General features: G+C 38.3%; 9 protein-coding genes across 18 annotated transcripts; 5 read left to right on the plus strand and 4 right to left on the minus strand.

Moving 5' to 3' along the window:
- The first annotated feature begins 2,287 nt into the window (after positions 1-2,287).
- On the plus strand, positions 2,288-6,361 carry LOC124303617 (D-altritol 5-dehydrogenase-like). The gene is made up of 5 exons (XM_046761052.1): positions 2,288-2,669; positions 3,417-3,674; positions 3,909-4,146; positions 5,532-5,713; positions 5,804-6,361. Exons 1-5 carry the CDS (start codon positions 2,532-2,534, stop codon positions 6,005-6,007), a joined length of 1,020 nt encoding a protein of 339 aa, XP_046617008.1. The 5' UTR covers positions 2,288-2,531; the 3' UTR covers positions 6,008-6,361.
- Positions 6,362-11,332: 4,971 nt separating this feature from the next.
- On the plus strand, positions 11,333-14,016 carry LOC124303615 (D-arabinitol dehydrogenase 1-like). Its single transcript, XM_046761049.1, has 5 exons — positions 11,333-11,721; positions 11,906-12,160; positions 12,326-12,563; positions 12,979-13,160; positions 13,452-14,016. Exons 1-5 carry the CDS (start codon positions 11,584-11,586, stop codon positions 13,653-13,655), a joined length of 1,017 nt encoding a protein of 338 aa, XP_046617005.1. The 5' UTR covers positions 11,333-11,583; the 3' UTR covers positions 13,656-14,016.
- Positions 14,017-19,336: 5,320 nt separating this feature from the next.
- On the plus strand, positions 19,337-26,526 carry LOC124303618 (D-arabinitol dehydrogenase 1-like). Of its 4 annotated transcripts, none has more exons than XM_046761056.1 (8): positions 19,337-19,632; positions 20,175-20,429; positions 20,799-21,036; positions 22,079-22,260; positions 22,344-22,801; positions 22,893-23,273; positions 23,461-23,714; positions 23,903-26,526. In XM_046761056.1, exons 1-5 carry the CDS (start codon positions 19,495-19,497, stop codon positions 22,545-22,547), a joined length of 1,017 nt encoding a protein of 338 aa, XP_046617012.1. In that variant the 5' UTR covers positions 19,337-19,494; the 3' UTR covers positions 22,548-22,801; positions 22,893-23,273; positions 23,461-23,714; positions 23,903-26,526. The 4 variants fall into 4 exon arrangements, with proteins under 4 accessions (XP_046617012.1, XP_046617010.1, XP_046617013.1 ...); XM_046761054.1 differs by having other exon boundaries at positions 22,910-23,273; XM_046761057.1 differs by having other exon boundaries at positions 22,344-23,285.
- Positions 24,506-25,480, minus strand: LOC124303634 (lachesin-like). Its single transcript, XM_046761097.1, has 3 exons — positions 25,342-25,480; positions 25,026-25,261; positions 24,506-24,929 (listed from the first exon to the last, which is right to left on the minus strand). Exons 1-3 carry the CDS (start codon positions 25,391-25,393, stop codon positions 24,816-24,818), a joined length of 402 nt encoding a protein of 133 aa, XP_046617053.1. The 5' UTR covers positions 25,394-25,480; the 3' UTR covers positions 24,506-24,815.
- LOC124303616 (lachesin) lies at positions 25,752-30,215 on the minus strand. Of its 2 annotated transcripts, XM_046761050.1 has the most exons (6): positions 29,882-30,213; positions 28,966-29,195; positions 28,624-28,880; positions 28,049-28,452; positions 27,395-27,512; positions 25,752-26,892 (listed from the first exon to the last, which is right to left on the minus strand). In XM_046761050.1, the coding sequence occupies exons 1-6, from the start codon at positions 29,925-29,927 to the stop codon at positions 26,871-26,873; spliced, it is 1,077 nt and encodes a 358-aa protein (XP_046617006.1). In that variant the 5' UTR covers positions 29,928-30,213; the 3' UTR covers positions 25,752-26,870. The 2 variants fall into 2 exon arrangements, with proteins under 2 accessions (XP_046617006.1, XP_046617007.1); XM_046761051.1 differs by lacking the exon at positions 27,395-27,512 and having other exon boundaries at positions 29,882-30,215.
- A 2,444-nt stretch (positions 30,216-32,659) lies between these two features.
- Positions 32,660-43,878, plus strand: LOC124303589 (anoctamin-4-like). 2 transcript variants are annotated; one of them, XM_046760976.1, is made up of 15 exons: positions 32,660-32,774; positions 34,788-34,973; positions 35,610-36,012; positions 37,196-37,373; positions 38,682-38,964; positions 39,062-39,213; positions 39,478-39,723; positions 39,922-40,121; positions 40,327-40,464; positions 40,568-40,785; positions 40,864-41,172; positions 41,250-41,559; positions 41,676-41,881; positions 41,999-42,286; positions 42,383-43,878. In XM_046760976.1, the coding sequence occupies exons 1-15, from the start codon at positions 32,685-32,687 to the stop codon at positions 42,689-42,691; spliced, it is 3,516 nt and encodes a 1,171-aa protein (XP_046616932.1). In that variant the 5' UTR covers positions 32,660-32,684; the 3' UTR covers positions 42,692-43,878. The 2 variants fall into 2 exon arrangements, with proteins under 2 accessions (XP_046616932.1, XP_046616933.1); XM_046760977.1 differs by having other exon boundaries at positions 32,668-32,774; positions 37,205-37,373.
- Positions 43,879-44,006: 128 nt separating this feature from the next.
- LOC124303587 (protein son of sevenless) lies at positions 44,007-55,870 on the minus strand. Of its 2 annotated transcripts, none has more exons than XM_046760970.1 (20): positions 55,237-55,870; positions 54,025-54,288; positions 53,820-53,903; positions 53,603-53,683; positions 51,067-51,243; positions 50,600-50,808; positions 50,131-50,314; positions 49,163-49,409; positions 48,851-49,081; positions 48,238-48,601; positions 47,917-48,109; positions 47,553-47,789; positions 47,281-47,436; positions 46,947-47,129; positions 46,733-46,850; positions 46,351-46,640; positions 46,050-46,278; positions 45,563-45,885; positions 45,235-45,490; positions 44,007-44,999 (listed from the first exon to the last, which is right to left on the minus strand). In XM_046760970.1, exons 1-20 carry the CDS (start codon positions 55,342-55,344, stop codon positions 44,908-44,910), a joined length of 4,026 nt encoding a protein of 1,341 aa, XP_046616926.1. In that variant the 5' UTR covers positions 55,345-55,870; the 3' UTR covers positions 44,007-44,907. The 2 variants fall into 2 exon arrangements, with proteins under 2 accessions (XP_046616926.1, XP_046616927.1); XM_046760971.1 differs by having other exon boundaries at positions 44,007-44,794; positions 51,067-51,244; positions 53,601-53,683.
- A 1,029-nt stretch (positions 55,871-56,899) lies between these two features.
- LOC124303633 (uncharacterized) lies at positions 56,900-63,523 on the minus strand. Its single transcript, XM_046761096.1, has 4 exons — positions 62,945-63,523; positions 61,523-61,645; positions 58,999-59,122; positions 56,900-58,071 (listed from the first exon to the last, which is right to left on the minus strand). Exons 1-4 carry the CDS (start codon positions 63,052-63,054, stop codon positions 58,021-58,023), a joined length of 408 nt encoding a protein of 135 aa, XP_046617052.1. The 5' UTR covers positions 63,055-63,523; the 3' UTR covers positions 56,900-58,020.
- A 35,065-nt stretch (positions 63,524-98,588) lies between these two features.
- LOC124303601 (putative fatty acyl-CoA reductase CG5065) lies at positions 98,589-117,231 on the plus strand. 4 transcript variants are annotated; one of them, XM_046761015.1, is made up of 8 exons: positions 98,589-98,950; positions 110,475-110,778; positions 112,744-113,060; positions 114,060-114,307; positions 115,227-115,413; positions 115,593-115,778; positions 116,287-116,547; positions 116,671-117,231. In XM_046761015.1, the coding sequence occupies exons 2-8, from the start codon at positions 110,530-110,532 to the stop codon at positions 116,747-116,749; spliced, it is 1,527 nt and encodes a 508-aa protein (XP_046616971.1). In that variant the 5' UTR covers positions 98,589-98,950; positions 110,475-110,529; the 3' UTR covers positions 116,750-117,231. The 4 variants fall into 4 exon arrangements, with proteins under 4 accessions (XP_046616971.1, XP_046616974.1, XP_046616972.1 ...); XM_046761018.1 differs by lacking the exon at positions 98,589-98,950 and adding an exon at positions 99,792-99,811; XM_046761016.1 differs by lacking the exon at positions 98,589-98,950 and adding an exon at positions 103,164-103,510.
- Positions 117,232-119,293: the final 2,062 nt, after the last annotated feature.

Genomic DNA, 119,293 nt, shown 5'->3' on the forward strand with positions numbered 1-119,293 from the left:
TTAGCTTGCATTTTCTATTTTTTCCATAAGCTGAAGAGCGATTAAATTTATCAGCATTCGTCGTACGAGTCCGCGGGACTATTTGTATGTTAGTGAAATGCAGCTTACATAAAGTTCAATAAAACTGTAAAGATAAATTATAGTAATATAGGTGTATGCCACAGTATTGTTATTATTATTGTTATTATTTTATTAAGACAATCAACGATTGTAACTCTGCTGTTGATGATAATGCGATCCATATATGCATTGAGAAGTATATTATGAAACACGGCAGGATTGTTCGACAAAGCAAAAAAGAAGATTTCATCCGATTTACGAAATTATGATTATTTGAGGGAGTGGTTGGTGGCGTTATATTCAAGGTTATTATTATTGTTTTTTTTTTTTTATCAGTGTCTGAGTAACTGAAGTGTGGCACGACGAAACGATGTGCCATCATTATGATTTTTCGGGATAACAAGAAAACTATCCCAAAATTTGTTTGATTAATTTTTAAAAAAATCAAAAAGTACTTTCTGGAGTTTTTCAAACTCTTTCAAATGGCCCGAACCCCGATTCAGTATAGCAGTCTGTCTTCGAGAACATGATTCGCGAAAATTGATTTTTACTATGCCAGTGTAAGACCGCGGTTCGTGCCAACTGTTTTTTTTTAACTTTGGATACTGATTAAAAACACAATTAAGATATTAAAATGACGAAACCGTTTGCCGTGCCAACTTTTTACAACTGCACGAATAAATTTTTGTAAGCCATATCGTTTTGCAAGGACGTGCGTACGGACTTTCTTTTTAATTTTGAAGAAAAAAAAAGTATTTTCGATATTTTGGCACTTACACCGTTTTTCTGTGCTATCCGTCAACTATTCGTTTCGTTCACGATAGAGTTGACTTCATAAATATTAAGAAACTATGTGTCATGGATGTTGTCAAAACTTACGATTAACGCATATTCAAGAATTTATCTCATCTTCGATTAGCTGAGTAAATTTTGGACTTCATTGCTCGAGTAGTTTTCGAGTTATTTGAATAACGAAATGAAAAAATTTAACGAACGATCTATTTTGTGAAATTTATAGGCGCGAAACACATCTGAGCGGAAAGTTCTTAGGCTGGCCCTATCAAGGTCAGCGAAATTAACCATTTTTCAACCACATAGAAGACGATGAAAATGTTGTCTCAGCGATACAAAGTATCATTCATTCACGACATTCAACGTAGACGATTGGCGTTCTCCACACCATTTATCTTCACACGGCCGTGAACTTTTGCCGTTTATCTGCATTTAGCGATTTCATGTCAGAGATCACAGAAATATTAAAATAGAGTCATACCATTCGGCAATCATTATTTTCATTTTCATTCTGAAGTGGTACCATGCATGTGTGGCATTATATTAAAGGCATCTTTCCTCGAATTGATTCTTTCCTTTACGTCAATCGTACATCGAGGAAAAGACCAATGTTTATACATTTAAGTCAAGGCGGTTTATCGAGGCGGTTATTTTCAACTTAGAACTGACGAGATTTTCTATTTGATTAAACCGATATTTTCCGAGTTATTTGGGTATTAAAATTTAGAAAATAAAATTTCATCCAATATAGTTTGCTGAGCTCCAAATGCACCCAAGTGGCAGGTTTGTAAGCTGCATGGTCCACAAAGGTCAGCAAGATAAACCACTTTTGAGTTACAAAACATTCATCAGACATTTTAACCGAATACAGTGGCGCGTATAAAAAATATAAGATGGAAATATAGTTCAACGAAATCTTGTTTATGTATTTTGTTACTTGTATTTCGAACTCACACACGATATGTGCCCGTCTTCAGGCATGCAGTGTGATAACTGCAATGTGGTATCCATGTCGAGAAGAGATTCTGCTGCAGTGCTGTGCGTGTGTGCAATATATGTAGCATGCAATCGGAAGCAGAGGATTTTTTACGGGCACGGTAAAAAGCTTGCTTCAACCTTTAACACACAAATGTAATGCGATTTCTGTTGTTGTTGATCAGAGCTTTGATCTGTATCAAAGTGAATTATCGTGACGTAAGGCAGTTCATCATTTTATTAAATCCAGGACTTAGAAACCGTTGGAAAACGAGCTGTGCTAGATTAATTAGCCCTCGTCACTTCATACGCGATCGAACGGTTGCCGCTTATTGGGTGTCCGTTTTAGCTGGGAATAATCGGTCAGAGTTGTGACACTTGAGCAAATCGAGGAATACGATCGAGTGGAGGTGGTAGGGAATACTCGAGTGACGGTTGTAATTTGAACAAATAGTTTTTACGCCTTAAGTGTAGAACGTGAAGTTTAACTCTACGCTATTGTATTTATGTATTTTATTGGTAGCTGTCTTATCGAGGCCATCGCTCAACTACCATAAACTGTGTTGAGCCAGGGCTTCTCTTATAAAGCTTGATCCTTGTCGATCCACTTGCACTTCAGTTTATTCGCCGATTGTGAGCCAACGCGTTGAGCGGACCGGTTCTGCTTTTCCTTACAAGATCAACAGACTTTTCATTCCGCTAAAATGGAGTTCCTCAGTTTCGATTCAAGAACGAAATCGTTAACATTGAAGAAGGGTGAGATCCCGGTACCAAAGCCTGACGAAGTTTTAGTCAAAGTGGCATATTCTGGTATTTGCGGAACGGATTTACACATTGTTGAGGTACTTATGAAATTCAAATAAAACGAACCCACGACCGTGATATTGTGAACTACATTCGGAAACTTATCAAAACCTTTATTGACTTCAGACGAATATACGACGCATATTCTAAATCGCAGAATTGAGGGGTATAGTTAACAGAGACAGCAAATTGAGAAGGTTTGGGCTTTCCAGATTTGTAGGCATATGAACATCTTCGGAATATTTAACCGATTTTTCATCTCAAACGCGAACTTCTGATTATTTCTGAATAATTCTAATCACATTTCTTCAGATCAAGTTTTTACTTACCAAACGATGTGTAGAATTTTGTTAACCTCCATCACTCGTCGAACATCAGACCTAATTACGTATGCTATATTTTAATTAAAATGATGGATTTAAAACGCGCGATACTCTATATTTTTTAATATTAATTTCGAAACCAAAAAAATTCCATCGTGGAGCAGAACACGTTCAAATACGACCGGCGTATCGGCAGTCAGAGCATATATACAAGAAGAATGGCATTGAATGAAATTTCAGTGTATTTTTACACTCCCAAATGGACAAGTATTCGTTTGTCACGAATATTTATCCGTTTCTCTACACGCCTAACAAAGAACTCGATGTAGTCACATATAGATATAATATTTTAGGACAGATTCCGAGTGATATTCAGCCGTACTTACGCGATGGATTCGATTTGGAAATTCATTGGCCATGAAGAAGCTGCGATGTAATATCGGCTCATTTTTTTCCTCACAGGGTTCATTTCCCTGTAAAAGTGACGGTCCTGTGACATTGGGTCACGAGTTCTCGGGCGTTGTTCAAGCCATTGGTTCCAAGGTGACGGTGTTTTCGGTTGGACAGAAGGTTGCCGTTGACCCAAACAGCGGATGCGACACTTGCACGTTCTGTCACAGTGGCAAATATCATTTCTGTCAAAGTGGCGGAATACACAGTACGATTGGAATATTTCGCGACGGAGGTTGGGCCTCGCATTGCGTTGTTCCAGAGTCGCAGGTACCTGAAAAACAAAGAATTTTCTCTCACTACGCCATATCCTCGCCATCCATATTGCATCAACCAATTTCATCAAGCATGTGAATTTTATTTCATTTCTGTTATTCTTACCAAATGATTTTACTTGGCAGTGAAATATTCGCACTAGGCTTAGAAAGTGTCCACTATTGACAAAATTCACCCATAACCATGGCTTTTCGAATTTCTTCTTCACGCTCGGCTTGTCTTTTCAAGGTTCATTTAGTTCCGGATGGTGTCGAACTGCCTCAAGCATCACTTGCCGAGCCATTGTCCTGCTTGGTGCACGGATGGGACATAATAAATCCAGTTCACGTTGGATCCAGAGTTTTGGTAATCGGAGCTGGTATTATCGGCTCCCTTTGGTCGTGTCTTCTGCATCTTCATGGGCAACGAAAATCTGTTACTGTCAGCGAGCCGCAGGCGAAGCGAAGAGAGCTGTTTGGAAAACTGGGTGAGCGCGTAGTTTCTTATTTTTAGATGCAAGAGAGCTTGTAGACTTGACTATTTGACACGGTTTTAATGTGAGATGGACGAATCCGTCGTTCTAAGCTATGCGAATTCATAGTTGTCCTTAGCAACGAAAACAACAATAATAATAATTATGATAATAATAGTAATAACAACACAATCGCTCCAGTACCACCATACCCTTTCGGACATGTTCCGATAAAAAAGCATTAGGTCGAAGGTGTCACAATCGCCCGAATATTGCGAATGAACCTTTTACTACATTGTGGACTAGTATCGCTACTCCAAGGTCTCCCGTACTCAATTGTTGAAGTATTTATAGACCACGAATCGATCGTACGCTTTGCTATTTAGTTAAATTGATAGTATAATGTGTAACAGCTGGTCGCGTTAACACGTACACTGTTACAGATATATTTCGGATTATGAAACCTGGTGTAATTGTGGTCATATCGCTAGTGTAACGGTTTACATTCAACTTATGCCACTTGTTGGAACGCTGGGCACGATTCTTCGAAATTGTCATTCAGTCGGAGAAAAAAATATGTCACATTCTGATCTACGAGAAATTCGAAGAGCGCAATTCAGTTTCGCAGTAACGATGCCTGAAATATTAATTGTTGAACAGGAGGTTTTTTTCTCGCCAAAAAATCTTTCATAAGAATCACTAAATAGAAAAATTTACAGTATTGCATCTGAGAAAAGAATCGTTGCCACGTTTCACAGTTAGACCAATGAGAGGTGTGGAAACCGCAGACTTCAAAACACACGTCAAAATCAGTCAACTTGAAATAAAATTTAACAGCTGAATCGACTTGAATAAATTGAGTGGAAAATTTTTCACGGGCGAATAAATTCAATTCAACAAATAACCGATTTTTACATACGTTAATAGAAAATATCAGCGAATTACTATACCTCTTATTAAATATTGGCATTACTGAGTTTCGCTGCCGTACATATTTAAAACGGCAAAAGTTGCCGTTTTAACCGGTTTAAGTTGCTTTAAGATTTCAGGATTTTTTAGAGAAACAGTAAGCCTTAAAATAAACGCAGGGTTATCGCAGTTTGACCATAGCTTCTTTAAATACTAAGGAGAGAATTTGTAAAAACATTTCCGTATCTGAGGAGCCTTAGATTATACATGTACGTATGTATGTACATACTTACACATTTTTTATCCGATAATTTTCTTGCTCGCGAATCCTGCATATAGGCAACCCGCTTGTCTAATACGAAAGGCGGCGACATGTTAAAAATTATCAAGGGGTATATAGTCAGCGGCGCTGGACTTTCGAAAAACGAAAGACTGAGCATTTCTCAATTGAGATATCATGTTAATTACCGCGTGTGCCTTTTTATCTCCAGGTCTGGATTATAAGGCGGTCAGTCCGACAGATTTGAAAGGCCGAGAGTTCGATTTGGCGATAGACTGCAGTGGTTCTGGACCTGCTATCGAGTCGGCCATACCGTTGCTGGGCAGAGGCGGTCGCCTGTGTATATTCGGAGTTGCCAGTCCTCAGGCGGAAGTGAAATTCAAGCCATTTGAGGTGGGCTGATACCGATCGTCGCAGATTTTACCGCGAAAAAGAATTCAATCAAGCGACGAATGAAATGTCATCGAAGCGTTTTGATTTCAGGCTTACATGAAGGAGCTGCAAATCGTCGCCGTTAATATCAACCCGTTCACTTTCCCGAAGGCGTTGTTATTGCTGAAGGCTATGGCCGATACCTACCTCAATTACGAAAAACTGGGAATCGGTGTCTACTCACTGTCGCAGTACCAAGATGCTCTTGATGCTCTGAAAAGTGGTGTCATCAGCAAAGCAATATTTAAGGTTTAACCCTTGGGTGTAGTTTGAAATCGTTTCCTATACTTAAATAGCGTGATGTGTACACGCACAAGTACCTTCGAAGTATAAATTTACGGAGATAATTTTACGAGTCGTGCAGGACATAGTTTGTCCAAAATTTTCATACATGTAAAACTGCGCGTAGATGAGTTACTTGCGCAACTGGCGACATCAGTGATCTTGATCTAATTTAGTAGTAAAAAATGAATTATGTGGCAATATATTATGTGTATGTACTATAAAACAACAGCATTTAAATTAAATAAGTAGAACCGTTATTGGCGGACTTTGTTGAGACTACATGCACTTTTGACAAATTTTGTCGAATAAATTATTCTGTATCCTGGAACTGGTCAGCATTTTCTTTTAGAGTGAATTACTTTTTGCAATGGAATGGATCGACAAGTAAACACACGATGAATGATCTTGGAAATCGACTTACTTTAGCAGATTTTCAAAGCATATAGGTGAACTATAAAGTTACTTTGCAAACAGCTTTTATTTAACGTAATTTACATTTAAAATGAGCAGCGACGAACCGTCGTGTTATGATTAATGGAGTTAAAATTAATGCAAAGCTGATAAGGAGCTTATTTCGTGGCTGTGAAATTATGTACAGGCTCGTCACTCTGCAATAATCACTCATGGATCCATTTGTTAGGACGAGCGGAATAATTTTGAATTTTTTCACTCAAATTTTCATTCCATTCATAATCGATTGCGATAGACAGCCAGTACAACGAAGAAATTCCTTACTGATAATTATTGTGTAATAATAATCGATGCAAAGATTCGGACTCAAGTCCTCAAGCACATTAAAGATGACCATATGAATTTGGTAAAATTTAACTGCAAGGGTCCATACAATTGTTCAGAATTCATCGTACCGGAATCGAAAACATAATTTTCGAGTAGTTTTCCACTTTTTCTTATCAATAAATGTTTGATCACCTTTATCTACAATCATTTACACGTCGCGTGCTAATGATTACATACTTGTAGATAAACAACACCAGCCACTTTGTATGTTTTATTGCATACCTTATTTAAAGATAATCAGTATCAATCCTGAAAGATTAAAGTACGCACACGTTGCAATGTTTGTTTACTGCGGCGATAACAGTGATTGAGGAATCATACGGTTGTTTTACGTAAATTTGGTGAAAACAAATTCAAACAGATTATTTCTTTCTATCTTGTGTTTGCAAAATTTGCATCCAATGTAATTTCACACTAGATGCAAGTAGCCGTAGATAGGAAGGAAGGATTTTTACGATCTAAAACGAATCTTCCTGGACTTTGGATAAGTATTGACATACCACTGGCATGTCAATAGATATAGGTATGTGCGTATAATTTAACGAATTTCAGCGTTGAATATATTAAGACGTTATCCTGAATTTCACGATCAACAGAAACGTCCCATAAAGAATAGAGTTCTGTCCACTATCTGCAAGAATAATCTTATTGTATAATTTTAGGATTAGCCGACACTTGTTTTGGCAACGAATTCTCGCCAACAGAATCACTCAAATACACCCGCAGCTCCGTACCGTTTTTTTGAATATCCTACTCGAAGGCATCACGCTGAATAAACTTGCGCGCGCGAGAAAAAAACATATTTATTATAGACAATTACTTTCCATGAATCCAAAAATTTTATTCACTAAATTTCCATTTCTAAAGAAAGTTACCCGGATACGCGGTTCCAACTTCATCACTTATCTAATATCGGATGCAAGAGTCTAACTTTGCACAGGAGAAGCCTCTATACGATACAGGAGTAGCAGAAATTTGAACAAAGGTTCCTTAAACTAGATCAAGTTGTTTTTAAAAAATTAATTTTTCTTAACATCTCCATTACTTTTTGTAACATCAAGACATATTCTTTGCAGCAATTCTGAATGCAACAACAATTACCGAGCTTTAGAGGTGCCCTTGAATTTTTATACCGGTTAAATAATTCAACTCGTAACGGCAGAACTTTGATCAAATTTTTTCTAACCACCACGTGTTGTCCGATTATTTCTCCGTGTTTGCGTAGCATTCTTCCGCCTGCCAGATGACGGCATTATTTGCACTACTGTATTCCATGTTGCCTGCTGCCAGATGAAAGCACAGCATGTGAATTCGTTTAAATTCTTTCTCGGAGAATGACCCGACAGCGCACTTTTTTAAAAATAAATAACGAACTTATTGTATCGTTTATCTCCCATTCTGATCAACATGTGCATGTCACAATTACTATTGTCGTCTAGACTCAGCAATCAAATATCAACGTCGAATTCTCAGTTTGCTTTTCTGTTATTGATAAAGCGCGTCGATATTCGGTATGAATTTTTTTTAACAATCTTTAGTGTTACATAAAATTGAAGACTTTACAGTAAAGGCCTGTCAATCAACCGCGATGTTACTGATACCGAAGACTCTCACGCCATGAAAATACACCGGGACTAAATGTAGCAACGCAGCGTAGAACCTGCAGGAAATACTGTCTTTGCAAGTATAATATTTCATAAAAGACGTGCATTGGCCCGTGGATTTGGCCGATTTGGGACGTAAACGACGTAAAATATCATTCGCATTTTCTGTTTAGGATCAATATTAGCGCAACGTAAGTCTCATTTTAATTTCTCGTATTCCAAGTGGATAAACAGTGAATAATACAGAAAGTTAAAAGATGTACCTTTTTGCATTCGAACGTTCTTACATCACTTTGTGGGACTTTGACGTCATTCGGCAGCGTTTTTAGAGAAATCACACCGACTTGGGTGAAATGTTGATTCCACCAATGATATTCTAATGAGTGAACACGTAATCATGAACATTCATCCGTTGATTTCATTCGTGATTGTTAGCGAGAAGCAGAGTCACGTTGTGCAATTACAACTTCCGTTTGAAGATGATGTATTCCGTTGGAAATTCAACATAGGAGCTGCCAGGATGGTCGAATAATCATTTCGTATTTTAGAATTGATTTTACGTTGAATAGTAATTTATAGTATTTCTGACATTCTAATATAAACTGAGTTTAGTAGAGAGCGACTGTTATACAGAGTGTCTCATTTTAATCAATCCCGTTAAACATCTTGAAAACCGATAGTGCAAGTGAAAAATGTTTCAGACAAAAGTTGTAAAGTTGTAAAAGATTTCACGTAAGTGAACCCGCCAAAGTCAGATGAAGGTCAACGTGTATTTTTTTTTTCAATGGAATGGTATATTTTTTCATTGGCATCTGAAAGGACATCAAATTCTGCATAAAAAAGTACTAAAAGTAGTCCTGCTGTGGCCTCAGTTTACCTTTTTTTCTAAATAATTACATATTCTTCAAGTTTTATCTTTAATTTTGTATATTATTTGATTTTTATAATTAATTTTTCTAATTTGTCTCTTTAAATTTTTATTAATTCGAAATTTTCTTATATCAAATAATTTAATAGGATGTTTGTTATAACTCACTTCAATAAATGTTTAAAAACATTTGCGTACACTTCAATGCACCGTTGAGCTCTCACTTAAAATTGATTGACTGCGAATAGTCGTACAGCTCTCGGCATAGCACGGCATCAGTTGATAACTCAATAAATTTCTATCGTTAACACAATTCACGAATAACGGTTTATCTTCAAAGTTTCTAGTAAAATAAACAAACATCCTTGTAAAAATACTCGTGTCAAACAAGTTTTGAATAAATAATAATTTTAAATAATAAAAACTCAAAACATAGATTAAAGAAATTAAATAATCTAGGAAATTATAGATAAATCTTGAAAAAAAAATGAAGATTTAGAAAAAAAGGTAAAAGGGGGCCACAGTTTCACGTCACATTCCCAGTCAAATTGCACGTCTGTGCGAATCCTGCTAACACAATACGGTTTAAGGTATCTTACACCGTGTACCAAAGGAACCTTCCGTAGAAAATTTACCGGCTCGTACCTCGTCACCAGTCGAGTTTATGTAGTAAGTGTGAGTATTTTTTTTATGTAAAATTTGATGCCCTTTCAGATGCTGATGAAAAAATATACTGTTCCATTCAAAACGACCAAATTGACCTTTAGCTGACTTTGGCGTGTCCATTGACGGAAAATCTGACAGGCTCATATCTTTTCACCCTTTGAACCTTGTAAATTTTGTTCGAAACATTTTTCACTCAGAAGATTGGTTTTCGAGATATTTGACTGAATTGATTAGAATGAGACACCCTGTATAATATCTTTGGCCGCAGGTGTTCATGTAATTGTGATTCCTGATATGGTTAAATTTGGTATGAACCTATTGATAAGTTAATATCAATGGAAAAAAAAACCCAGATAGATCTAATTATCCCCGATACACATTATGATTTCTACGAATTTCTTATCACCTTATCATAGAATAACAGTAGGTAGACATGGCCATTTAGCGCTTTCATCAATAGTGACGGAAATTTCGGGATCAGTCGAGAATAGTCAAGTTACATAACTTTTCCACGCTATTAACATCACGAAAAGTAAATTGAATTCTATTTTGCCTCTGTACAATACTTCCTCAGAAAAAAAAACTTTACGATATTGCCTTCGAGTAACGAGTCAAGTCGGCGAAACGCTATTTTTCCGATGCTATAAAACATAAAATTGAGTGCAATTCCTCTTCACCACTTCTCAAGTTTTTAAACTTTAGAAGGTATTTCAAGTGGGCAGTTTTTAAGAAGGAAAACGACCCGATTCCGTTCACCTGATTTGTTCCAACATAATTGCACCATCTTTCATCAGTCACTTCAAAGAGACAAATCTCGAATTGATCAGAATTTCGAATACTTTTTATAAACCTTATCAAAACTTTCAGCATTTGAAAATTTCTGCTACTGTAAACATCCGGTAATCTTGTTATTTTAATCAGCGCGAACTACTCGTCAACAGGATTCAGGGTGGACTTGACGAACTCCCCAATAAGATGCAGCTCTTTAATATTTTCATGATAAGACGTGCGTGAATGGCCACTCGATGTAAAACTTGTTCTACAACTTTCCAAATTAATTCTAATGAAATTATAAACAGTTGATATACAAGCGGAACACCGGTAATCACAACGTGTTATTAATTGTTTGGCCAGGGAAGAATATAGATGAGTCAAGATTTTGTCAAAGCAAACAGAGCTGTGAAATTCTCGATTACACATTATAAAGATATTGAGAACTACGTACGGAACACATTGACCTCTGATGTGTAGCCAGCCCTCTCTCGTGCAGGCATTTAACGGTTTTTTGACCCCCACTTCTTCGATAATCCGTAGATTTCAACAGCTCGTATTTCGTTTACCATCCACGTCTGCGTCCGAACGCAAGATCTGTCTAAAGTTCGAGAGAGCAGTGGATCACTAGTTGGGACATAGGACAGAAGTGTACAAGGTTCACGCAAACAATAATAATCTGGCGAACTGTCATGTACTTTATTGTTATCGGACTTATCAGTCAATAATAGTGTACTGATTTAGGTTTATAAGACCAAAATCTAGCCGAATCATCTCCACTTCGATTCATTTCATTTATTGCGATCAGTCGCATTAACCGATAGTAACTACTGCGTAAAATGGAGTTCCTCAGCTTCGACGCAAAGGAAAAATCTTTGAAGTTAGAAAAAGGTGCTGTTCCTGTTCCGGGACCGGACGAAGTTTTGGTCAAAGTTGCATACGCTGGGATCTGCGGGACTGACTTGCACATAATTGAAGTATGGGTTATTAAAATAAAACAAACTAAATGAAAAGAAAAAAAAAAAAAGACCAATCAAAACAGCCTGCGGAGCCAACTGCAGCAATGAATCTCTGTGTCACCGATTATTAACACCTTTGGCAAACAAGGTGTAGGCCACAACAGAATGGCTTATAAACCGGGTTGTTTTTCTTTCTTCCCAGGGTATCTTCCCCTGCAAATCAGATGGCCCAATAACACTGGGACACGAGTTCTCGGGGATTGTGGAAGCCATCGGTTCCAATGTGACAGTGTTCTCGATCGGCCAGAACGTCGTCGTAGACCCGAACGCCGGTTGCGAAAGTTGTGATTTTTGTCACAATGGGAAATATCATTTCTGTCAAAGAAGTTCACACAAAACTGTCGGGATCTTTAAGGATGGAGGCTGGTCTACCCACGCCGTGGTTCCAGAGTCACAGGTATTCCAGTTTGTAGTTTATTTTCAGAGGTCAATGGCCTTTCGCTTTCACCCAACATGCGAGTTCCAATAACTACACCGACATATCTGATATTCGACTCACTGCAAACGATCGAACCGGTCCAAGCCGTATACCATTTACGGGTCTTACTTTATTTATCTTAAGGTTTTCTTGGTTCCGGACGGGGTGACGTTAGCTCAGGCAGCCTTGGTGGAGCCCGTGTCCTGCTTGATTCACGGACTGGACTTGATTAACCCCATCAACATCGGGTCCAGAGTACTAGTGATCGGGGCTGGCATAATCGGGTTCCTCTGGTCAATCGTTCTGCACTTGCAGGGTCACCGGAAATCCGTCACGATGAGCGTTCGTCGCGAAAAGCGAAGAGAACTCTTCGAGAATCTCAGTAAGCACCGCGCTATTCGGTATAGTCGTCACAAGGGATTGAATTTTTTACAAATAAGAAATCCAGAATTTAGATTCATTTAGATTCCACGCCGTTCGGTGTTTCCTTTTTCGAATGTCTGAAAAAGCTCAGATACATCAGTAATATTTTTTGATGATATTTTTATACTAAGATTTTTGCCCACAAAATACACAAGCAGAACGTAAGGTTCGATTAAATAATGCACGTGAAAATTTCAAACACTAGATAGTCGGTGAACTTTCGAGTAAATAAATCAATACATCGGTTTTTCCCTTTTTCAATACAGCAAAGTTCATTGGTCGCATCGATATGAATTGTAGTTAATTAGTTTAGTGATTAAAGCTATCTCGACGAGACGTCAATCACGCTACATTGTCGTCTATCGTTTTACCAGATTTGGGTTACCAGGCGCTTACACCAGCCGAATTGAAAGGTCGGGAATTTGATTTGGCAATAGACTGCAGCGGTTCCAGTTCGGCAATGGAGGAAGCTTTGACCCTTCTTGGCAGAGGGGGTCGCCTGTGTATATTCGGAGTGGCCAATCCCAGCGCAGAAGTTAAAATCAATCCATTCGAGGTGAGGCCGTACGAACGGAACTACGAGTCGATAATAATTTGCGTTGTCATTCTATGCGCTGCGAAACAGCGATGCTTGAGTCTTTCGGATAACTTTTAAAATTAACATTATTGCCATTTATGCACCAATTACAATTTTACACCGCGATCAGTGGCGGCTGCTCTGTTAGGTTGAAATGAAACGTTGAATGCATCAGAAAACGCATTTTTTGCACATAACAAATCTTCTTACTGTCACGGAGAAAACCGCACCCGAAAACGAATAATAAATAAGGAATCATCTTTCTTGCAGGTGTACGCAAAGGAATTGACTATACTGGGTGTGAATATCAATCCGTTCTCTTTCCCAAAGGCGTTAACGTTAGTGGCATCACTCGCCGATACATATTTGGATTACGAACAATTGGGAATCGGTGTCTTCAAATTGTCACAATATGAAGAAGCTTTGAAGACATTGAAGAATGGCCACATCACTAAAGCAGTATTCAAGTTTTAGATTGTCGCATGTAATAATAGAGATAGCAGGTTTATTGTAGCAATTAGCAATACTTGTTTGACTGAACCAAATATGGTGAATCGATGTGTTATTTTGCGTCGAAAATTTTTTTTACACATCTCACCTGATTAGAAAGAAAGACAGCGTAATGCTTTGCAGATCTTAACAATGAGAAATAACTTGACTCGTCAAGCAAAGCGTTATTTGTTCTTGAATCAACTGAATAATGATTAAAAGAAATGATTTTTTCGACTCAATATACGTACAATATACGAATCAGAAAAAAACATCACTCTCTGTGTACGCGACATGTACAAACTTCTATACGTGCAAGTGTAATAAAGATCATTGTTGACTGATACTAAAATATTCCAGAATCATTGTTATTGAATCCATTTAGGATTCGCACTCCATTCGCACAGCATATTTGAAATTCAATTAATTCATAACCTTCAAGCTTTTAATATTTGATCCTCGTCATTGCAGATTTCGCTCGATTCATAACGTACAGTTCGTGTTGATTCGGATAATCACCGATGATTATATCGGATGGGTCGTCGGTAGGGTCATTTAACTTCATTCCCTGCAGCAGAGGTTTGCCTAAGATCGACCAAGATCTTCTTTAATTAAAGAAATCACTAATTTTAACGTTCATTTTTCCAGTCAATTTTGTTTTGCCGAACGATAATGAAGTTCGTTGAACGCATGGCATTCTCGGCAGTAATTAAAATATTAGGGCAGATTACTGTGTTACGCCTCAATACCGATTGCCGTATCTAGCTCGTTAATCTGACATTCGTTCGTGCAGCTTAAAACTGCTTTGACCGCCTAATTGCGACGCCACGATCATCAAAGATTTCGATTTCTTCGATTGGTTACGGTCGAGGCGTCGCAACTGGCGTTACGCTCACTACACATTGTTTTACGCATGAGTAGCTGAAGTGCTCCCGGTGGTCTGGTTACAGGTATTGTACGCATTGAGCAATTCCGCGGTGTCACGATATTTGGTCGCATATAGATATCTTGTCAACAAGAATGAAATCGCTGGCTAATTTGCATCGTACGATTGTGTATACGAGAATCAAAGGGCACGTAAGATTCGGGAATGCGCTACTCTGGTATTGGCCCGATACGATACCCACACGTGGATAGAACCTATCATAAGGTGACCCGCGTGTATCTCACTGAATTAGCTCGAATTTCACGATATAATATCGGCGAGTCCTTCGATCGAACTTTCAGAATCGATATGTCTGATGGATGTGCACGATCTTTGTCGTTTGACTGGTTACAAAGTAAAACAAATAATGTACTCGTTCTTTTTGATTGCCTCATTCTTACTTGGAGCGTATACGCCGATGCGAAATACTTTGTTGATTATTTTCAGAGTTTGATTGGTCGATGATTAATATTGTAACGAGGACCGAGAGTTCGCGTGGGGATTCAATCGCAAGACTGTGCATTTTACTTTACGTCTGGATAAAGTTGTAAAGTGTAAAGAGAGGATATTGTTATCCAAAGATACAATGGCACAATGATTTGATTTCGCATATACTTACAATTTCTTTCGAGTGTTTCAAGCTCTTGAGAACAGAAATTTTAACTTATTATTTGATAATTTCGCAGCATGACTTCGTCTCGAATAGTGAGATGTATAATCGAAGCTTTTCAGTGCTTAAGTTAATCGCAATTGGTTTTATTGCATCAGTGTTTATTTATTTTATTTCATGTATACCAGCAGGATTAACAAAAGGTATATTCACCTTCGCTAAAGCGTACAAATGTTTGTTACGGACTGTAGAACCAGACAAACTTTTTACATTCCCAGCCTTCGATATTAACAAAGTAAATTTCTTATCAACAATATTCTCTGAATTTCCACATACACGTTTCACGCAGGTGTGCAAGCGAATAATACGTTTTTTATCATCCTTCATAATGATCACGTCCAAAGACAGAAACCAAACACTAACTGCGTCGTTGTGGCTGGTTTCGAGGTGACTGACCCCTAGCCATGAGCTTTATTTTTCAAGGAACCAAAACCATACGGTAGATGAATATTTTAGTCAACACGTCGCGTTAAGACGAGACACGAATCTGCCCATTAGTTGTAATCAAATATGCCTGTGTAACTATATCGTACACACGCTACAACATGCTCAGCTAGAATTGAAAACATATATATACCTATATTCTATATACATGCAAAAGGAAGTGTGATATGGGCAAGATACGATGCAAAAGAAGTCTCGAGTAAAATAAGCAATCATGTTGACCAGAATAGGTGTAGACGTAAATAGATCGGCACTAGAGAACGTAAAAAAAACAGACCGCCACGTGGAGATCTAGCTAAGCGATGTGGAATGTATGAAAAAGCTCACGGAGTGGCGGCAGCGCGAAGTTGAAACAATGATGAGAATTTATCTTTGAGTCGGGACATTTTACGTGCGATTTGAAGGTGACGATTGCTCTCAACAGTTTTAAAATACAGCGTCAGCTGGACGTCGATATGTGTATATGACATATTTCATTTTGAATATAGCTGTTAAAATTACTGGGCCGTTTAGCATGAAGTTAAACTTTTGGAAACCTGCAAGTTCATTCTTATTCACGGTTCAAACTTGCCGCTGAAGAACAAACCAATCATTTGTTGTAAACAAAAAAATTAATAAAAAAAAAGACATTAAACAAACATAAAAATTGCATATCCGCGGACTGTTACTGCCAGAAACTGGGATAAAAACTTTGCAGATAAGACGTGTCGCGGGATTCCGACGGCGTCAATTGGAAAGAGGTGTGCGCATCGGTCCACCAATGGCAGGTGAGAGAGCGATGCGCGTAAGCGAACGTGTCGTGTTGAATATCGTGACGTCGATTGGGGCGCGTGTAAAAATAGGAAGATTTCGTGCAGTTCGGAGGTAATTTGGCGACGACGTCACGTCGCGTTTACGCGTTCTTTAACCGCTGGGAGTACATATTTTTCCTACCAGTCAAACTCCTTGAAACTAGGTATACAACGGTTCTCGAGGTCACTGATTTCAAAAATGGGGTCAGGTCTGAGAAATTGTCAAAATTCAAAACGACGGATCTAATATGAGCGAGTATGATCAATTTTATTGTATTTTCAATCTGCCGTACTGGATCCGTCACATTGAATTTTGAAATTCTGACGTCGGACCAGTCTTTAGCGACCACGAAAAATCAAGACTGCTAAGTTCCACTTTTCTAGTCCCCATAATCTTCCGGCAATTACATTTATTCTGTAGACACATTTTCAACGCTTTGTTTATTTGTGGCGCTCATTATATTCGCGCAATCATCGTAATCCCTCTTAACAAAAAAACAAAATTACAGTGATATCTCAAAAATTGAATATAAATCTTTAATAAGCGATTCAGAAAAGCTGTCTCATATAAGAGACGCTGTGCCGCAAATGGTTAATACATAACAGTTAATATATTGATAAAAAATAGACGCTCCGTATTAAAAAAGTCAATATCGATTGGCAAGCGAATCGTATCGCCCACCAGTGATAAAATAGTATACGAACACCTATATTCGCAGAAAGGAATCTTTTTGACGTCACATTGCACGGAACTCTGGGGCGCGAAGTTAATTGAATTTACGCAAATTTACATTTACGTAAAAGTTGAGGCCCTTGAATATAATTATTGGCGGCGGTGGTATCGTTACACAATCGGGTGTTCCCTTGAACGCTGATTTTTTTATATCTTATTTTTCTTACGTTATACGACGTGCGCCTGTAATTATGAGTGACAATTACAATCAATCTGACTGTACAAAAAACTAGAATCCTGTTCTGCTATCAATTTTGGAATATATTTTGCTAGTTATACCTGCGGGAGTTTTTTGTCATTTTACGTCCTCTTCACCTTTGGAATGCTCCGAGTCACCGTGGTTACGTTAATTGCTTGTTTTTCAGACGTTTCTGAAAGACGGCCAAGATTTATGCAGGGCAATGAATCGCGTGACATATTGCGTCAAACTTCATAATTCGAAATTACAATGTTGGCCAATTTTTCACCAACCATGGGAGCCGTTCAACTATCTTGAACAATTTCAAACAAAAATTTCAGTGCGGTTACGGAAAAATTCCGAGATTTGGTCACTGTCTTTAAGTTGTTCCTAATATTCAGTCGCGTTCATTAAAATCGACAATCACAAATGGTCTACTTTTCCTGCTCGACGATGAAATTACATTTTTTTTCCTTGACACCGTGCTCCAGTTTCACACTGATAGTCAAGTTTGATAACAAACCGCAACAGGATAAACCATGTTCTAACAATGAAAGCTGCACTTACAGCACTTTGAGGAATGAACTCATAGTTTATTCATAGCATAGAATACAAATTATTAAATGATATTTTTGAAAGAGAACTTGATCCGCAATGACCTGGTAACATTACAACACATGTGTAATCCGAATGTCTGCACCGGTGAGGAGAAATGCATTAAAAAAAATTCGAAGTTTTTTTTCCCCTCTAAATATTTCATGTAAATGTTTTTTAAGATTGCACGGGTGGTAAAAAAACATGTAAAAAGTCAAACTATTCGAGATAAGTTCAAGAAAATGTCAGCCTAATCCCGGCGTCTGAACAACGTACAATTTATTGTTTTATCTCGATCATATGAAGTAAAAACGGTAGATTTCTTACGGGGTTGTAGATCAGCAAAATAAAAGAGCGAACTATTTTTTGAAACATGGTTATTTGAATACACGTTTAAGCTCATCATAACACAACAGCGTATCAATGGCTTTCAGTAGTATTTGATAATATAATAATACGATATCTGCAAAAGATTTTCAAATGCATGAGAGAAATAATGCAAAACGCAACCAATTCTCAGTGCAATGACAAATAATACACGGAGGGAAAGGATTATTTTAGTGAAGTGATGTTCGTTTGATTCAACTAAATGCGGCGAACACAATATTGTTGATTCAACAAAATAATTTTGCTGGTTTAAAAAAATTTAAATGAATCAACTAAAGATTTTCTTAGACCGATAGATCTTGAATTGAGACAAATAAATATTTATTTCACCGCTCGTGGCCACACATTCAGTTGTATCAATTACTTTTTTCTCTCAGTATGATAAATAAGTGTGCCAATCGCTATTGGAATTCGTGCTGTAATTTTTCGCCATATTTCAGATTAACGAAATGAGGTTGCAGCTTGTTGCGGTTTCCCCGACTATGGTATTTGGATACGTGGAATTTATGGAAAATCATAAATTTCGCGATTGTCTTACGATTCGGAGGTAAGCACGTGTTACCTCGTGGCCTGAGAATTGGACTCGGAGAAAGAATCTGGGCTGCAAAATTGTCTACGAAAGAAAATCTGATTGGGAGATTGACTTGACTCTCGATCCGTTCCGGAGATGCGAGACTCGTCGAATGACCGGAGCACGTATCGAGAAGCTTAGGAAAATCGCACGAGGGGTAATGGCGAATGATAGAACGAGCGCAGAGCGAAAAACGCAGTGGGAGACGTGAACGAGGTGCGAATGAGCGAGCAATTCCTAACGGAAAGCAAAGGAAAGTAAATGTGTGGGGAAGTGGAACGTGACTAAATAAGAGCGACGTCACGCTTCGCGCACCCGAGTATTGGGCCGTATAAATTGGCGCTGGTTTTGTCAAACTCAAAGTTCGCGCGTCAGTCGATCGTCCGTATTTCGCGCGTGTCGGAAGCCGCTCCGTAACCGAGAATAATCGAAAAAAAAATACAGAATAAAAGCATGGTGCTTGTCGATCAGCTCGCAGTTCGGTTGTTCATTCGTTGAGTCGAGACTTGTGACAATTTTCAAATTTTAGAAATGGAGTATTTGAGCTTTGATCCGAAAAGTAAAAAGCTGACGCTGGAAGAATGCGCCGTTCCTTCGCCATCCGAGAAGGAAGTTCTAATCAAAGTTTCACATTCTGGAATCTGCGGTACCGATTTACACATACTCGACGTAAGTGCTTACGCTTCGAATAACGCCGTATCGCCGGAAATTCATCGTGTCGGGTGATAGCTGCGCATCACCCTGAAAATCTGGTAAAAACTAAAATCAACCGCAGCACACTCTTCCTGTCAGTCTGCACGAATTCGAACGCACATTTTATAAATCCTTTACAATTCGTACGTCATTTCACTTCGTTTCGAGTATTAAGAAATGGCGTTATGAAATTAACCAATGGCAGCCGAGTAAGAAATTGTGACATATTTTTTTTTTTTTTTCCTCATTGTTACATTTTTAACCGCTGCGTCGAGCTTTTGCCTCTGCCTAACGTTATATTCATTAGAAGTATTTTCGAGCCTTGAACGAGTGGCCTAGTTTCTACGACTCTGTTATTCGCTCTGTTGAAATAATTCGAAAATCATCGCACCTCGTTCGGTTAGAAGAGAAAAAATAAACCTATCGAGTATCTGCGGTTTCAATGCATATATTTAATTTCAATGTGCAGCCCGAAAAAAACACTATCCTCGTATAATTTGATTTTATTTCGTTTACAGGGCGCCTTCCCCTGCAAAGATGGCCCGCTAATTTTGGGTCACGAGTTCTCCGGTCTTGTGCAGGCTGTCGGTTCGGCGGTAACGGCTTTCAAGGTCGGGCAAAAAGTTGTCGCTGATCCGAACACTGGGTGCAATACTTGCGACTTTTGCCACGGCGGTAACTACCACTTTTGCAGACTCGGCGGTGTTCACAACACCATAGGAATATTTCGTGACGGGGGCTGGGCTACCCACGTCCTAGTTCCCGACTCCCAAGTAAGTCGATACCACGCCGTGACCCAAATAGGGTGAATAACGAAATGTACAGTCCGGCCGGAAAGTTTTCGGCACGAGACTCGAGTTGTGCATTTGTAAATTAAATTTCGTATATATATGACGCCGCTCGTGAATTTAATGGGAAAAAAAACTATGATATACGCAATCGATGGAGAGTTTAGACCGGTGATTTTATCATCGTAAAATGTTGCACGCTGCGAATAACTGATAAAATCTACTAGGCTTAGAAGCTGACGAAAGTATGATTGTGTTCCTGAAGCTGTGACGTTGCGAGTGAATGTCTGATCGACGGGTGAGCGAATACTTTTTTTAAATCTTATTTTAAAACACACCTTGTCTGGCCCGAAGGTACACTTAGTGCCCGAGGGAGTGAAACTACCTCAAGCAGCCCTGGTCGAGCCATTGTCCTGCCTGGTCCACGGTTGGGACATATTAAATCCTGTCCATGTTGGTACGAGAATTTTGATAATAGGAGCGGGAATAATCGGTTCGTTGTGGTCGTGTCTCCTCCATCTCTACGGTCAGCGAAAAACAGTGACGATCAGCGAGCCTCAGGTGAAGCGGAGACGACTGTTCGAAAATTTGGGTAAGTACAGAAGTGCCCGAAAGTCCCAGGTGGGTTTTTCATTTCGATTTTCTTCCCCCCGTAAACTAAATTGCAAATTAATCAGACGATCTGATACTTTACTCTGCGGCGTAGAAGCCTCTGCTGCAATGTTGAAAAAATATCAAACTTTTCACGTGAATATACAGTTTGAATAATTACACGGGAAAATCTTTGACCTACCTGTTGAGACTTCTAGAGACATGACGAACTAAATTACGAACGTACGCACGTTATACGAAGATTGTCAACACAGAGTCGATTATTCGAGGTCAATGTTAATCCTTCGACTCAATGACGTCTACGAATCACAGCGACTGGAACTACTTCGCGTAAATACGTATACACATACAGGCGATCAAGCAGGTGGGCATAAATATGCCGAGCACTGAACTATACGTCCCACGAACGCAACACACGATATCTACATAGGCTATTCGAATCCCTATTTACCGTTGAAATTTTCAAACTGCTAAACGTCTCGAATGTTGACAATGAGGTGTGTAGCAGCTGTATTAGGATGGTCCTTATTTAGGGTGTTTTCGAAAATTCCTGCGGACAAGGCGGAAAAAGTATGCAAAAAAATCAAAAAAAATGTACGCAAAACTTGAAGCCTGTAGGTCAACTCTGAGAACTGCCTCGAAAGCAATGAAATTTCCCATTTAAATAACATGGGAATTCGAGCTTACTACATTCTTTTTTTTTCCCCGCCTTAATAATCCCGGCGGGGTTCTTAGTTCTTAGAGTTGACCTACAAGCTTCAAGTTTTGCGTACATTTTTTTGATTTTTTTGCAAACTTTTTCCGCCTTGTCCGCAGGAATTTTTGAAAACACCCTAAATAAGGACCACCCTAAGCTGTATTCACGCGTTAGTTATTGTATGTAAACTAAGTTCGTCGTTAATCGCAGGTGGAATTTCGACTGTTAACAATACAGGCTTCAGAGGATTGCACACTCTGAGTCTGTATACAGTTATGTGCAAATTTTGCCCAATTTTAATTGTTCTCTGTATCTTTATTGCCAGATTTGGGCTTCAAGACTGTTGCTCCGGAGGATTTAAAGGGCTCGGAGTTCGATCTAGCGATAGATTGCAGTGGCTCAGGTCCCGCTATGCAGGAAGCCTTGACTTTGCTGGGCAGGGGAGGACGGCTCTGCGTTTTTGGAGTCGCCAATCCGAATACGGAAGTCAAATTCAAACCGTTCGAGGTGCTGCTGGGAGTGAAAATGGGCTTATGAAACAAAAACCAAATTTCAATAATCCAATGCGTAATAACACTATTTTTTTACAGGTTTACGCGAGGGAATTGGCCATTGTCGGCGTGAACATTAATCCATTCACCTTCCCGAAAGCTTTGTCTCTGATAACGGCTATGACCGACACTTATCTCGACTACGAAAAACTAGGAATAGGTGTCTACTCGTTGAAACAGTATCAGGAGGCTTTGACTGCTCTGAGGAACGGTGATATCAGTAAAGTAGTATTTAAATTTTAGTCATAAATTATAACCCAATCGTCACTTTGTATTATCAGTAAATTGCGATCAGTTATCGTAATATTAAAAAAACAAATTTTTCTAATCGTCAATGTTATTTACCTATCCTTCTTTATCTCATCTGTCTCCTTCGTCCTGCAGATCAGCGTTAGTTTTCAACGTCAAATTTTTTTCAGGCATTACTGACATCTTCGCACAGTGCAAGGATTCGCAATGATCTAAGGAACTAAAGTTCTGTACACCATAATTGCTAGGTACTTTTATTTTTCCTAGCTGCCCCGGCACCTGAAACAAAAATTCATTCGCAGTATGAAGTCTGAGGCAAAAAAATCGTGCTAATTTCAGTGATCAAAATTTCACAGCTTAAAATCAAACTCTTCAGATACAGGGTTTCTCTCGATGACGTATAATTCTCTCGTGAATATGTCCAATGATCTCTGAACTTGATGTCCGCGTAATTAAAGGCTGGTTGTACATTCGTTCGCATGCATCAAGTTTGAACGGACTATCTATTTACCGAATAATATCTGCTGGCACTATTTACGGATGTCTGATAACAATACGGTTCACAACGGCGATGTATGCAGGATGTGAGTTGTCCGGATAAGGCGCTCGCTTTCATGAAATTGTCACAGTGCATTCCTCGCTTCTCCCAAGTACCGAACACGACCTCAAAAATGTATACGTTCTACGGATTTCTGGTGATTTGTAGCGGGTTACAAATAGGTGAGTACGCAGGTATGTCGGCTTGTTTTTACGTGCGAGAAAAAATAGACGAATTGAGAAATTCATCAATATTACACGAATCAAGTTCAAGATCAGAGTTCCTTGACAAGTAACCACGAAATATGTGTTTGTCTACAAGGAATTGTGCTTCAGCGTGCAGAGAGTATCCTCATCGTTTTTGTTCCAGCCTTTTCTTCTCGAGAACCGGGTGTCGTTGGAGGGGAACTATTAGCGGCAACGCCAATGGTAATTCAAAGTATCGGAAAAAACCTATCCCTGGACTGCGAGCTTTCAAATTATGGAAATAACCCTACTCGTTGGTCGATAGTTAACCGTGACGTAGTCACTAATTTAACGACCGAAGATGGAACGGAGCTTGTTGTCCCGAACAATCGATATGGTTTAGTTAACAACGCGGAACGATCAACGACGACATTTACGGTATAATGACAATATTTTTACAATCCAAATCCATTGAACCTTTGGATATATCAATTTTTCAAAAATCCAACCATCGAGTATGAAACACGAGTGTTTGCGACGTGCGACTCTCCCGTACAGTCAATGAATTTAAGATGCGAACCCTGAACATTTAAGACTGTGAATAATTTAATTAATTTTTTCTTCAGATTAAAAATTTCCAACAAGAAGATACGGGACTCTATTTTTGTGAGGTAGGGCAGCTAAATGGTCATGGATTGTTCTATTACATCAACGTGGGAGTTCGACAATAACGGAGTTCGTTAATGTTTCGATGATGCCGTTAATCTAAAAATGTAAAAAAATACAGTTACCTTTGCGCACAAGGTCTCGCGTACTGTGTTCAAGCACCGCCTGACTGATCGTGATTTACAAACTGAGGCGTCAATGGAGGCGAAGGTCCAACAATTTCGTTACTGATAAATTGAACAAACAAATTGGAAAAGACGCAATTTATCTCAATTCATTTTTACTGCCATTCAGCTGTTTCCAATTCTTTTTCAAGATAGAATCAAATGCAGCACGTCTACGATACACGTAACATCAATGCCTCGAAATATTGGGTGTCTCGGTTATCGTTGCTTTTCTCCAATAACATAATTCCACTTAGAATTAGTGCAGTTGCAAAATCACGAGTTTTGTAGATCGCTCTGCGTACATCGACCTTCGTAACCAAACCGGTTGGAAGACCCATATACCGTAATTAAGCAGTAAAAGTCTTCGAACTGTTATCCGAATATATAGACTTGATGTATTCCTATCATTTGATTCCATTTATTTAGGTCAATTTCTAGGAATTATCATATTACGTGCAGAGAATACATATAAATTCACGGTACACTGCAAATAAGCACTTTCATGTACATGAAATTATAAATACATTGTTTGTTCAAAGTCAAAGTTCAATTCCTTCTACACACAATTTATCCATCCAGATAAGAGGCCCGATAAGATTTCTGAGAAAACAAATAGATTTTAGCTATAAGCCAATAACTTACTAAATAGTTTGAAAGGTGGATGATTTTTTGCTTATTTTATACCTTCCGAAATTTCAAGAGATCATCACTGCGATGGTTGGCGAACATTTAATTCCACATCGGCAGAAGGTCGATTCTCAGGGCCGATGGATAATACACATTTATAGAGTCCGGCGTCTATTAATTGAAGATTAGAGATCTAAAAAAATGTGCAAATAGGTGAGTAACACGTATAAGAGCCAATGCCACGTTCGTCCGACATAAGTAAAATACTTAAGATTAACCAAAATTGTACCGTCAATGTAAACTCCAAAGATGTTGCGTTACGGTGTGTAGCCACTGAATAACGGTTGTCAGGAACAACAAGTGCACTTCCGCTTGATATATATAGGGTATGTTCTGCAACCTTTGTCCAGAGAACAGGAATATCCACAGCATTATCAGCGACACATGACAGGCTCACAGCGTCTCCGACCGCTTTAATTTGTTTCGGCGAAATGTAAGTAATAGCTGGCCGATCCTGCAAAGTAGCTGTAGAAGAGTGAAAATTTATCCAAAAAAAAATAACAGCGTTTGAACTTCTTAATTACTGCCGCGAAAAATAATTTTACCTGTTCGTAGCGTCACGGCTAGAAAGACCAGGTACACGAGAAAGGAATTCATCGTATGAAGCTGCAATCGTATACAGAACTTGAACGAGGATCACTTGCGAACGATCGTTCAACGAATGAGACAAAGTTCGCGTTCAGCCTGATATATGCTATCTCACACCACTCACGGTCGAAACTGAATTACAACATATTCTTTAAGATGTTATAATTCGTCTGACATATTAACGGTCAACGGCCTATTTCGCAACCAATATTTCTTATGATTTTTACTCAGCGATGCGGCGTGGTACGATAAACAATTGTTAATAGATTGACGGAATTTCTATTCAAGTGGTGTCGCTGGGAAATTAATGTAGTAGTAGAAGGCGAACATTTGTCAATACGGTAATACGTACGGTATGTTTCTCGAATGTTTTAAAAATGTTGTTTAATTGGGTCATAACAAGTTTTTCCGTATTCAGTATATATGGTCGAAATAACAAAATGCATAATTTAAGATAATTTATCTTAGTTCTTACGGAATACGCGGTAAAAAGTTTACAAGTGTAAAATATTGTACATATTGTAAAAAAGTCGTTCGTTATTCTACATTCATCACGATTAATTATTAAATTTGATGTTATTGCGCTGTACGTTACTAATTTGTAAAAATGTTATATAAAAACACCTAAGTACTAGTGAATATTATCGTTACATATTATTATAATTGCGAGTACGTTGGAAACCCAATAAACAGGTTCAACCCAACTAAGCAGTACTCTGTTAATGAGATTAAATATGTGACAATACTTGTAACGTATGTCTGGAGTACCTTAATTACTTGGTACTCAAATGTGTATTAACTTGTTTATTTCATTTTCACTTCTATTGCTAATTTGTATAAATGTTAGATTTAGCATAACGTTTACTCTATAATAAAAGTAACGAAGAAAAATGGACGCAAATAAAATACATATCGCAGGCGATATGTAAATATAATAAAATACCGCGACATAGGTACTTCCGATTTTTTGCTGCCTGGTTAATCACTTTACACGATAGATTCAACCTCGAGATTCGATGACGTGGCCTCTGTTAGGGTCCACAGAAATTAATAACATAATAATATTAGGTAACATTAGAACACGAAAATTTGTCATTTCTATTGTCGAACGCAACAATTCAGTTTGACTGATGATGCTAAGATATGCTTGAAAAATTGCTACAACCTTAGAAATCTAGATACTACTTTTTTGACTTTTCTATACGTGGAATGATTATCTACGGAGTGTAAAAAGTTTCGCTTAATTACCAGGTACTAGTTACCAAGGAAAAATGGAATGAAAATTCACTTGTTATAAAAAACAGAAGAAAAAAACTTATGGTGTAAATAGCTGTAAAAAAAATAATCGTATAAAATCGTTTTCACAATTATGCACAATAATCAATCGAACGACCATAAACTGGTACAAATTACAAGGCTCATAAAGGCCATCAACCATTTGGATAGGATGCATCGCGGTGCTGCGGCCCAACGTAGTCCTGGATAGTTAATGTTTGGTATGGAAATTTCTGAAACAAGAAACGGGACTTCATGATTCACAATCACTGCGGTTTGTGTTAGAAAGTCATCCATCAAATATTATTGCTTACCATAAACGTGTACAAATACAAGCAACTAACTCGGAAGAAACACTTCGATTTTACTTCTTCACGGGTGGGTAATTGTAAGATACATACATGGACTCAAATAATACAAGCAGGGCAATGATTCATAACACAATCACAATACAGCAGTATTATTCAAAATTTTTCATAAAACGTTTTAAAATAATTGGTAAGATTATGAACGTGGTACAAATAGTAATACAAAATAAACTGATAGACAAATCAAATAAGATGTGCACTTACGAATTTGTTGTAGCATCTCCATTTCAAGTGGAATACAGTAAAGTGCCAGAAGCATATCAAACCGAATTCAGGGTACATTGTTTCCATTGCATAATTGTTGAGACATGGAAGTTTAATGCATTTGTCGATTCAGAAACAAAAAAATTCATTCAACAAATCTTACCGGAAAATAGCTGCTACAAGAATGGCAAAGGCCACCAATGGTCCTGATGAGAGTGGCGTCACAGTAGCTCCATAATGTGCCTGACCACAAGCCGGTGGACAGACAGGAATAATAGTTTCTGTGTGAACAAAACAATGCACAAGCTACAACATGCTATCTACGAAATAATGTTGTCAAATAAATTTCGTAATTTCTTCTAAGTACTGCAATTACTTGACACCTAAGATAAACGGGTTCTAGCTAACGAAACAAGCAATTACAGATCATTAAGCATTCAAAAATTTTTCCGCTATTCCTAATAAAGTTCAACACTCAGGGACTGTAGCAGAGCATAGCATAAAAATTAACCGTCAATTTGCATTATGATATTGGAAGAAGTAAAAATAAGTTTCTTTTTTTGCGCATCCCTGCACTTGAATGTTTCAGAAAATAATTATCAACACTAATTACGTCGATTTCCGTATAGGGCTACTTGATACTTGATCACTGTTCGAAATAACAGATACATTTAAAAAAATTTATGACTTTTTCACGATATGTAAGCAGCAGAGTTTGCCTCAAATTGCCATACTGCAGGAGCGGGTCTAAATTAATCAAAGTCTATTTTAAAAAGGACTTACTAATATACTACAGAAAAAATGTTGACAAACTAACCGAAGAGCTCGACTTGGGTTTCAGATGTTCCCAGCTTATTCGCAGCTTTGCATACGTATTGGCCATATTGCCGCTTTTCAATGGTGATGACCCTGATTGTTGTGTCAGTAAATTCATCAGCGGTAGCGAAATGAGAGATACTGTAGTGCTGATTATTTGACAGCGTGACCTCGTCTTTCATCCAGGTAATTGCAGGTGGAGGATAAGCTTCAACGTGACATTCCAAATCCATGTCGTATTGCAAAGCTTGACCCAAACGTGGACGTGGAGCAGTTATAACTGGTGCGAATTCTACTTCCACAGCAATGTTACGTCTCGCTCCTTTTCCCACTCCATTTTCTGCCACACAATAATATGTGCCACGGTCTTCTTTTCGAATTGCTGAGATTTTAAGAGTGTTGCCGCTGTAGCATGAAGAAAACAAAGTAAAGTTATCTTAGTCGTTGGAGATTTTTGAGCGCCAAGGTGCAAATGGCATGCCAATTATCTTCTTAATTACTACTCTAGAACCCACCCACTATAAAATCATTAAACAACTTACAAAACTTGCATATGTTAGTAACTGTGTAATTTACCGATAAATAGAACCCCCGGTAGGTAATAGAGCGTTATTTTCCCTGCGCCAAGAAATTCTTGGATAAGGATGCCCCGAAGCATAGCACTGCAGCTGTACACTCTGTCCTTCGCTTGTGACCAGAGATCGCGTTGAATTATCACTAATAACCGGCTGCCTACGAACTTGCAGATCGACTTCTGCAGAGATCTTGTTACTGAGTGAGATGATTACTTGACATTGGTACGTGGCTGCGTCAGTTTCTTGTATATCCTTAATCTGCAGAGAACCAAGAAAACTAGTTAGCATCTCGATGTACAATTTCTTTCCAATCAACATAAAGAATCCAGAAATTCAACCATACCTGCAACGTATATGTTGAAGATGCAGTATCATATCGCAAGGAGAACCGACTGTCACGGATGATCAGCGTTGTCCCAGTAGAAATGGGCAACTGATCTTTGGTTGCTTTCACCCAAAGAACTGGAAAGTCTTGAGCATATTGCACCGAACATTGCAGATCTACTGTACCTCCGATGTCTCTTATTTGTTCCTGAGATATGTAACTGATGGTCGGCGTACGCTGGGCTGCCACTGGAAGAGTAATCAACCTTTACTCCTGAACTTACTCCGAATTAGCAAGGTGGACAGACTTTACCGAATTTAACTATTGGTCTGAAGGAAAGTTGAAAAGGGAATTAAATATCAAAAATATTACAATGTTGTTTAATGAGCTCAAAAATCAGATCAAGGTTAAATCAATATTTTCCAAAGGTAGGTTGCATCAATTTATTCACATGCACGTTGCGTGAACTATTTATAGTAATGAAAACACCAATGTAATTGTTGTCCAAGATGAAGATTATGCGAATGTGCGAATCATGAATCACCATTCAACCGTTTTTACCCCTCCCTTCGAATAATTCTTACGTTACGTTAGACGGCAAGAAATTCATCAATAAATATCACGCAAGAAGATCACAAAAAATGGAGAAAACAGAGGAAAAACATATATTCGTTTCAACACGCCACTTTTGCCAAATACGACTCTGGTTAGAACAGGTGCAGGGAAAGAAACATTTTTCGTCATTCAATCATTCATCAAGTCGGTGATAATTGTTGAATTCAAGAATTGAATACTACTGCATTTTAGCTGATTCCGCTCGACTTTGGCTCCGTTGCGCTTTGATGCACGAACGAAATGTGCGACTTGGCGATAATCTTGATCCGCTCGTAAGTTTTATTGAGTAGTACTGGAATAGAAGAATCAGCCGACTCACCCAGCTGTAGCAATGCGAATAACAGGTACACGCCAAAGGTTTCCATCGTAGCGACACACCCAGTAATTCGGATCTTAAAACGACGCCCGAAAATACTTGATCACACGCTACGTGCCTCGAATTTTGCTTACTTGGGCCCGTTCTATCTTTTCACAAAACTTTTACACACTGGCCAGCTTTAATACAGATCATTTGGTGAGATTCGACGTATATTTGATTGTCAATGTAATAATAACAAACCGTTCGAACGGGCTAAGAACGGGCGGTTGAATATTAAATCAACTTGTCAAACAATGCCCCCCCACACGCAACTGAGCAGGTGATTGTAGCGACTCTTTTCCAATATGGCGGACGTCCTAGCGGCCACTACTTGAATCAAGTTTCGCATTTCTCGTTATAATACCACAAATATTCGGACGCATTTCTAAACGAATATTCGTAACTGATATCATTGAAAATTATTAAACAAGTTTCGACTGCTTATTCACTCTGCACACGAATCGGCGGAAGTACTCATTCGACTACGAAGTAAAACCACCCCTAATTCGAACGAACGCGGGGTCAACCGTCAACGACTGGAAAGTTGTCGTTCTAGCAGAATGCGATTTGTTTTAGAAATACCCAATTCATTGTTAGGATCGAATCGATATTGACAAAGGAAAACAAGAATTCAATTTGTTTAAGAGTTGAGGTAAGCTGTATTTTAAACCTTTAGAAATTCACGATTCGTGATTCATATTCTCACAATACAGATTATGGGATATTCGAAGGGATTCGAAACTGTCGGACAGTTTTCTTATCTTCCCGCTATCTCCACTTTAAATAAATCAGAATATTCCGGATTCGTTACTACTGGAATATAAAAAGAAATCTGAAATATGGAAATATTGAATTCGAGCAAGATGTATATTGTACCTACAGAACTGATAAATAATGTGGGAACTATAACTACACTGATTCAACTGAATTATTAATTCCCAGTGACCTGCTGAATATTTTGATTAACTTAAAGAAATACGGATTCGTGTAAAATCTCGCAGCTTGTATGATAGGTAGTACAAATTAAATTGCATACTCAAATATCTTTTGAATACCGTGATGCCATTCTCATCATCCTCAGCACTAGAAGATCATGCAATCGTATAAGGATCGATGAATCATCCGCACAGCGAATGAATTGAAATAATTAATAATCAAGATTTGAAAGGTGCTTGGTTTTTGATCCCGTGTATATTTATAGCACCGGCTGATAATACAATTCTCGGTGATGAAATTGGCATGAATTATTTCAACGAATTCCTTAGAATAGCTCACTGCACCATGACATCCAGGGTATTGGAGAGGGCGGCTAATTCTAGATTCGAACGTTAAATTATTAACCATTCAAGGATTTTGCCCTCCGTTTCTCGGACGTCATGTGGTGAAGTATACCTCACACATCTGTAGCACAGCATACATGTAACGAACGACGTACATAAAAAAATGGAAAGGGTGGCCCACTGCTGTCGATATGCGCACAAGGTGAACACTGGATGACGGTTGGACTGCTGACATTATTCTGGCATATGGTTCTATAAATTAAATAACGTATCTTTTTGTAGGCCACAGCACGTTCCTGGGGCGAATAACATAATACAAGTAATGCTATAATTTGTGAATCACAGCTATTATTGATAAAGTATAACATTGTTCTTGCATTATCCGATACACATCTGAGCGTGTTATGAATCTACAGTATTCATCACTATTGGCATTTTGACACTAGATTTATCGTGATATACTTCCTTTAAGGCATGTCGGCGCTTTTTCCAACGCGTTGTACGAACAGTTCATTTCTCACTTGATGATATGCGCTTTGTTTTTCTTTTAACCACTGACTGATTCATTCATTACATACTATGTATGACGTTCATCCAGTAGGGTCGCGATGGCGATATATTGCTGTGAGTGTTTGAAACACATTTCCTTAGAACAAAAAATCGTTCGAACGAAAGGGTTGTTCCGTATTTATCATGGAACGTGCGTAATGGAGTTTGATTTGCCAACCTGAATCGAGCTGCTTTTATTTCACTGCTTCATCAAGTATTTATAGAGAATTTTAGTGCGAATACGGCTTAAGTACAATTACGCGAACGATCGGACGTCGGCTAATCGCATGTTGTATCACCAGCTTTTCGTGACTTCCAATTAGAATTTAAAAAAACTTACGAGGTATCCGAAAAAAGAAGAATGCTATACTGTTTTTTTTTTTTTTTTGTTTATTTGCCATGTAGTCGCATTTCCATTACCTCATCGCTCTGGGCAAATTGACTGTAACAAGTTTGAAAAAGGGAAAAGCCACAAACGTTAGAAGGTCATATACACGTATCGTTTCTCCCCCTGAATCTAAAATTATTGACAGACTATAGTAAAGGTAACGAGTAGAATTTCATACCGAATAAGCGTGAATTTGGGAAGCACAGCAGCGGCCAACTTCGGCAAGTTCGGTGCTTTAAAAAATCGTTTCATCGTAAGTCTAGTGACAATTTTGCTAGGCCAGGAGGAAAAACGTCTATCTGGTTGAGACTTTTATTCGGACATTATGTGTTGATTTAACCCTGTGCGTTATACGTGTTACGTGTCGCAAGGCATCCTTCATCGTCCAACAAGTGTTACAACGGAAGGAAGGACGCGCCGAGTGACCGAGCACTGTCCGCTGCACACATACAAGGAACATAGAGCGTGTTGTCCACTCGGTCACCATGGATATGATGTGGCTCATCGGTAGCTTACCTGGGGCAGGGGTTGCGTATAGAGGGGTTTTATGCCCATACGGGATCGTCGCATCACTCGTACATCCACGCAGCAGTTTCCTTGTGTGTTTATCGTCAGTCCGTCCGCCCGAGTTGAGCTGGTATTAGTTTCGTCCAGCTCCCAAGATAGTTTATGCTCCGTTCCTCAGTATGCATCATCACACCAAACACAACGCCGCAAACGTTCGGAGATTTCCCCCTCGATCGTGTGAAATAAATACACGAGTGATACCGTCACGCAATAACGGATAAACAAAACATATAGATTACAAATTTTTAGGGCTGCGATTCGCGATGCGCCCATCGCGATCAGTTGTTGCACCGTTTTCGCGGGATTCGACTTCTTCGCAACGAATTGACTCTTGACTGTAATTCTCTTTTTCTCAAATCTTACAATCTGTACGTGGTTCGTTGTCGTCGTCATGTTCCTACGTTTGAAATTAACTATTTTCATTCGAATTTACCAGAATTTTTCAAAAGCTGCCTAACGCCTTGTCGGAGATCACTATATGATGATTTAAAACTGTTACCAAATTACGATTATCAGCTTTTTACTTATTGGCTGTCAAGTAGACCGCCGTTAGTCGTTGCTACGACGACGACGATGACGCTGCGCGTCGAAGACGAGTTCTGAAATTGGTTTTAGCAAAAGTGAATGTCATAGTGTGAGCGGAATGTAAGTTTATTGCTCTCGTATTATTCAATGCTGCATCGTGGGGTGCCAGATTTAATTATTCCTGCCGTAAAAACCGACACAATCAAAAAAGACAGAATTTAAAGACTCATCCGCTTTTGGCAGTGCGATTGAATAAATTCGGTGATAATTTATACGCGGCGATCACGATCATACGAGAAGACTACAAGCTAAGCTCTTCGTGAAACACGTGTTGCGCTTAATTTCATTAATCTGATTATCATAACACCAGTGGTGTTTTAAATTTTCTTCAATGACGTCGAAACGCTCTGCGTGTAGTCGAGTATAATTTTTACAATGAGGGAGAACGCGGAGTACCTGCAGGTAGTGCATTAATAATTAAAAAAGGTCAAGAAAGGTTTGAAGAAAGCAATTACATCTGAAATGTTAATCGCGAATCTATTTTCGCGCCGGAGTCATGTGGCACTTGTTTTGTACTTTAGGGCTCGCTTGTACTATATGTATTATACATATTTGCGTTATGCCGTACAATTTATTTCATTGATTTTATCGGAACACTGAAACAGTGGAGTAGGATTTTGTTACCTGCGCGTATTTTTGTCTCCCGCATAATATAGACCTGTGTAAAACACAATCCGCGTTATAACGTGCAACAATTTAGGCATATATGTATATCTAGTTCAAACGCGAAAAATTAAATTTCGAAAACATCGGAATGGAAGAATTAATATACTACCGTGAAATTGCAGACTCGTACGAGTTGAAAAGCCAACTTCAGCCAAGTATAATAGGGGAGACTGGGGCAAAATGGAGCAAGTCAAAAATTAATTGAGAAAAAAAATATTGTTTTTTTTTTAATCGCAGCTTAGAAAGTGGTAAGTTTTTGTTGATTATTACAAGTTGTAAACAGATGTAGAAAAATATTAATCGAATGATCATGCAATCATGTTCCGTTCTTCACGCTTGTCCCATTTTTCACTGGCCCCCCACCCACCCCCCTCCCCCCAAACTCCAAAGCCTAAGCCGACGAGTCGTTTAAATTCGGGATATCATTAACAAAAACAAGAGAAACTAACAAGAAGATGTGAATGAAAGTAAAATTGAAAATGATTATGCCCTTGGCAGCACGTGCATTCGAGACCTATTTTTATTTTATACGGTTGAGATTACTCATAAGTCAATTCGGTGCGAGAAAATTGGTAAAAAAATAATCGTGACTTGGTATATACCGTGGGGGGTAGCTGATTATCGAGACTCAAGCGGTACGCGGGGTCAGAGGGACCTTCTTGAAGAGAAAGGAGGGTAAAAAAGGGAAGCAAGGTCTGCCTACCCCTCTGAGCGTTTCGCCGCTTGGGGCTTGTGGTTAGCCATTTATAATTAACAAGAAGTCGACCAACGCCGGGTCTCCACGGCTTCGAGCGATCAAAATTGATCAATGTCTGTTTCGCGCTACAAGCAGACTGTCCGCGTTCCGGATCGGGACGCGTTGCAGTTACCCACACCTTCCTTCTCGTTACCACCGTCGCCCGGAAACCTTCCGGGGAGAAGTCCGAACGATACCGTGTCCTCTTCACCGGAAATAAAATTCAATTTCGTCGACGAGGCGATGGACGCCGACGCGATCCGCTTGGAGAATGAAACCAAGGTACCTACTGCACAGGAAAATCCGGCAGATGATGTTTGAAAACGAAGACCCGTGTGTCTTTCGATCATTAAACTCAGTTCCGCGGTAAAAGAAGTAAGAAGAAAGTGTTCAAGTTCAGTCGGTGAAATCCTCTGAAATTAGAAAAAAGAAAGAACATTATTCGTTATCACGCCGACGACGTATGGTTGTAGATGAAGATTTCGAGTTCTTCGAACGAGTGATCCTCGCGAATCACAGCCACGTGGTGTTCGACGCTTGGCGGTCAGGAACATGAATAATTGAAAACACTTGAAAAGTTTTCAGAGAACTGTGCAATCTGCGGTAGCAAATAAGAAAGTAATAAAAAATATTTTGACAAGCGTCGAGTACCTCGTCGCCACATAAATAAATACGCATACGAGGTCTATACGCAGTGCTGCTGTCACATCGAATCGATACACGAGGTCGACCAGTGTTTTACAATTCTGGTATAAAACGATTTACTTTCCACTGACGCGCTGCGTAAAGGCGGAAACTTGTCGAATAATAAATGCTTCTCTAATTATCAACGGCGTTTGCACAGCGAGACGGGGATGGGTTGGAACGAGAAGAAAAGAACCCCCGCGATCAGATTTTATCATGATGAAATTTCTGCAGGACACTCACAGCCGGAGACCGAGTCGAACCGAGGGAGTTTCTCAGGTTATCCCAGAATTCAGCCCCAGCAGGTCGCAGCTGAGCGATTTGGTGCATTCGGTCGGATCGACGGAGACGTCCCTGGTATCATCGGCAACGCACACGCCGAACCGCGAAGGGAGTCCTGCGGGAAGGAGCGTGGAAAGACGTCCTGGAACCCCGTACGACGTGACAAAGCCCGTTCTCCAGAGAACGAGCGACGCCCTCTTCGAGCTGGCCAGAAATGGCCTTCAGCAATACAATCCGACGAGCGGCGAGTCGCCGTCGGGATCCGGGAGCCCCAGGATATCCAGGCGGTACTCGAGGGCGAGCGTTCATCCCTGCGTTGTCGGAAGCAAGTCCTTAACGGCACGCGACTTATTCGGTAAATTTGTCACGAACTTCAACAGCCGCCCCTTATTAGCATTAATTTCATTCTCACAACCGCCTGTTGCTGCGCTGCGTGATGAAGCGCTATACAGCGCCAAGGGTATTATTGCGATACTTGCGACGAAGAGTTTATTAGACGAGGTGTAATGGGGAGAAATCCGGATTCGTTGCAGTTGCCTGATCGGTCGGGAATTTTTAAACCAGTATATCTTTGTTTCGTCAAAAATTCCCCCTATTCATGCGATCAGTAGAAAGCTTTTTTTTGCAGAGAATTGAAGACCCCGAGGTAGGAATTTATACTTACAAACCAAAAGGAAGGGTAGTTCGAGTACAGACTGGAAATACACTTTTTCCCGACTCAGTAATCCTTTCCAACTTGGACAAAAACGATAATAGTTGCAGTGATAAATGTGAGGATAAATGCATCGACAAACTATAGAAGCATAATTCGAACGTGAAGAGAATGTAGGACGTTTAACTGCAGGAACTTTGAAACTCGATGTAGGTACCCTGACCTCATTAAACAAGAAGTAACACACGAAACAGAAATCGATGGCTAATAGTTCCCATAGCATGGAATTGAATATCCTCGTGCCTATTCATATACGTACATGATATTTGCAGTCTACTGTTTCGTACAAGATATATGATCGCCAAGTGGCCTGTTATCGCAATTGTCCACCGAGTTCGATATATCAGGAAAAGCTGATTAATTCGACCCTGCGCAAGTACCGTGAGTCGTATAAAAGGAAGATTCGCGGACTTTGCACAATGAGTTGAATGAGTACATTCGTAAAAAATTCTAGATTTAATACGATCACAGAATCCTTTTTAGGGGTAGGCTTACAGGCACTGATAGTTATACATAATTAATTATACACGATAATCACCTATCCATGAAAGATGTGAGATGCTGAAGCAAACTTGTGTAAAGTGATAAATCGTCGAGTGAAATTCTCACATTCGAACAATTTTCTAATATTATAGAAATAGAGGGATGAAACGTAACTAGTAAAAATCTTCTTTCGAATTAAACGATTCCATTCTGCGCGGAATATCGCGATAACGTTTACCGTTATACTTTAATAAATATTATAGATATACGCGATAATATTATTCGAGGAACCGCTCGACTAGAAATATTCCATTTTTTATGAAATTCGTCAACATTTACTTAGCGTTTTTAGGACCAAAATTAACACCCGCACCACCGGACGCAAGCCCGTCGTTACCTGGAACGCCTGCCCCCCAGGACTCGGACAGCGAACAGATGAGCAAAGAAGCGTTATCCCGAAAAGATGATGGATTGGATACAACGGTGGGACCGGAAACTGACCCTGAGACGTTATTTTTTCGGTGAGTTTTCATGATTTTTTATATTATACACTTTTATAGTGTCGTAGCTAAATAATCGCAATTCGCATTTATGCATGAACTCATCATATATATTTCGCATAATGTACATGGAAACGATTACCGACAGTCAGCCAAATAATGTGGTTGGCAGTACGGTGCTAAAAATAATTCAACTATTGTAGAGTCTGGTTTAACTGCGTTGGAAGAAAATAAAAAAAACACGGCGAAATGGACGAGATAGCGATTTTTTCAAATTTAGGTTCTAACCGTTGAACAATTCAAGAGGGGTTAAATTATTCATGCCACTCGTGACTGTAGATATGCTACATACGTGCTTCGTGGCCGGCAGTAAGCTAACAGCTTTTCAGGAGTGAAAAAATTCGAGATAGTACACCTGAGGCTTTTGCGTTATATTACGTGCTCGAATATCGCTCCGTATTATCACGAGAATGTTAAATTTGTTTCCATCTGCTTCGGGGTACACACAATGAATTTCTGAGATCTCGCCGTGTTAATGATCACAGATGTCTGTAGGTACGTCACGTCCACAAAAAAGAAAAAAAAAACAGAAAAAACGGGAACACGTAGAAACAAAGTATTCACGTACAAAAGAAAGTATGAAATGAAGAATTTTTTTCAGTGGGGTAAAAAATTTAGTTGGTACCACTTCGAGTTATTAATTATAATGAGATAGGGGAGACTAGAGATGTTTGCCACGATATTTAGAGGAGCACCACGCACCGCGTTATTTTTAAAAACTATAATGATCACATGCAGTACTTATACTAGCCGCTTTGTTCACGTGGTTATTTAAAAGTATGACAATTCTTTACCGTTTCTAACGCCGTTGCGTATAATTTCGTGTTGTATTCTCTATTAGTGGATTTTCCATGCATATGAATTTATGATAAGTCCTGCAGATAATTCAGTCAAAAATTTGGTACCGAACAATAAAAGGACTGAGACTGAAAATTACTGGCATTGCGAGAATTCGTCAAACGGTGACCGTCCGGAATCTTCCTGCGACAAAATCACCACTGAAAAAATCCCCCCGGATAAAATTTCCCAAAATAAATAAATAAATAGATAAATAACTGGGCGAACATTAATAAGCGTATAATAATATTCGGGAAGGGGAATTTTGCCAGGGAAGATTTTGGAAAACGAGATTCTGGATGGGAACCGGTGAAACTTATATAGCTTGAGGTAAATGGACACATATCGAGAGGGTAATTATACCAAACTGACTACGAATTACTAAGAGTGATTATTGAGAAATCACTTATTGTACCTTTTACCTTTGCGCAGCGACGGTCGCCGTCGAATAGACATGGTGTTGGTCTACCGGGAAGAAAACGAGGGTGTGATGACGGAGACCGAAGCCAGAAGGATAGAGCAGCGGAAAGTCTTCGAGCAGAATCTCCTCAAGGAAGGCTTACAACTGGAGCTTGAACACAAAAACACATCGTTCGACGGCAGAACGTACTTTTTGAAGCTCCACATACCATGGAAGACAAAGATGCAGTACGCCGAGGTGATGAACCTGAAACTACCGACGAAAAGGTTCATCACGATATCAGTAAAAGCCTGGGTGAGCTTTGCTCGATAACTGTTGTTCGTCGTTTTTCGGAAATCTCTGAATATTACGTACTATCTGTCCTTTCTTACAATATCATCCGATGTGACAGGGCGGCGAAGGTGGTAAAGAGAAACCGAAATATTGGGCAAAATGGTCGCCGTGGATAGAGTGGATCCAGAGACTCCACTCCTGGGACACGAGCAGAATCCCCGAGGAGCCGAGTTTTTACGCCAGTGCTGACGCCGGCGACCGGGAAGAAAGGTATAACAGTTTATACACTAATACACATACCCGCAAAAAATTTCGTCAAGTGGATTAAAAATCGCTAAGATCTGTCGGCTTTGATTTTTTTTAAGGAGGAAGGGCCTTTTCTACACCACTGCAATTAGTTTTACATGCTTATGCTCTTTGCAAATTAGATCCTTTATTATATCAAGATCTATAAAAATTCTACTGTAGCTGCAATCAACTCTAATTATTAAATGGACTGTCGCACTTACCGCTTTACACGTTATCTGATATCAGGTTCGTAGTAAAGGACAGAGACACGGCTTTCACCCCGGCCCAGAGGTCGTTGATCGTCATGCAAATTTTGTTGAGGGCACGGTACGACGACAACCACGAACGAGCCGGGATCCGACGTCTTCTGGCGGACGGTACTTATCTCGAATGTTTCCCACTCCATGAAGGGCCTTACGATACTCCCGGGCCCAATGGCGAACTCTTCGACAGACATTTGTTGTACCTGGAATGGGCTCGGCCTTCTAAGTGGTGAGAAATAATGTCGAGACCAAGCTGTGAGAATCGGATCTAATCGCAACGATGTATTTTTTTAAATATCCTCTTTCATCATCAGGCATTTCCAAAGCTCGTTGATAGCGAAAAATTTGTTCGTCATATCTGAAACAGAGTTAAAGTTAAAGAGCAAAAAACATGAATTTCTTCCCCAGTCTTTAACTGACGTTTCAGGTTCAAGAAGCAACCCTTGTGGTTGGTCAGGAGATACTTCGGGGAGAAGGTAGCCCTCTACTTTGCCTGGTTGGGTTTTTACACGAAGGCGTTATACCCACCAGCTGTTGTTGGTTTGCTCTGCTTTTTTTACGGCCTTGGAAGTATAGAAAGCGAAGATAACATACCCAGTAAAGAAATCTGTGATCCCACATTGGCTGGTGAGTTGTAAAATGTAGTGAAAAAATTAATTCTCATAAAATACGATATTATGTGTGTATTTTTTGGTAGAGTGTATAATAAACTTGAGGGAAATGATTACGTATGCGGGTGTTCGGATTGATATTATTGATACTATTATTAATTACTATGTATTAATAAATAATGTGATATTATGGATTACTTGATTTTAACCGATCATTGCAGGAAATATAACACTTTGTCCTCTCTGCGACAAGGCGTGTAAATATCAAAAGCTGAAAGATTCCTGTCTTTTTTCTAAACTGACATACCTGTTCGATAATCCAGCAACCGTCTTCTTCGCAATATTTATGTCTTTTTGGGGTGTGTACGAAAACAATATAAAAGAATCAGTATTAATTTTATGCCAAATTACAGTCACGAAGTAAGAAAAAATTATTTTGATAAATTAACCGTTTATACACAGCGACGACGTTTTTGGAGTTATGGAAACGTCGACAGGCAGTGATAGTTTGGGAATGGGACCTCCAAAACGTGGACGGTGACGAAGAGACCAGACCAGAGTTCGAGACCACGGTGAAAACGTATCGCGTCAATCCTGTGACCAGAGAAAGGGAGCCTTACCTTCCAGCATGGTCGAGGGTTCTTCGGTTCACGGCAACCGGATCCATGGTATTTTTTATGGTAAGCATGGGGGGGTTACTTTGGGTCTCTTTTCTTCATGTGTTGTTCATTTCACTAATGGACCGAGCTCTGTTCCAGATTTGTGTTGTATTGGCTGCGGTTCTCGGCACAATCATATACCGGATATCATTAGTGTCAGTATTTTATAACAGCGGCGGTGAATTCTTGAAGAAGCATGCAAAAATTTTCACTTCCACGACCGCCGCCCTCATTAATTTGTTCATCATAATGATCCTGACCCGGGTTTATCACCGATTGGCAAGGTGGCTAACAAACATGGAAAATCCGAGAACTCAGACTGAATACGAGGATAGCTATACTTTCAAGATATTTCTATTTGAATTTGTCAACTTTTACTCGTCGTTGATATACATAGCTTTTTTTAAGGTAAATGACGTTTCCGAATTATCGCAAGCCGGATAACAAGAGGTACAAGTTTAATATACGGAAGTGATTCGTTGCAGGGAAGATTTTTCAAGCACCCAGGTGACCGGAGTGCGAGATCTTCAGAATTTTTCCGTATTAAGACTGATGTTTGTGACCCAGCCGGTTGTTTGTCAGAACTCTGTATCCAACTGGCAATAATAATGATTGGCAAGCAATGCGTCAACAACTTTCTCGAGATTTTATCTCCAAAGATGTGGAACTGGTGGCGAAAGAGAACTCAAAAGGCAGCGACGAAGGATCGAAACAGACCTTATACTCGCTGGGAGAAGGATTATCAGCTTCAGGATCCCGGTAAAATGGCACTGTTTGACGAGTACCTTGAGATGGGTGAGTGTGAAATAATTTCTCAACATTTCCTGCCGAGTATGTCGAAGGGACGGCGAATATCGACAGATAATTCACTTTTCTCACGCATCCCCCTCGTTTCTTGTTATACTTTTCAGTCATACAATACGGATTCGTCACATTGTTTGTCGCGGCGTTCCCTTTGGCTCCGTTATTCGCTTTGTTGAACAACATTGCCGAAATACGACTTGACGCTTATAAAATGGTGAAGGAAGCCCGAAGGCCTCTCGCTGAGAGGGTGGAGGACATCGGCGCCTGGTTCGGTATTCTCCAGGGTGTTACTTACGCAGCTGTGGTATCCAACGTAGGTGAAACGGACGTCACAAAGTTCTCTGACAAAAAATAAAATTAAAATAAACAAATAAATAAACAGGAATTTTATGATTTTATTGCGAACCAACCACTTTCTCTCTGCTTCCAGGCGTTCGTGATCGCTTATACTTCAGACTTTATCCCCAGAAGCGTGTACGCCTTTGGATACTCGGACTCGCACAACCTGACCGGGTACATAGACAGTTCATTATCGGAGTTCAATACTTCTGATTATAGGGAGGACATGGGAAGTGCTGACGAGGATCCCGATCCCCCCACATGTCAGTACCGAGGTTACAGAAACGGTCCAGATCACCCGGACGCTTACGAACTCAGTCCACACTATTGGCACGTTTTCGCAGCGAGACTCGCATTCGTCGTGGTGTTCGAGCATGTGGTAAGTTAATTGCTGTAACATACATCCATTCATTATTACAGAGTTTCTCACTCGGAGATAACAGAGACTGATGACCATAACCGGTTGAACTTACAGGTGTTTGCACTGACGGGTATAATGAGCTACGCAATCCCAGCGGTGCCAAGGGCAATTGCGACTCAAATCCAGAGAGAACGGCTGTTGGCGCAGGAAGCGAAGTACGAGAAAGGTATCACGGGTCGGGAAGACGAAGACGAGCTGTTAACCGCTCTGCGGGAAGCCGGAAGTATCGGGCGACCGCAAGGAGGTCGAGGAAGCTGGGCGAGGCGTTTCAGTAAATTGAGTGATGGCCTCGACGCCCACGTGGAGGTGGGCCCTCGGGCACACAGACAAAGTAATTCGTCAACGGTGTGGGAAGTGATGTAGGTCTCTTTGATGCGTACCGTAATCTGAAAGATACGAAAGAGTCACGACGTTATAAGTATATAGGTGACAGGTTGGATAATTAGCAGTACAATACCTACCGCGATCAAATAGGTCAACGTTTGACGTCAAACAGACTGCAAGATCGCCTGTTTACTCAAGTCGATTCATATACCTAACAAGTACAAATCATCGTTTTAATCAAAAGAAGACATAATGTTCTTTTTTCCACACTTATCGGATACAACATTGCGATTACTTGTATATAGAAATGTAGTAGAAATAATGATCCCTAAGTGCGCTGTGTATACATACCTTTGTTTATGTAAATAGAAAAAAGGCCACAAGATGTCCGAAAACTCAAAACATATCGTGAATCGTAATACGATTATATTAAGGTATATGAAGTCTGGTGGATAAAATTTATGAAATGTCAGAGAAATTGGTATTATGTACATGGAATTTTTTTGAACTCTCATTTCTAATTCATACAAAATTTTTCATATTTAAAAGCAACATGGAATTTGAAAGATTTTCACCAGTTTTATACAGATGGAAAATTTTACAACTTCCAAATTCCTGTGGAAATCAAATATCAACTAGAGAGAATATTCAGGCTCTAATGTTTTATTTTACAATTCAAATTTCACCCCGAGGCTAATGTATTTTGTCCAATGAAAATCTGAGATTGTCTTGAAATCACTGTTTCAAATTTAATTCCAAGCGTAAAAAAAAAAAATTGTATGCCATGTTCAAGCATCGTTATCATTCTTTAAATGTTACGCTTATTACGTCAATCCAGTAATCTGTTAAGACTTAAAAATCATGCCTGTATCATGTAATATATACAATATAACATAAAAAGAAATGATTAAATTCGTATTAAATGAAATAGGTTGTTGAACATAATTTTTCAAACAACTTTCTGAATAACAGAGACCCGTTGCACATACTACACAATATACTCTTTATTTTACACGACCTCAATATTTCAGTTTTTTGTCTTACGTGCGTCTGACATTATTACAATAATAACTATCAATAGAATATATTTATAATAATATACATATACATATTCATTCTTCCAATTGATTCAATTTATATATGTATAATTAGTTAGGTATATTGGCCTATCATTCGTTCAATTCTGTACTTTACTTACGCCTGAAATTTTTTCTTCAAATATTATCGTATGATTTTTAAAAATTTTTTAAAATTTTTCTCTGCGTGTGTATTTTTCTTCGAGTCTAAACGTATAGTTTTACATAACATACATACCCACGTTTACAGTGTATCACAGTTGTATTGGGGGGAGAGGGAGGGAAGGGGGGGGGGGGGGGGGGTAGACAGGGTTGATTGGGAATTGGAAAGGGGGCCAAAGCTCGATTATAGTCTAATCAGTAAAATTCTAGGAAACATTTCATACCACACTCAGAGGTTACATCAATGTTTTGACGTTTCACGTGCTTCTGAATTCCATTTTTTTAAAGATATTTTTGGACAAAAATAAAATAATAATTTTTCACATAAAATGACATAATTTAAATGAAATCAAATAACAAAAAAGAAATCCTTTTTGAACACATGTACGTGACACAACAGGACTTTTTCCAACAGTTAACCCTAGAATTGTACACTGGGTGTGCAACACTCAGTACTTTTTCGCCACCGTGTGGTCCTTTTATAAATCAGTGTTGCAGAATTCGACTTTATCCTACTTCTCAGCATTCTTGACCGTTCAACGGAAAATTCTTCGTTGAGTTTATAGAGAAATCTTCATTGCAGCCCCAACCACCGCTTTTTGAAGTCGGCCACGTGGCAAACACCCAAGTGTATCGTTAATGATCGGCTGCGAAAGTGCGCCGTTCTAGGGTTGAAGGTCGTTCTGTCTATTATAATTAACACTACACACTTTTTTTTACGAACAGTACTACAAAACACACTGTTTTATCTTTTCAGACAGTTGAAAACCAAGTTTAACAAAGTTAGTAATTGTTGGAAAGATGTGAAAGCTGTGAGAGATGCTGTAAATAATGTCGCACTGTAATACTTATGACAATAACGTGATGCGTGTGATCGTTCTTGCAATCTCTACTCAATAGCTACCTAGAAAAAAACAAATAAAAATTTACAAAACGTATAACTGTCTTCCATAAGCTTACTTAAAAGAGTACAAATCAGCCTTGTGGAGTTCATTAATAGGGAATGGGAGAAGGAGCTTAACTAGGCCCAGGCGGGGCGCTGAAATTAAACATTGTCGTCGGTGGCCTTCCAGGTAGCGGCTTCGGTGGTAACCTAGGAGTCACTGATCCTGAAAATTAAATGCTATTTGTTACGAGGTTATTCAAAATTTGAGGATTATTAAAATATGATGGATTTGTTATTTTTGTTAAATGAAAGAATCGAAGATCTTTCTGGATGATCTGTAGTATTCTCACTAACATTTTCCAAAGAAAACAAGAGGCTCTCGCTGTTTGAAAAATTGATATCACATCGCACACGAGAATCAAGATTAACATTCAAACAGAACACTGTCATCTATATACCGTTGGGTTGAGCAGGGGGAAGTTTGGTGGGACTAGGCCCGTTGAAAGACATGTGCCGCCTAGGGTGGGAGGGAACTGGTCCTGTTGCTTCCAGAGTGGAATTCCGCCTTGCCAAAAGTCCTGAACTGCTAGGGTTCAGAGTAGCCGAGAGTCGAGGTGGTAGCATAATGGGGGGTACATCTCTCCGTGGGGGTAAAGGAGGCGGAGAAGTACCCTCTCGTGGTGGAAGTATTGGAGCATTTGGAGCTTGTCGAGCCTAAAAACAAACGGGGAACACAAAAAACTCATCACTGTGTTAGCAATTTTCAGACAAAACGAAAAAACACACCTGCTGCGGTGATTCACTGACAGAGCTGTCTCGTCTCCGGTGAGATCTGGGGGGTAAAGGTGGTGGCGGTTGGTTCGGAGGTAAGTGGCTAGGAGACGACGGTGGAGGCATAGAAGCCCCAGGACTCCCACCGGATGACAAACCCGTCAAGGCGCCAACGACGCTAATTGTTCCCGAGTTGAAACCAAAGTGGGTTGTCTGAGATTGGTGATACGGTGGTGGAAAGTGACCGGGCGATCCAAGTTGCGGACTGCTACCAGGCGAGCCAAGCGAAAGACCTGACATACTGAGAGGACCAGGGGATCCAGGTGGAGGGCCTGTTCCTAGAAAAGGCCAAGAAAAAGCAATCATTGAAGGGCAAATTTGAGTATTAAGTTTATAACTCCATGGGATTGTGGAATAGTTTCATTTCCAAATATTTAGCATGTTTCCATAGCAAATATCTTGTATTTTCAATTTGATGTAATATAAAATGAGGAATGCCCACCTCCTAGTAGTACAGGAGCAAATACGCTATGATCTCCCGTATGCGGAGGTGCCATTTGAGAGGTGTGCGGGGGAGTTTCAGGCAACTCAGGAGGAGGTGGAGCTTCCGGCGCTGGATCATGTAATTTGACTGTAGTCGTCACTGCTTGCAAGGGTGCTGGTAATCTGCCACTTAGACTCCTTGCCTTGATGCCAGGCGACTTCAAATTTAGATCCGGCCATTTACGTGGCTGAAAAAAAGAACATACTTGTGATCAGACAATTTATTCCGTCGTTTTGTCAAGTTCAATTGAGACACTTACGACTCTGGGTGGTTGTCTACAACCTCGGGGCTCCACTTCCAAACTCTTGTTATACAAATAGTTGCCTATATCGGCGTCTTTCATATTGGGGTCAAAAGGAGAAAGGTTTTCAATAAAATGTCTTATTCTAGGTTCTACGCTGAGACAGTAGGGCTGATTTTGATACTGCTGAATTTCGCCTGTGATTTCTGCAACTTTCCGTCGCTTACTAAAGTTTATCAGCTCTGGACTACCCTGAAGATAGTCAGAATTTCCCTCCTCAGTGTGTAAAATATTTGTCAGGTACATGCCTGTGAACGGTTTACAAATGTATTCAATTGTCAACAGGTATTCCAGATATTAAAGGTACAGCAGTTATGAAATATTGGGATATCATAATTACCGAAAAAAGGTACGCAAGGTGGATTAATAGATCGTAATTTTTCTTGGTACTTTCGAAAGTGATCACTATTCAACTCTCGGGCGTCTTCCAGTGCCTTTTCCAATCGCGCCGGTATTTGCTATGATAATGTAATTCACAATTTATTTCTCATCTTACTTTGAGATGTAAGTTAAGAATCTTAGGTATTCGAATAACAGATAATTACATGATTTACCTGAAAAGTGAACTTCAGCCGATAAACAGACGCGGAACCCATAGCACTTACAATAGCTAAAACGCCATTGAAATTGTTCAGATCTTGTAGCACCATCATAATTTCAATTGCCCGAGACACAATGGCAACACGCTCTTCCAAATTCTCGGCTTCCACTATAGTTTTTTCAAGCCATCGTGTGACCTAAGGGGTATAGAGATTAATTATTTATTTATTTATTTTTTTTTTTTTCGAGAGAATATTTCACAAATTTTAGTATTCTAATGTACAATTCGATTTAGTATATTTAGTATGACTAATAAAAAATTATACAGTAAATAATCATAAGGCTTACATTGTTTGTGTGCTTAATCATCTTAAGTAGATTTGGTGATGTCTGTTCTTTATCTTTCTTGGTCCAAACTGAGCCGACTAATTCTGAAGGCTTTACTGTTCTATACAGTTCAAATTCTAATAACGTTAATTGCCTCGCTAATTCGATAGGGTGTAACTATAAAAAACAGCAATATGTTGGTCAAGTGTTTGTAAAGCAATATGATGTGATATACAATGATCATGAACGAAGGTTCAGCAAAATTCTATTTACGATTACGGAAATGCACTCACTGTGAGTATTCCCCACGTTTCTTCAGGAACTTTAAGGTGCCACTCAATTGCAGGTGGGGATCGTTCAAAACTGAAAGTAATTGGCCTTTGTTCGGATGGCTCGCATTTTCTCTGAACAATTTTCATAACTGAATCCACCCATTTTCTCATCGACTTTCCGCCTACTGTGTCTAAAAAAGCCTGTAACTTCTCCAAGAGTTCTCTGTCGCGTTCAAAGTCATAAAAATGATGGTCTACCTGTGAAAATAAATGCAAATGAAGATTAAAGGGGTATAGAAAATTTATCGCACTTTATTATTGGTTTTAAGATCGGTTTAAGAATATCAAAATAGCTATTATTAAACTTGATACTTTGTACACATACCCAATGCCTCAAAACATTGAGAACCCTGAATTGAACAGGTTGACAGTACTCCTTTTTGTACCTTTTCCAGTCTTCTCTAGCCCCAGCTTTACACCCTGGTGCTTTGTCCTCATCTCCATACACTACCGAAAGCTCTGGTATGTCAAACCTCTTGATGAGCAAAGACAAAAGCTTTTGGGGCGAGCAAAAACTCCTATTGAAATATCAGAACACAATCTTCGTCATTACAAGAGAAAATTGTGAAGCCAATTCATTACTCTGCTGAACTAAACGCAATCACTATGTAACATTGTCATCCTTAATCACTTAAATCCAACTTACCTATAAGTAGTAAGGAATGTCCGTACAAAAGCTGGATCTGCGTATATATGGTAAGTTAACCTTTCAACCAGTTTGATCAGTGTAGCACCTTTGATCAGAGGCACACCTCCATTTTCTCTAGCCTCCAGTACTATATTTTCAGGGGAATCTTGTTCGGAAAATTTGTACAAATGAGGTGGAGGAAGTCTTAAAGGATGTTTCGTTTCTTCATCCAACAGTATGCTGTCAAGCGTTCTCTCTAGCATGCTTTTAGTATTAAGCATTACAAGATCGGCCATCCAGCTATTTTTGTCTTCGGGAGATTTTGCAACGAGTGTAACATTTGGGTGGTCTCTTGGAGCAATTTCAAAAGTGTTTTTCAATTCTGTGAAGATTTTTGTTAATGAGTAAATGAACCAGTGAAAAATTGGAAGTGTTACCAGAAATAAATGTTTGATCAACTTATTTGTAAAATTTCAAAAAATTAATTTTAAGGCTAACACCATTCAATATTCAACAAACAGAGAATTTCAGTAATTTTAACGTATCGTATTTGTTGGAAAATTAATTTTACATGTTTTAATAATCTTTGATTATTGCATTTACGTTTACTCAGTAAAGTAACGTAACTGACCATCAGTGTCTTCTCTGTCAATGATCTCCACTTTTCTGATGAAAAAACGCTCTTTCAGGCGGAGTTCAACTTGGTGCGCCGGATGTCCCCCTCCTACCGCAACCGGTCCGACACTAACGCTCACTCTTTTTCCTCCAGTTGGTTTGCAGAGTACCAAGAGCCCATCGAAAAGAAAAGCTCGCCTTTCGGTTAATCTTCGCCCGCCGCTTCCAACTTTTCCTAGCATATCCTCTGTCATCGGACACAATCACGTCAAAATTACAGTTCGGAATTTTGCCCTGGTATTTACGACGAATGTTGCGAACTAATCACCTCTTATAAACTCGTTGCAGCATTGCCCGATATCCCTTTGGTCCCAACCATCGACAGTCTTTTGCAATTCACTAGTCTTCTCAAGTGCAGCTTGCCTTCTTACCCTACTTTGCATCCGTAGGCCTGTGTCTTTTTTTGGAAGATTTACGACGGATTTCATCAGTTCCATTTGCAGAGGTCGCAAAAGACCTTGCACTTGTTCTAAAGTCTCACGATCGTCTGAATTTGGAGTCAAGTTATGTAACACCTGTAATTGATGAATAACGAGTATGACATTAATTTAGTACTTTTGTGGCGATGCAATAAATAAAATTGGTAACACGTCAATTAACAGTTGTGACAATGAGGTATGAGTATAATGTAACTAAACAATGACTAAAACTGTTTATACATCGGTGTGTTAAATCCTAGCTTAGGAACCTAGGTAGTAGTTAAGGAAAGAATAAAATCAACTCTGTAGCGATATCAAGTGATATCGTGTAAAATATGAATTATGTGCTGGACTAGTGAAAAATAATAACCATAATTTCGGCGTCGGTAGAATCTGCACTTGAGCAAATCATAGGCATAATATACAGTCATTGCCACTAGACCTATAAGAAGACTCCAATAAATGAATTTTGCTATAGCTGAAGCACACATCAAAGCTATTATTCCCATAAAACAACACAAAAGTCTTTGCATTCTGGTCGTTTTTTATCAAGGTTATCATTTTTAGTACTGGCGAATTTTGACAGCCGAAATAATTGAGCAGTGTTTCAGTGCAAGCTTTGTTTCATACTGAAAATTTTGACAATCATGAAAGTCGCATTTCCCTTAATGCTTCGAAGTGAATCAAACCTTATGATATTGATATATGATGATTTCCAAACCGCTTTATATAAATAATAAAGTATAACGTTATGAAAGGCACGTTTAATTTTCATAAAAATTTCTCATAAACATAATATCATGTCTATGTCACTCACCTTAATGTAGTCAAAGTACAAGAAGCAGTGCCATACAGGTTGAAGCAATAGTTTTGGTAAATAATATTTTACAGCTTCCTTAAACCCATGACCTGCTGTCCGCAATGCTTCGTTGGACTCTGGTCTAGCTAATAACTTCGTCAGGACTTCCCTACTGGTCGGACTGTTCATGTCCCTCGCATATCTGTATTAAGATTCATTCAAAGTTGATCATCTGTAGTGTTATTTTGAAAATCTGTGTTCGAATTTGAAACATTCGAATTATATTTTATTCAATTCAGAAATCGTTTTTAGAAGAATTATGTGAATCATATTTATGTAAATTTATCTTCGGCCTCCAATCGTTTTTTTTTTTTTTTTTATTATAAGAAGCCGTTTATTTGACACGTAAATAAAAGAAGAATTTATCGATCACATACCATTTTCTGTAAAATATTCTAATGAAATATAAATATTGTAACTCACGTACTTTATGTACACATCAAACTCTGCAGCCTCAGCCAATTCTTCAAAACAGGATCCAACCGTAGGAGTCTGTTTCTCTTCCGTAATTTCCATAATATCCTCTAAACTTCCCAACAGTGTTACCGTTACTTCATAAATATCCATTATATTACTAAATAGTGCATCGAGTTCGTGGGGACCTTGAGCCATTTTTTCTATCTCTTCACGAAACACCTGCGATAAACAAATGCTTACTAACACTGAGATTGTTAGTAATTAATGCTAGCACGTGGATTTCATTATTCACTTTTTGGACTCGACATTTGCGATTGTTATAAAAGATACTAAATACTTAACATAGCTCAAATCAAAAATACAGAACTGAAACATATGCATATAAATGTTAGGGAAATAAAAAAATAAATTCTTTGGAAAATCTAAATAACAAAGATCTTTCCAAATATTTTTATGTTACATCAATAATGTACATACTTTGATTATCATGTGGAGATCACGTAGATAGTGTCGTTCATCATGTATAAGGTCACGAACAAAATCTTCGTAAGACGTTCGTGGGGATGGTCCTGGATCATCGACTGATACAACCGCACCTAAGCCACTTTGGGGACCTTCGGTACAGTCATCTTGATAGAACATATCCAACAGGACCTGTTGAAGGATGGGAATTTATGAGAAACGATTGAACAGTGCTTCCAAATATATTCCATTAAGAATATGTAAATATCCAAAGTAGGTATGAAGGAAATTTGCAGAAAAGTAGGCATATACTCAATGAGAATATAACAGACAGGATGTTGAGATTGTCGGAACAAATTTTGTCGCAGACAGAACCAACAGCTTATGAAAAGCAGACAAAGACAGGATCACCTTGTTCGCACATTGAAATAATGACATAGTTGGAATACAGTAAAAATATATCACTGAGTTTTGAACATTATCCACATGTGAATTAGTGAGCCAACTGCTGTAGCTTAGCCGCTACAGCACAGGCCGCGCGGCAAAGTAAGGTTCATAGTGGCAGACGTAACAGTAATTAAATTTGAATTGAATGGTTAAATGCAGACAGCCAAGAGTTGAATAGGCAATACGTAGGCTGAGGTGTCCAATAACGGAAAACTGACTGCTTAAAGAAGTGGCAAAGACTCTACCAAGACTGAGTCTAGAATAAATATTACAAGAACATTTACTTGCGGTCGATGGTTTTTGAAATGAACCCACGCAAGATTGAATAAAGGGTCAACAACATATAGACAGGTAAAAGATTTAAATTTAAATTGATTTCTCAGTCTAAGTGACAAATATGAAAAAGAAACAAAATAATAGGCACAAAACATTCATTAGCTAATTTATAAGAATATATACCAACCATGGGTAAAAAAAATTTTTTAAAATAAAAGTTGTACACCTCAAATCTATTACAGATACAATATAATAGTAAACCAGAAATATCAATGTTGAGCATTAGCATAAACCTTGAACGTAGTCCATTCCAAGTGTGCCAATTTTCATGCTTGGTATTCCAGAAATGGTTACTCGCGCATGCTAGTTTAATGATGAACTCGAGACAAAGAATTTCAAGTAGAGTTGATCGTAGATTTTTCTAATTAGTATACAAGTATCAAACAGCAACAACGTGAGCTAATTAATGTCGTAGCATGTGATAATTCACTAATGAATAGATACGATAAGCCCGCTTGAGTTGTGGGCTGTGTTGTAGGGAAGAAATTTACTTTAATTACCTATTTTGACACAAATGGAGTACCATGTTAATTATTATGAAAAACAGTAAGCCTGCCAAATTTTTTTTTTTCCAGTAATTTACAGTATCATAAAAAGTTAGTTATTTAGCTCCGTTGTTCACAAAATTTCACAAACGATTAGAGGATCATGAAAATGTAATAATTACTGAATGTGTTCAAATAACTTTCTACGGGGGCGTCGCAGGTACGTACCACCTAGAACAGCGTGAGTAGAGGGCGAACATTGTTGGTGTTGTTTTTAGTTGGTGGAAAGCATGTAACCAAGCAGAGAACATTTGCAGCCACAATTACCACTTAGCCTGTGTCTAATCTAGCATAGCCAGTCAGTGGTTTTTGGATTACAACAACGGTTATTACTAACTTCTAAGATTTGTTTGCAATTTATAGCCCCCTTTGACGAGTCAACATATGTTCTGTATTATGTATACTAAATTGCAATGTGAATTTCATAAGGGAGGGGGAAAAGAAAACCAAGAGAACAAAACACGACAAATAACCACATCTCCAGAAAAATACTTTTAACGAATGTCATATGTGATTCCTGATAACTTCATTTCTGTAAAATCCGTACTTTTTCAAAGTCAATACACATGTACAGATAGCAAATTGAATTTTTGACATACGAAACATTTTTCAATAACCGTACGAATACTTGATAGCGATAAGCTGATGCAAATGAATTACATTTATTTCAGAACCCTTCTATCTCGTAACACTAATTGTTCTCAATCCAACTTATTACCTAGATAAAGCTTATAACTATAAACTATGTTACATTGTATGAAAAAATGATAAGTAGGCCCAAAGTTCCACAAAATCTTCTGACACTAAGGTGACGTAGAAACGTATAATTAAACAATTCATAGAAATTATTTCGATTTTTGGGGTTGCAATAATTTTATTGTAGCTGTTCCATGTACAACGATGAACTTAATCTTGAAGAAATTAGTATTTATTAAACAAAAAGAAAGAATTTCAGTATATATGTTTGGAATTTTCAGAAAATTTTTCCGATTACTGACATGGAAATAACTTGTTTGAATTTGTTCCACTAGTCTACTTACTTGAAAAAAGTAAATAAAAATGATCCCTCATATATTTAGGACGGACTTTCCAATTCAATTTTACTAATTTAATTTACTAATTAATATTTGATGTACAACAGGAATGTAGTGAATGTTGAGCCAAAGGACACAGACAAATTAAATATAGTGTAAATGGCAAAATTTCAGTAAGTCATATGTTACCTTGTCAGCGTACATCGCCACCCTGATGTCTTGACAGGAAATTTCAACATGGCGTATATTCTTAACATAGTTTCCAGCCAACTGAACAAAAACATTGTTGTTCATTAATTGAAACAGTTTAAACCTAAATACTAAAATATCTGCGAGGCAATTACGGCAATAAGGTTTTCTGTACTAAGACACTTAGTAGGACAATGGAGTGTTCAAAATTACAAACCTTCAGAATATCAGCCGAAATGTACTCCAGTACGGCTACAACGAACAAGCTGACTTGCGAGTCAATTTTGTGCTGCAATACTTCCTGCAATTAAAAATCAGAATTCAGAGTGTATATTTAAATAGTCCAATCGCCTGAGAACAAGGTTACGTTTAAAAATATTGTAGATTCAAGTGAGAACCTAAATCTAATCTGTACTACAAACCTTTTGTAGCAGCTGATGTATTTTATCCACAGGTAATACAAGAGGCGATTTTTTCTTTCCCTTTTCTAATGCTTCCTTGGCGTCGCTTAAAGCCCACCTATCAATTGGCGTTGGAAAAGTGCGCCTAACACGTTCTTCAACATCTTGAGGAGTGTGTGGTGGAGGTCGGCCACACAACATTCCTAGCATTCGAAGGATCAAACTTTCCACATAATCAAGTGCGTCTTGCCTCGCTTCCAAACTCGGGTGAACCTGTTCCAATACCTGCAATAAAAGAGATCAATAAGCGAAGTCAAACGTAGCAGTAAACACGAATGATTGGTTGCCACACTGGTCTTAGGAATTCTGGCCAATTTACAGATTAATCAGATTTTGCTAAAGAAAGCTGTATGTTTCTGTGGCAACAAAAGGACAGATTGTGTTTTTTACTGAGGTTAAAATTAATACCATTAATGTAACAAAATATTGTTGCAAAAACCATGAGTTTGCCATTTTGTTTATGATTCAGAAGCAATTAAGTTATGAAACAGTGTGTCTGTGTTGCTTCGTAATGATTTACTCAAGTTCAGTCAATTCTGACATTGTAAGATTGATTTTTCTTTAGAAAAAAATACATAGTTACATTAACATTACGAATTTCAACTCCATTTCTTTGAAGATATCACTTTTATAAATTACTACAAATAACTTTTCAATAACTCTAAAATCATCATCCTTGTCAATAAAACGACACTAATGAATAAATAATGGTGGAAAATTTGCGCTTTATTTTTTAGCAAACGTTAGCGATGCATATAATTTAATTTAATTATTTGTAGATTTTCATTGTACATTTTATGGTATAAATCGAATCCATATAAATGAAGTTCTGTAAGCTTAAGATTTGACGATAAAATGGAAATGAGAATATTTCGATTTGTTGTTCTACAATTGAATAAGTTACTTTACAAACGATTACCCGAAAGGTGATACAAAGTTGATAGAATACACCAGCTGATTGAAAAGAGTAAATGCGGGGTGTCACCTGACTTTGACAAGGCTGTACGTGTGCATACGAGCGAACTGGTGTGTAGTAACATCGCCAGAGAAGTCTGAAGGTAGTAATAATTGAGGAAAGAGAGCCGTGAAGGAGGCTCGGAAATTGTGGAAAGTGCGCGTGGCGATCGTTTAGGGAAAAGACGGATCGTGAATGAGGATCTGAAGAAAACAAACCTTGCGTAGGGAGTTGACAAACACCCCCTTCCACTTGGCGGCGTTCTCTTCTTTCTCAAAGTCGTAGCCCGACGACTCGCCCACCACAGACGCCGGCGTTGAAAACATCTCACTTGGTTAACTGGCGGATTTGATTCAAGTTGAACAAATTTCACATTCGATATACATTATTTTCTCTCACAAATAGACTGAGTCTCTCTCTAGTTCGCGAGACACGTTTTTAGAAAAATCACAAAAACTTGACAGAGACGTTCGTCTATCCGTCCGTCGTTCGGGGCGCAGACATCTCTTCTTGTCTTTCTCACTCTTTCTTCCTCTCTCGCTCTCTCTCTCTCTCTTTTTCTCGCTCGCGCTCTCTCGCTTTCTCTTTCTCTCTCTTTCTCTCCCTCTCGTTCTCGCTGCAAAGATGCGACAGCTAAACCTTTTCACCCATTTTTCGTCCACTTCTCCGTTTTCCCGCACTGTTTAACCTCGATATCACTTTTCGCCGATCCCCTAGCTCCTTGTATTCCCTGTCTTTGCACATTTTTCACCTCCTTTCAACTATTTCTTATCAAAACGTCGTTCAGAGAGACCCACCAGTATCGAGAACTGCCATTGCGCGAGCTCGCTCTCCGCGTTGCGATCGATATTGCGATACTCGTCGACTCGTCTCACTAACGCGATATATATCGAACAACGTCCATACCCCGCGAAACATATCTTTACTCAATCTTGCTGGAATTTTTTGTCGATGACTGTATACGCGCCTCCCGGATAATACGTACTCGTACCGATACTATTACCCATTACCACGCGGGGAACTCATAATTGGACATTACTGTACATAAATACGTATGTCAGCATATTTTAAACGTCGTTTATGCGCTAGGCGTTCCTATTTGATTCTTTCTTCAACCGAAATATGCCGTGTTGTTTTGTGTAGATTTTTTTTAATTAAATGTAATTTATTCCAATAATATTATAAAACATTGCGATGAATTAATTTCAAGAGCAATTTTATTTTAATTTGTATATGCACCTCTGACATAAGTATTAACTTGTCTAACTTTCGTATTCACGTCTAGTGCGTGGTAAAACCCACGAAGTAGTTAGTATTACCTCGTGGTAAGACCGTAGGTAAAAGGAATTGAGCAGCCTACCATGCACATCGATATGTATGTCCGGTGGCCTATAACCAGGCATGGGAACATCGTGACGCACATCATTGACATTGATCATTATTTACTGTACAGTTACGTAAATGATATTTTCATCAATTATATTATGCATTACTGAGAATCAGTTTATCCATTAAACGAATTTCAAGGTTGTTCACAGCACTTCGCATGAATCATATAAAACAGTAAATACTAATTACTTTTTGGTGTCTTTTCACAATTATCGTTTGAGACGAAATTAAGAAAAAAAAAACTACAGTATTATAATTTGCATACACGATGCATACAGTCCAAAGTCTGTTAGGTAATAGATCTTATAGTACATGAATTTTTTTGCACAAAATCCAATTAATAGTTACGAGTAGGAAAAGCGACCAAACTGCATTCGTTTTCAGTACCCGAAGCAACGGTTTCGTTAAAATTAAATGTTTTTAATTTCGGTTTTAATTTTCACAAACTGTAACAGCATGTTTGGGAGGTACAGACGAAGAGCTTGATAAATGTATTATGTGGATTAATTTTATTGCGTACGCACTCACGTACAGTAGCAGGTTGTCTATGGACATGAAATTAATATATTTTCACATTCCGGCGAATGCGGTAGACAACAACACGTGCATAATTTGAATAAATAAAATGACAAAGCAGCCGTTAACAATAACATCTTAAATATATCACATGTAATTGAGATACAAATGGTGAAATGATAATAAATAAATCTCTCTTTACGGAACGTTAAATACATAATTTGATCTTTGCTGTCAGTTTAAAAGTGATAAAATCTCATGGTTTTACCGAAACGTTCTATTCAAATATGTAGCACATATGGACTTACGTAAATTCTTAAAATACTACAGCTTATAAATCACTCTAACAGTAATCACTAAAATTAGATACTGTCTTGAATGTATGTTATTTCGAAGCAAAGACTGTTGCAATTTACTGAAGTACTAAATATCGTAGAAATAATTCAACAAATGGATTTTCAATAGTTTCATCGTTATTTTTTAATAATTGAGCTGCAAAATTTTATCTTATATATATCATACGTATATACGATTTAATTCGGCATGTAGACGTATCATTCATTTGAGCATGAATTTTTCAATTAAATAAACGGAATAGAAAACGGTAGAAAATTAAAAGTAAGAATATATTATATTTATAATATATACTTAACGTCAATAAATTAGGTAAATTGAATAAATAAAAAAATTTAGCATACATATTAAATATAAATTAAATAAATTACTAAAATTTATGACATGTACGAAATACTTTCGGAAAATACCATCAGTTACACACACCGTACACTACATCTATTCGCCAGTGCAGACCATATTACGCTCGGAATCTTTGATATAAATTCTTTTTTTTTTTTTAATATATAGAGAATGGAATATCAAATTTTCGTAGCGCAGTTCTTGTTACGATTAACGCACGAGACATATAGTGGAATCGTTTGATTCATCTTAAAAAAAAAGGAAGAAAAAAAAAATTTAGACTAAAGCATAAAAATTAAACTAAAAATCAGACGGCAGAGTTTTTCCGCTAATACTGTAGAGGGACGAGGGCTGAGAACCTCTCGGTTGACTTCTTAAAACATCTCCGTAAGTTTTTCAAATTATACTAATTGTTCCTCCGTCTCCTCCCCTTGTCGATGTTGATGGTTGTTCTGGAACCAAAAAAAGGCGAAACATGAGTTGACATGAATATGCCAAGATGAATTAATGCTAACACGGTTCACATGCTACAAATTGCGTAAATCACGAGTGTAGTTTATTAGAATTCTAAATTATTGCTACAACTCTAATTAATTAATAGGTTAGTCAACGGGATGATAAGTCTCGCTGATGGAAATTCCCCAACGATTGAATGCACCGACATTCGCTATGAGCGTGTGTGATAAAGTAGACGAAATAGTTGAATCAAACTTTATATTATAACGCGTACTCGTAATTAATTTCACCTGTGAATGAGATCATTCAAATTCAATGAGTAAAACGCGTCTAATTGGTTATGAAGTGGTACAAGTTGCTCTACCCGAATATAAATTGCGAAACTGCAAGTAATTATATGAGTCAGCTGATGTTTCAGATCGTGGAACTCTGAATTCTGCCTGACTTCAAAAATTGCAATATTCATTTGTATTTTCTGGCCAGATGCAGTCAGTGAAAGTGACAATTAGTAAGTACTGTGAGGCGTATTACAATTATTAGTTCGTTGAAGCGGATGCATGTGCCACGTTAACTAAATGGAATCTGTTTTTATCAGTTTATACCCGATGAAATTCTACTGTTGTGAGATATGAAATCAAGGTCCATGTTTACATAGTTTTCTCATTAAATAGAGTGCAGTAGTGAAGGAGGTAAAAGATCGACATTTACGAAAAAATTTTATCACTCCTTCCACGAAGAAGAAAACAAATTCGGTGTTTTCCTAATTAATAAAAGGTTCAGCTATATTTTGCAATAAGATATGTAAAATCGGTTTTAAAGAATAAAAGAAATTCTCCTGAAAGTCGAGTAGTATGAACTGCGGTAAAAATTATTATTATATACTATGTACTGGGTATAAAGCAGCGAGCAGAAACTGAACTTACAAAATACGATTGAAAAGATTCGTCACTTTCTTGACCAGCGGACAGAGAGTCTCGTTCTTCAGCTTCTTGCAGAAGCCGTTGAAGTCTTTGAAGCCCACTTTCCATGGATCGCCGCCTGCGGCCACTAAAACAGAGAAGAGACAAAGATAAATTAACGCGCGGGTCAGGATAAGGTGCGAAAAAAAAAGAGAAGAACAATTAACAACAAACAATTACTGAACCGCACTGAGATTGTGGTAAACAATTCGAATATGGTTCGCGCCATTCTCATTGCGTGATAAATTCTACAACCCGGAAGTGAACGCGAACTCACCGGCATCTAATTGTAATTTAGAAGAATAAGATGCGTTTGCATTTGCAGCGAAGCACATGCAAGTGGAGGAATAAATCGTTAGTTGTGCACAAAAGTGTCGTTTCTTCTTCTTTTTCTTTTTCATTCTCTGCGGCCCCGTTTTACAAGGCAGAAAGATATAAATGCAAAAGACTCGAGAACGATAACCGAGTTAAATGCTCCATTACCGGAACAGTGACAAATTGACGGGGTGTAGATATAAAGTAGGTATTATTGCGTCAGGCTTTTGCCCGCTGCAGATTTAATTACCGTAGGAACTTCTTTGGCATTTTTTATATTTCTCAATACATTAAAAGAGAGCGAGGCAAGACAGGTAACGGAATATACTTAAGCAGGTACGTGTTTCATCTGAAAAGCATCCCACTTGTTCCCCGAAAGGACTACATAGAAAAAAAAAAAAATATCGTATCAATTCAATTTCACACGTACGCGGTAGATGTGTGTAAATATTTTGCGGAGCGTTCCGAAAAATCAAATTATTCCATTATGAAGTTTTGCAATGTTTCGATCTCCGCGAATGATTATCGTTCTATTCAAATGTTAAATTTAATTCTAAGAAACGATTAAAGTATGTCTTTTAATCGACTGACTCAGATTGGTGAACAGTTCGAAAAGCGACTTGAAAGGGGTTATTATTGGCAGCTGAAGAAGTTAATGCGTGTAGTGATCACTCGGTCTGGAATGTCGGCACTTCTCATTGTCAGCTTATCTTTCACGTAAACGACAAATGCTCCGGTACGTATACGCGCGTGATAAAATTTGATAAAATTTCGAATCGGCCACTGACTCACTAGACGGTAAAATGGTATAATGTCAGGTACGAAATATGATGACACATTTTCACCGATCAATATAGTAATTACAATGCTTTACATTATCGCGTCTGGACTTGTTAATTGAATATCGATGCTCGTCGATTCGCAGAAAATCGCTCACACCCGTGCCGTGTATGCAAATGTACATATAATGTTACTCATCACACCTGTTGTTTTTTTATTTTCCTTTTACAAATTTATTAACCTGTGGTTTCAACCAGTAAAATTGAAGAAAGCGTGCAAGGAGTGTAAGACGTGTGACCTGGAGGTGGAATTAGACCCCTGAACGATTGAATGACGTGAAGCATTGATTAAAAAAAAACATCAAGCGTATTTCAAATTAAAATAATACTAGGTAACGGAGTAATTATCGATTATTTATAAAAATCGTTGAGAGAGAATGAAGAATTTTTATTCTTCGTATTCAAACGCGCAGAGAAATACCACCCGACAATCTCACGTAACAACGTGTCATTAGAATCGTTTGTCCGATAAGCGCCACGACCAATCCAACTTGAATAAGGGTAGACCGAGATCAATTTTCACGCGTATCGGACAAACATATGTATCAATATAGGGGATCAGAGGTATGAATATAACGTTTAGACTTCGCACGTAAGCTTGAATGGATTTACGGGTGGACGTGTTTCAAATTACAGCAAAGTGTATAACTCTTTCCAATTTTCTAATTGATAAAACGTGCACAATTGAAGTAGACACGTATTAACGAACACAAGATTAGGTGCAAGTGGACGTGCAGCCTAAACTAGAAAATCCAACGGAGGATTGCCACTCTGCACGCCGTGCACGACTTATTATACCTGATAAGAATTGTATCCAGTTTTTACCGGTTTTCTACCGAACACTTTGTCGTTTGCACAGATACATTAATAGATTATTTCAGTAGTGGATTGTGCATGCCCACGTGATCGTTTTGCACGTATATTATATACGCACATGATGGGACATGTAACAATCACGACTCGCGCTCACGTCGACGATGGTTTCCGTCTGTACAATCGGTTAAGAAATCGTTCATAATTTACGGTCTGGCATATTCGGGAGTTCCCTTTGGTTAACAAATTGCGAGGTTAACGTTGTCATCAATTTCGTCTGGCACGTCAAGTGCCTGAGATCCGGAAGCACGTCAACGAATAACGAAAATATAAAGAGTTTTCAGGTTACTATGGTCCGACTGCGAGACGTTCAAAAGCCACTCTCTCTCTCTCTCGCTGTCTCTTTCTCTGCCTCTTAACGAACATCAAGTTATAAGAAATGTTTCACGCGGTAGAAGATTGGCAAAGTTCATCCGGGAGAAGAAGAAGCGACGTTAATTTGGAATACGTAATATACTTACATTATAGTCGGATCAACTTGGCCGAATGCAACGGGTACGGTAACCAGCCGCCCACGTAATTTCGACAGTGCCAATAACGTCTCAAGTTCCGCCAGACGCTGATCGGATACTCGTTTCTGCCTGCTGTAATCATTGCGAAAGAACACAGGTTCAATTAAGCCTCATCATTCGAGTGACTTACGCAAGCGTGAGAAACCGTCCCAAGCTTCGAACATTATTTCCGTATTTTCAATTTTTGGATCATGTCTGTTTAAAGATTCAGCATTATTGTCATCTGACATATTTCACTATGCCAATAAATCACTTGACTGCGTGCAATGTCTAGAGAAGTAAGCTTAGCGTGACGAAATTTTCGTTTGAATGATCGGTAACTTCAATCTTATTGCATCACTCTACACGCATAGACGATTCTACGTACAGCTCGTATACACCAATGAACTTTTACGTCAACGAAGATAAAAAAGTTGTTAACGATAAGTGGAACAGAGATCTGTCCGCGTGCGTACGCGTGTCTCGTAACATAATTGCACGAGAGTGAACGTACTGCGTTTTAAATGTTCAACACACGCATGATGGAAGCGCATGGTAATAATGTCGATGAATCTCTCATTCACTCTGCGTGCATGCGTTCAATTCCATACATACATATATACATACATATATACAATATATATGTATGTATATATATATATGTATAATTCGTATGGGAGAAAAATACGATAAATATGTGATACATTCGCTCGTGCAACTTTGATAATTATCATTCTATGTGTAATATACGTGGTGACACAGCAATGTGCAAGATTATCGTTCACCGAGTTGTCATATTTATAACGTATACGCATAGACGCGGAAGTTGAGCTTTAAGTGAAACGAAGTTTGGTAAAATTAAGTAATTTTATGCAACAACATGGGGAGAAACTTTCGTCTTTATGATAATACCAAAACTACACAAGACATTGCTATCCCTTATTATAATTTCGCGTGTAAATATGTACATATATTCTTGAGGATTAAACGACCTCGCGAAAAGTAATAATAAAATGGCGGAAACCGCGCCAGGCAAAACTTGTTGAATTTAACTGGGCATCTTTGCGACGCGAGAATTCAAGTTAGCTTCCATCTTTTATTTCTCTGTAGAAAAGAAAAAAAAAAAAAAAACAAAACGCTAATGCAAAAGAAAGGTGAAGAGAAAAACCAATCACGATCAATGAATTTCTATATGATTAATAATTTGTAAAGATCAGTATGAAAGTTGCCTTCTCAAATTCTCAATTCTCAATCCCAGGCGTGCAATTATCAGGCAATATTCAACTCTTCACAATGGGTGAAAAAATTGACAATTTTGCTAGCCGATGTCTCGGCCAGATGATCAATTATACGATGATTATTAAAAACTCGACGAAAGAAGTTTGTTCCAACCTGAGAGGTCCCGATGGTCGAGCATCGGTGTCTGTAGCCAGCAATGCGAGAACCAGAAGAACGGCACCGGCGGTTGTGAAAATGGTCATCCTCTTGACTGGCGAACTCATTGTTTCACGATATGGGAATGTAATTACACTTGCGAAGAACTCGGCGAATGTACGAAAGAAAAAGCAAACAATAATAATCACTCAGGGGGTTGACGACGATTGCGACACTTGCAGGTTTGTAATCTCTGCTGCACTGCGATCACGAAAAGTGGGCACGGATACGAATAACGAATAACGAGTAACAGTAAAAGTAGCAGTAGCAGTAGTGGTGGCGATAGGCAGTGACGTTAACGAAACGAGGGTTTGTTTAACGTCGAGAAGATCGTTCGGCGTTTACAACTTTACTTCTTAAATGTTTTTTTCTTCGATATATCTTCGCAACGATGTTAATAACGACGTTTCTTTTCTTATACAACTGTTTGTTGAATTTTTCTTCTTCTCCTTTTTCCTCTCCTTCTTCTCTTCCCTTCTATGTAGGTATAATATGTCTTTATCTCTCCGCTTGTCTCTTGCGAACTCTTGCACGGTGCTGACTTTGCTCCGTATATATACTCGGCGCCCAACCGACGCTCCCCCCTCTTCACCCGCTGCAGGTCGGGTATAAGTCTAACTTGATCCGCGATAGGGAGACACCCACTCTTTTTACCGAAGGAACTTTTCCCCGAGATTTTCATTTTCCTATGTTTCCTGCAGGACAACGGTTTCAAAAAAAAAAAAAAATAAACAATATAAAACTACAGTTTATAGTTCTCATTCGAGACTTTGATTCTTCCTCACCCGAATAAATTTTATATTTTATCCGAATAGCACTCTTTCGGCTAATATCATTTTCCGCAACTTGATTCTGCGATAGTTGATCTCTGATCATCGCCTCGTTTTTTTTCATTTTTTTTTTTCTTTTTTTAACTTCCGCTACGCGATGGCAGATAAATTTTTACAATATCCGGTTGAACTTACCGATGACTCGGTGACAGATTCATGTCGGACACGTACTCGAACTTATCATTTCGTAATAAGCGGATATAATTAATCGATCTCGCCGATTCGCGTACAGCGTTTCATGTGCGATAGTAATTATAAACAACATCTGAACAGTTTCGGATAAAATATTTTTGCATTAAATGCAAAAGGGATTGCAAGTAATATAATAGAGAACTCTAAGCGTTATAATGCTGCGTCTTTGATTGTTTAAACAATAGGCGCGTCATTGGATTGATGTCAGGTGTAAATTATATACCCCGTATCGGACAGAATCGACGTATAATTATAGGAAATATACAGACGCGTTATCCGTACGGCGAAGCCGCGTGGCCTGACTTTTGAACAGCTGTAATGTCACGGTATTATACCTATAACGCAAGCGTGCACGCACCTATTTACCTGATTTTCTCGTATTACTCGGGACTGAAACTGCGTTGTTTACCAAGCATACGATGAAATACAAAGGGGGCGATAATTATCGTCAAAGCGATTCGTGCGAGACGTTAATTAATTGCAAGATAAAAGCCCGCGCGTATGGCTAACCGCGATGATCGTTTCCGGCAAGCAAATTTGACAATGACGCATCTCTGGGAAAACTAATGGGAGCCGGCAAGGCAAGGAAAAAAAAATGATATAACAAATTCCCTCAATATGTACTGATTTAAAAAACGTCTCTTGAACTCTGCAGGATTGAACTGAATTCGATCAATCCAAATGCTTCGACTCTCCTGATTTGTGTTTCCTTTTTATTAACTGGGGTGTGGTAAGATCTTCGTTATTAAAAGTTTGAAAAATAAATCGCGGGTCGAGAAATCCGTTGCAGCTTTAACTAACGCGTAATTCCTTCACCTTAAAGTTCTTACCATCTTTTAGCGAGCCGGTACGGCAGTAAAAACTCACCGGAATGATATGCGAAATATTGACACTCCGAGGCTTTTTGTTTATCACACTTTCCACATCATCCACCCTTAACGATACTCATCGTTCTTCCCGTGATACCATAAATATATACTTTCATACATCAATTACGCAAATCCCCCGCATTAGAAATCGAGATAAAAGCTTTCGCATAGAATGTAGAGAAACTTCTTTCTTTTCTCATCGTCTTGTCTCTTCCAGCTGCTGTAAAAAAATTAATATTGAAAAATTGAGACGCGGCGAAAATGTTGCGCTGTAGCAATATCGCGATTAATCCTCGACAAAAATTGGCGAAGATTATAATTAAATGTTGTCTGAGTTCCGGTTCCACTCGAGAATTCGAAGCGTAGGTAGTCGCAGATAGCGGCGTTTTGCACGGATTACATTGTTTTACCGAGTCGTAAATCGAACACTAATACGTGTGTAATTATATTATCTATTCGTGGAAATTTTTATAGAAAAAATATTGCACAATTACGCGCAATCTTGGATAAATTGTGAGTGTTCTACAGCGAAACGACGTCGCACGTATTCCTGTATTATCGGTGATTTATACATTATACATACAATTTTCCGAAACATAATCGGTCAAATGCACATTTTCATCGTATCTCTGGTACGTACATACATTCATCGTAAAAGCGGCGAGATTTTTTTTCTTTTTCTATTGTCACACTGACGCGTGATATTTTACCTGCAGTATCATTCCATCATCCCATCATCGAATAATCTTCAACACTATCAAAAAGCCAGTTCTCGCCACATCGAAGCGTAGGTGCAGCTACGTGGCATAATGATACAGAAATGCACGACGCCATTTGCAATGTTGAATTATCCGCCGTGGTACATAGAGAAAAAGAATCGGTGTACTTGGAAAAAAAGTTTACGGTTGAATGACTTAATTTGACGAAAATAAGTATTGATTGATTGACTATTGACTACTCAAATGACTGATTAAACTAAAATATAATATTTGCCTGTTATACGTGTAGTTTCATGCAGCCAAACGGTTCATGAATTCTATCACATCACGATATTCAATGGATCAGATTGGGTCAAGATTCGACGACAATGGAACAACTTTCTTAGATCAAATAAATATTTGGTTGATCGCACTACGTGGACATAAATTCAGGATTTTGTTAATTCGACAAAAATTTTGCTTTTGAATCATATATACCGTTGAAATTATTAATTTATACGTAACATAGGAGTGAGTACAAATTTAAACGTGAACTTTTGATTGAGCTTAACAGCATTCGGTATTGGCAAATTCGTTTCGAAGATACAAATTTTCCGTCCTTTCCAATCGGTGGGTTGATTTCGAAGATAAAACTTTTTCTTATACATCGTGCATGCAGAGAAGAAACTTCTTACTCACACATAAACCGGGCACAGGAAGACAAATTCGAACTCACCGGTGATAAGAGATATTAACGACAACGGAGTCAGGGCGGCCAGGTGGTCTGGTGGAGTAAGGCTCCGGTCAAGCGTCTCTAGACGCCAGGTTCGATTCCTGGCTCCGTCGTTAATTTTTCGAAATCACCAATTTTTCGAATTTACATTCTTTCATAAAACTTTTCCGTTCCTTCCGATCGGTGGGTTGATTTATATCAAAGGAAGATAACTCTGTTCACTTTAATTACTAAAAGCCTTGTGTCGTCATGCAATGAAAATTGTCCTGCATTCGAATCACATGTATTATACATGTTTCTTTCCATTCCTAAATTGCTGACGTTTGTACTTGGAAAAAAAAAAGAAAAGAAAAAATGAAGGATTTCCACATGCTAATTTTGCCGAACCGTAGAAGAAAACGGGGGATATTCTGGCTTCCAAGATTCGCTCAAAAAAGATTGATCAAGCAAAAAAATGTACACAACGTACTCGCGCTGTGAATCGGTATACGTATATATTCGAGAGTGACAAGTGCCAATGACGCTAACGGCGGCTTGCTGCGCAAAAAATGGTTCCTGCATCCGGTCCAGTTACGACCTTAAAAAGTTGCATGAAGATGATCTAGGCATATAGCTCGAAGAAATCTCGGCCAAGTCTTTACGCTTTGAATTGCATTAGAAAATGTCTTCATTGTATTAGGTCTCTCTCGTTCTCCCTCTTTCTCCACAGATGCCATAAATGAATCAATTAAGATTTATCGCAATTAAGCTCTTACAGCTGCATGATATTATTTTACGCAATCGAGAGATAACCTCCGTGAAACTGAAAGAAATTTCTAGCCGATTTCTTATAATATGTAACACATATCAATGTGATCGATTTTGAAATCTAGTATGGTATAATACATATAGTAACAATTGAATAGTCGTGCTAAAAACGTACAGAGAGAGTAAAAAAAGTGATGTAACATTATTTCAACATTTCAGGGTCACGTTCTGGTGTTTAATAACATGAGGGACTGAAGCCTGATAAATTTCCCTGAAAATTTCCGGACATGACTTTTCAAAGGGATACAAGATTCTGTACCTACGGTGTAAAGTCTTGCAGAGTTTCTTTTTTATCTTTTTTTTTTCTTTATTCGCGTTCCATCTTTTTCTCCCCCGAGACTCCATCTCATCGCGCCAAGATGGAGTCGATTTCTTACAAACGCGTATACAAAATATGTAATATAACGGATCAGAAATGAAACTAAATTAATCCGACCCAACGCGAAGTAATATCCAAAGTTATAATATAACAAAGTATCGAATATGAGCAAAGAAGAAGAAGGACTTTCTCGCAGTACAAATAATAATAATGTCGACAGCAATAACGATGATAATTTGGACAACTTTTCGATGATCCTTCAACCCGGATTGTCGTATGTATCTACTTTTTCCACGAATTCATCGATACTCATACCTTTGACGACGTATCAAGTAACTCGCAGCCATGTATGTTATGATATCAAAAGTTTTTTCCATTTTTTTTCCGGGTAGATAGTTGGACGTCAACCGAATCTCTCTTCCTCTGGTCACGCGTAATATTTTCGCGATCGCACTGATTGGACTTTGATTGAAACAAGTTGGCGAACATGCGTGAGGAACTTGGAGGGATTCAGTCTGTTGGATCAGAAGGGTGGACTTTATCAGCGCCGAAAATAGATGGGCGTTTCTAATTTTACTGTGCAACGGAGTGTCATTTTTGGACAACTGGCTGTTACAAAATCGTTATCCAAGATAAGATAACATCTCGTTATTAATATTGTCGGTTTGCTAAATTTAACCACGTCGTATTTTATTACTCCGTTCCCGGGTCGTTTACCCGTAATTGTCGATAAGCCGAGCGGATTCGTTCATGACACGCGACCGCAACTCACAGCTGCAGTTTTGAATGCAACAAGTGATCCCCTTCCAAAGCCTGCAGTTATGAAAATACTTGGCCCTGCTCAATTCCGTAGGAAACTTTTGCAAAGCTTTAATTTTCCACTGCGGAGATGAACTCGAAACGATGTGGACTTCTCAAGTTTTACCTGCCGGTCATTACGCCCTAGATTGCCGATCCCAGATTCAACAAATGACGCAATTACACCCGCCGCCATTTTCTTCAGCCTTCCTCGTCGCGTTTCTTTTTATTTAAATTCTTCTTCGTTCCACGTTTGCTTCTTACAGTAGCGTTACGCATTATACATGCACGCATTGCTCAAGGCACAATGAATAATTACAAGTCAAGTTGTAAAAATCGAACATCGTGGTATCGTAGAAGCCAAAAAGCAACAGGACGATAAGCGGACGATGTTGTCCTTTACAGACGATAATACTTCTACGACACTGTTGATAACGTTGTAACGTACAAGCTTGTAATGGGTGATAAACGATGATGCCGGTGACGACGTGCCTTCCAGCACGTTTCGGAACTCCAGGAGAAAGTCTAACGTCCCTGTGTACCTACCTCGAATCAACATACGTACAACGTGCAGTGACTGGTCCGTTCTATTCACTCTCGAGACCATTTGACACGGTTTTATTTTCATCCGTCTTTTAGCCATATTCGAATCAGCTGGTCTTCGACCATCCCCTTTCACCAAAGTCCATCTTTCCTCACGAAACGGCCGAATGTACGAACGTAACAAGCCAATTGTCACCTCTCGGCATTTCCAACGGTCGTTTATTGGAATATCGTCAACTTTCGTAAGCGAACAATTATCGTTCTCATCAAGACCAACGTCCCTATTCAGTTAGCAATGGTTTAGTTAGAATTAGGAAGTCGTTGCGTGAATACGCGAAATTTTACTTTCCTAACAGTCACGCGAACGCCACGGCGATCTGATTACTTGTAATCTAGGGAAGTGTAAGTCAAGCCCTTACTTTCGTCATTTCGCCACGTGCGAATGAACTCGCTGAAAGGAGGAAGGACCCCCAAAGTGCTAAATCATCGATTACATTACTCGAGTACAGAGAATAAGTAGCACTTGTTGGCCAACGTGATGCAACACGTATATTCGATTAATCATCGCCGAGTTTCGAAGGCTCGGTCGTAGATTCGTTCGGTTGTGTGTAGGTAACATCCATTCATCAAACGCGCCAAGAATAGAACCAGAGATTTCTTCTGGGCATACTGATTCACCCGTTGAGCCTGTAACAATTAGCCAACGGTTTGGACCACCTCTCTAAAATCCGTGAAAGTCACTTCCTACCGGTGACGAAAAACCCAAAGGCGGTACCAATTGTCGAGTGTAAGTCAAACGTGTCAATTGCCACGCGTAATTATGTTCTCGGTATCTTCTGGGATGACCCGAATTCTCATTTATACACTTTCGCATCCTGGATTTCATTTTCACCTCTACGATTAACCTCGAAGAGTAAAGAAACTACGAAATCTGCGGAGCCGCGTGAATTAAAGTTTCCTGCGAAAATGATCGCGGCTGCATCCAAGAGTCAGATTCGCGTCTACCAACGACGCGAATCAACCGCGTCACTCTAGCGAGCATCGTATATATATTTCGCGGTGTTACGATATCGGCAAGTTTAATGACGCAATCGCGCCTCCGTTTCATTCAACCGTTATAGTGCCGGCGTAACGTCATCCGCGAAATTTGGCTATCTGTGACCCCCACGATTCGCCGATTCCACACGCCTTCGCACTCGATCGGCACGCGTCGTCAATTACGTAACAAGTAGATACGTTATAGGTGTAATGTAGGTACTACGTACGTCTTGATTTTTCCTGGTAAGATAAAAAATCTTATGGAATTCACCCTATCTTATCGGTTTATCACTGGCAGACGATTACAATCTAACGCCAAATTCCAATTCGAGCAGCTGCGAATTCCTCGCCCTGAATGACCGCGTACAAGATCGTTGACTCGTAACGCGTGTCAAGACTACCATCCTCGTCCATGAAACGACGAACCTTCGTTTGCACGCGTTACTTAACTCACTTCGACTCGCGCACCTTGTAGACTTGTAGTTATAGACAAGCTTAGTTACTTGCAATCGGTGCTAATTGATGCCCGCTTGCTTATAAAATGCAAGGTGATCGTTGCGTGCACATGTCACACTCGCAAGGCTTTACCTAATCCTGGTGCAGTTCTTTCAACGAGTTAGCAACTCGATAAAAAAGTGAATAAGGCATAGTCACGGATAACTCTTGCCGACGACGAATATACAGCGCGTCTCACGTCGTCTGCAAACAGAATCTACATGCATCGTATGACGAAACGAATTGTAAGAAAAACATCATCCCAACTTTCGAACTTGAGGGACATATATGAGAGTAGGTACCGATAAGAGTAGGTACATACAAGAGAAGCCCGAATGTGCATACATTGCGGGATGAATGCAGACGATCTTCTGTCGCGGGTGCACTTGCATGTGTAAATATGCACGTTTATGTACACCTAATTCTGCTCGATTGGCGAACGGTGTGTATAATATCGGAACAGTTCAGTGGTGGAAGAGCGTTCCATGCAGGGCACGTGGAGAGGCGTTGTTCAAAGACACGCTCCTTGATTCGTCCTTGATGAGTAAGGTCAGTTCGTTCACCGTCGTAGCAAGGTGTGTACGTACGTACCTGCGTATTATACATATACTCTTACGAAAGGCCCGACCTCGTGTACGAGCCACGAGTCAAACTGGTTTTTGTTACTGAAAAATGGTACACGTAAAACAATTCTCCGCGAAATGGTTACACTTATGGTTATACATAACCCAGTCTGCGATGTGCATATAATATCATATGTATAAAAATAGAACGGTGTTGATTATTTTCGGCCGGCAGTCTCGTAACCGGTACCCGATTTTACGACCAAGTGTGGGAGAATCCGGTTATTACAGCTATGCGATAGTGGGAGAACTCTATACGTAGAATGATAATAACTCCGGAGGCTGGTCGACCACTGTTACAACAGCCTTACTTCAGGAATCGAAGACGATTCGACTCAATCTGCCCGATGATGTCTGACCTATGTCAACGTTTGTTACATAAAACGTAAAATTAAATCGACTCGCTTCGAAATTTGTGATAAAGTCTCTGCGGAGGACGAAATTGGGAGTTGGTTCGTTGACTATTTTTATGATAAATCGGGAGGATGAAGAGAAAATCTTTACCCGGCATTGACTGAAACGCCGATCGCGATTTTTGGACGTTCACGTCTTGGTGCAAGCACGCGAGGTGTTAGATCCGTTTTATCGGGAATTCTTTCGCAACTTTCCATAACTCGGTTCTCGCTGACGTCCTCGCTCAATTTGACACGCTTGTAACATGCGCAGTTTTTGACAGCCTCGAGTGGCCAGCGGCTGAGCTGTTGTTTGTACTTTTCGAAATTTTGCAATTCAAAGACGGGGAATTTCAACGTTCACGTTTTTTCACACCGCACCGGTAATTACCTTACGTTGAAAATATATTCGTAATACCCAGAGTGCCGCACCGCAGGTCTTTGGGCATAAACAAAAATTCACAGCTGATCAAAATTCTCAGAGAGAACTCGCCAGCTTATTATTACACAACCCCCCCATTATACATTGTAATAAAAACGGCGTGAAACGTTACTCGGGTATTAAAAGACTCGCGTTATATTTCATTCGAATTCCATTAATCGATTCGCCTTTCGAAAACATTTAATGGCAATTTTGCACCCTCGTATAGGTTTGATGGATCAAACCTATACTAGGGTGCAAAATCTACAATATAAATCTAAGTAGGCCTTCCCCACCCTTTTAAAAAAAAACCCAGGCACAAGTCTAAAATTTGGGAAAGAATTAAGAAGAAACGCAGTTTGACTCAGCTACACTGCACCGACGTACCGCAACCGCAGGTGTTTAAAAAATGATCACGTCGACCGCTGTAAAATTTCACCGAAGTCAGCCAATGGCATTCTTCGAACTCTTTCGCACCGGCATTTCCGTTTGGCGCTGAGGTTTTTCTACATTATAGGTATTTAATCCGCGAGCTGATCTCGTCTCATTTATCCGCAGGGTTCTCCGATAAAAAACGGGCTTGGAAAGTTCTGGAATCCAGTCACCCTGCTAAAAACTACGGAGTTGAAAGCGTCTTGCAGGATGTAGGCTGTAGCCTGGAGGTCTGGATGCCTGGAGGCTGTGCAAGTGCGGAACATTCGACTTTGCGTCATTGCGGCGGTATTTCCCAGGATATTCTTTTGTCTTGCTTGAGCTGTTACGGGGAATCGTGGCCGACCATTTCAATTTACGTCTGTGGAAATAATCTCGATTTATATACATGCGGACGATACAATCGAGAAGAAAAATCTATCGTTCAACGAGTCTGACCAGTCAAGTGTGCCTGTATCCGTGTACATAATCTACACCTGTATGGAAGGTACGTAATTTCGGGATGAGGAACAGTGACGAATCGCAATTTTTAAATTAATTACGTAAGTCTGCTTCGTGATGTACGTGGGCATCGATCGCAGTCTGAATAAAGAGAGAGGCAGAGAGAAGAGAGAGAGTCTAGTAAATTTTTATATTGTCCACCTTTGCTTTTACCAAGAATTTAATTCCTGCTATCCTGTAGGTAAAATCGAAGATCACCTCTAATCTTTTTCTCGCTTTTTCCTCGCGGAAATACCACGAAGGTGCAACTTGTACCTTTTGTATGCATTCCGATCACGACTGCAGTGACGGTGGCGGAAACCCGAAAACTGGTACTAAACTAAAGCGATAAAAAACAAGGTGAGTCCAGGAATCCGACGAACCTTGATATTTATAACCAGACCACGTATCGGTTGCTTTTTGTTTGATTCACCTGTAACGTATTGACCAGGAAAATTTCAACCATCGACTAAGGAAAAAAGTGCATTTCAGGTATCCACTCGGTGGGGAATCAGCGATTTTCCGAAAAGGATGAATCGCGTAACATTGTGTTACGAATCCGGGACATTATAAAAAGGCAGTTTGTATTCAAAGAACGATTTTATGGAAGATTTTGTGTTAATCGTTAAAAACGGGTCGAGGAAACGCTATCAATATAGGTACGAAGGTTTTACAAAATGGCAATTGCGACGGTTTATTACTGCGCGTAACGGAGAACGCATAAATATTTCACGTTTTTTCTGAAATGAGCATATGTAAACGTGATTTATTAATATGTTTACGTGTACATATAATCGGAATACGGACAATTGTGGACAACAAAACGAACAAACAGCACGGTTTCAAATTTTTTAAAAGTTATAAAATCTGGCATAAAGCGTGGTATAACTGTACAGATATTCGTGGTAATTGAAACAAGGATGTCTCAATGTCGGTTGGGTCAAGTGCGACGAATAAAAAATGTCGTTACAGCTGAGAACATTCTCGATCGCGATGCAATTCCATGCGTCACTCATCACGCCAGCGGCTAAGTCAGTTTTAAAATTATTACAAAGTAAGAAGCCTTCGGTAAAGAGTAACGCCATCTTGATTCATCGACGCGTTACAATTGCCGCCAATTAATGTTCAAACACAGCCAGTAATTCAAGAGCGACTCGCGTTACACGCATGCCTAAAAGAATAGATGCATTCTCATACAGTTATATACACTTAAATCATGTACAGTAATGTTCACTAATGGCTTGGGCTTCAGATTAACTTTTTTTTCCATCCAAAACCAAATGCGAGTTTCGATTCTATGCGAGTTTTGTGACAATGACTGGCGATGTAGCCGACGTGAAAGATTGGGAGTCATTGTCACATAATTCGTATAGAATCGAACTCGAATTTTGTTTCGGACCGCAAACAAGTTTGCTGAAAGCCAAAGGCATTAATGAAAAATACCGTACACACGAAAAGGCTGATTTGAAATCCATTGGAAATTGTTTCGTGTTGAATCACGCCGATAATCAGTAGTTTGCAGGTGTCAACGGGATCAGGAGATAAATATCAGGTGTACGTACAATAAGGCGTGGATATGTGGAAATCAATAGTGTACAATCTCATTTTTGATTCGATATGCGTAATACATTACGTGTCTCGAGTTGGTTATAGATGCATATTATAGCAATACGAGTTACGTGCTCATTCATATTTCGCTGCTTGCAGCCTCGACGTATCCATGATGCTCCTCCTCCTTCTCTGCCCCGATATGTTGTGCTCTTTGTGAATTCATGTAATACGTACGTACGCAGGTATATTACGATATAACACCTACGCGGATGCAAATCTTCGTAAATTAATTCGTTATTGAAACACGCTCTCCTTCTCCCTCGGGCTCTCTAAATCTTTCTCAAACCATGTCTATACATACACCGCACATACGCTGGGTCGAAAGAAATTAACGTCGGTTCGCACAATGTGGCACCATCGATAAGTGATTACTTGATGTCGAAAAATTTTCTCGCGAGTTGCGGCAAATAAACGCTGCGACAACGAGTAGAAGGGTAATCTGCATGTACACACGAGGGCAGTGATTCTCAGGTAGCTAATTTTCGGGACGATTCCATTAGGTTGGCAATGCAGAATCCGCCCGCAGCGCCACCACCGGCCAGTCGTGAAACAGGCTCAATCTGAAAATACGGAATTCAAAAGGTTCGCGACTGGCCGGCGGTGGCGCTGCGTACGAATTCTGTATTGCCAACCTCATCGACTCGGTTGAAAAATTAACCGTACGCGAATCGCTGTCGCTGTGTGTACCGGTTTGCGATTTTAACTTGAACGATAAACGAACGATATTTCCGCTGCATAATGCATCGAAAACAGATTTAAGAATCGGGGCGATACGCAGTCGAGAACTCGCGTACAATTGTATCCTTGAGAGATATTTTGACTCATTGTTAATGCGATTTCTTCAGAAGCGAATATACGTAGGTTCAGTGCTGTATGGTAATTTTGGTAATCCCATCCCATCCCACTCACAATTGTTCAATGCGGATAAACATATTATTTAAATATTTATATATTCTTCTATGCGTCGTTAAATTTTACTCGGATATGTCCTGATCGAGCTTCCTTCTTTTGTTTTCACGTACCGGATCATTTGCACTTGCGTCCAACAAGAACTTCAATATTCACAGAGTTACACTTTCAGCGATCACGGCATAGTGATACTAGATCCATTGGATTAAGCGATAATTAAAAAGGTTGCATAACATATTAGAAGACAATATGAGCAAAAAGGTTTTCCTTAATAAGTAAATTTGAAGGATTATACTTACAAAAATGTGACAACCTCTTTGTGAGGAAGTAATTTAATGGTTATGATTTAAAGACATCGTTGATCAACCTTGAAATCGATACACTGCGATTGATCTATAATCGATGAATGACGCCGCATATGAAAAACCCCGCAGATTATAAATTATCAATAATATCGGAATAGAAATCGTTTAGACTTTGTTATACCTACACCTGTTCTCTTGTTAACCGTGACGCTTCTATTCCTACTGATAATACGGATATACATATAGATATATCATCTCTTTAACACTGCTTTAATGCTACTGTACTTGTTGCGTTGTTCGTATTTTTTTTTTTTCAAATCCTACGGGTTCGGCTTATGCAGGGATACAACGTTGTGCGCGTTGCAGAGTGCATCGGAAGGTGGTTGACGAACACCGTCATTGATGCCGGCGTGAATCTCTGACGGACGGTTTTATGACGGTAGATTTGAGGCTGAACACCGCCTGGTTTCGTACATAATGGAGAACTTTGACGGCAATCAGTTGCGCTGTTTGCCCAGCCTATCTCTCTCTCTCCGGGATTAAATAGAGGGGCTCAAACTTTCAAAGCACAGGCGGCACTTCCTCTCCGATATATGTCGCCTCGTCGGTAAAGCTTTTGAGAATAATTGCGTATAGATTCCCATATGCGCGGCCCACGTATACCTACGGATCAGGATGCAGGTGTATTATACGCGTAAGCGAGAACCTGCAGAGTGCGTCATTGAGGAAAGGGTTCGCTATCAGTTAATCACTGTCGTTCAACATTGGCCGTGTGTAACGACTAAAGACGAATGTCGGGCAATCTGCCAACGGAAGGGTTTTCAGGTTAATTGTATCAATGCCTTAATCGGCTGTAATCCAACCGTTTTCATCCTCCAGCCTGGATATTTAATCTTTCGCCGAGTCGATAATCCAAAAATTGATTTTTCACTCTTTGTTAATTGCAGACCAGGTACAGCAGAGATTGTATAACTTGATCGATGGTCGTGTACGGGTAGAAGGATCAGGCATATCAAACCCTATTTCGCTTTTACAATTAGTTTTTATTCTCGGATACTTTTACCGACACACCGGATAATAAACCATTTACACGATACTGCAATAAATTTCTCCATGCCAGTTTTAGTACGGACAAATATACAGGTATACAAGCGTGGGAAAATTGTCTACGTTCGATGCTGCTGCATTTTTTCACGATACCTCGTATCATCGTGGCATGGCTTTTTAGTGTGTATACAGCAAGCGGGCATCGTGTGCAGCATATGTTTTATATCTGAATTCCCGTTAAGTCTTATCAACTTATCACTGTTCGGCATCGGCAGCGGTAAATTGCCTCGCGTGATATACGTCGACGCTATAAATCTAAAGCCGAGTGTCTCTCTCTCTCTCTCTCTATCTCTCTTCTCTTTCTCTCCATCTTTTTCTATCCAAATGCAAATGCATCGCCATTAGAAAGACCCTTGAGGCTGCGTACAGTGCTCTTTTGACCTGCGACAAGAGTTCAAATCGCTGCAACTTGGGTTCCTAATCCGCGAATCAACGGATGATAGATTTAATTTTTGTATTTGCCGCTTACGGTGTAAGCTTGCAGCGCGTTATTGTGTTTTTCGTATAATTGCAACGTGGGAGATAGAACAATGAATGAACGTCGGGTGAGAGAAAAGAAATGAAAAACAAGACAAAAATACGCGATAAAATGGGGATAACGAATCCAGACGGCGTCGTAAATCAGGGAAGATCACAGAGGATTTCGCAACTCCACAAAATAATACGACTAATCCATCCTCTATTTTCTTGCCCACAATTTTTCTAAAAATAGTACCATATTATTATACCCAACTGGATTGAGTTATCCCACTTTCTACCGATTCTTGACCCCGCACGCCTTCTTCATCTGGATAATTCACGCTGCAGACTGATCCAATTCAAACTGCTCTGCTGTTCGGCGAAGTAATTAGTTTTTGGAAAGTATGCTGGAGCGATGACGTTGGCGATTTGAAAAGCTTCATCGACGTCACGAGTGCGCAAGCAATAAAGAATTTAGCGTTTGTCACGTACGCGTATACATCAGTTTTTTTACGCACTCGTGTATCCGTGCATTCGTGTAGTTTGTTGGTTCATTTCTTCTCCCTCTCTCTCCCTCTCTGGGCTTCCCTCGCTTGCTCTAATTACTCGATGACTGGGCACTTGGTCCCAAGTCTCGCTTCCATGTAACCTCGGGACTTCACAGCAGTGAAATATTTTAATTCAGCATCTCTCCCGGTATCGGGTTCTTACGTCACAAGCACCACAGCGTCTGGGGTTACTCGTTATACGAGCATAAAGCGTAGCGAATCAATTTTCTAAGGTCCTAAAAAAAATTCCGCGCTGCATGCATGATTTGCTCCACTGCACGCATCGTCCGGTACAACATATTACACCGAATAGAACCGCTTGTCATCACCACCGTTATAGACAGCGTAGAGTCCGCGAACTTTCCGGGTTGTAGGTGTTAATCGTTTCTTAAAAATAGCCGGAAATACCGTTACACCTACGTTTCCTCGCGATGATTCGAGGAAAACGTCTTTTTTAATTACAGATGTCTGTGTGATCCAGCCGTAAAGTAAACGTGTGTACATAACAAATGCTCAATACGTTGTATTTGTGGCTGAAATTTCAACCAACGACATTGGCAATTATTTCGCGGGAAAGAAATGATAATAAAAATCCGAGGATCATTATTATTATTCACAACTACAAATCGCAGTATACTGTAAATAATTTCATTACATAGCAATGCCTTCGCAGGTTATAAATGTTGAGCAAATATTCTGAAGAATGTAAACGCGGTTGCGGACATTCTTCTTCGTAATTCTTACCCTGACCCGAATGTTTTAATTACTTCAAAATTCCACATTCATCCCGAAATTTGACTCGATGAGTTTTCCTCAAATTGCAAAAAAAATAAGTAAAAATAATCAAATAAACCGCTCATCCCGCAAAAAAAAAATTAACATTCCGAGTCTTCGACAAGCCCTGCATTATTTTTATTACATTTCTGTGACTAATTTTGAAAAATAAAGAGGCACGAGAAATCGGAGAATCAGAGAGTTTGTTGATTTTGTATGTATAGCAAATAGATCACCAACTGGCGACCAGCCGATAATGTATCGTGTGATTGCTTCACTGTCATATTTCCACTCGAAAAGGCGTTCATAACTTTGACCACACAGGTAGAAGTGAGTAATGCGTGTAGATCAAAATTTCAGCAGAGTGCCACCTTGCGAATTATTATCATTCGAGAAGAGTTACTTTTTTTTCAAAGCGTTCTTTGTTGTTGTTTGTTTCTCTCTCACTATTTTTTTTTTTTTTCTTTTCTTTCGACATTATTCATATTTTCTTCCGCCACACTATTAAACCTCGATTTGTAATGTTGAAAACTTTGCCGAACAAATTTGCAACAAGGTCTCTTTTAAAACGTCACCGAAAAACCGCATCCCTAAGTCCTCATTACGCACCGAGCTCTGATACTTTTTTTTTTTACTCTTCTTACGCAACCATCCTGCAGCCTGAGTTGGTGACCCGTGACCCATGACCCTTGACCTCTGAAAGGCCAAACCCACTTAAGTTGAAAATGATGTAGCATTAAGTTGGGTACCACGGTTTGACTTCTTTTCCCACCGTTCCAGTTCTGATAGTATAATTCAAGGAAGTTTGGGTCTATTTTTATTATTTTACTTTATTTGTACTGCACGTTATTTTTTCAATAATATGTAGCGCAGATCAATCAACGTCTTGACCATGCAGCAACCTTTCAGCCTGTATCTGTAAAACATCCAAAAAAAAATGGCAAAATGAAGTTGCCACGTGAGCGTTTTTTTGAACCTCCCAACCGGCTATATTCTTCAGAATAACTCAAAAAAAGGACTCTCTTTTCTGAGTCAATCAATCATGCTCTTTCAGAATTCAGTATACAGAAACGTCTCCGGGATAAGATGAGCAGCACTCGAATTACTCGATTAAAGTTTTCTTACCGCCAAAATCAATGTTCGCAAAATCAATATGGAAGCCAAATTATACGTCATCATTACTGTAAAAATCGAACCGCACACTCAATCAAATTAAGGGGACACGGCGGTAAAACTTTAAAACTTTCAGTCGCGCAATTCAGTTACCTTAAAATGAAAAAAAATTCAGGATTTTGCATGGAATATAAAAAACATGACAAAAAGAAAGAAAAAAAAGGATAGCTGCACTGCAGTGTAAACTATTTCGATTGCATACCGTCAAATTTTACTTCATATCAATAAACAAATGTTTTCCTCGTATAATATTTATAAAACAATGGAATAAAAATCAATTCAGCAAGCAGGAAACCATTTGTTTCACAAAATTTTATTCATACAATTTAAAAGCTCATGTTTATAAATCAAGACTTATGCAATGTTATGCACGAACTTGTCATCCCGTATACATGTATATGTGCACACGTCTCACAATCGGTATAGTTTTGGTATGAACGGGTTGTTACCAGCGCGACGAGTTGTCGTTAGGTGCTTTTAGTTATCGCTTATTGAAGGGTAATCAAATCACGCGGCCACATGCACTACGAACAATGGCTGAGTACTCTTGTAATAATGTACTTATCAGTGAGCTGTAAAGGGGGGAATAAAAATCCGCCGAGTGTATTTTACTGCTAATAGAACCCTGATTGGAAGCACTCTAATTGCAGGTTGTCGCCCCATCAATTCCACCATATGGAATGACATATTGGAAAAAGTAATTCGCTACTCCAGGGGTCTGGATATTTAGACTTTGTCAAGCGCGCATTAAATTTAGCGATAACTTCACAGGCATCGTGGAATAAATAAGCAACGGTAAGATAATCTCATTAGACGACATCGTGGCAACCTGAATATGTAACTCATTGACACCTTGGCGCAGAAAAATTTTGTTTTAAATAAAAGTATACACCAACTTCTATACGATATTTCAGATAGTAGCGTGGAAGATAGTCGAATGCAGGATTAACGGATCTTCTACTGATTCATATTCCGTTCAGATCGGAAGTGATAATCATCCGTAAAGTGAATGTTCTAAATTTGGCCGATCAATTATCGGGAATTCGCGGAAAGACAGCGAAAGTATTATATTTTGACTCATCGACATGCGTCTGGTGTCTAATATATACCCGACTCACAAACGGCACCCAAAGCAATAAAGTCTAATCACGTTGACGTGATTCATTCGGTAGGGATAAAGAAGCGAATAAAAATAATCTAGACAAGGTAAACGTCTGAAAATCCGTTTTGTTCACTGACTGAAACACCCCGCGTTCTTCGAAAAACTGTTCGTAAGATTGAACGAGGAATTTTGAAAGTCGAGGAACCTATGTAAATAATTCATGTGATGTACATACGTGCGCTTTGATTTCATGATGTTGTTAACATTCAGGAATATCGTTCGAGTGAATTATATTTTGATACACGAGAGGCACGCTTTTGAATTCACGGCAGTCTCACGATTTCGGGTCATGTATAAAGAATATAGTTTTGCGAAAAGTGAATCATACGTACACGTGGATATTTCTCATCGAAGTCCGAAATTTAAGTCCCGAGTCATTAGTGCTGAGTCACATGAATTTATTATCGATCAAACATTTTTATTTAAATACAAGTTATTGACACTAAGATTGTTAAAAAGAAAAACTGAGATATCATCATAGCAAAAAAAAAAAAAAAATTTTGGTTTTGTCCTTCTCCCTTAATCTGAGAAAAATAATAAAAAAGTTGTTCGTCTCAATATTAGAAAATAAGTGTTGAATGTATGTCAAAGATTTTATTGCACTACGACAAATACATAAAATAGATAATCAATTTTAAATATATGTCCCTCAACGTGTTACGGATATTCGATTTACAATTGCATTGACTGAGATTTGTGAACGCAACCTAATCTTTTTAAAACCTGACAACACTCCTAATATCTTAATACGGCGATTTCTTTTCAACACTGAAATGGGTTTGTGCAAAAAAAGCATTTGATTAAAATTATTTCAAAATCACATTCATCTTTATCATTATCTCACAGTACCTACAGGTACGTGTATAAAGGTAAATCAGTACATATCCATATAGAAGTCAAACTTTATGTAAAATTTTCGTTTGGACTTCTTTATTATTTTTCTTCACCTTATCACCTTATCTTCACCATGTTTTTTAATTTTCAACAAATATATAGCGAATAAAATAGCAAGTCAAAAGAAGTTAAGAGACCGTGAAAAGAAATTGAAAAAGAGCGAGTACTGCATGTCATAAACAAAAATATAGAAGACCATTATTTTTAAATAGACCTTATTTAGTAAAACTTCGGATTACTGCGATAAAAAATGTTTTGTTCGGTACAAAAAATGTTGATAAAATCCCGACCTAAATTTCGGAATTTGATGAGAAATACCCACGTAAAATATATCAATTCAGCTCCGAGATCCGTTCGCGAAATTTCAGTCCACCCAAAGGTGAAATTCTTAATTGATGGTATAATTTTCAGAATCAATTTCAGCGTTATGCAAGAGAAAGGGAACCCATGAAACCGTTATTACAAAGCAATTACGACAGCTTTCGTATAAATTGGCAATAACGTTGCAAAATAATTTATAATTTGTTTCTTCAATTTCCACGAGAAAAGAGGCATAATGACATTCAAATTGAACAGCCTTCTCAAGGTCGTTTCAAAAATATGCAGACTGTTTTGGAGACCCGATTCATTGTCAAGGCGTCTTATAATAATTTCCAGCGTAAAGATGGATTACATAGTCATGTACCAAAGTGACACATCCGATAATGAACAACCCTTGGTCTATCCTTATTGCCATTCCAAGCGGGTGACAGAATTGTCTTAAAATTTACAAATCACCCTTCAAGGGTTAGACATCCTGGTTAATTTAATATTTTATCAATATGTCTACACCGCCAGAGTTGAAACTTTGAAGGGATGATTCGTTCATGAATAATGATTGGAAGCGCGAACGCGATTTGGATGCAATTCAGATTAAATGATATTGAATCCAATCACATTTACTTTAGGAGTTGAAACAAAAAAAATGCAAAAAGGAAAAAGATTCTTAGCGAGCCAATTTTTTTTTAATGCACAGTGTTCGAGCAGATTCACTCTCTATTTGGAATTATCGTAAGAATCGACACTCCAAGGCTTGCACAAAATTTCCGACAAAGTAAAAGAAATTTTCAGTCGTAACTGAAACTTTTACTGTGAGAAGTTGCACGCCTAAACAGTTAAAACAGTACGCCTAAATCGAATAACACCTTGATACACATTTTTTGGGTCGAAATATATACAATTTGTATTTCAGTGGATTCATTTTTAGATACCTGCGAATTTTTTTCTTCTTGCTTCTTTAGTTAGAGTGATTTAATTTCTCATCGTTATGATCGCGTTTATACGACCTATTTTCAAATTCAGCCACTGAAGCTGAACATTATCTTGTTTGTTCATTATAGTTAATTCCATCTCTCATTTTTTTTTGTTTTCTAGTTTGTTTTTTTCTTCTTTGTATCTCGACGTATCCAGCAGATAGTTTCTGATGCTCTTTGTTTTCTTGCAGCCTTTCATGAATTTTAAAATTTTTAAGAACTCGGTATTAAAAGCTAGGGTGTAAATTTTGTACACAAATAGTTTAAAAAGAATGCCTTGCTCTGATGGTTTTCTGTCGGGCGTTCACCGTGATTGTTTATAATTTATTGGCACCGTTTCGATTGAAATGCAAATTATGCAAGGTTAGATCTCGGAGTTATTAAAGATGTGAGTTTAGGTACGCGCCGCGTCGGCTGCAACCTGCACTACATGCGTGAAGGCAAAGTAACGGAAGGTTTGGCGTTCCAACAGAAATTGAGATGGGTGAAATGGTAAAAAGGGATGTGAAGTTGCATTCATAATTATAATTATAATTATATATTTCTCTAATACGATTTTTCGGTAGTATTCGTAGCGGAACATTAGATGCCAATCCTTTATAGTTTAAAACTTTTTGCGTGAAACTATTATGGAAGTTGTTTGATTGCAAGTCGATACTCTCTGTATTCCTCCGTTTGTAAAATTCCGTATTTATATCGATATTGTCTATTGTTATAGAAATATAAATTCTATATTCATTAAAGTTTTTGCAATCGTCCAATATACATAAATAGTACGAGATTCAGATTGATTTCCTCATCCACTCATTCGACACGCATTGAAATGGTTCAAGGTGATGATTAGATCTTTTCGCGAAACAGTTTTTTTCTTCCAGTAAACAGTTGAGTAACGTAACAGGTGAATAGAAAATAAAATTGAATATATTATATGTATAATTATTATCCATATATAACTTGAGAAATGTTAATAGATACGTATATACCTATAATTTAGTGGACACCGGTATAAACCAGCTTTTATATCGTAGGCGTTAAAAAAATTTCGATATACATGTAATTGATAATTATAGCTGCAACTAGGGACGAAGGCTTACAGTTTCATTATGTGACTAAAAATAAAGTCTGAACGACTTTTAATTATTCGTCGTAGCGTCCGGGAGGTTTAATGTGCACAAAACTTGTAATGTGTAAAACTGCGTATAATGTGCGCAAAAGAAGCGTGTACTTTATAGTTGTGAGACAAGTTTAATTTCAAAAGTTAAATAGCTCAGTGGATGCATGTTAACAACTATCTTCTCACTCAAATTATATAGATCAATCTATATATGTATATATATATATATGTGACTTTGCAAAGACGGCTTTCAGGTTATGCAAAAAGACGCCGTGAGGCTGGACTCCTTGGACAATTTTGGGACATGGATTTTGATACGTCGAAAAGATCCCTTAAAGATGAGTTTAATTCGTTGTATTACAGCGGTCATCGGGTAAAAAAAAATTCCCTTCGTTTTTTGTACGTGGGTTATAGATAAAATTTTCTTGATGTTTTCACCTAGAAAACCGCAGAAGCTTTCCATACTTTGGTTAAATTTTGTTACTGCGATCACACACAGAGAAAACATTGTGTTGAAGTATAACAAGATAGTTTTCTTGGGATTATTCGTTGAAATTTTTGGTGGAATCAACGAAATGCTATGTTCTATTTATAAACAGTATCAAAACACAATGGTTGAGTGTGCAAAATAATTTTTTTGAAATTCTTTGTTTCAAGCAACAAAATATACCTCACAGCACTGTTTATTAAACTAAAAATAATCACGCCGCGCAGGCGCACTGCAATATGCGTGCAACAACCGCCGTAAAAACCGGTCACCTGCCTTCTTTCGGAACTTGGTATCGGCATTGGTCTTCCTACGTGTACGTAATAATTCGAATAAGCAACAATCGGTGCAAAGAATTGGTTAACGGAGATACGCGGAGTGTTCGGAAATTCTCAAAATTGTGGAGGTTTCATTCTCTGAACGCAGTTTTCAACACAAACCAATAATTCCATCTATATGTATAGTGGACCTACTCGTGACAAGTGAATAAAATTTGTCGCAACTTATAAAATATACGAACAATTTTAGTGGATCGATAAAAAACTTATTGGCTTGCGATGTGTTATTTGGTGAATACCGGTTTTCAGGGTGATTCGCAAATTCCTAAATTGTTTTTTTTCGAGAGATTAAAACGGCAGATCTATTAACGAAACACGTACCATTGCTTCAACAAAAAATGATTTACTGCTTTCTCAAAAATTTGATTGAAACAACTAAACTTCCACTCAACGAACAAAGTTAATTTAGTTCTGATTCGCGGCGTGAATTTTTTCTTGAATTGAAAATAAATTACAAGAAAACAATCTTGTTACTTAAAAAATTAGATTTTTTGTTTACCCCACAAGAAATTTCTTTTCTGTTGAAACAACAATGTTGTGATTATTTTAATAAACCATTTTCCCGGGTGCAGAACATTGTAGATACAATGCTGATAAGGAAAAGTAATATATATGTAGTACATAATTTGCCACGCATTATTTCTGATTCGAAAGCATGTGAAAATATCGATAAAATCACATTAATAAAAAAGTTACAATGTGCGTTTTTCTTTTGATTAAAAAAAATTCCCCACATTATTTCAAAATATTTCCCAAAATTCTCGTTCTTTCAAAGTCTTGCTATACTTACCAGAAGTAGAACAGTTGGTACCTACAGGACTACGGTGTGATCATTGGAGAATACCTCTGATTGTAAGAAAGAAACGAGCCCAGGCTGAATTTCGAAAGGCCCGACGTATTAGAAGACTCGCAACACTTTGTAGCGAACTGAAATTAAGAAAAAATAAAAGTAAATACATAAAAATACAACCAAAGTCACATCTTACACTCAGTAAGAACCGAATATGTAACCTTGGTTGCCTATCTGCCGGCGAAACATCGTAAGTGTTGGGACCATTCGTCGAAAACTCCCGGTACAATGTCGTTGGTTGATAATTGACATTGGGTAAGAAACAATTTTTTATTTCAAGTTTAAGCAATGTCACTGTGTTGTAAAAATTTCGTAGCTTATAGGTCAACTATTATAACTCGTACAGTAATATTGGGAAAATATGACGTAGTTAAAAGAAATGATCAGTAAATTTGAAGAAGATTCTAAGATGAAGGAAACGGTTTTCGGAAGACATTTTTTAATTTAGTTGAACCAAAGAGCGCATAAATTCTGTTTTTTTCGAAATCGGTCTGTCCCAATGCGCAGCCACTATTTGTAAATTGGATAAAGAAATATAACCATAGACATCATGTAAAAAAATGTCTGTTATATCAGTAATTGGGATTACTAAATAATTATGTTGAACCCATTCAAAGCTCCGCGCTAGTTTCGGTCGAGTGAAAATTCCCAATCTGCACGGGTATCGCGTAGTGCGTTATTTTGGTCAACCGTTGAAATTGGCACTAACTGTTGCAGATTTCAGAGTCAGGACAAAAATTTGCCTTGTGTTTCGCATTATTTTATTTTTATTATTTTTTTTTTCGTTTTTCGACATTTCTCAACTAATATGGCGATTGAAAGAATTTTCCTTAGGGTCGAATCGATTCACTTGAAAAATTTCACTCGACAGAGGTCAAGTTGTAATAAAAAGTGGGATACTTGTATTATTTTTTTTTTCGTTCACCGGTAATAAGTTATTGAAAAAATTTTATTGAAAATTGAAAAAGTTTTCTTTCTCGACAATTCAATACCGGTGAGTGAAAAAAATTTTAATTCGCTGACCACCGGCCGAAACCCGTCCCGTTTCGCGTGGAATAGCCCATACACACATGGATGGAAGAAAAAAGAAATGAAAGAAAAAACATTACGGTATATAATGAGGATAATTTCATTGAATCGCATAGCTTCTAAATAAAAAGATATCTGGAATTATGTGCCGGCTGAAGGCCTTTCATCGCCTTGTCATTGACTGCAGAAACTTGCCAATCATTTCCCATTGCAAGCGAGTATTCCTGGACAATATCAACATTAACTCGATGATAATTTTGCACAGAGTTCCTTGTTACTAACGTCAAGTTGAATAATTGCTGTATTGTTCTACACTGCATAATACACGCATATAATTACGTACAATTGAGTATAAAATCGTTATTATGTTGATATTATACCTATACCAATGACCACGGCATATAATTCAGACTTTAAACGTAGATGCTTAGATGGTAGGACCTCGTTTATTTACGAGTTTCATCACCACTACAAGATTTCCTTACGATCGGTACGAGGCGTGTCTGTACAGATGTTATCCCCTCTGCCTTTCTCTAAACTCGTGAAATCTAAATGTTAAAGATTGGCACGCGTCCAGCGTTATTTTCATATAAATTGACGAATATAAAATAGATTGCTGAAACGAAACCGGTCTCGTCAACATTACGCATTTATCACCTCGATCGTGTCGGCTTGCATAAAATTTCATTCTACTTTTCAGGAATGTAGTGATTATATTCGGCGTCGATTCACCTGCAGGGTTTCTCAAATCGCCAGAGAAAATGTAGCAGCTAATTGTTATGAAAACGAAGAAACTTTTCATTCTTTCAAATTGTACGACTATTTCAACTTCAGAGTCAAATCCACCAATTTGAACCCACGTAAGCCGGCATCGCGAAAACAAATTTCTGAAAGACGTTTCTCTGCACGGTTACATGGTATGAAAAATAAATTTTTTCCTTCACTCGACCCTCTTAAAGTAACGCGTACTCAATCAATTCTTTGCTCTCACGTTCTGCCCCTAATTTTTATGCACTTGACCTCGCAGAGCAAAGGGTGTGAAGCCGTATATATATTACGGATATGTGTAAGGTACGCAATACGGGTGTTCTGGCACGTGAGTAATGAAATTGAAAGTTCTTCGTACCTCTCAAGGGTAATTTTATCGCGAGGAGTGATCCTCCGCATCTTCGAATGTTCGAATCAAAGACGACGAACTTTTTACTAACGGCTTCTCGCCGTCCCAGGGATAATTTATAACCGTCGGACAACCATTTGTTATTTATTATTTTTTATTATTATTATTATTATTATTATTATTATTATTATTATTATTATTATTATTATTATTATTATTATTATTACTTCGCTTTTTCATTTTCTTATCCCTCTTAAGAGTAATTCGCAAACGCGTATTTCATCGTCAGTTCAATCATTATAAGTTTTTCATATACTGTAAACTTGAATCTTGCCTTTACCTTAAAAAAGATGAAAAGTAAAACATCCGAAGGAATATCGTAACTCAAAATTTCTGAAGAAGAAGTTTTTAAAAAAAAAAAAAAAAAAAAAAAAGAAAAAACGTAAATAATATTATTTAAGATATCTTCCATTCTTATAATACTGTAGACATGTTATTTCTGTTCTCTATTCTATTTCTATTTCCATATTTCGCATTGTTTGACTCCGAGCTCCGACTATTCGCATATTTTGTTTCATCGAAGGATCATTGCATATAATGCAATAAAAGATCAAACGACTAAACATATGCTTGTGGTGCACGGTGTCCTTGAAATTGATTTCAAGAATAATCGAATAAATTTAAAATAAGAAAAAACAATTGAAACAAATTATTTTACAGACGTTAGAAACGTTTGGCGGGTGTCCTTCAGCAGGTGGCATTTAGTCGAAGGATGAAAGTATAATGTCCATATCTCATCTAGGATGAGGGTAAAAAAAAACCAGTTATATGCAAAAAACAGGTGCGTATTAGAGTTCTACGTCAGTTTCTAATATTCCGAAACTGTGTCAAGTTTATGACAATTTCTAAAATGACGGTAAAACGATATCAGACAGACAATTATTAAATGTCTGTCTGATATATATCGGCATGGCGAAGTTTCATAGGAAAAAAAAAAAAAAAAAACACAGGAATTTGCATCCTCGTAAAACAACAATAAACAATAAAATAAGGTACGTCCACGTTTGCGTCAAGTTACGCACAAGGCTTACGATGTATCCGATCTTAAAATAAAAGGAAAATGAACATCGCAAAGTGAATATCGAGTGGTTAAAAATCATGCGAATGAGCTATGGATATAATCCGAGTCAAAGCCTACGGCCAATGTTCACTAATCACACGACGTCATTATAGATTTGCACAAGAATTCTAGTGATTGCAAAATATATACAGAGGAGCATTGCAATCGGGATGAAAGGTCAGGTGAACGTGTTTATAGGTGTATATGTATACATATATGTGCGTGCAGACGATTTGTGAAAATTATTCAAACCATCTGAGTTGCAGAAAAAACTTATTGCATACCCATAATATCGACGAGAAACTCTGGCAAGAACAATAATTCATCGTTTAAAAAATTTCACCCTGAATAACCAATAAATAACGCATCCGAAATATTCCTTTGAAAAAATAAATATTGCGAATCACGGAGAAGTAGAAAATTTACAAAATACATGTAACTATAGCTGTGACATTTCCTGCCAAGTTACCATCAGGTCTCATTTCAACGAACTTATACCTTTAGCATTTGGGATTTTTTTATTTTTAACCTGCCAATTTCTCTGTACTATTTCTCAACATTATTCGAGTCGTATTTTCTCACATTGAGAAATGTTGGTACAGAAAATATTCCTATACAAAAAAAATTTGTTACAATTTTCTAATTAATGATCGAGAAAAAAAATAAATAAATAAAAAAACTTTATAATTTTGAAGGAAAGAAAAGAATAAAATGAAATATTGAAGAATCGTGCACGTGTATAGAATTTATTTCGTGAATGCGCAACGCATTCAGCCTCGTGGCGATAAAAATCAGTAATTGTAACTATGATGATGCATACGCTGAATTACAAAACGTAAAAATTACGTCAGTCCTGCCATTGTATGCCACGTATATGTACAGTACCATTTATTAATTTTTTGACCTCGTGTTTCAGCCCCAGCTGAGTGCCCGGGACACATCTTAGGAATAATAAACTGCAGTTAAATCTGGCTTACCTTGATGAGCCAGCCTGCGAACTTCGCGCTCGCATGCGTTTCGAGCTTAGAAAACGTTGCGAAATCATTTTTTCTTTCTCATTTCCCATTAATTTTCATTCGTATATAATTAAAGACGAAAAACGAATAATAAGGAAGTTATTATAGTCAAGTCGGGAATGAAATTTGTAATTTTCACTAGAACCCCGCGTTTCAAGGTTTGGTAAACGACCTCCATTCGTTTCTCTACGAGCTCTCAGTGTGCGTGTATGTGTGATGAATTTTGGTTTGACGATATCTCGAGACAGAACGAATGGATTTGGATTATTCTGGTTTAAATTTACGTAGTTTTTCTCGACGCATAACTGATTACATTTTGGATCCGATTGGTCGATAGTTCTCGAGTTATTGATATTCATTGTTCTATATCTGTCGGTATGTCTTGTTAAAATCACCAAAGCTTAAGCAAAATATGGATAGCGTTTTGCTTTTTTCCACACTCAAGCATCACGAGAATTTTATTAGTTACCCAGGCATAAGGAAAAATTTATTCGTCTATTTTTTCTTACGTTTAAAATTTTCTTTTTTCATATCTGAGAAACGGCTGAACTGTTAATATTTTAAATAGATATCGCGTATCTGTAAATGATTTCAAGTTGTACGAAATTTCTTAACTTCTCGTTATGCATAAAAGAGGAAAACTTATTACGATCAGCTCAAAAATGAAAAGATGAGTTTTCACTAATAACCTTTCGAAGACAAGAAAATCACATCTATGAACAGGGTGAAGTTAAAAAATTGATGATTTAGCGACAGGTAACGGTAAGCACATTATGTATACTGTTCGGACACAACGTGATGCAAAAAAGATTGAACAACAGGCCAAACTGTGAAACATCGAAACCGCAGTTGGGAAATAAAAATGTCATATTCCTGTTTAGTAAACTAAACAACGAAGCTGTAACAACAACAACAATAATAATAAGACGTTTTTATTCATTCAATGTTACAGTTTATATTACATATGCGGTTGCAGAATGAAATAATAAATTTTGAAAAAAATACATAACACACGTTGAATGATATTTGTTGCTATTCCCGTATTTCATTTATTTCATTTATCCAAAAAAAAAAGAAATCTAACGCACGCAGACACGCGCTTTTTTTTCTTCTCGCGTCCGATTGAATCGACGATGAGAAGGTGACAAAAGTATAAGGCATGTATAGTACATTATTCGTGTATAGGCTCGTCCGGTTATTCGTTCGTGCCGACTAATTATGGGGGACAAGGTTAACGAAAATTAACTTGCAAGACGTATCAAAGCACGTGAAAGAAGAAACTCCGGGCATTCACTAATCGGACCTAGATAGATTCATTTGCAACTATCGGACCCACTCGTGTTACTATGCTAATATCGTAATAGCCCAGAGCTAATGGCCGGGCGGTATTATAAACCTGCCACAAATGCAATGCGAGTTCTGTTTACACGCCTGTGTTATATTATACGGTCTATACAGTGTTTAAAGGGGGACCTATACTTCTGCGACCGGGCTTATGAAATAATAACGCTAAATGATCGCTGTTTTGTTTATTCGATTACTATAATATCCATCAAGGATTAACCTTACGAAAAAGCTCAACATTTTTCGATTACTTCATCACCGTTCACAAAAATGCGAATTGTGATAAAAAGATGAAATCTAAAATTCAATTCGATGGATTGTTCGGGTTAGTCGTTCGAGGATGTGAAAAAATCAGCGATTCTTTACGTTGAAAATTGTTGGAGGAGACACGATTTGAAGGTGTCGAAATTTTAGAAAAACTAATTTTCGACGGGATTCGTTGCCGTAATTTATTGGCCCGACATTTTACAGACACGAATTGATCTGACCGTGAACGTACAATGACAAATAAAATAATATGCAAACCTTACGACGAGAAACACAACAGAACCTACAAACCCGTTAATATCGCTGTTCCAGTGCGCGTTTAGAATCAATCGAACTTGTTATCAACTGCTTTCATATCGCGTTCAGAAACTTATGCGCATATATAACCTCCAGTTTCTTAAATTTTATAACACCGTGTAGGTACCGGAGAACTTCGATAAAATTTTATCAGCGTAGCAGTGCGCAAGACTCAAAATGTATCCCGAGTAAACAAATCCGTAAAACCAATATACCGCGTGACATTCAGGCATAGGCAAAGAATAATGATTCGTTGAATTCGTGTAACATTTTTAGCGATCGTTCGCTAGACAAGACATCAAGTTTATAGAATATTCGAAACAGTCAAAATATAAGTACAAAATAATCTATAGATAGCCTACCAAGTGACTAATTACGTCAGATTGAACGTACGAGGTTTCATTGCATCAAATACTGAAAGGATCTATGTGAAATGGAGTCGATTACATATCTATAGTAGTAACATAATATTGGGGAGCTTGGCTAATGGGTGCCGGCGGGTAATGAGAGCGGTTGCAAAATTGACTTTCCCGATACTCGTATTTGCGCAAACGACTCTCGGGTGTCTTTCCGAACATTTGACTAATTGTAAGATGGCCTCTCTCGGACACCCCTCCCGAATCCCGCGTTTAATTGCACGAGACGGTTGTGTGTTTTTCGCGTCCACGTTTATAAAAAGTACGAAATTTCAACGTTCCAGGTAAGCATTAAAATGCACGGTCACTGTATTTTATTTACACCAGCTATATCACCGTGTATCTGTCCAATTTAAGGTGTCACTAATGAAATTGCAATAAAATACTAGATAAAATTATTATTTTGTGTTATTTTTAACTCGGTGTTATGCGGGTAATGGGAGCTATATACATGATTTTGTTAGCAAGTATTTCTTTTTACTTATTAACAGATTAATGATTACTTAGGCAAATGACATTAGAGCTTTTTCAGACAGGTTGAAACCTAAAATTAGACTTTTGTCAGACCGACTAGAATTAATGGCTTCCATTTGACATGTGGGACACTTGATGGATCCCATTTCCCGAAGTGTGGGGTAAGACCAAAGATTATTTAGCTCAATGATTTTTCAGTGATTTTCTGGTAGCCAGATGAGTAAGGCTTACACGTCCGTAATTATGAAAGAGAGAAATTTTTTTTTTTGGCAATTAGAGAGCGTTGTATGATAATTATTTAACGAAGGCATAAAACGGATATAAAATCGATAATTAAATGAGCGCAGAAGTCTCGTCGATGAACGGAATTTCATGAAATGATGTTGACATTGCTCTGCAGTGCGAATGGCCAATTTCATGAACAGAAAAGTTGAGAAAACGGGTTTTTGACGAACAGTATATATATATATTTTCTTTTTCTTTATTGCGAAAGTAAAAACAATATTATTAACTTTGGCTATGGAATCGATCGTAATGCTGATTATCACATACATCCTGCAAGAAATAAAACTGAGAATAACTACAACAAAATAATTTTAAAAAAGTCACTAAGGGAGTATTCTCGTTTAAAACTTTCAAAAACAGAATCGATATGTGTTTGCTCATGACTTTGATTGTAGTACCCAAGCGCTCACAAATATGTACGTAAAACGCTTTCGATAAATTGCCACAATCTGTGAAGCTATCGCAATTTCAAGAACGGAGGTCACATGTGGCAGAAAGGCAGCTGCCTCGAAAGAAATCAGCACTGTAGAAATAGATACAATATGTATATGCATAGACACATGGATAGATAGGATACGAAGAAGAACGGTTTTACCGGCGATAGGAAAGTCTCATATCCATCTTTATGGCCCTGGGTTGCCGGTGGATTGACCAATAAGTTGTGAATAATTTGGATTATATCTGATGATTCAGTAAAAAGTACCTCACGGTCGAAGCGATAAGAAAACTTTAAATTACATTTTTGCAACCGATGTAGGCCGTGATATCTCGAGAAATCACGAACCGATTGCATTTAACGAAAGCTCGTTCGATATTTGGTTGAATTTTCCGTAGTTCCTGCAAGCATCAAAACTGTTCATTGATTGCTTGCGGTTTTTATAGCCGATAAAAGTTTGAATAATCGTTTGAAAAAATGCTAAACTTTTTTCTTTGTCACCGCATTAATTGATTTTTCGAGATGCGGTTTTCAAATGATTTTAACAGGATCGATGCAACGACAATGTTTTGATCAATAACTGTAAATATGTTCTCAAGGAAAAAGAAAAGAAAAATCATATTTCGTCTCTGTAAAAATTTACTTTTTTCTTTCTTTTGTTATTCATTCGGACGAACGTCAGCACCGCAATCATATTCCCGTCAACTACCGAATTACTTGCCAAGCTTCATCGATCTGAAGATTACGCATATTCGAATTTTGCATTTTGTCCGGTATAATTTTTCAAATGAAATTTTGAAAAGGCAATTAATACGTATTGAAAAACGTCCGAGGTATGCGTGCGCATTATTTTTTTTCTCCTAAAAAAGAAACGTGAAACGGATTGGTCTTCGTCGCTTAAAATAAGAATAACTGTCATCTGAAAAACTCTTTACTGTAAGCATATATTTCGTGACGTCATAAGCACTTACAGCGCTCCTGAACGTTGAACGTTGAACTAAGGCCGCTGAATTTTATTGGTTTATTCCGTTAGACCCAACCAATGAAATCACTCACAAGTCGAGACAGACTTCTTTTGGATCACGGACGAGTTTCTGTCACCTGAGAATTTCCTCGTCGAACTCTGTCATATTTACGTAAAGCTAGCCGATGGAATGGATTTTCCCTGGTTACGTGTGTACATTTAGACGTCTCTAACTCCCTGTCGGGAGTGAAAGAAATTCTGAAACAGTAAACGCGGTGAATATTCAACGAGTCTGTGATTCCAATCTGCCATGTTTCATGTGGCGTGATTTTATTCATTTCATCGTTATTCGTAATAAACATAGTCGGTAATCTACGTTAACAATGAATGAGTTAAAGATGTACACTTTCATTCAAGCTACGATTTAAGAATTTTCCTAGTCAGATTCGTATCCCCGAAGTTTTCCCGCTACATACGTGTCGAGATTTTTCAAAATAAATGCAGACCACTAGAGATCCTTCAGGGACTTTGGAAACTTTGTAAGAGATAATTTGAAGGAAATGAAACGTTTAATAAAATAAGATCTATAAAATTTTTCGATCGGCCTGATACTTTCGCTGAAAAAGTAGTAGAATCATGAAATTGCTGTAAATTCAACTTTGACCTTAGATAACATTTGAGAGAGTAGATTTATCATGAAACGATAACGGACCTTTTTTGTAGAGCGTTCAATTCCCTGTAAAAATACGTTCCGATCTTGTCGTTACGCTAATGCGTTGACGAGTTATAAAATTCCAAAGTTAAAAAAAATTAGTCTCTATCTTATTCAAATGAGAAACTTTGATAGCATTTTTTTCGTCACGTTGAACAATATTTTTTACTTTATAGGCACAGGTTCAAATATCCGGAATAGTTGACGTTGACGGGATCCAAGTTTGCCATTTATTTCTTTATCTCTCCTGCAATCATGCCTCGAGTGAAAGTAAACGCATTTGATCGCGTTAAGCGCATTCGTGCTGTTTATAAACGTCAGTTACAGGTTACGTGACGGATTCGTGGTCAGGCGTTATGTGCAGTTTCCACATAATTAGAATCAATGCTTCGTACATGGACTATACGTACGTACCATGGTTATGCAGTTTCACGAACTTAAAATCGGCAATTCAAACAAGTCGTGAAAACGGGAAATTCGTTTGTTTAGAAAACAATAATAATAGATAAATAAATAAATACTTCTTTTCTTGAACGGACGTGTCAAAAATATGTAACCAAGTTTAGAAATGCCGGAACGCTGCCAATCACTCCACCATACGTCTAATATATTATTTATATTATCCAGTTTCTGACGTGTTGCAAATGTTTATTTATATATCCACTCATAGTATACACGTTACACATACAATATACTATATGTAAGAAATTTTTCTCTCCCTGTGTAGTGTGCAAACTCGACCTCGCTCTCGTTCCGGGGCACTTCAAATGTTGTTATACGTTACTTTTACCCTATGATATGCTACACAAAATTATTCGATTGTACAATGTGACAGTCGAGATTTGGTAATTAAATATTTACGGCAATCATATAAAAAGATAGGCCAATTGAAACGGTTAAGAACCCTTCGGGTTATTTGTGCTTCTTAAGTGCAGCGTGAAAAGTAGCGGTAAAGAAGAAAAACTCGCAGAATAATCGGTTTTAATAAAGCGGAAACATTATCGTTTGAATACTATAATTACACGGATAAAATCAATATCGTACACTGTTCTGAAACAACGACATTGTGTATTATATTTTGTTAACCGCGATCGCGTAGCTGCTGACGATTTTGTTTCTTTTCAACTTAATTCGCACTACTTTACACCTCAAAAATCGATACGGCAATCGGACGTCATTCAAATAGTTTCAGCGTATTAACGATGACAGTATATTTTCAAAAGTGTATCACAGAAGTGAATTTACAGAATTGGAGGGCCACGGGATTTCGTAAACTTTGTAACGTATGACCGGTGTAAAAACTATTCACCGCTTGATTGAAATCTCAATCATGCTTCGTTTCACAGCTAGGTAATGTAAATCGCTGAAATACGGTAAAACTTGGCTTATCCTGACTTGTGGACTCGATGAATCCGAACTCCTGCAACGAAGAAACAAAATAAATTGGGTCACCGAACTAGGCTACCCTGCACTAACGCTGTATTAACGTTGTAATGAAAACCGCCGTGTAGATTTTTACTTTCAGCAACTCTTAGAACAGCTTTAATTTCACGTAAGCATATAAACAATGTATGAAAGCTACCGGAAACGACAATATTTCATTATTCCTGTTTCCGTTTCCTATCGCGGAACAATTTCATGAGCAAATTTGAAATGCAGAAAAAAAACAATGATCTCCGACAGTTGGCTGTCGTCGATAAACATGAGCCGAATATTACGAAACCAGTGAGAGAAAGAAATACATATAAAAATGAATAAAAATATGATTCACGAACCGCGTAAATGATCTTAGAATAAATCTAGAGAATTTGTGATGCAAATAAAGTGAAATCTGCGAAATCGAGATGTGACTCGCGGGCTGGTTGCAAATTCTTTGGAAATAAGACATCCGACATCGTTTAATCAACAAAGAAAACGGAACCGTTATCGAGTGAATCCGGCCACCGATCTCTCTGCAGCAGCATTCGCGACGATCGTACGGATCTTTGAAGAAACAAGTCCAACGACCTGGATTATCTGGCACAGCAAGAAGTATTTTTCTGAACCTGCAACGTCTCCGACGGAGACAAACTTTTTATTCATGTTTTCTTCTTTTCTTCAAACTCCTTCTGCTGCGTGCAGCGCGTGTGAAGATAGAAATCGTGGCAACAGCATCGAAGTGTAGAGATTACGTTGATTAGAATCGGCAGAAAGTCGCTTCGACTATCTATTTTACCGACAGAGCGAGCAAGTTTTATCAAATTTCTAACGTTTTCTACAAATCGTATATTTTCTTACTCCGTTCAGTCGTAATACGGACACTCGGATATTTGAATGAAAACGTATAACAACGGCATCCCATAATACCGCGAACTCAGCAAGTTACGCGTGTGCGAATCGAGGGATTGCAATGGACAAGAATTGATAATGACAAGACATTCGAATAAACAAATTTCGGCATAATCAGCATAAAAAGTATATAATTCGGTATCGAAAAAATTCATAATGTATTACAAAGATATAGATACAATTATACGAAATGTATTGGGACTTGACGGACACAAAATGAAAACAAAAAAGAAAAAAACATCTGAAATTTATCTCTGGATATGTTTGATAGAGATGTATTATTTACACGCAACATGCACGTAAACGGAATAATAACCACAAGCATATTTCGGCTTGGTAAAATTTTTCCGAAAATTTTAAAAGAAAGATACATGTATAACTTTTCTATGTTAGATCGATAAAAATACTCAAATCTTTATTGCGCACGTAACATCGCTCGCAAAGATTTGAAATTTGGCACATTCTTCGAACATATTTAAAGGTACGAAGTACGATTTTCACTCATTTTTTCAATAACAATAAAACTTAAACTCGTAACATCACATCCGCGAAGTGTTTGTATAAGAATATTGATAGTTTACCGGTGACAACAAAAAATTCTACAAACATCGCAATTACACACCATGAAATATACTCAAAGAGTGTGCCAAATTTCCGATTCTTCCTACTGATATTATGCGTATAAAAAATAAACAAGTATTGGTTTCAAAAAATTATACTTATATTTTCGATATCAAATTTTCGAAACATCGGGGCACGAGTTAAAATTATTCGAGCGTTTACTAACTTTACGCGCATTTGTTTGTTCGTATTTATTTATTTATTTTTTTTTCACGCATATCTTGATTATATTTTCAGACGGAAAATAGGGGGGGGGGGGGGGGGAGGGGTCAAAAATTTTTGCCAAAGTCGAAAGAACGGCCACCCTACTACGGATATAAAGGTAAAGTCACGCGTGAATGAAACGCCGCCTCTTGTGGTAACAATAATATCTAACATTGCATGCAGGCAAGATTAAATTGGTGGGGGAAAGTAGCGATTGCAAGCGGTAAAGCATATTTAGAGGGATACCACCGCATGCTTTCGCGCCAGTTGCTGAAGAACTGTTGCTACAGTTCGTTACAGGCCTAACGAAACTACATTTTAACAAATTAAATACATTTCACACACGGTTCCGAATACCTTACTTGTAATAATAACGATAAAAATATCAATCATAATAATAATAAAACAATAATACTGACAACGATGACAAAGTTCCTGCTTCAATTCTGTAGCACCGTAAAATTGTAACAAAAATAATAAAAATATTCTATTTTATTTGTATCCTAAAAAATTCAGTTCCGTGTGCTTCCGAGTGTCGAGTTTTTTCTTTTTTTGGTAATTTTTTTTTTTTTTTTTGTTCTACTTCTTCTCGTCCTTCTCTTACTTATCCGTTCTCATTCGTTACCACGGACGTTAAAGCGGTAAGTTTGAGCCTTTTCGAATTTATCAAGTGACGATATAATGTAACGTAATATAATATATGTATATATATGCAAGTTCTAATTTATTAATATAATAGATAGATACTATATGTATAATTGTATACAGTGAATTGAAGAAAGTGCTTCCGCAACAGGTTGCATATTTGTGGGTGTGATAGCGAGGTGCAGATGTGATGCAGTTTTCACTTGTGCAACACGTACGATTTCTAATGTACCTTTGGATCAATTATATGCATACCCGTCGCATAAATAACGTGTGTCTAATTAATGCGCACATTTGCTGTGCCAGGAAGTGCATTAATTATCGCGCGGCTACGTGCCAATTTCACTCAATAATCTATTTATTTATTCATTGCTCGAGTTTTATTTATTCTGAAAAATCCCCCGATGACCGGCCATAATTTAGTTCGCAAATCGTGCAATTCTTTCGCACGCCCTGCAGTAACGTAAACGTATGCGTAGAACTGAAGTAAAAAATTAACACGAAAATAACAGATAAGCGGGAAGTAGTCCAATAGCTTTTTAAATCGGTCAAGAAGTAGGCGTGCGCTTAGAGAAAATGCGAAAGCTGCTGCTGCTGCGAGTGCAGTAGATGATCAATGACCTGCATAGTCGATAGATACGGACGATCGACCCAATCGGAAATCTCCGGTTATCGCGTGAATTCCATGCAGTTAACGGTGAATTTTGTATTTGCAAAAAAAGTGCCGACACCATTCGAAGCAGTCGAAAAGTTTGCGAATTTATTTTACCCTCTGTCGTTCCGAGAGATTTCTCTAATCGAAGTGATGGATAACGAATGAGGGAAGGATAGAGGAAAAAATAATTCATTGCATTCGTGTAAGTAGAACGGTTTGGAATGATAATCGTTGAACGCATATCTTGACGCTCTGAAATTCCAAGCGAGAATGTTTTATTAACGTGTATAAAAACCGGATGAGTAATAAAATGGAATAATCTGTTTGCGAGGTGAATGAACGTTGTTTTGACTACTCACGATGTATCAACGTGGTCAGTGTACGGATAATTTTTATTTTTTTCATCTCACTTTCATTCGGCAAAACACTAATTTTAATACTGCACTCGACGGCGGGAAGATTGTTCTTAATTCGCGATGCTATGTTTTATATTAATAAACATTACGAATGCCGTTTCTAGCAACTTTCCGTTGTCGAGTTTTGCGAGCGAGTATAACAATTACTGTTCTTAAAAATTCGACAATCGTAATCGCGGTCAAGCGGCGCGAAAAAAAATTTTAATTAAAAAGAATATCATCTTTTAATTAAGTTAAAAAAAATATAATTAAAGAAACGAAAAGAGTAGGTCAAATTTTTTCACCTAATTAGATAAAAACTTGAGGAGAAATTCTTTTTTATTTTCTTCATCCGTAACGATAAGTCGACAGATTTCCGTGCACAATTTAATTCGGCAAACGCGTTAACTTGAAAAATTTCAGTCTCCAACACTTTTCGTCCCACTTCATTCTCTGCGTTATACCTATCCCAATTCCATTGAGATCCGTGTTGCATTTTGCGAAGGTTACAAATATGAGAACTAATTGATTTCACGATCGTATCGACGACTAATGCACCATGCAAACGTCGATCGAGCGAACGTGCGAGCAAACGAAATGATTCTCGTGCATGCTTTACGCTATGGTGTAGAAATGTAAACGCACGTGCACACATATACATGCATGAAATGTGTATCAAGCAGCCGGTGAATGCGAGTGGAAGCAATTAAATTTATCAGCAGTTCCGTTCGTTGAAACTCAAGACGAGCTCAAGAGCGGATCGTTTCGACTGTGAAAAAAAAGTAACACCTACGTGCAAGCGTTTGATAGCGAATTATTTGCATGGTCGAAATTATAGAAAAAATTCATTAATTATAACAGCAATAATTATAGGGATAAAATGTTGAAATCCTATACATATAATATATATATATATACTACACAGGAAATTGTACGTAATATCAGAGTATCAAACTCCCTGCGGTAAAATATACCAGATATAAAGATTTATGTATATTATTGGTGAGGAAAAAAAAAAAAAAAATGTACGCCAATGGATATCTCGGTTCCCGCCCAGAAAAAGTAGTACGAATTGAAAAAACGACGTTGAAGAAAATATCGTATGCCTTGCTATACTGTAACATTTCGAAAATTGACGTAATTGGTAATGATTTTGGTGACTATTTTTGAAAAAAAGAATAATCAATGTGTCGATTCGGTAGTTGTACACGTTAAGAAATGATACAATTTATGAAGATGAAGAATGCGGTATGTATTATAAAACAGCCTAACGAGTGCGATAAAACCACTATTAGAGGCAAGTAGAGTGTTGAGTTTAAAAATACACCGGTGGGTCAGGTGATCAAAATTATGTAACGCGGTAACAATGTATGTGCGGTTTTTCTTTTATTTTTACCTTTTTCCGTCTTTCGTCATATTATTCATAATAGAAATTTAACCGTTTAACATCATCGTCGTATATTCTCTCTGTTTTTTTTTTCAATCCTTCTTCCACGTTGACACGATGTGTCAAAACTACCTAGAGGCATGACGAATGGCTGTTTAGGATTATACACAAGAATAAGAAAAAAAATAATACGAGGAGAAAACGAACTTGAGCAGAGGCTGCATCGTTTAAACGGCAATGAAGAGACTCGAAATGATAATAACAGCAACAGCGATTCGTATAATGAGGACACAAAACGTTGAGTGAAAATACAAGGTAGCTCCGGCTATAATTGCTGTAAATATTCGCAAACTCCCGGCGCGCATTAGAAACGGTTCGTTTGACTCGCGCCTAGACTACCGAAAAAAAAAAACGCTGCTTTTTTCACACAACGAACCATGTAAGGCTGTGCGACTGCAGATAATATCATATTTAATAAGGTGAAATAGTGGCGTGATAGGATAATGGAATTTCATTGTTACTTATCACTGTTGCATTATCTCATACGTATATTATACGTATATTACATACGTGTTATTACAACTGTCGTCAGGAGGTTTGGAGGAGAATATTTATTGTTAATCTTTGCAGCGGTGTACATACATGGCCTTGTCACTGCATACGTACGGCAGTGAGAAATTTGACGAAACTTTTAATGATTCGCCTGCAGAATTATGAAATAGCAAAACATATACTTAACCCTTTGAGTCAAAGTGTCCGTTTTTTTGTATATTTAAAGAACTTTTCAACATACTTCTTTGCGGTCTTTTCCTATTTCTGATGGTGTAATAATGGGTTTTCAATACTCGAGAGTAATTATTGCAATGTAATGTAAATTATTATTGTTAGAAACAAATTGATTGACAAAAGTCGTGAAAATTGAAGTAATGAGAATAAAGAAAGTTACCTTTCTACACTTGTACATGTTTTACAGAAATTACAAAATTTTTGGAGCCGCTGATTTGGATTCTGAAATCTTGTTTTCAAAATTCAAGATGGTGGATCCAACATGGCGGACCGAAATTTCACATTCAATCGAAGCCAGAAAAAAAACTCTATCCAATGGTTTTTGGGATCGCTGATTACGAATCCGACATCAGATTTGGAAAACCTAGTGTGACGAATCAAATTAGTAGCCCCAAAAATCCCTGCGTAAAGTTTTTTGACCGTATTCGATCAAGTTTGAAATTTTCATCCACCATATTGAATTTTGAAAACAAGATTTCAGATTTCAAATCAACGACTCCAAAAATCACGCAAACTACTATCGCGTCATAAAAGTTGACTCAAAGGATCAAAAGTGTTTCAAATTCCTAGTTACATTTTTCTCCCGTGTAATTATTGCTAAAAAATGAAAACTTGTGGTGAAATAATGAAAAGCCGAAAATAAGTTATAAAATGAGAACCGCGGGCTGACAACTGACTCCTGTAAATACAGCGTATAATAATGGGTAAAACTGATCGTCACGATTTCAAAATCGACCGCAAATGCCTAAATTATACAAAGTGCACGAAATCTCGACGGTTTGTAAAATATTTAAAGAGAAAAGAGTACGGTTAGTAAAATACTAAATAAATAAACAAGGCGTCTCTTCGGTCGGAATAAAAGGAAGTCCGCCGGTAAAAACAGCCCTGCGCGTATGGTGCAACCCTTGCCAACGGTGCCATCTGGCGGTAGAAACGATCGATAGGAAAAAGAGCGAGCGTGCACCTGCCGGAGCCGACAAAGGAGGGCAAAGGAAGGCAAAGGAAGGAACGAACCCCACCCCTCGGCAACAAAATTTCTACCCCCTATTCGACAGGCAGTGAGTGTACCGGGGGCCGTTGGAGCCGCGTGTGACGGTCGGACTCGAATTGACTAGAGCGTAAAGTAGGCAAATTTTACGCCAAAGAAACGATCGCTCGGAGTAAGTAATAGATCGCAATCGTAATTCGGTGGCTCGGTCGAATTTCACGTACGTAAGGGAGTGAACTCGGGGGTGGACAAGCCGATACACAAGGGGCAGAGAATGTCGGAGCGAAAGACCGACGAAGAAAGGCTCGAGTGTGGAAGGGAGGGTAAAAACTGATCCGTACTATCGTGAGTATGATTTATACGTGTTACACGGCGGGGATAAAGAAAGGTAGAAAAAGAAGGGACGGAGAGTGTGATGAGTTTTCAAACCAACTTCATACAGACACTTTGCGGAATCGGGATTAATTCTTCGCGCCAATGTTTAACCGCGGCGTGGTAAAACGTGCGGATAGAACGGTTAATTCGTGCAAGTTGAAGAGACCGAGAGACGAAATACCTGTAGAGCTTTGTCGCTTCGGATGCAGTCTACCAAGGGTTGCAAGACTTTGTCGTTGCGTTGCGTAACGTATCCGATTCGTTTTGTTTGCTTGTTTTGCTTTGACGAAACTTTGGCGTTTGGTGAAATTATTATTGCAGTTGGATAAAAAGAATATCGCCCAGTCTGATCGTTATTTTGCATCGTAAGATTGATAAAAAGAATCGTCCTACCAGGCAGTTACCGAATTTCATGCCTAACAATATTTCCTATGTTTCGTTCGAGTACACAACAATTGAGTCTGCAATCGCTTCGCGAGACGCGAAGAAGCTCGGCATCAGCTGATTTATAAGATACTTACTGACGTATATTGCAGATCGTCCGGCGTTTCAAATTCTGCATGGATATTCAATGCACGGGTCTTACGTCGCGGACCAAATAGCCGCAATTAGGACAAAAATAATCGAGTAGGGCTAACTTTTGCGATTCGTTGAAGCAGGAGAAACAGTTTCGTTCGCGTGTATAACGTGTGCCTACTTGTTAGTGGGAAAATCTGTTTTCAAACCAAACGGCCAGTTGCTGCAACGGCGCGATTATCGAGCAAACAAAACCGACCATCCTTCACAACCGACGTGGTAACAAAATTTCGGAGATAAGCTGGAAACATGAGACCAACGCGGGTGGGACGAACTCGACTTATCGAAGGATTGATCCGCTATTTCGTTTGGTGTACATTTGTTTTTAAAAATCTGCTCTAAAACTTGGACTACGCAGAGTGTAAAAGTAAAGCGACGAGCCTCCAGAGAAATGTCAACGATTCGTTTGGGATGAAAAATCTTAGAACTGGTTCAATTTAAGGAAGTAACGAAAAATCGATTCGTCAAGTTTCGATAATCTAGAATAACGATCTTCCTTCTCTTCGTCCGCACTTTCAGTTCGGCACGAACGTTTCGTCGAGTATCCGTACACGTGTGTATCGATATACCTCTAATCTGCATCTATAACAAGCCGGATGAAAAACGGAATTAAAGAAGAGCTGCACATTTGGCAACTCTGTAAGCGCTTTAGAAAACTCAAGTTAAATTTTCCTTCTTAAAAATAATTCCATCCCGACGTAATCCGGATCGACCCGTGACCTTATTGTCGTGTAGTTCCTCCTCGTGTCCTTATAAAATGAAGAAAAATCTCCAACCGCGTCTAACATTATCATCGGGCATGTAATACGGAGTGAAGACAATAACGCGGAAATTGAACGATCCAGTCCAGAATAGCTGTTTAAAATGAAATACGTAGGTCTGCACTTTGTCAAGGAATATACCGCATCGTTTATATTTTAAAACGGTTACTCAAATCGAATTTCTATCATGTATACCTCGGCACGCATGCGTATTAAAAATCCGTTCAACTTATTAGCTGCGTAATATCTGCGCAAATTGTACCGCGCGTATTAAAATTGTAGTAGGAAAAGAACACGCGTGCTCGTATTACGAACCCCGCAATATATCTTTGTCAACGACCGTACTTACGTATATAATACACGTATATAGGCACCTTGCAATACACGAGGGAGACGGAACGAGGCGTAAGTCTATGGAAATTGAAATATACATTATAAAAAAAAAAAAAAAAAAAAAAAATCATAAATTCCACCAAACCGTATTACCCTGATAGGTATACATTAGATCACCAATTTTACAATCAACGTATCAATATTGTCTGGTAGGTAATTTAACGCACAGTTCAAATCGATTTTTATTCACTTTAATTGACCCCGAGTTTTCATGCACGTTCAAATCACATAAGAATCCTCTTTCTTTATTACAATAAGTATTACTTTGGTTTATTTTATTTAACATTACAGCCTCTGCAGAATCATAATTTTCACGTCACATGGTATAAAAATGTTCGACGATATTTTTGGTTCGATATTCTTGCACACGTGCGATAATAAATACACTGACAAACACACACACACACACGCGCGCGTGATACACTTTCGCAAGCACGCCTATTTACCCAGCTGTGGCCATGCTTTTTACGATGATATTATACGATCTGCTCTTATTCCTCATATATATGTATACAATCTAATATACATATATACACGTACATACGTACATATACGTACGACGAACTTTACGAGAGCGTAATTTCGCCGTTATACATATCACTTATGTAATGATACATTGGTACGGGTCGGTTTGTTGGCTCTACGTGTTACTACAATCGAAAACACTCGCTTTGATAGCCTGACCGAGAAAATTCAACGAACTTTATGATGTGGATATACCTAGGATATAAATGTGCAGTGATCGTAAATCGCAATTCGAAGGCGATGATTACCGTATTACGAGAAACGATACACATAGCGATTGTGCGAGCGATGAATAAAAAGATTTATGGAGAACCGAACCGCGCGTGCAGCGCAGAAATTAACGATCTTGTTTGTTTGTTTTTCATTTTTATAAATTTATTAATTATTTTTTTTTTTTTTTTTTTATTCACACATTTCTCATTCGTATTACAAGAAGATCATTGCTCGTACGATGAAACGTTGACTTTCAAACGAACTCGTACAAATTCTTTCACGAGAATTATACCCGACAGAAATTCTAATAGGGTGTAATTGAACCACCCGTCCGATTCAGCCTTGTACTTATTATAACTTGTTGAAACTGATTGTGAGCTATGAGAAACGTGCGGTCATGATTTTATGTATTTGAGAAACGAATAGCAAGTCTTTTTATATACACAATTACACATTAACGCTCAACGAATAACACTCGAGTGGTTGTATACATATTTATACACATAATCACGATGTTAATGAGGGTGAAATTCGGACATTAAAAGCCTGCGTATCGGTTAAATTATTCGATTCGGTAATTGTTAGAAATATATTCCAATCCTGAAATAGTCACAATTGATACGAATCGTTTACCAAGGTGACAATATATACATGTATACGACGATTATGCAACTATTTTTGGCAATAGGTATAGTATAACAAATTCCTGTTACAACACTGTTTTATAAACCTAATGTAGATGTATAGATGAAATGTGTATTTGTAGCAGCGCGAATCGTGGCAACCCAAGGTATAATTCTCAATTTATTATAAACAACATGATATCGTCATTTTCACAAACAGCTCGCCAGGACGATAAAATATACTATATTACGAACTGAATAAATTTTGTTTTTGTTCCTCAGCGGGCGAAATTTACTTATCCTCCGCGTTTGTTTTTTTTTTTTTTTTGTTTTTTTGTTGTTCAACAACCTCTCGCATCTAATTCCCGCCAATTCTACAATCGCGTCGCGACGATCAAAAGGATACAAATTAAAAATGTATCATGCAGTTTCTACTACAAAACACCAATCAGATGTACCTCAAATGTCATCTAAACCCAACGATCGGATCGTGAGAATTCAAAGACCTGAATTGGATTCCCTAAATTCGTCGCAAGTCGTTAATTACGCAGATCAGCAGCTGGAATAAAATAAACTAAAAATTCATTGCGTTCGTTATCAAATTTTCATCCGCGTAGCTATCGCAACAGCTGTTACTAAGATACGAAAAATAGTTAGGTGTTATAAAGTAAAAAATCCAAAGTGAAGCAGTCGTATAATGTGAGCCGTCTAGTGTTAAGACTTTAACGGATAGACCAAGGTTTTCTCTATTCCTAATCGATACAGGCTTATACTTCAGGTATATTGTAATACACATACGTCGCGTGTATAATACTGCGCGAGTTTAAATTCATACGAACGCACTTATCCTCGAGTTTAGTGATCTTTCGATAACGCTGATGTGAAATAGGTGTGTTTTCACGATGGATCGAAGGATAAAAATATGATAAGAATCATCACATTTGCTGTAAAATTTTGTTTCAACCGTTCAACGCGAATAAGTTTAATCGTTGCAGTTATTATAAAGGTATAACATGAACGTTGGGTACCCAATTTACTGATAATTCTCACGTTATTATAATCAGCGTCATCATCATTCGCTTTCGCTATAAAAGTTTACAGCAATTGCAGCAAACTTCGTCCTGTAACACGATTCATTGAAACAAATGTCTGTATATTTTTTCTGCCAATGATCCAATGATCCAGATCCATATCGTTGAAGATTTTATCCAAAATCTATGAAACTTAAATTCGTCGAAAAGACCTCTAAAAGATATCTTATGCGGCATTTTCTGACGCCTAACATAAAAGATGTCCTTGGGGCCTTACGGACGTTAGAAAATGAGGCTTAAGACATCCTTTAGACGTCTTTTCGACGGAATTGACTTTGGTGCTGCCTGGGTACCTACGTGTATATGTAAATAAACAATGGCGATCCGAAGTACCGCACAGATCCGTTTACATCGTGATAGCCAAAGAAACGTCCTCCAGCTCAAACGTCCTCCGGTAAGCAATTCGCGATAAAAAAAAAAAACGTTCAGTTAACGTGGGATATAAGAAAGAATAAAGTCATTGGGGTAAGGTTCAGGGAAAAACGGTGATTTCGCATTTTGTTGCGGCGTTATAGAGTGCGTTCCCGACAATTGACGTACACGTGGATAAAACTGAGCACACCAAAGCATCCGCAGATAGCTTATCTTTGTGATTTCATACGATTACGCAAGAAAATTAACAACCGCGACGTTGTTACCGACACAAGATTTACAACGAGAAAAAAAAGGTAGAGGAAAAAAAAAGAAAAAAATGGCACGAGAATGTTGACGAACCAAATTATAACTTGCATTTCATGTATACGTGTATTTTACCGCGTGTTTATAAACCTCTGTTCTTCTTTTGTATCCTCAATTTTATCAAACCTACGCTACAGGCATGTATAGCTATAGCTGATCATCGGATTTTCTTTAAAACCAGAGTTTCTCTCGAAAAGTTAAAACGAGCTGAAAAACGAAGGTGTAAGTAGTCGTTTGAAAATTCAATACGCCGCAATCTTCAGACCCCGACTTTCCCTCCTTTGTATTGCTATGTATTAAATATTGAGATGATTTCTCTCTCGGACTCGATTCTGCAATCAAGGAATAAAATATTTCGTAAGAGTTTCGAACGGAATGATAAAAAAAAAAAAAAACGAATAAAGATTCGCAAGCTCATTTCATTATGCATACGACGAGTCTTCGATTCGTCGTCTAAGACGTTCTTACATACACATTGACGTATCGTGAAACTTTTATCCAGCCATAAATAATAAGCCGATTGAACTTCATTTCTTTCATCATAAACGAAAAAAAAACCAGTTCTCTGAACAAAATGAAAATGAGTTTATTGCTGTAGCTAGTATTAGAAAATTTAGTACACATATGTTACTTTTCCATTTAATTACGGCTATACCCGTTATGAATATATTTTACGGAACAATTGCGACAATTTGATGCAATAATGAAATAATAAACCAACGTTAAGGCCTTGTTTGACTGAAAAAATTTGGTAAACCATTCAAGATTGAAATAGTCACCAGAAACTCTAATATCGACGACTAAGTGTGTAATTACAGGAAATAGTTAGTCTCGTACACACTTCCAACTAATATTTAGACAGTCACTGAAACAGCGTCGATTTAGCAAAAAACCTACCAACCATACAACAAATGAAATTTCTCTTTCGATATAAAAATCCAACTCCGATTATTATTTAATGCTGCAACGCGCGACTCTTCGCCGAGTCTACCGCAAGCGTGTAAGTTTATCGCTCGTGATGAATTCTGTACACAAGGGAAATTTGTGCCGATATCGAAGTAACGAAAAGGTTTTCAAACCGGGTTTAAGGCGAGCTAGTCCCACGACATAGACTCGCAGACCATGCCTGGTTCGCGTCGTTAGCGAGAAACGAAGTCACCCACTTGCAGGATTGGAGCAACGGGGTATAGCCGAGTTGCCGCTCGTGCTATCATTTATATTAACGGACGGATCGATCCTCTTATGCCTATCTATCAGGTTTTACCCACCACGGCGCGAAGGCTACGTAGATAGATAGACATGCGAAGGCTGGTGGCAGCCTACGCTGTATGAATAGTGAATACGTATTATTATTTCACATATATCCCCCGAACTTCGCAATGCCGCGTGACGATTCCACGATGAGAAGTACAGACTGCGTTTCACATCGACCGACGTCCAAATTTCTCTGTTTTGCAAAAGTTAGGTACAAACCAAATTGCAAGTTGCAACCCCTCGCGTTATGGCGAGATTGAAAAATTAGTAACGTTAGCGTGTGTCGATGCAGGTTTATGGAAAATGTTGTGTTTTCGCGTAATAAAGCAGAACGTGCTCGTACGTTGCCAATTTCTATTTTTCTATTCTTCTTGATGGAAACAGACGACGCTAACAAACGACGGTAAAAAGGATGAGTAATAAAAAAGGGGAAGAAAATATAAAAAGCCAACTTCAGCCCACACAATCAACCCCCCTGTTACACATACGAATAATAACAAATGCCGGTGTAAATATCGCGTCGATTAGATGTTATTTATAATGGATGCCTGTAATCTTGACATTTCTTCGAGATCGTTGAAAGAAGAGGTTAAAAGCGTCGAAAAAAAGAGAGACTGACACGAGAGTACAGAGAATTTGTAAGGTGCAGGTTTCTTCCACCTTACTGTACTCGTTACACGTACGTATTCGCATATCTACGTACAGCCGACAACGACACGTAGCTCGAGGTGTTCGACCAGCAGCATTCTTACGTTCATCCCGTTCCTCCGCATCTTCCCTGCATGTAACTAAACTCGGTCAATGCACCGTTGCGTTACAGCGGTTGCGGCAGTGACCGGCATCTGCTGAACGGTACATTGGAGAGTGAAAATAAGATGGGAACGACAAACGCGGACACCGAGACGGGGCATCAAAACGACGAGGCGAGCGTGGCGGGAGGCTCGATCGAGTCCTTCTTCGCAAACGCGGTGATCCTTGTAACCGGAGCGACCGGCTTCCTGGGCAAAGCGCTGCTCGAGAAGCTGCTGAGATCCTGTCCTCGACTCGGCACAATTTACGTCCTTATACGCGCGAAGAAAGGACAATCCGTCGAACAGAGGCACCAGGAGCTCATGGACAACCCGGTAAGAATTATCCTGTATATTCCTGTTTTTTCCCCTTTTTTCCTTTCCTTCTTTTTTACTCTTTTTTCTTTTTTTTTTATTCCTGCAGCAAACAGAGATCGTCGACGTGCACCGTTGTGGGTAATTTTACGTTTATAGATAGAAATGAAAAACTGATAATTTTCTAACCGTTATATTACACCTCGGCCTCAAGGTTTATTCTTCACACAGGTATACATGTAATTATTTGCAAGTAATCTAAGGTGTACGCGCAGAAAAACAAACGTACATATTTTATACACTACTACGTACGACTAATCGATAATTATACGTCCGATTAAAAGAAATTAAAAGACAAAAATAAAAACATAAATAATTGTAATTCCACGTACCGTAACACGACTTTTCTCGGCTACAGAATTCTTCGTTAGCTGGGCGGGGATGAAATTTTTCCCGGGGACGAACGAAGTATTTGCGAAATTTTCAATCCGACGAATTTACCATTCTTTCAATGTTGGCGAAATTTTTAAGAACGAGTCGAATTTCGCCATACATTTTCAATGTATCCTACCAATTGCCACATTATACCTGTATCTTATAACATACATAAGATAAATAAATTGGCAAAGTTTCACTTTTCCATGGCAATTTGTAAAATCATAAAAATTTCTTAAAAGGTTACAACGCGATGTATGAAGAAATTCTTGGAAAGAATGGCGTTTTAAGTGAAAATAAAGAGTAAATTTGCATTTGAAAAAATCCCTTCCACATAAATCGCCCCGTGATTTGCATATACGTTCTTTGGAAAGTAGTTCATCAAGAATGAAACCGCATGGAATGCAAAGTTTCTTGGTTAGTAATAACGAACAGAATTGTATGTGTGATTTGCATAGTCGCGAAGGAAAAAGAATAAGCAATAAAAAAAAAAAAAAAAAAAACTTGTTTAGTGAATGAATATTTTTAGCGAACGCGTTTATTTTATTGCCGCGAGAGTATTTAGATTCCAAATGAAAGCGATACTGGCAAAATGCCGATCGTGTAACATCTATACTATACGTCGTACAATGAAACTTTGTGTATACTATACTTTTTAAGCCGGCTGTACAAGGTAGGCGAAGAGTCGAACCCACTGATGACTGGGTGTAATAATTGATCAATTGAGGGAGAGAGAGAGAGAAGGGGGGGGGGGGGGGGGGGAGAAAGATAAAATGAGAGAAAGAAACTAATAAAAGTGGAAATATAGGTATGTCTTTCACTTTGATTACGAGGAGGAGTGTGGAACGTCGCTCAAGGACGAAATCCACACGCGTCATCGCTGAAGAATTATTACACTGTTACAATTTATTGCGTGCAGCTATATTGTTGAATAAAATTAAGATTCAACAAGTTATATAACATTGAGCAACGTTGCAACTTTCCCCCAATAATTTTGACACACGCGCGTACCACCAGGTATAATACACGTACGTGAATATTATTTTTTAACAAATTGTAAATGGGCACCTATGTACGTATAAAAATGTACCGTAACGATCGGGACACGTGATCGATCGGGCGGGATAAAAGGAACTTGATATCGTGAACGACGGCTCATCTTCGTCCATAGGTGTACAATATATCGAGATTCCAAAATCGTACTTCAGATTATTCGCTCTCTTAAGACGATAAAAATTCTTTCCATCTTACATGTCTAATTCCGACTCCACGTGGTGGCAACCTACTTATTCGTGTTATAAATATTACGTCCGTTGCCGATCACTCTCGTAGCGCGCGTGTGATAATCATCGACCTGAATTCATTGCAGTACGGAAAAGCAATATTATACGTAGAGTGAAAAATCGTCCTAGAGTCGAGGAGTCCTGAGGTTTCCAATGACAAATATCGATAAACGATCCTGCCTCGACGATTTGAAAAATTGAATAAACGAAAAACGATAAAATCAGAAGAAACTACTAACTTCTTCTCTTTCCTCGTCGTGACCGACAGGTTTTCAACAGAATACGATGGGAGTATCCCGGCAACATTGGCAAAGTGATACCGGTCAAGGGTGACGTCGCAATGCCGGATCTCGGTCTCAGCCCCGAAGACAGAGCGATGCTGACCCAGAGGGTGACGATAGTTTTTCACAGCGCGGCTACGGTCAGATTTGACGAGCCCTTAAAAGTAGCCGTCAACCTCAATACGCGAGGCACCGAGCGAATGGTAGAGCTCTGCAAGTCCATGGAGAATTTGGTCAGCTTCGTCCACGTCAGTACCGCCTACAGTAACGCCGATCAAAAGCGTATCCGAGAAGCGGTTTACACGTAAGTTTCACCGAGGAGAAGACGAGGAGTGGAGAGATGAGTAAAAGGAAAAATATTGGGAATGAAAATATGGCGTTGCGACATAAGAATGTGATCCGAGTCAATCTCTACGATTTAATTTTGTTTTTTTTTTTCTTTTTTTGTAATATGTTATATTAGATTAAAAACTAAGCGACACGTATTTTTTTTTTCGTACGCCATTGAATAATTTAAGAAGGTGAAAACATCCTGCAAAGTCAGGCGTGTCAAACGGCGATTTGGTAATTTTTTTTTTCTTTTTTTTTTTTAATTGAGAAAATTATGTTTTTCATGTCTCGTTACGAGAAAACTTTTCCAGCTGGATTGGTTAAAAAAATATTACGTTCTTGTGGTTGAAACTGCCAAATCACCCCTTGACATGGCTTAGTTTGGAAGTTTCACCCATTTAAAGTGTTTAATGGCAGCTGAAAAAAATACGTATCGCTTAGTTTTTAGTCTACTACAACATATTGCAAAAGAAATCAAATTGGAGAGATCGAGCTGAGATACCTTCCTTGCGAGTGTCCCATATTTAATTTTTAGATACCTTTTTCGTCGTATTTTTTTTCGGGGAATTTGTTGAACAACTCAAGCTTCACAGCTTGCACCGGACTTCTCGTACTTTCGTATTCGCGTACAAGTGACCTAAAACAATTTGCTAATAGCCCAGTTCTCGCGGCAATATTGCTCAGCCACGCCCCCGACCTTCGTTTCCGATAACATATACAGCAGAACCTCCGTTATCCGAACTAATTTGTGACCAAGTATCGTTCGGATAATCAAAAGATTGGATAACCGAAATGCAGTTTTTACCTTAAGGTGTAACGATATTTACAACACAAATTCAAATCGACAAACAGTCCGTACTTGGCGTTCGGATAAATCAAGTCACGTGTCGGATAATTGAGGTTTCGGATAATCGAGGTTCTACGGTACCCAGAGAATCTATCTCCCAATAAAAAACCGTCTTTTACACTCCAGCACGAGAATTCTACCCCAGGCGATGATCGAGATGTGCGAAAACCTCGACGACGAGACGTTGGCGCTCCTGGAGAAGAGGCTAATCGGCAAGCATCCGAACACGTACACACTGACGAAAGGACTCGCCGAACAAATCGTCTCGACGAAGGGCGTCGGCTTGCCAATAGCCATAGTCAGGCCCAGCATAGTGTGCGCGGCTTATCAGGAACCGTTTCCCGGATGGGTCGACAACGTCTGCGGAATCACGGGTGAGCGCGACACCTCTCCACCTCTCGACCATCCGTCTCAACCTTCATCTTTCCGCACGCACCTTCAAAGGTGGAAATTCGCGAGTATTCTTCTCATTCGGATTCGAACGAATCTTCGCATCGATCGATCGTTTCGAGTCAGATCTACACGTGTACGTCACAGCCCGTCCTAAAATAAATTTCCGGCAGAAGGGTGCGGGAACCCTGGAGAAGTTCCACCCTCGATTCATCCGATTCTTCATCGGGGCTACATAAAGGGATCGTAGGGTGAGACACGCGTCCTTGAAATTGAGGAAACTTCGGGGTGCTGCTGTAGTATACGATTATCTCTTTCCTCTACGTGACCGGCAGCGAAACTGGGTTACAAAATTGGGTGAAAGTACTTATACGCGTGCCTACATCGGCTCTAGCCATGAAAAGCTATAAGGATCTCAAGATATCACGTTTCAAACTATCGACGGCTTAGCCGACTCAAGCGAGCGACGTATCGTTGGAAACCTTTCAATGACGGTCGGTTGAGGGGCTGCGAGATAATCACGAAAGATGCTCGTCCCAGTGTACGGATACGATTAGCAACCTCTTACCGTGCGTCCTCTCAAATCCGTGTAAAACGATAGGTTCCTTTCCAGCGATCGGTATGTAATAAAATTCCGTATTGTGAATAATAATAAAAAATAATGACAATAGTAGTAACAACAGAATCTCGCGTCCTTCGCCAAGCCGCGATTATCGCGTTAATTACTTGTCCGAGACCCGTTTATACCCGTTTCACCAAAGTATCGAGGTTGTGAAAAAAATTCACGAAACTCTGCTTAGATCATGCAGTTGCGCAAGTCGATAGTTTTTATATTACACCTAGGCATTGCACACACTTGGAATATGCAAATTCTAACAAGCGAAACCGCATAATCGCACACAGGAATAATGATGGAAATTGGCCGAGGAACGATACGGAGTATCGTTTGCAACGCTGATCTGATCGTCGATGTCGTCCCGGTCGATCAAGTCGTCAACACCCTGATATCAGCAGCTTGGCACAACGTCATGTGCAGACCGAAATCACTTCAGATCTACAACTGTACGAGCGGATCGTTAAACCCGATCAGGTACTAACCCAAATCTCCCCCCACCCCTCCCTTTTTCCGATTCCCCGTGATTTCGAGGGAGAAAAGAAGCTCGTTTTTTATCGTCTTTCCACGTGTTCCGAATCGCTGTACGTTTCTCCCGTACGCACGATCAATGTTCGATGGTTTTGGCGGACGTTGTATATAATTTATCGTTTCAGGTGGTCGGAATTTGGAAGTCTGACGAGGAAGCACGCTATCGATTCACCGACGAAATACGTCATGTGGTATCCGGGATTTACCTTCAGGACAAATAAATTCATCCACAAGCTATTGGTCGGAATTTTACACTTTTTACCAGCGTTTATAATCGACCTTGTCCTCAGATGCCAAGGTGGAAAGCCCATGTGAGTAATGCGACAAAAATATACTTATATATTGTATTTTACCAATAGATCACCGATTCCTCAACCTAATCGGATTAACTTGTGATTCCTTCTCATATTTTTATCCAAAGTTCATTCAACCTGAGACAGATGTTTTCATTGATAGTTTCGCCAAATCGATACACGCCATAACGACTATCGGATATACATTGATGTAATACTATTATACGCAATGCCAGTTCGGCAACTTCTGGGACAAATTGTTCGATCATAAACCTCGTTGTAAACTTATTGTAATCGTACATTGACCTTCGACAACGTTCAAGGAGATATGAATCGAAATTCATTTCGTACCGCAATGAATCATCATTGAATCAAAGATACCGTCCCTCTATTTCGGTTGTTCAAAATATCTTTGATCGTTACTTTTCCCCTTCAACAAATTTCTCACTTCATCCTGTATAAGTTGTGATAAAACAACAACTTGCAAATCCTCTGGAATGATTTGCAATTTTTCGTCTACACACAGAATGATGAAGATAACGCGAAGGTTTGAGAAAGCGGCGAAAACCGGTGAATTTTTTGCTGTAAACGAATGGCTATTCGAGGCTGATAATATGAAGAATTTAGTCAAAGACGTGAAAATGACGAGTGACGCGAACGAGTTCAACGTCGACATGACCTACATGGATTGGGATGCCTACGTTCATCAGTACATGCTTGGAATTAGAAAATACATATTAAAAGACAGTCCGGACACCCTAACCAAGGCTAGAAGCCGGCTTCTGAAGTGAGTATACGAGTGCTTTGTTTTATAAATCATTTTCTTGTTGCGTGTAACGTCAGTGGTGATATTGATTTTCTTTCATGTTACTTTATTTATTTATGTATTTATCTTTTCTTCGTTTTTCAGACTCTACTGGGCTCACAGAATAACGCAGGCGTTCAGTGTCATCGTTGTCATAAAAATGATAGCTAGTTTTGGTCGGTGATGTTTGTGAAACGGAGCAAAACGAGAGAAAAAAAGGGGGAAAAAATTATTCTTATTTCAGTCTGTCGATGTTCTGTGAAAAAAATATTTATTCACTTTTTTTTTTTTTTCTTTCGATTTCATTTTTTCATATAATCATCATTACGCACCTCAACTATTGCCACGTGCGGTTTTCGAACGAGGAATCTGACGGAAAAAATGGGAGGGGGGCAAAGAATGAAAGAAGTAAAAAAAGGAACAAAAGTACTTTATAAGATAGCGTTATCATACTAATATAGCCTTGTAGATGTACATACATTACGATGCCGTTTACTGTTTTATTATATTTACTGTTCCACAATGTATTATCTACGATAATGTGAGGAAGTTACATTCGGAGACCGGACGATGTATTATACGACACGTAACATGCAGTTATACGCGAAAATATTATTTAATTATAGGGATTGATGTGGAGATTAAAAAGAAACGTGTTTAATTTAATTTTTGCATATTTTTTTCCTTTACTTTCTCTTTCTCACTCTCAACTTTAATCTATTCCTCACGTGTTTTCTCTTTTAACCTCTGATTCGTCATTCAATTCTACCGTTAACATTACGGGCATTTCAGTATACCTAAATGCTTATACAGCCACGCGACAAAGGACCAAGTGCATACCAAAGAATATTTTCCAATAACGAAGAAAAAGATACGAAAATACCGTCACTATTGAAGAATTGTCTGTAGTAATTCGAGTGTTTTTCATTCAATTTATTTGAGGACAGTGTTAATTAAACGCGGCGTTACTAACGCGATAATAATCGTAAAAATGATTACGAAAATGACGATGGTATAATTATACTGGTACAACTCTCAAGTATACATGTATAAATATTTTATACTACTTTTTTGAAAGTCAAAAAAAAATGTGGAAGATTAATATTACTCTTGGAATACGGATGAATGTTTCATCAATTCTCATGTGGATCGTGGCTTTTCGACTGCGTGATAAATAATTAATTGTACATAAACATATACATAATAGGTAAATGTATGCCGTTGAATTATACAGTTTTATTACTTATACGGCGCGCGCTGTGCGTGTGATGTAGAAAATGATCAACTTCGTGTATAATTTTGCATTTTTTATTTTAATTTTTATATGGTCATTTTTCTTTCTCTTACTAGGGCCAAAACCTAACTTTATGTGTGTTCCATTATAGATATAATAAAAAACATAAATACACATTACATATTTAGGGTAATCAAACATTTGTAAAAAATAGTTTTTTAACAACACAATGAGTAATAAACATTTATTCTTAGCTCAAGCATTCCGTGAGGTGCTGCGTTACACTCGGAGTATTAAAATTAATCACGCGATTTTTTATTCATAATTTATAAACAAGTAACGTATTATTTGAAAAAGAAAAAACAATTAGAAAACAGAAAAAAAAAATCAAAACCCGTATTTTATCATATTATTTATTATAGAAATATGAATAGCCAAGATACGACAACGATCATCAATATGAACATGATACATTCGATAGGCCCAGTTTTCGTATTTTCAAATACGGCTGTACGTGCTAAGGATCTTGTACTGCGTCTGTAAATTCGAATTCGGGTTGCTAAAATAAGTGGCACGTGTTTAAATATCGTACACAGGAGTAACATACGATGTAAAGACGACTCTTTAATGTAATGCTAATATTCGACGTGAAGATCACGTATAATTTTCGAAATACCTACATATCTAAAACCTGGCCATATTCAACATTGAAATAAAATAGACATATCCAACGAAAGATGGTGAATAGGACCAATTGAAAAAAAATGATCTATTTGCATTTATATGCATAACGTTGTTTACAGATATCAATCTGGACCATTATCGCGCTTTATGTATACACGTAACTTGTCATAGTTGTGCATATTTTTTCAGTATGTACAGCAATGAGGCCTTTTGACGTTATATAAGAATACTAACATATTGAATACAATATAGATGTATGGCATCTACATTCCGCGCCCAAATAGTTTTCTTACTTATGCATTAGTGATATGTTATACATTGTTTCATTGTGAATAATATTTTTGTGTAATATATTCGGAAAATGTGAATATCGTGTAATTTTTAATCATGTTATAAGCTTTAAATATATAAATTTACACACAAGTTATATCTCTCAATTTCTTTAACCCATGCAATATCCTACTTTACCATAGAAAATTTTACACGGCAAAGAAATATTGAAAAAGTATGTACTTCAAAGAAGAAATGTCAATAAGGCTTTCGGTAGCGAGAGCAGATTTCGCTAATTTTCTCCGTTAAGTCAATCCTTTTGATTGAATTCCTTCAAACCGACATGATAAAGTTTGTTCCTAGCAATAAAATATTTTACTGTCCCATCGATGACGAATTGTTGGAAAATTTTGGATAACATTAAGACAATCAATATTGAAGCAAGTAAGCGCGTCCCTTCCTTTCCAAAAATCAAAGATAAAAACGCCTGTTGGCACGCACGCAAAAGTCGTTGATATATCACCGGTTGTCTACTAAACG

This window comes from Neodiprion virginianus, chromosome 4, assembly GCF_021901495.1.
Source record: "Neodiprion virginianus isolate iyNeoVirg1 chromosome 4, iyNeoVirg1.1, whole genome shotgun sequence".
NCBI lineage: Eukaryota > Metazoa > Arthropoda > Insecta > Hymenoptera > Diprionidae > Neodiprion > Neodiprion virginianus.

Excerpts from the sequence above, each read along its gene's own strand:
- LOC124303589 (XM_046760976.1), top strand. The coding sequence starts at position 32,685 with ATGCCCATACGGGATCGTCGCATCACTCGTACATCCACGCAGCAGTTT. Across the intron at positions 41,560-41,675 it reads TGACGAGTACCTTGAGATGG|TCATACAATACGGATTCGTC; the intron begins GTGAGTGTGAAA and ends TATACTTTTCAG. Across the intron at positions 41,882-41,998 it reads ACGCAGCTGTGGTATCCAAC|GCGTTCGTGATCGCTTATAC; the intron begins GTAGGTGAAACG and ends CTCTGCTTCCAG.
- LOC124303617 (XM_046761052.1), top strand. The coding sequence starts at position 2,532 with ATGGAGTTCCTCAGTTTCGATTCAAGAACGAAATCGTTAACATTGAAG. Across the intron at positions 2,670-3,416 it reads CGGATTTACACATTGTTGAG|GGTTCATTTCCCTGTAAAAG; the intron begins GTACTTATGAAA and ends TTTTCCTCACAG. Across the intron at positions 3,675-3,908 it reads GCGTTGTTCCAGAGTCGCAG|GTTCATTTAGTTCCGGATGG; the intron begins GTACCTGAAAAA and ends TGTCTTTTCAAG.
- LOC124303633 (XM_046761096.1), bottom strand. The coding sequence starts at position 63,054 with ATGAGTTCGCCAGTCAAGAGGATGACCATTTTCACAACCGCCGGTGCC. Across the intron at positions 61,646-62,944 it reads CGACCATCGGGACCTCTCAG|CAGGCAGAAACGAGTATCCG; the intron begins GTTGGAACAAAC and ends CAATGATTACAG. Across the intron at positions 58,072-58,998 it reads AATCTTTTCAATCGTATTTT|AACAACCATCAACATCGACA; the intron begins GTAAGTTCAGTT and ends TTTTGGTTCCAG.
- LOC124303634 (XM_046761097.1), bottom strand. The coding sequence starts at position 25,393 with ATGAATTCCTTTCTCGTGTACCTGGTCTTTCTAGCCGTGACGCTACGA. Across the intron at positions 25,262-25,341 it reads AGCCGTGACGCTACGAACAG|CTACTTTGCAGGATCGGCCA; the intron begins GTAAAATTATTT and ends ACTCTTCTACAG. Across the intron at positions 24,930-25,025 it reads CTTTGGAGTTTACATTGACG|ATCTCTAATCTTCAATTAAT; the intron begins GTACAATTTTGG and ends ACATTTTTTTAG.
- LOC124303616 (XM_046761050.1), bottom strand. The coding sequence starts at position 29,927 with ATGGAAACCTTTGGCGTGTACCTGTTATTCGCATTGCTACAGCTGG. Across the intron at positions 29,196-29,881 it reads ATTCGCATTGCTACAGCTGG|TGGCAGCCCAGCGTACGCCG; the intron begins GTGAGTCGGCTG and ends TTACTCTTCCAG. Across the intron at positions 28,881-28,965 it reads CTTCAACATATACGTTGCAG|ATTAAGGATATACAAGAAAC; the intron begins GTATGGTTGAAT and ends GGTTCTCTGCAG.
- LOC124303618 (XM_046761057.1), top strand. The coding sequence starts at position 19,495 with ATGGAGTATTTGAGCTTTGATCCGAAAAGTAAAAAGCTGACGCTGGAA. Across the intron at positions 19,633-20,174 it reads CCGATTTACACATACTCGAC|GGCGCCTTCCCCTGCAAAGA; the intron begins GTAAGTGCTTAC and ends TTTCGTTTACAG. Across the intron at positions 22,261-22,343 it reads TCAAATTCAAACCGTTCGAG|GTTTACGCGAGGGAATTGGC; the intron begins GTGCTGCTGGGA and ends ATTTTTTTACAG.
- LOC124303615 (XM_046761049.1), top strand. The coding sequence starts at position 11,584 with ATGGAGTTCCTCAGCTTCGACGCAAAGGAAAAATCTTTGAAGTTAGAA. Across the intron at positions 11,722-11,905 it reads CTGACTTGCACATAATTGAA|GGTATCTTCCCCTGCAAATC; the intron begins GTATGGGTTATT and ends CTTTCTTCCCAG. Across the intron at positions 13,161-13,451 it reads TTAAAATCAATCCATTCGAG|GTGTACGCAAAGGAATTGAC; the intron begins GTGAGGCCGTAC and ends TCTTTCTTGCAG.
- LOC124303601 (XM_046761015.1), top strand. The coding sequence starts at position 110,530 with ATGGGAACGACAAACGCGGACACCGAGACGGGGCATCAAAACGACGAG. Across the intron at positions 110,779-112,743 it reads AGGAGCTCATGGACAACCCG|GTTTTCAACAGAATACGATG; the intron begins GTAAGAATTATC and ends CGTGACCGACAG. Across the intron at positions 115,414-115,592 it reads GGATCGTTAAACCCGATCAG|GTGGTCGGAATTTGGAAGTC; the intron begins GTACTAACCCAA and ends TTATCGTTTCAG.
- LOC124303587 (XM_046760970.1), bottom strand. The coding sequence starts at position 55,344 with ATGTTTTCAACGCCGGCGTCTGTGGTGGGCGAGTCGTCGGGCTACGAC. Across the intron at positions 46,851-46,946 it reads GGCTGAAGTTCACTTTTCAG|CAAATACCGGCGCGATTGGA; the intron begins GTAAATCATGTA and ends ACATTATCATAG. Across the intron at positions 45,886-46,049 it reads TGCTCCTGTACTACTAGGAG|GAACAGGCCCTCCACCTGGA; the intron begins GTGGGCATTCCT and ends GGCCTTTTCTAG.